This window comes from Cricetulus griseus, chromosome 2 (genome assembly GCF_003668045.3).
Source record: "Cricetulus griseus strain 17A/GY chromosome 2, alternate assembly CriGri-PICRH-1.0, whole genome shotgun sequence".
Lineage (NCBI taxonomy): Eukaryota > Metazoa > Chordata > Mammalia > Rodentia > Cricetidae > Cricetulus > Cricetulus griseus.
The window spans coordinates 243,772,079-243,916,257 of NC_048595.1; the positions used below are offsets into that span (position 1 = coordinate 243,772,079).

General features: G+C 40.8%; 2 protein-coding genes across 3 annotated transcripts; one reads left to right on the forward strand and one right to left on the reverse strand.

Moving 5' to 3' along the window:
• Window positions 1-11,302: 11,302 nt before the first annotated feature.
• Ccn2 (cellular communication network factor 2) lies at window positions 11,303-14,326 on the forward strand. Its single transcript, XM_027402916.2, has 5 exons — window positions 11,303-11,436; window positions 11,524-11,743; window positions 11,995-12,246; window positions 12,380-12,591; window positions 12,967-14,326. Exons 1-5 carry the CDS (start codon window positions 11,371-11,373, stop codon window positions 13,261-13,263), a joined length of 1,047 nt encoding a protein of 348 aa, XP_027258717.1. The 5' UTR covers window positions 11,303-11,370; the 3' UTR covers window positions 13,264-14,326.
• A 42,648-nt stretch (window positions 14,327-56,974) lies between these two features.
• On the reverse strand, window positions 56,975-115,473 carry Enpp1 (ectonucleotide pyrophosphatase/phosphodiesterase 1). Of its 2 annotated transcripts, none has more exons than XM_027402915.2 (25): window positions 115,261-115,473; window positions 90,407-90,479; window positions 89,015-89,131; window positions 87,656-87,781; window positions 85,997-86,057; window positions 83,974-84,071; window positions 81,808-81,887; window positions 81,530-81,649; window positions 80,772-80,881; window positions 78,911-78,976; window positions 78,250-78,322; window positions 75,367-75,475; window positions 74,012-74,143; window positions 71,472-71,503; window positions 70,816-70,943; window positions 69,593-69,662; window positions 68,847-68,934; window positions 67,984-68,150; window positions 67,095-67,146; window positions 65,583-65,734; window positions 64,146-64,275; window positions 62,958-63,038; window positions 62,050-62,182; window positions 61,236-61,398; window positions 56,975-58,262 (listed from the first exon to the last, which is right to left on the reverse strand). In XM_027402915.2, the coding sequence occupies exons 1-25, from the start codon at window positions 115,444-115,446 to the stop codon at window positions 58,092-58,094; spliced, it is 2,718 nt and encodes a 905-aa protein (XP_027258716.1). In that variant the 5' UTR covers window positions 115,447-115,473; the 3' UTR covers window positions 56,975-58,091. The 2 variants fall into 2 exon arrangements, with proteins under 2 accessions (XP_027258716.1, XP_027258714.1); XM_027402913.2 differs by having other exon boundaries at window positions 65,583-65,737.
• Window positions 115,474-144,179: the final 28,706 nt, after the last annotated feature.

Here is a 144,179-nt window from a genome sequence, read left to right on the forward strand (position 1 = left end):
CATATATATGCATACATATGTTGGTAATAGAATTATCATATCCTAAAAGGACTAGAAATGAAAATGATAGATGAAACATATTAATAGAAGATAGAAAAAAGCAGGATTAGATCTGGCTTCTACATTTCAGCCCCTTCTTCATCCTTTCCTACTTGTCCCCATATTGCCTTGGGTCCAAGTCATGGTCTTCTCTCTTCCAGCTATGGCACATCATTCCTGACATTTTCCATTCGTTGGGTCTGTACTACTTGTGCTACTTCTCTGTTTCTTTTCTTTTAACCGTACCCATGAGAAAATCCAGGCCAGCTGTTTGGACTTTGGATGCTTCCCCTTCTTCACTCACGGTGGACTTGGCTCTCTTCTCTCAGTTACCACACAGACAGCGCCCCCCCCCCCACACACAGACAGGTGAGCAGGGACTCTCAGAGCTACATCATGATCAGAGCCTCAGGTTCCACAGTAGCCCCATGATCAGGTTCATGACATGTTCTATTTCTCTGGCCCTTCAGAGTTTTCCATATTTTACGGCCCCCAGAGCATACAACCATGAAAGTCATGAATTTATTCTCAGTACATATTCCTGGCCTCTGTGGCCAGATCAGAATCTTCTTGCAAGCAAGGACAAGGTACCTGTTCATCTACCACCACATTTTAACACAATATTAGAAATGAAATGCACAAAATGTTGTAGATTATCTTTTTTATTCAGTAGTAAAAATAAGAAGAAATTGCTAGATTTTCATTCAGTGCTTTGGAAAAGATTAAGCAATCTGGGAATTTCACACTGAAAGATTCTTATACCTAAAGGTTGAGGACTTTGACAACTATTTACCTTTTTTTAGTTCATCAGCCAGTCAGCAACTTTTCCTAATCATGTGCTAGTGACACTATCTGATTTAGACTTAGTCACTTTAGTAAGTGATGACTTGAGTTACATAGGCACTGTATTCTCTCGTGTTTTGAGAAGCATGAACTTACATGAACACAACAGGCTGATATAAATATGCAGTATTATAAAGCATCACAGTTCCTGACCTTAGTAAGCATGTAATCTCAGCTAAATGGACTATAGAATATTTTACAGTTCAAGCTATTTCCCAAGCTTTATATAAGGAGCTGACCCAATTGGCAGATTTGTTTATGCTCAATGTTATGTGAGAAGTTATTCAAAAATTCTCAGAAGTCAGCTTCTGAGAAATACCTTAAATTGCTAGAAAACTTTTTCAGACGGCAGTAATTTCCCAGGGAGCTCCCCTATGGTCTTCAATACCTTGAAACCAAAATAATAATAATAATAATAATAATAATAATAATAATAATAATAGAAAAAGCTTTGGCCTCATAATCAAATATCATAAGATAGTATCATCTTCTATATAATGTACTGTGTTTTTTTTTTAAGGGAGGCTATGAGGTCCTGTTTCATCCTAATGCTATGCAGGAATTTTTTAAGTGCTACAGGTATTATGTTTTATATCAGAAAATATTTATGTAAATGTGAAATGATATGTATGCCACATTAGCAAATTCTGCATCTGACAAGATTGTTTGTAGTACAATAACTAGACATCATTTTTTTACAGATCAGAGATTACTTGAAAATGTCACACACACACACACACACTGGAGTACCATCCAGCCACTAAGAAGAACTAGATTCTGTCCTTTGGAGGGAAATGGATGGAGACCATCATGTTAAGCTAAATAAGTCAGACTTACACAAATATTGTGATTTTTCTCTCATGTGCTGAATCTAGACTCATGGGGGACTACTCACAAAGTGGAGGGGACCATTAAGAGAGGGAGAGGTGATGAGAGTTTTGATTTTATGGAGCTGGGATTTGAACCTGAGCTTTTATGCAAGCTAGATATTGCTGTGATAAGACATCATGAGTAAGGCAACCTAATGAAGAAAGAGTTTATAAGGGGCTTATAGCTTCAGAGAGTGAGACTATCACTATCAGGGCAAAGGGAAAGCAGTGATGGTGCCAGAGCAGCAACTTGACACAAAAACCAAGAGGCAGAGAGCTGAGAGAGAGATAGTTAGCATGCTGGAGGCTTTTAATGCACCTCCTCCATAAAGATTGCCTCCTAATCTTCTCACACATTCCCACCAACTGGGAACCAAGCATTCAAATGTATTAGCCTATGGGAGCCATTCTCATACAAGCCACCATATTAGATAAATGCTCTACCACTGAGTTAAATCCACAGCCAAGTGGATAAGTGATAAGGTAAAAGTGCACTACACATACACATACACTATCATAATGAAGCCCATAATTATGTATAATGAACATAGATTAGTAAAAAAAAATAACTAAAAGCATACACACACACACACACAATCTATGCATGACCTTCTTCTGTCCTGCTAAGAGCACAAATGAACTTTGAGTGGCATTTCTGCTGACAGTCCAGAGAGCAGGGAACCCAATAATGCAGTACTTGAAGAACACAACTAAGGATAAAAGATTATGAGTTACCCATATCAAAGATTGGCAGAAGGAAATGAGCACACAAAGGGACCAAAGAGGATCGTGAGAAAGATGGTGAAAGTCGGCAAAATACCAGCCCAGTGAAATCAAGTTTTCAAAGGTCTGAAAGGATTGCAGTGGGTGTGGCAATTTACAGTGCCAGGATCAGTCCCATTGTGATGGCTTGAGTGACAACTTAAGCGCAATTATTTGTAAATAATAACTCTAAGGTGTCTCTGAGTACCTTTGTGTGTAGGTACCACGGCAGGGCATGCCTTTAGCAGTAGCTAAAGCAGTAGTTCTCAAACTATGGGTTTCAATATCAAAAAGACTATCAGAAAACACAGATATTTACATTACAGTACATAACAGCGGCAAAATCACATATGAAGTGGCAATGAAAATCATTTTATGATTGAGGTTCACAACGTGAGGAGCTGTATTAAAGGCTCGCAGTATCAGAAAGGTGGAGAACCACCGCTCTAAAGTAATGTCAGGAGAAAAGAGAAGATGGTTTTGTTGGAGGATAAGAGGTCTCTTATATATGAGAGAGTGTGCGCCTGGGTCAAGAAGCAGCAGTAACTAGAGAAAGACAAATTGAAAGACATGAAAAAAAGGAAAGAGCATGATTTTACAGGAAACAAGAGTATGTCAGCTCTAAATTACAAGAGTTCTGTTTGAACTCTGTCCAGCTAACTTTCTCCATCAACAGAAAGTTCTGCAAACTACGGCACTTACTAGATAATATATGCCACTGGGCATGCATACTATAACTGAGCAAGGAACTTTTCAGTTTCATCCTTTAAAGCACATTTATTTATTTATCAAAACAGGGATTCACTGTGCAGCCCTGGCTACCCTGGAAGTTGATACAAAGAACAGCCCCAAAGTCAAAGAGATCGGCCTGTCCCTGCCCCTGCCCCTGCCCCTGCAGTGCTAGGATTAACCATGGCCATCTGAATGCTTTACATTGTACTACTCACATGTGAAAATTGCTAGAGAACTGAACAAAACACAAAGTGTAGGAAGGAGGGAAGTGAGGCTGAGGACGCCTCTATCCATCCCAGAATCAAAGCTGGAGCTGCCCCCACCTCCTGGTCTCATACAGGAGCAATCACTGTCACTGAGGCAGGAGGATGGGTTGAAAACACAATGTTGGGAGGCTGCATGCCAAAGTGGCTGCTAATAAGAGACAGCTGATAAAAAGTATTGAGTCATACAGAAGGAACTAAACCCATGTGATCAAGTGAAAGGGAAGAAGCAAGAGATCAAAGTCTCTATTCAACCCAAGAGCTGAAAGAACAGGTCAGTGAGCAGGGCTAGAGAGAGAAAGCACAGAAGGTAAACACTAAAGTTTTTTGTTGTTTTTTGTTTGTTTGGGTTTTTGAGACAGGGTTTCTCTGTAACAGCCCTGGCTGTCCTGGAACTTGTTTCATGGACCAGGCTGGCCTCGAACTCATATGAACAGCCTGAAAGAGCAAAGAGCAAAGCTATAGAAAGCTATAGTACTTTCCTGTACCACCACTGCCAGTAACACTGAGGAAACCCAAACAGAAGGCACCCCCTTCCCCTAGTACCAGTCCTTGGAAGCCTGCTAGGCAGTGCGCCTGCTAAAGAATTTGGTTCATTGAAGCTCTCTCTCTCTCTCTCTCTCTCTCTCTCTCTCTCTCTCTCTCTCTCTCTCTCTCTGACACACACACACACACACACACACACACACACACACACACACACGGCAGGGCGGGGGAGAGACCTGAGGTTCCTCTCACCTATACCACTTACTGTGGAACAGCAACAATAACCAAAAAATGGCTTCCAGATGCCATTTCTGCTCAGTCTAAGCCCGTTTTCCTTTCTTGGAAAGTTGGCTGTGATGCACTAGAAACATAAGAGTTTGGAGCTCTGGAGTCTTCCGAGTAAAATGAGAACATATGAGAGGCAGATGCGGTACCACCATACTGTGGTTCCCCCTTCTGACAGCTACTTCAGAAGCTGGCCAGGAAAAATCTACTTGACTGGTAAGGGAGAGGCATGCCTGGAAATTGGTCAAAGCCAGAATGGGATAATTTGGCCATGGTAATGCCCCGCCCTATTGAAAAGTAAGACTGGTTCAAAGTCTATCTGAAGCTGCATAGGAAGCTTGCTTGCTTACCTACTTACTGGCTTGGAAACAAACAGGAATCAGCTGCATATGGAAAGAGGGCAAAGCAGGATAAAAAAAAAATGAATAGAAATGTTAGAAGTAATGAAAATGCTGCAAAAGATCCATTTGGACAAAATAAGCATTTATTATATATATGGAAGAAATACCTTCAGGGTAAAATATTTCCAGACATTAGCCAGTATTAGATGAAACTTTATGTGATAGTTCTTAACTTTCTCACACATGATGAGTCAATGAGAAAATTCCCTTGTTATGAGCCTGCCATTCCTAGACAACACTCTCAAACCTTGCCACACGCAGTTACCACAGAGATCACATTCCATGAACAACATGAACTGAGACATGTTCAAAGCCAATCGCTCCATGCCTAAAGGGGAGAGAGCAGAAGCTACAGAGACGACTATGCATTCAAGGTACCTAGTCAAAGGAAAGTGCATTTTCAACAAAGACAAGATCGTAAAATATACTTGGCATCTATGACATCCAGGGACATGATTTTTGAGGGCCATTCATGGAAAACCCATGTTTACTGTGGATGTCACCTTGGGGTAGCTAGCCAGCTACAGACTCTTTCATATTTATTCATAAGGGCAGCTTATCAGTGAATGGTGCAGTTATTCAAGAAGTCTTTTATGATGTCTGTGGTTGGTCTGATTCTCAGCCTAAACAAGACAGCACAGTGCTGGACGTGGACACTTTCAGCGTGGGATAAAGCTGATGTCACAGCAGGGCACACCCTGACGTGAGCCTCTGGGATCCCAGCCATCATCTTGATTCATTTTTCCTGGTTGAGCTTCATCAGTTCATCTGTGGACAAGACGCAACACATCTGTCTATACAGCAAAATCACAAAACCTTAATTGGCAACAATGGAAATCAATAAAGAAAAAATACATCCTTAAGTCCAAATTTCTCTTCTAATATAGGCCAGTAACCACTATCTTTCAACTTCAAATTTATCAGACACACCAAAGTAAAAGGCTCCCTTGCCAACTAGCCTGGGGTGTTTTACATGCCTCTCAAGGTGTGTGTTTCAAGAGTTTAAGAGGATCTGAGATAACTATCTAAAGGACAGACACTGTATATAGAATGAGATGGAAAGCCAGTCTGGAAGCAGAGACAAGGGTATTGTTTTTAGAAAAGCGAAATTCAGCTTCACACATTACTGCACCACCTCTAGCTACACTTGTGTTATGTGAACATCCTTGCGCCTTAATTCCCAACCCTACAGACTGGGAAGAATAATACCTCATAGAGTTAGAACAAAGCTGAAGTAAGATGCTGAATATAGAGCCAGGTGTTGACTGGGCTTCTAATCCCAGCATTTCTGGTGGCTACGGCCAGAGGAGCAATAATAGTTGCAGGCCAGCCTGGGCTACACAGCCAGGCTTTGTCCCAACTGCCAGTATAAGTAAAGGGCTTTGTAAATGTGCAATAACTGTTCCAGGCACAGTTTAAGCTTTAAGGAGTGTTCTAATTAGATTGCTCAAATAAAAGCTGTGTGTGTTTAAAATATCAGACGAAACAAAGCACAAGGCATTACTTCGATTACCTAGAATCTGATACATGAAGCCTTTAAGCAGAATCTTATTTTCCTCTTTAAATATGGTAATAGCTTGGATTTGAAGATAAAATGCCTTCTCTAAAAGCCTTATTTAGTGTGCTTGGGTTTTGACACATGACTCCCCACAGGCATTCGCACACAGGGGAATAAAATAGTTCCAGGACTGGTAAATGTCAGGTCCAAATGAAACTCATACCTTCAGCCTCCTCACTTTTCCTCTAGCTTCTGTCTGATGATTTTCAAGCATTAATCCAGGGGCCCCTAGCAAAACAGAGGTTCAGGCTACAAGCTGAGATGAAAGCACATTTCCAAGGATTGGCTGATGGGGTTCATCTAAATTTATTCCACTCCCCACCAAAACTCTGGGATGTGTTCATGCACAGTTCACAGCAGTCCTCTCTGCCCTTTTATTTACTCCCCTTCCTAGGGGTAGTCTATTTCCATTCTCTTCTCCTAAATCTATTGATTAGTCCTTCCAAACTACACATTTTAATAAGTCAGCATCTACCTTTTAAAATTTACATATCACATTTCATATACCACTCAGTTTGATTGGGAAAGGGTGTTAAATACTCTCCCAAAATCTCAGTTATAAACACGGTCAAGTTCACCACCCGAGAGCTAAGTCCTAGCAAGACGTGCTCTCTAGCGCCACCTCCTGTTAACAAGGGACGAGAGCGAGAACAGGCGTCTGAGTCAGCCAGCACTGAATAAGTCTGGTAAAACTCACAGAGACAAATGGTAAAGTGTGGGAAGCAACTCATTAAAACACAAAAAATCTTCTTCCTCTACCTTCGGCTCCAGGTACAAGCAAGGAAATGAGAAGGCAAACGAAAAATAAACCACACAGAGCGATTGCTTTCTGACCAATACCTTTGAATCTGAAAACACCTTAAGTTAGAGAATTCATTATAAAAGAAGGAAAAGCAGGAAGGCCATGAATGTAATTTCCATAGCAAACATCCATGTTTCCTTCCACTTCTGACTCCCAGGGGGCGGGGGAGACGCTCTCCTTAACCTCCAGCTGAAGCAAATAGAAGGTCATGGAAACTCTGCTAGGGTCCCTGAGGGTTTTAGAATAATATTTATTACTATTTTTCAAAAAAGACTCTGGCATGCTCCCTCTGCTGTTTTTGGTTTTGGCCTGTTTGTTTGTTTGTTTTGTTTTGTTTTCTGGTGGAATTCATTGACATGACTGAACCTAGGATATGCCCGAAACACTGGGAAGCCCATTCCCTACCCACCCTAGAACAAATCACTGAGTGTCCCAATGCCCTTATATGGCTAAGGACAGACTTCCTATAAGCCTGACAGCTCTGTGCATGCATTGCGTATGGGTTTTGGCTTTGAATCACACTGGGACTTTTGATTTCCTCTTTGAGGGCAGGCACTGACTTTGGCTTGCTCTTATAAGAAAATGTCTACAACTGAAAATTGAAAATGTGCAAGATTCCTTCTTTAAGTACACAAACACTCTAAGTCTGGCCACTTTGCTGTAGTCCTGCCAGGTTCTCTCTCTCTCTCTCTCTCTCTCTCTCTCTCTCTCTCTCTCTCTCTCTTCCTTTTCATGGGGGGCAGAAAACATAAGGGAAGGACTATAATACACACACAGCCAAATGTCCCACAAGACTCAACCAAAAAACCTGCGTACAGGATGTCCCATTTTAGCCACACATGCCTTATGTGGCCACCTTAGCAAATTCCTCATCTACTTGTGGGGTAAAAATGCTCTCTTAAAGTCATTCACTAACTAAATCCCTGCTTACAAGTTCAAATAAGCATCTTTATTGTGCATACAGTATCAAGGATTTTTTTTTCCTCTCTCCCATTCCTGTCTGCTGTCAATCAAAAAGTTTGGGATAGGGCAGAGTTGGATGAAGTTGCAAGAAACCACTATTTCCACTTTACCGCCCAGGTGCACACAAACATTTGCTGAGTCATTTATAATAGTGTAAGAATTCAGGTGCCATGGCATGAACTGAGGCCGGGGTGTCAGTCTTTCCTTCTGGATTTCCTGGCACTTAATGATCTGTATCATAATAAAAACATACTTTCCAGTCTATGAATGTTTTGGATGTCCTCTGTGGCCACCACCCCTCCTCCCTCCTCCCTCCTCCCTCTTGCCCCTCTTCTTTGTGTGATTCTCATAGAAAGTCTTTTGTTTCCACCCTTTCGAGTGTTTCGATCTTAAAGGTTCAAATGACATCCAGATGAACAGTACATTTCTTCTGAGATTTTTATATGGGCTATACATTTCAATGTACCAGCTTCACCTAGTTAATATCAAAACTGTTCATTTGGAACTAATTGTGGATTTATACTGAGAATCTGAGGTGTGAATTTTATGGCAAAACTACATTATAATGGTGCTATGTTTTAACAGCAGTGTAGAATGGCAATACACTCTTAAAGAAGAAAAGAACAAAGAGGGAGGTGAAGGAGGGAGGGGAAGGGAGGCAGGGAAGGATGAAGGGAAAAGGGTGATGAAAATTAATACTAAAACATGAAGTAACTGTTTTGTGAGAACTTTAGCATGATTCACCCTCACTGAGGGCTACGAAACTGAAATTGCTTATCTTCATTTTAGAAATGACAGCTTGGAGTATGGCTCCTCCTTGTGACTTTCCTGAGATTTGTGAATGGCAGTCCTAAGAACACAGCCCAAGTCACTCAATTATTAAAAGCCCAGCCACTTACCCCCAAGGCTGAGCCTGCTCCCTGTGTGCAGAAAGCCTTTGGTGGCTCTCAGATGCTCTTGTGGTTTCAAAGACTGCTCCAAATTCTCTCCTGCCCCCCTCCATCACATTGCAAGCTAGAGAACTCACCTCAGAGCCCACATCCCACCATAGATGATGCTAGCCCTTCAAGCCCGTCCCTTCCTCGCCCATCCCACCATTCTGACCATTGGCGGTAGATATAATGATTGGGAGGTTAGCACTTGAAAGACTTCACTGTGGCTTCCCACATATTTGGGGCTTAAAAAAATCATCAATGAGGAAAGCAAAACTCAGGGGCCAAATTGCCTTTAATTCACATGTGGCTATTCACATAACTTGGAATACTCTTTCTTTAAATAGGAACTTTCAGGCCTCTTCTTTTTGAGGAATGTTTGGAAAGAACATTAAATAACAATGATGAAAGTCCTTCCTGCTCTTCAGAGGCCACTCACACTTCAAGCCACTCACACTGTTCACTGTTGACACGCAACTGCACTGGGCAGCATGTGGCTGCCTGAGCGAGGTAATTGTGTGCAGATGATGTGGCCATTGCCAAGGTTGAAGTGGTTATCCGCCCCCCCCCCATCACCCTGTGCTTTTGTCCATGGATGACTTGAAAATTAAAAAAAAAAAAACTGGCCAATTTAAATTAGTTATTTTCAGGTTATAAATCTATAAGGTGTTGTTTCTGAAGTTAGTCCCTGAAGATTTACTGACATTAAACTTATATTCAGAAGCATCAACAAAGCCATTCTTGGGTATCACCAGTGATAAATGATGGAAAAGAGTATGGCCCCATAATCTCACTACAGAAAATGGGAATTATTGAAGCTATTCACACACACACACACACACACACACACACACACACACACACACACACACAATCAATAAGTAACACAGGCCCTAAATGATTCCATTTTATAAAATGGGTCCTTACTGAATGTGAAGAAATGGAGACAAGCTTAGGTTCATTGTTTAAATTTACCATCAACACACAAATACGGAATAAAGGTCTTCTTTCCTTGCCTTGGCCTCAGTCCCTGGGCTGCAAGCTGCTTGAGTAGTATGAAGCCCATTGCTATTCAGCTCTTCATAGATATTTGGGGGATAAACCAAAAATATGCCAGGCACTGACACTTAGCTTATAGCAGGTTAGAACCAGATACAACATCATTAGATTATGGAGTTTAGTTAAGTAAAATCCAAGTCTGTACCTTAGTACAGCAAGTGTTTAAAGGTCTCAACCAATCCCCCAGTCTCCCTCCTTCTGCTTCTCTTTCCTCCCAGTCTGGGTCCCATCCTGATACCTACCTACCCAACACATAGCCACTTGCTCTTTTTCTCGAAACTCAATGCCCAGTCATTCCCCTTCCTTCTCTGAACCTCCAAAATCAAGTCCCTACAACTATACAGAGAGCTGAAAATCTCCCCAGGAACCTGCATCCCTACTCACAGTCCTGGCTGTTCTCTCTCTCTCTCTCTCTCTCTCTCTCTCTCTCTCTCTCTCTCTCTCTCTCTCTCTCTCTCTCTCTCTCTCTGCCTGTCAGCCACCAAAACCGTTACCTTGAGTGACCAAAGAGCAAATGCCTGCATTTCAGATAAAGAATTTAGAGTTTTACACATAGGCATCTTGGAAACCGGCATGGGGAGGGGGGATTCAAATGGCTATAAGCACCCTTCTGCTCTCATTAGAACTCCAAGAGGCTAGAGTCTCTTAAAAAAAAAAAAAAAAAAAACTGAAAAACTAATGAAAAGGAAATATTTTTTTGGATTTTTTTTTAGGGACCCAGGCAATTTACCTCTTCAGCTACCTTTGTTTTGAATTTTTATGTCAGTGGCTAGAACTGGTAAAGCGATTTTTAAAAAAGAAAAGTTGTGAAAAATAATCATTGCCCATGTATTTCTAAATGATATTATCAGGAGGGGAGCGAAGAGGATACGGAGGGGGAAAAAAAATCTATTTGGTGTTGTGCTGGAAACACAGCGCCCTTTTTTTTTTTTTTTTTTTTTTTTTTCTGGTGAGCTGAAGTGTGCCAGCTTTTTCAGACGGAGGAATGCAGAGTGTCAAGGGGTCAGGATCAATCCGGTGTGAGTTGATGAGGCAGGAAGGTGGGGAGGAATGCGAGGAATGTCCCTGTTTGTGTAGGACTCCATTCAGTTCTTTGGCGAGCCGGCCGCCGGGAGAGTATAAAAGCCAGAACTGCCCGCCCAGCCTCACACAACTCTTCCCTCCAAGAAGAGGCAGCCAGAGCCACTCCAGCTCCAGCTCCGACCCCAGGAGACCGACCTCCTCCAGACGGCAGCCGCCCCAGCCGACAGCTCCAGACGCCACCGCCTGGAGCGTCCAGACACCAACCTCCGCCCAGAGTCCGTGTCCAGGCTCCGGCCGCGCCCCTCCTCGCCTCTGCACCCCGCTGCTGTGCGTCCTCCCGTCGCGCCCCGACCATGATCGCCTCCGTCGCGGGTCCCCTCCGCCACGCTTTGGTGCTCCTCCTCGTCCTCTGCAGCCGGGTAAGCTTCTGGAATGACGGAAGGAACGGAGGGAGGGCAGAGCGAGCTGTGATCGCAGACTGACCGCCCTCCTCTCCCTCTCCACAGCCCGCCACCGGCCAGGACTGCAGCGCGCAGTGCCAGTGCACCGAGCCGGCGCAGCGCTGCCCCGCCGGTGTGAGCCTGGTGCTGGACGGATGCGGTTGCTGCCGCGTCTGCGCCAAGCAGCTGGGAGAACTGTGCACGGAGCGTGACCCCTGCGACCCACACAAGGGCCTCTACTGCGACTTCGGCTCCCCGGCCAATCGCAAGATCGGCGTGTGCACAGGTAAGAGCCGCAGCCCCTAGTCTCAGCCCCCTGGCCAGAGAAAGAGATCCCTTTTGGTGTTGGACTGCAACTTCTGTCAAGCTCAGCAGCATTCCCTCTAGAAAAGGGAATTGCTCAACTAACTCCTTTTCTGCATCTGCGCCCTGCAGTTCTGACCCTAGCTTACTACCTTGACATGCACAGTGTCACCGCTGTTCTGATCTCTGCGACCCCCTGTCTGACATCTACATCTTTCTCTTGCTCTCCTGCAGCCAAAGATGGTGCACCCTGTGTCTTTGGTGGGTCGGTGTACCGCAGCGGCGAGTCCTTCCAAAGCAGCTGCAAATACCAATGCACTTGCCTCGACGGAGCTGTGGGCTGCGTGCCGCTGTGCAGCATGGACGTCCGCCTGCCCAGCCCTGACTGCCCCTTCCCGAGAAGGGTTAAGCTGCCAGGGAAATGTTGTGAGGAGTGGGTGTGTGATGAGCCCAAGGATCGCACCGTGGTTGGCCCTGCCCTGGCTGGTGAGTTCTCTCTCTCCAAGTTACTGTTACTCATTCTCCCCCACCTCAGGGCTAAGGAACAAGAACACCAAGCAAAGGGGAAAATGTCCTAGCTGGGTGTTTTACCTTGTGTTTGTGTGTTCTGCTCTCACAGCCTACCGCCTGGAAGACACGTTTGGCCCAGACCCAACTATGATGAGAGCCAACTGCCTGGTCCAGACCACAGAGTGGAGCGCCTGTTCCAAGACCTGTGGCATGGGCATCTCCACCCGGGTTAGCAACGACAATGCCTTCTGCAGACTGGAGAAGCAGAGTCGCCTCTGCATGGTCAGGCCCTGCGAAGTTGACCTGGAAGAGAACATTAAGGTACACATTCTGCCCCTAGTCACTCATTCTCACAGAATGCCAGTGAAGAGAAGCAAAGTTAGGTGTCTCGCCACCCTTGTTATTATAGGCCTGTTATCTCCAAAAATATCTAAGCATGGAGCTGGCTGACTGGAATGAGAGATTGTGTAATAGCAGCCACTAGTTTTCCACTACAAAATTCTCCATGGTGTTAGTTAATTCAAGACACTCCAAAAGAGGCTATGGCTATTTTTGGAAAACAGGCGAATGAAAGTCCCAGTCTCTCCACTCGGAATATAAACACAAGTCGGATGACATAGGGTAGACTACAGAGAGAGGGTGGAGGAAGGCCACTCCCCTTGGAGTAATTGCTGTTTCTCTTCTTGTCTTCCTTAGAAGGGCAAGAAGTGCATCCGTACCCCTAAAATTTCCAAGCCTGTCAAGTTTGAGCTTTCTGGCTGCACCAGTGTGAAGACCTACCGGGCTAAGTTCTGTGGGGTATGCACGGATGGCCGATGCTGCACACCACACAGAACCACCACCCTGCCAGTGGAGTTCAAATGTCCTGACGGCGACATTATGAAAAAGAACATGATGTTCATCAAGACCTGTGCCTGCCATTACAACTGTCCTGGGGACAATGACATCTTTGAGTCCCTGTACTACAGGAAGATGTATGGAGACATGGCATAAAGCCAGGGAGTAAGGGCCATGAACTTGTTAGACTATAACTTGAACTGAGTTCCATCTCATTTTCCTGTAAAAACCATTACAGTAGCACATTAATTTAAATCTGTGTTTCTAACTGCTGGGGGAGAAAACTTCCCACCAAAGTGAGAACGTTACACCATTGTCATACAAATAGTCTCCCAGTCTCAGACACTGGTTTGAGGACAGTTCAGACTTGACAGTTGGACTTCATTAGCGCACAGCGCCAGAATGTATACCCAGGTGTGTCTCTGAGAGCAGTGGAGACACCCAGAGAAAGGCTGGTACTATCTGAGGCCATCTTAGAAGCAGCAATGTGCCTGCTGTTTGGAGTGTGATTGGGGAGGAGAACTATAGCATGCTTGCAAACAGTCCTGCCCTAGTAACAGCTGGACTGTGTATCCTCCTAGATGAGGCTGAGTCCCGCTGTTCTTGAACTGAGAATAGTGGATTCAGCTCTGACATTCTAATTCGAATGACAGTGGTCAGGAGTTGGAATCCTGTCTATTAGACTGGACAGCTTGTGGCAAGTGAATTTGCCTGTAACAAGCCAGATTTTTTTTTATTGATATTGTAAATATTGTGGATATATATATAAATATATATATATATTTGTACAGTTATCTAAGTTAATTTAAAGTTGTTTGTGCCTATTGTTTTTGTTTTAAATGCTTTGGATATTTTAAAGTGATAGCCTCAAATTCTGAACACCATGGGTAGGACATAAAGCTTGTCTGTGATTCAAAGCGAAGGACATGCTGAGTGGAGATTGTAGTCTATCAGAACAGAAGGTATACTGCTGGTGAAGTGATACTTGGAGGTCAGAGTTCTGGTAGGGAATGTGGCAACCTCACTGTCAGTGAACAAACAAACGGCCTTTATTAAGAAGTGGCTGGCTCGGGGTAGCTGGTCAGATTTCCATGTGGAAGTGTTTGCTTCATCTTTGACTATGACTGTTTTTTGGGCAGTTTATTTGTTGAGAGTGTGACCAAAAGTTACATGTTTGCACCTTTCTAGTTGAAAATAAAGTATATATTTTTTATATGAAGGGCTTGACTGTTCATTCTTGAAAACATTTCTTGAATCTTCCTGAGTGTAAGTGGAAGATACAATCATATTTTTCTTAAGGTAATTCACTTAGGCGTTTACAATCACCTTGGGATGTAAGAACAACATGAATAACTAGGATTTTGCATGGGCACCCTTTGCACTGAACCAGTGTCGTAGAATTACAGATATGCACATCGTGTTGCATGTGCAGGCATTTGTAGTTGTCTATGAAGTGCTCACGGAGCATTTAAACTCATTTGTCTGCAGATGACTCCAGCCTCCCCTAACCCCTGTGATATTCTACCAAGTCCCTTCTACACCGGTACCTCTGGACTTCGGAGTTAATTTCTAATCTTCCACATCACGAATTAGTCTGCGCCTTGCATGGGTGAAATATTAGCTTGTGTGTTTGACTACAGCTGTTTCCAAACTTGAAGATCTCACTGTTAAATGGAAAGTATAGAATAACATATATATTAAAATGAAATGAAATAATATGTGCACAATTTTGCTTTCCTATTGCTATGACAATTCATGACAAATGTAAAAGATAGGAGAAGACAATTTTACATCCATTAGCATTAATAGAAATGGTTCTTATTTTAAAACAATTCCTCACTATTGTCCCACGGGTTTGCCTGTATTAGACCTTATAATCAATATATCCTAATTACCAAAGTGGTTTATAGGTGACAAAATAAAATTCTTCGAGAACTCTGATATAGAGATGATATTGGACATACTTGGCTTCTACTGATCAGTGAAGCAAAGAGAACCACAAACACTCTAAAAGCAACTAAAAACTCATTTCCTTTTCCAATATGAGAATAGCTGTGGATTCCAGTGAGGAAAAACAATGCAAACAGACTACCCTGTCCTGGGGTAATTAGCAATCTTGTAGTCACTCTGAGAGACAAAAATACCCATGAAAGTAAAGACATTCTACAAATAGTGCCCACACCACAAACCAAATAGAAAACTTCCCATGAGAAAAGTATTTCTTGTCACAACACTGGGCTTTAGGGTGCACCCTCATAGGTATATGGCAATGCTTGCAGCAGCAGCCATAGCCCTAAATAAACACACCCAAGTTTACATAAGCTGTCCATTGCTGGCTCCCATTTCCTTTCCATCAACTGATGCCCAGGTGCAAAGTCGAAGAGCCTCGACAAGACAGCCTCACTCCTGCAAGGAGTCAGAGAACTCTAGAAAAAAAATAGAAGCTGTAGTGGAAGAGAGGATTTGAGATCTTTCCAAATCTGCACACATAAACAGTTAAGTAAATTGCATAACCAAACTCCCATGAGCAGCATGTAATAAAATTAGGAGACAAGACACCCCTTGACCCCAAGATAAGAATGAAGACAAATCACCAACCACCCAAAGGCCTAAGTTGTGTCAGCAGGCGTGGGAAAAAAGAAGAGGAACAAGGGGACATGTGATGTTTTGAGATCAAGAGAGCTCCCAAGGAACCAGCAAGCATTGGCTAGAACTACAGCCGGTTTGAGAACAGTGCTGACATGGATAGGGGTGTTGGGTCACTCCAATACAACTTACATTCAGGGCTGCTTCCCAAGACAAAACACCCACACTTAAAAATGGAATCAAAACTGAGCCAGTAAAGGCAACCTAAAGAAAGAAGACTGAGATAGAAATAGGAAGCTGGGCCAGGTGGCAGAGGCCTATGACCCCAGCTACTTGGGAGACTGAGTATCTTAAGTATTTGTTTTGCTACTGTAACAAAATATCTGGCAAAAGCAACTTAAGGAAGGAAGGGACTCATTTAGGCTAATAGTTGAAGAACATGGTTTTTTGGGGATATTCCAGCACACTGTGACTCCTCAATTGGCATTTTCGTTAATTATATAAAATTAACCTTGAGTCAGGAGGCTGGGTTAGCAACTAGCTGACAGAAAGTAATCATAGAGCTTCAGAGGGCACTGGGAGAGACAGAGAGACACAGGAAGTAGTAGGTCCGGGTTTGGTTTTTCTGTTTTTCTGAAACAGAAGCACAGGTTCCATGAACACCAGCAAAGAGAGAGAGTTAGCAAGTTGCCACTCAGCCTCTCTGAGCTTGAGGTTTTTCACCCCAGCCTTTGAATCTCATGTCTTATTAGAGCAACAGAGATTTATTTAAAGCTTCTTTTAGTGGAAGTAACAGAGCCAGTGCCTATGGGAGCAGAATTCTTGCCAGGCTGAGGCCTGAGCAGCCAGGCCACTGCTAGAGAAATAGGCTAGTACCTGTGGCATTGCAAATTGATGGCTGAGATAGCAGTAGATTATGGTACAGCCACTGTGCAGAAGTTAAAAACAACTTACAGTCCATCATGGGTGGAGGAATAGAGGTGGTAAGAGCTTGAGGTAGTTATGTCCTCAGTCAATGAGCAGAGAGAGATGAATGCTAGAGTGAGTGTTCTGCTAGCATTCTTGTTTTAAATTCACTCTAAGACCAGACCACATCCCATGCAGTGGGGTGGCCCCACCACTGAGATGAGATGGTTCTTCTCATCTCAATTATCCTAATCTGGAAAACGTCTCTCAAGCATACCTAGAGGTTTGTTATATTTCTCTTTCTGTTGCTGTAATAAAAACACTGACCCAAAATGACTTTGGGAGGAAAGGGTTTATTTCATCTTATAGTTTCTGGTCCACCATAAAGAGAAGCCAAGTCAGGAGTTCAAAGCAGACACCTTAAGCAGAGACTGTGGTGGAACATTGTTTATTTGGCTTTCATCTCTGAGCTTGCTCATCTACCATTCCCATAAAGCACAGATCCACTGCCCAGGGATGGTACCACCCACAGTGTCAAAGCCCTCCTATATCAACTAATCATCTAGAAATTTCCCTACCGATATGCTCACAGTCTAATCCAGTGGAGAAAATTCTTCTGTTGAGATCCCCCCTTCCCTGGTATGCCAAGATGACAATTGAAACTATGGCACTTGCCTTGATGATTCTAGATTCTGTCAAGTTGATAATATTTGCCTCTGTGAGTCTACCCTTTGTCAATTAGACATGGAAACATATCACATGTAAATCACATTCTTCAAGTCCTTATTTCCATAGGCTCTTGGTCCTGTTGGCACTCAACACTAACCATCACACTGAACTGGGAACCCTCCAAAAAGATGATTAATCTGTCAAAGGAACAATATTAAACTTGTCTCAAATTCAGTTGCTTTGATTCAGCAATCACAACAGTGAAAAAGAAAATACCAGAGCCTTAAAGGATGGTGTCTATGTTTCTGAAAAAGGAGGGATAGGGCACGTAAGTAAATAAGTAGTTAAGTAAGATCTGAGTAATCCAGCTACAGAAAAGATCCTGGATCCATGTACAAATTGGGATGTCTTTGAATACAGCAAAAGACTTCTACTGAAAATGAAATGAAAGCAATGTATAAAAAAGTATGTAGTCAAACCATTAAACACATATGAGAACTCAAAGGCATACTGATCCTATGAACTGTTTTTAAGAAATTTATTAGTAAGCCAATCCCAAAAACAATTGTTTGAGATGCTAACATAAAGACTTGTTAATCACAATGAATAAAGCATATCATTTTAAAAATTAATGTTTTTTAAAGATTTTATTTATTTATTTATTATGTATACAACATTCTACTCCCGTGTATATTTGCACACCAGACGAGGGCACCAGATCTCATAATGGATGGTTGTGAGCCACCATGTGGTTGCTGGGAACCAAACTCAGGACCTCTGGAAGAGCAGTTGGCGCTTTTAACCTCTGAGCCATCTCTCCAGCCCCTAAAAATTAATCTTAAGAAGTTGTTGGGAAGATAAGGCCTGAAGGTTCTCTGGTAAGATAAGACCATGTAGATACATAGATTAGTACTTATGGTTTAATAAAAGAGAGCTAGCCAGTAAGAAGCCTAAGCCATTTGCCAATCAGTTTATAATTTAAAAATTACTCTTAATGTATAGACTTTTCACAAAATAGTAGGTTTTATTTTGATATTTTCATGTGTATCATGGACTTAGCTCATATCCACTCACCACTCTTCCTTCTCCTTTCTTTTCTACTTGTCTTTTACTTTTTCATAAACAACCCCTTCTCTTTCGTGTGTGTGTGTGTGTGTGTGTGTGTGTGTGTGTGTGTGTGTGTGTGTGTGTGTGTGTAATTTAAATCCACATCACATTCTGGATATGAAAGAAAGGATGCAATACCTATCTTTATGAATTTGTCTTGTTTTGATGGTCTCCAGTTCCATTTATTTTCCTACAGATGACATGATTCATCCTGTATGTTAGTTCTCTTTTTTATTTTTCTGATTCCTCATCAAAAGTGATTGTCCTGTCCTTGTTAAGCATTTTTGCCAAGGTAAGGATACATCTCATCTTTAGAACTGAGAGGAAACACAGCCTACAGCGACTGCATACAGAACAGCCACAGTGAAAATGCGGTGAGCTACAACTTCTCTCCTGAACTCGACTTGGAAACAGCATGTATCAGTGAGTTCCCTTTAACAGGTACACATGGGTGCTGCGGAGATGGCTCAGCTTACTGATCTTGCAGAAGACCTGAGTTCAGTTTCCAGCACCCACATGGCTGCTCACAAACACTGTGATTCCAGTTCAGGGCATCAGAGGCCTTCTCCTGGCTTCCTCGGGTACCAGGCACACACATGCCGCAACACAGTCATACAAACAAACATCCATGTAAAATTCTTTTAATTTAAAAAGCTCACACACACATGCACACTCACATGCACACACACACACACACACACACACACACACACACACACACACACACACTCCTCTTTCCCTCTACATTGCCCACTGGGAAAGCTTCCACAGAGTAAGAACTTAGCAATGAAGAATCTCTAAGCCTAGGTTTTAGTTTGCAATACAGACACTAAAAACCAAGGATTTTCTGGTAGTAGTCAACTCTAAGTAGAAGTATTAGAACTTTAAAAGGGTGAAGCCTAGAGAAAGATGGAAAGGTAATTAAGGACACCATTTAAAAAGGATCAGTGTGCTTCTCATGGACCCTACTGTGTTCCACAAGAATGAGTGGCTAGAAAAGAATGCAGCATGTCCCTTGAGTTCTCGCTTCTGGTCCCAGCCCACCTCTATTCTTTCCCCTCCCCATTCATTCCTATCAAGATGTCTTCCTCCACACTGCAATGAGAGTGCTGAATCTTGAACGTTCAGTCTCAAAACTGTGCTAGCCCATCCTTTTGAAAACAAAAAGCACTGAGGCTGGAGAGATCATCTTCCAGGTGACTTGCATTTGGCTTAGTACCCACAATGTGGCTCAGAGCCATCTGGAACTCCAGTTCCAGGGATTTAATGTCCTTTTCTGAGCTCCAATAGCACCAGGCATGTACATATTACATATACACACATGTAGACAAAATACTGATATACATAAAGTCAAATAAAATCTAATTAAAAATTTTAAAAGCACTAGCCTTGGGTTTTTTGTCATAACAAAAAATGTCTAAGACAGCTGAACAGCATCGTAATACACAAAATAAAAAATTTCTGTTATATCATTTTTTTTGGAGTATACTGCATGTCTCATATAGTACCTCAAAGGAGACCGGCCCCGAATGGACCAAATTCAGAAATAGGGATAGCTTTGAAAAAAAAAATCCTTTAATCAATTATTTCATGATGTTCTGTTTAAGAAAATATTTGGGTCTTTTTATCATCTCTAGTATAGTTTACAAATTTATGAAGTAAGTAAACATTTCATTATAGGAAACAAAAAATGTATCTCATTTCCTCATTTAAAATAACAAAGAATATAAACAAAAATCTTGGCAATTGCCGTGATTTTGGATTTTGATGAACAGTTCTCAATAAATAAATAAATGGCTCGGCTGTCCATATTAGCATATCTTAATTAGTTTATGTGCTAAAAAGTATGGCCAACACACATATATAGCCTGCATGAAATTCAGGTGTTCACTGCATATCCAATGTTTCTGCTTCTCCTGTTTCTCCATGCACTTTCCTACACAAGTGCATAACTATTCTTTACCTCATGAATCATGCTGATTATATATAGACTGTTACTAAGACTAAGAACAAAGTAAACAAAGTAAAACAATCCTAAAATACTCAGTTCCAAATCTAAATAGAGAGTCCAAGGTAAAAGACATGTGGGTCCATCTTCTGCATTAGATGTTTAAAAAATAGACAGAGGTAAGATGGGGAGAAAGACAGTGATTTGTTGGGGGTTACATCTCAAGAGTGCAAACCTGAGGAGTAGAATTATGACTCAGTGGTTAAGAGATGTCACTGCACTTACAGACAACCCAGGTTCAGTTCCCAGCACCAACATGGCAACTCACAAGCATCTATAGCCATAGTGTCCAGGATCTGATGCCTTCTTCTGGCCTCTTTAGGTACCAGGCACACAGACATAGCATAGGCATACAGGCAGGCAATAATACACTCATACACATAAAATAATACAAATAAATCTTTCAAATTCACCAGTCCAGTAGCAAATAGGATTTAAATAAATAAGTATAAAAGTCACCAAGACTTGCATTAGTCAACAAATAGTATCACAATTTTGCTATCAAAGTTAACATGCATAATTTATGTAAATACGGTACTGTGGAAAACAGTGCCAATAAAAAAAAAAAAAAAAGCTAACCAGATGTCTCATTTAGGGTTTTCAGTACTGTGAAGAGACACCATGACCATAGCAGCGATTATAAAGAAAATATTTAGTTGGGGTGGCTCGCTTATAGTTTCAAAGTTTCAGTCCCTTATCATCATGTCAGGGAGCATGGCAGCCTGCTGTAACACGTGGTCCCAGAGTAGCTAGGAGTCCTACATCTTGCAGGCAACAGGAAGTCAACAGAGACACTGGATGGCATTTGAGCACAAGAAACCTCACAGCCCAACTCCACAGTGACGCACTTCCTCTAACAAGGCCATACCCATCCAACAAGGCCACACCTCCTATAGTGCCACTCCCTATGAGATTGTGGAGGCCAATTACATTCAAACTATCACACTATATATCTAGGATACTATAAACCTTCACTCCTAGTACATATGTAAGAGAAATGAAAAAAGACATGTATGAAATTTCAAAGCAGTTTTATTCATCCATAGGTTAAAACATATATATAAATGTCTCTTAACAAGAGAACAGATGGAATAAGGGACATTTATCCAGTGGGATATTATACAGCAACAGAAGAGGATCTATGTTACTTCAGGAAAAACAAAAACTGAGCACAAAAGTCATACAAACTGAACAACTCTATCTAATGAGACTGAACAGGCAAAATTAATTAACAATGATAGAAACCAGAATTGTATCTACTTTGGAGGCAGAACGTAAAAGAACTTGACCCTAATCGTTAAATTATATATTCTATTAAACAAATACATCCAAGAACTTTTAATAATTTTGCCATAACATTCAAAAGAATTATCTGGACAGATTTTTTTCTTTTTTTGGGGGGAAGGGGTGGGGGGTTTTGAGACAGGGTTTCTCTGTGGCTTTGGAGGCTGTCCTGCAACTAGCTCTTGTAGACCAGACTGATCTCAAATTCACAGGGATCAGCCTGCCTCTGCCTCCTGAGTGCTGGGATTAAAGGTGTGTGCCACCACTGCTTGGCTCTGGAGGAAATTTTTCATCTTTGTATTTTTTAAATTATCCACAAAAACCCAGATATTATTCTTTTTAATATAACATAATTCTTTATTGATATAATTAATATTAATATTATTAATATTAATATAATTCTGTATTAACACAGCATAATTCTTTATTGATTCTTTGGGAATTTCATTTATGCTCCCCAATCCCACTCACCTCCCTTTCCCTCTAAAGCTGTTTTCACCACTTCAGTGTCCCTCTCCCAAAAGGAAATGACCCCTCCAGATTAATTTAAAACAAAACAAAGAAAACCACCTCGCTCCTCTGTCTTTCCTGTCTCTCTAACACCTCTTCATTCATCCCAGAGGTTTGGGAGCTGCAGTGTGTCACGTATTGTCTAATCAGCCTCACCCACAAATGTCCATTGAGTCATTGGTCTGGTTCAAGGCCCCTGATACACCGTCATCACTGGACTATCACTGAGACTCCTCTTGAATATCCTGCTCTTACCGTGAGGTCATGGAGGTCCTGTGGTTGTGGTTTTGCAGGATCAGTCCCTTCATGCACTCCATCAGGTCACAGATGGCGAAGATGTTAGGAAAGGACAACCCAAGGCCCAGCATGTGGGTCTGGGTGGTAGCTGAGCTGGTTAATCTGGGTTACTAGGACCACCCCTGACTCCGGTGAGCCGTGGAGCCAGCTCTCTTAGGCCCATGCCATCAGGGTCAGCTCTCCCACACCTGTGGTAAGAAGTGAGACATCTTTCCCGAAGTGTGGGGGATCAGCTTTCCCATGAGGGCTGAGACCAGCTATCCAAGGCCAACGAAGGGCAGGACGGCTCAGCAAAATCCCTGGATTTCAACACACATGGCTGCTATGACCTTCTGTGGTAACACGGGCCATGGACATCACCACAGACTTCAGTTGCAGCAGGACCATAGACCCAGACATGGCCCTCAGCAGAGCTATTACTCTTCAGTAAGAAAAATAAGCTATTTTTTAAATATTTCATCTGATTTCTTGAAAGACAATGCAATACACATAAAAAGCTTTATAGTAGCATAAATAACTACAGTGTTCTATGTATGGAAACTCAAATGTATCCTTTGATGAGATAAAACCTCTAACCTGGAAGCACCTTTGAGAAAGTCCCAAGATGCAATTCTTTTACAGATAAGCTATATCTGTTTAAATATCTGGTGGACTCACGACAGCATTTATTTAAATCTTACAAAACACGTCAACGTCTTCAGCATTTATTTTTGTATTCACTTATCAGCCCTGTCCCTTAAAACATAAATTCAAAAATGAATGGAAGCTTCCATTCATAATGCACAGTTATACATTTGATTTATATTTAAGGGATGCAAGCAACTTATTTTAATATAGACTACAACAGGTTTCTGGAGTCCCATGTTGAAAATAGTGTCTTACTGCATGCAGTCTACTTTAGAAATAGTTATTAACATATTATGTATTTGTGAACGTATTACATCAGAATCCTGGCAGGAAAATGGATAAACGATATCATATATATACATATATATATACATATATATATATATATATATATATATATATATATGTGTGTGTGCGTGTGTGTGTGTGTGTGTGTGTGTGTGTGCATATCCTAGTTCTTTTCTACTTTGCTTTTATCTAATTAAAAAGGTATCAAAAACTAACAAAAGAAAAGCTAGAAGCACCCTGGAGCAGGAGAAAAATAAGTGTTCTTTTCAGTCATCTGAGCTCACGTGTGTATAAATAAAATTATTTTAAAAAAACATTCTGTATAAAAGTACCTTTATATAAGACAACAGACTTGAATGACTCCCAGAGCATCCAAGTCCGTCCTCTGCAAAGGATGATGATAAAAACACCACAATACTTCCATTTTTCATCCAAGATGTTATAAAGGAAAACAAGGTTCCTGAGGAACTCAGCAAAGATGTGGAAGATTTTCATAAATATCTCTTAAATCAAATAGCTTATTCAAGTGTAGTTGGGTGAGGCAACTCAGCATGAGGAATGGGTTCCCCAAAACCAGTTCAAGTGCTAGGAACAAGTCCTGAGGATCTACCATCATTCTTATACAAGTAATCCACAAAGTGCTCCAATTTAAGTGCCAGTGTGTTAGTTGCTACACAAAGCAATTTGAACTTGGGAAACAGAGATACATCTAAACCACATGCAACCCGAGAATCTAAAAAGCAATTTGCACTGAAAAATTGTGTTAGCCTAAGGACATTGCACTGAAAATTTTTGATCTGTATTTCAGACCTAAAAATCTTCATCCATTTTCAACAATGTTGACTTGTATTCGTTTTGAAACCCAGTGCATCTGGTCTATTCTGTTTGTGACTGAAGTCCTCTAAAACTAAAGCATCTACCATAAAAAATAAGATTAATTTCTATTATTTTCATATTTTAAAAAATATTCTTTTATGTCATTCCAGAGAGAGATTTTTATGTGAACAGGCAAAATTCCCCTTTCATCACAATCTGAATTCCTCCTTAGTTAAAATCTTTCAGTGTGGCTCAGTTTTGCTCCGTGTTTGCTTGTTATACCCTCTGCAGAGAGGGCCATGGAGCACCAAAATGACATTTAATTCATGATCTTAGGAAGCATTCTCAACAACACTGGCAGCTTTTTTTTTATTTTAGTTATTTGTATTTTTAAAGTGCTTAGCTTCATTTGTTTATTATGTGTAGATTATGAGTGTGTGTGTGCAGGTTTGTGAATGGAGTGGTATGTGTTCAGAGGTCAGAGAAAAAATTTTAAAAGTCAGTGTTCTTCTGCCACAGGTTCCTGGGACTGAACTCAGGTCATGTGGTGCTTTTACCCTGTGAGCCATCTGACCAGGCCTTTATTTGCATTTTTAAACTTAACCCATCATTTAGGCTGATGAATCTTAGTTCAGGAATTATTTCATGCCATTCGTAATTTTAAGGCAGGGTTATTGAGCAAGTTTAATATTTATATTAAGGGGCTCTGGGAGGTCTGGGCATTTCCCAGAATACTATTGACATTGATGCCACAATGTCAGGATGTGGTGAGAGAGGGAGTCATGTGGGGGATTGGCCAACACCACAGTTCCCTAAATTGGGGTATTTGGGGGAAAGAATGACCATCTTTCTCGTGTGACCTTAGGAGCACAGTGTGTGGCATTGGGTTTGACCCTGGTGCCTTAGTGACCAACAGAAGCAAGTCAGAAAAGCAACCAGAAATGCGACCCTGAAATAATACCTCATACGCCCATACTGACTCATGTGTGTAGTTCTCAAGGACTTCCAAACTCTTTGTCAAGGTTGTCCATTTTCTATCTATTGTAATATTTTTTTCTCCTGTACCATTCTAGACATGGCTGTTTGGTGACCTCTCATAGATACAAAATGCTTTGCTGGCCAAGTGCATAGAGCAGTGGTTCTCACCCTTCCTAATGCTGTGACCCTTTAACACAGTTCCTCATGTTGTGGTGAACCCCAGCCATAAAATCATTCTCATTGCTACCTTATAACTGAAGTTTTGCTAATGTTACATAATGAAAGCATCTGTCTTAGGTGACCCCTGTGAAAGGGTCATTCCATCCCTAAAGAGGTTGCCATCCATAGGTTGAGAACCATAGACATAGAGGAATCCATGATGAGAAAATACCTTTTCAGTCATTCAAATTGAAAAATAAAGCAACTTTTCTTCTTATGTTATGGAGAGGGCTTATATGGTCAAGACTTTCAGAATCCAGGGGCATAGGAGCCAGGAGCAAAGGGTGACCTTTTAGAGAAGTATCCACAGCCAGGAGCTGCTAGGAGGTACTGTTGGTGAAGCTGTAGGCCAATAGGAGTGGCCCCTGGAAGTGACTGCTATGGCAACACTTGGTTACCATTGTTGGAAAGAAACTCCTGGAAGCGGCAACTGCCAGCAGCTACAGCCAGAAGGCTCCACTGGGAGTTCATCAACTGGAAGCATCATTGGGTGTACCCAGCAAAGAACTAGGTCTGTGGACCAGCTATGTGAAGAGTTTTTTGGGTGGAGGGTGTTTTTCTCTTAGTTGTCATTTTGTTGAAACATGCTTAGGTGACTCACCCTTGATTTTAGAGAAAAACTGTTATTCTTATTACCGTTGACATTGAGCATCATAATTTCCCTGAAAACCAGGGTGTCCTGTGTGCCTATTAATAGCAGCATTAATCTACTTGCTGCCCAGGTGGAAATTCTCCATTATTCTTGATGCTTCTGCTTCTCTCTCACCCACATGCAGATATTTTTAACTCTGCTTTGGAAACTCATCTAGATAAACAGTGGTCCTAGAGCCAGGAATCCCCTGACCTTCCCAAACCACTTTAGTGAGTTTTACCCACAGGAGCTCTACCATGTCTTCACAGTGTGTACTGGAGAAAAATTACCTCTAGGTCTGGGAAGGGAGTGAGGGAGAGCAGTCATGTTAGAATAAACAGAGCATGGTATTCTGTTTTTCTTAACAAAGCTGCTTGCAGAAGACCCTGCTTTAGCGGGGGCTTCACCTGTTTTGGTTCTGTCAAAACATAACCCATTTAAAGTGGACTTCTTGTGGACAGCAGACAGTACTTCTTGTTTTCTAATCTACTTCTGATATGTTTTTAATTGGTGCATTGTGATACTTGAGTTTTAAAGGGCTTGTTGGCACAGCTGAGCTATTATCTGTATTGTTTGTTAATGTTAGTGTTCTCACCCTTGTTCTTTGCTCTCTTTCTTGCCATCTGCATATTTTGTCTGTTGTGGCATCCATTGAGCATTGTCTATGGTTCAGTTTTCTCTCTTTTCATAGGCACCAGTTATACCTTTAAGCGGTTTATAGTGCTTGCTTTAGTATTCAGATGGCACATACATAGCTAATCCAGGTCTGCTTTTAAAGAAGCATTCCCTTCATAGACAGTGTATTTTAGGAACCAGTCCCCTCATTCCTCCTGCTTGTCTGTTGTTTCATTGTCATCACCCATTTCCCTCACATATAAACACATATATACACTCTAATCCATACAGATATTCTCTAAAATAGTTTATCAACTAAAAACATGGTCCCATTCTATGGTATCAACAAAACAGCTGATGAGAAAACATAAAGTAACTCTGGATGAACATGTACTTAACACCCTCACTCCAGGCATGTGACCATAGGCCACTGTCTTCTGTGGTTGGTCACTAGGGCTGAAGAAAGGTACTGGAGAGACAGCAGAAGCAGTCACATTTCACATCTGGGCCCACGTGATCTTTTGGGGTGATCTCTCTGCTTTCCTTCTGGTCACCCAGCTGCTGTGAGTGGCAGCTGCTAAGATTCTGTAAATATTTACTTGGTTTCATTGGATATGCTTAGCGTTAGCCCATGGACTTCCATCATGAAATATACTCACAGTGAGGCCGTTATCTACACTTCTCCTTGGGTGTGGTTTCCCAGGGCTCTAGGTAGTCATTGGTCTCCCCATCATTTCACAGGCTTCAGGGAGCAATGAAAGCAGAAGGGTCCCCCTTACACTTACTCAGAAGGCTTCAGAAGACTGGAATAGGATTGGGTGTTCCCCCATGTTATTCTAAGGTACAAAACCATCTAATGGTAGAAGATAAGGAGCAAACCATTCTATCTGCAGAAGTTTTCCAAGGAAGCAAGTACCAACCCATATTCACACATTCGTGTGCCTTTAAACTCAAAATCTCTTCTCAATCAGCTCTGCATTCCCATAATTCTTGTCATAGGTTTCATGGTTTTTACTGCAATATTTTTATAATTAATTTCCTATTAATATTTCCTATTCCTCTCACTTATCCACGCTATGAAATGCAGTGGTTCCATACCTATTATCAATACTCTCCTTTTCAATGTGGCATTCAAGATGACCTCACAGGATTTGCACTGTGCGATCTCACATGACTCTTGCGCACACATTTTATGATCAAATCAAACTAGACTTATCATATTTCCCACCAAGCTTCCACATTTTACTTTTACTCACTGTGGTTTTCTTCTGGAAGCAGTCTCTCCCTGCTGTTTCCACTAAAATGCGTGTTTAAGCTGGTGTGTGTGAGTGTGTGTGTGTGTGTGTGAGAGAGTGTGTGTGTGTGTGTATGTGAGTGTGTGTGTGAGTGTGTGTGAGAGTGTGTGTGAGTGTGTGTGTGAGAGTGTGTGTGAGTGTGTGTGTGAGTGTGTGTGTGTGTATGAGTGTGTGTGTGTGTGGGTGTGTGTGTGAGTGTGTGTGTGTGAGTGTGTGTGTGAGTGTGTGTGTGTGTGTGTGTGTGAGTGTGTGTGTGTGAGTGTGTGTGAGTGTGTGTGTGAGTGTGTGTGTGAGTGTGTGTGTGAGTGTGTGTGTGTGTGTGTGTGAGTGTGTGTGAGTGTGTGAGTGTGTGTGAGTGTGTGTGTGAGAGTGTGTGTGAGTGTGTGTGTGTGAGTGTGTGTGTGTGATGAGTGTGTGTGTGAGTGTGTGTGTGTGTGAGTGTGTGTGTGTGAGTGTGTGTGTGAGTGTGTGTGTGATGTGAGTGTGTGTGTGAGTGTGTGTGAGAGTGTGTGTGAGTGTGTGTGTGAGTGTGTGAGTGTGTGTGTGAGAGTGTGTGTGAGTGTGTGTGTGAGTGTGTGTGTGAGTGTGTGTGTGAGTGAGTGTGTGTGTGTGTGTGTGTGTGTGTGTGTGTGTGTGTGTGTGTGTGTGTGTGTGTGTGTGAGTGTGTGTGTGTGTGTGCGAGTGTGTGTGTGAGTGAGTGTGTGTGTGTGTGTGCGCGTGCGAGTGTGTGTGTGAGTGTGTGTGTGTCTGTGTGTGCGCGTGCGAGTGTGTGTGTGAGTGTGTGAGTGTGTGTGTGTGTGTAGGCACACACACATTATCCTAATCCATCCTTTGCACACTTCCTAGAAGTGTCTCTCCTGAATCCTCTGCTATGCCTGCAACCCTCTTCCTTTTAAAATGCTCTAACAAACGTCTTTTTCTCTCATTTATCCTATTGTACCACTCAGACCACCCTCATATATACTAATGTGTGTGTAGTTATACTGGCCAATAAACATATACAAATGGTAAAAGTCAATTTAGATGAAATACAGTATAAAATTGAGCTTCTCTATCCCACTAGCAATATTTAAATTATCACAAGGAGCAGATAGTAGTTCAGTACAGGACAGCACAGGAAGAAAACATTTTTACCAAGCAAAATTCCTGAGTTTTCATGAATGGCACAAGCTTGGTTGAATGAATCAGTATCCTGAACTATTTAATCATCCCTGTTGAGGGAATAGAGAAGAACTTGTTCTAAGTGAACCTTGAAGCCCTTGAGTGCAGTCAGCTTTGAAACTTGGGGTGTGTTGGTGCTGGGGGCTATCCCACAGAGCAAGGGTTGGCAATCTTTTCGTGACTAGGCCCTGTGGTGCGTATTTTAGCCATTTAGGGCCATAAAGCCTTACTATTCAACCCTGCTATGGGATATATGTCATGAAATTTCATCTACACAATCATGAGGAAGGTCAAATTTAGTCAATAGACCAGATCTTGCCCACTTCTACACTAGAGAGAAACAGGATATAGTCGTCAGGATGTGGGTCAGGCAATAAAAATGAGAATAAGTGTTCACTATGTGTGCAATGCATACGCATACTTCTCTGAGTATTTATAGTTCTCCCTTTTATGATGATTGACATAGCCTAAGACCTTTGAGATAGTCTTTTTCTTTCTGAAGTTTACTTGGTCTTAAATTGAAGTGGCTTACAGAGTCCAGGTGGCTCTGATAGATGTATACAACCTAAGAGGGAAGGTGATAGCTTTCGCTGCAGCAAGCCTGTGTCCCTTGGCAGCCCCAGTTACAAATATTTGCCTCTAGAACAACATTTCCACATGCTAAGGCGTGTAATCTCCCTCCCCATGCCCAAATAATCTACTTCTTTGTTAGTGTTCACCATGCCAGCCAATAGCACACCACAGTTTTTCCAGCCATTCAAGCCAAATGCTGAGGTGACACCCTGGATATACCTGGGGCTCACACCCAATAGCCACCTGTCAGCAAGTTCTATATCCCAGATATATCCTGAATGTCACTATTTCTCCTTCCCACAATTGTCCTGTTGTCCTGTCCCTTTCCAGTACCTCCCACCCCCAAATTTCCCTTCTCCTCCTTGCTCCTCTCCTATCCCTTACCCACCAACTGAAATGATCTTTCTAAAACATAAATCTTTTCTCAGTTTCATATTATATTTAGAGCAAAATCTAAGTTTCCTAGCATGTGTAATTGTTGAGTAAGAATGGCCTCCCTAGGCTCATTTGTTTGAATGCCTGGTGGACAAGGAGTGAAGCATGAAAGGAATAGCAGGTGTGGCCTTGTGGGAGGAGGTGTGGCACTGGGAGGAGGTGTGTCACTGGCAGTGGGCTTTGGGGTTTCAAAAGCCCCATGCCCGCCCCCCTCTGGATCAGGATGTAGCTCACAGCTACTGTTTCAGCACTATCCTTGCCACCATGCTCCCTGTCATGGTGATAATGGACTGCCCCTCTGACACTGTCATGAAGTCCCCAATTAAATGTTTTCTTTTATAAGAGTGGCCTTGGTCATGTGTCTCTTCACAGCAAAAGAACAGTGACTAAGACAGTATGGATCACAGGAACTCCCATCTAGACTCCATTCCCAGAGCCTCTCAGCTCCCAATAGTCTGCTTTGGACTCAACCTTTGTTGCAAGGGAGTCCTAGGGCCATGAGGCAGGAAATAAATTAGGGAACAAATATACATATCATGATAATGTGGAAATGTCCAGAATGACTATATTGTTCTGCATCAAGCTGCTTTATTGAGAACTTAGAGAACAGAATCACACTTTGTAGGAATAAATACCCTGGTAAATTGGGCCATTGGGAAATGAGCTGATTTATCTAACACTGAATTTCTATGAAGTGCAGATTGTACCTTGTAAAGAATCCCTAACTCTAGCAAAATTGGCAAAAAGGAAAATGTCACATTCGTCATTGAAAATGTAAAATGACTACCTCAGTAAATTCCAGAAGGTGTCATTAGGGACCAATAAAGTAACTTTATTGGTCTCTCAAATACCCACATGACCTCACTCTCTGCATCCTGATGTGGGACCTATGGCACCAGGACACAAATGACACAAGGATTACTCTTTCATCAAAACTCTAATTCTGTTCAAGCATACTTTATAATATAAAGCTTGCAGAACATCATTCTGGGAAGAACCAGCATCATGGTTGTCTTGACTGCCACTTGATAGGAAACTTTTTCAAATTACATCTATTTTAAAAACTATGAGAATGGTCTTCTCACCAAGGTGAGTATTCCTCATGAAAATCAGCATTTCTTAGTTTTCCTATTGCTATGCCTACACATCTGTGACTGGAAAGACATTTGTTTTCATGTGTTTTCCTATTAGCTGGGGTTCCGTTACCATGACTTTGTTCTGTGTCCCTTCTCATTCCAGATACCAGTGTAGTGGGGACACGATATTCTTCAAGGGTGCAGGTAGCAGGAGCAAGAGCCTAGAACACCGTTGTCCATCGTGCTGATATTTGGATGTGGCATCATTGCACTTCCATTGGCAGAAAGGAGTCACATGGCCAAGTAGGTATGAAGCAGGAAGTGTATTTTGCAGAAGCAGGACTCTGAATGCCACATTATAATGTATGGCAATGGATGATGCCCTCATGGGGAAGGGAGCGAAGAACTGGAAGGGTAATTGGGAAGAGTAATGTAATCTACCAGTTAGTAAGACCATCTTCACTACATCCTTCCAGCAGTTGATGATATGTTTATCCAGCAGCCTTAGTCTTGCTTCTGTTGCCCGGATTAAGCAAGACCAACAATGGATCTTAAAGGAGAAACTGTTTATTTTGGTTTACAGTTCCTCAGGGGATACATCATGGTAGGTAGACTTGGTGGCAGGAACATAACTGGGTGTTACATTACAGTGGTAGTTAAGAAGCAGAGAGAGAAGAGGAAGTGGAGTCCAAGGTATGAAACTGTCATGGTCCCACCAGAGCCTGGGTTCAGGTCCTGAGATAGGGAAGGGGTGTCCACATGGAGAAATAAACTGTCCGACCATCAGATGAGTTTGACACAAGTGGGCAGCCCCAATAGTCCCAGCTATCTTTATTTATACATCGAGACAAGCATGTTTTTCTCACTAATAAGCAAGTTTTTTCCATGCTCTAATGTTAACCTTCAGCAAAAAAAAAAAAAAAAAAAAAAAAAAAAAAAAAAAAGTCAAATATGCTTTCTCCCAACTTTTACATCAAAACCTCTTTAAACCAAAAACAACATTTGCTGTTTTGCTAGCTTGGCCAAGTATCGAGCCAGGTACATCCTGTCTTTACAAAACTAAAAGGTGATGACAACAATCTTGTTCAAAACATATTTACAGCAATACTGTGATATTCCCCGATCCTGTCAACTCCCAGGGTCTGGAGTGACAGCTGGCAACCTTAGACAAGAAACCTGAGAAACACCAACTTCCAAAGAATTTTAGGACAAAATATTTGAGAAAAATGAGATTTCCAGGAATGATCACATATGTTCCATGCATGTCTGACAAAATGACACTAAAACTGCCACAAGAATCATCAGGATTAAGAGAGAGAAGAGAGCATGCCAGCTATGATTTCCCAGCAGTATTCTTCATTGTTCCAAAGTCCACTGGTCCTTTCTGAGTAAGACTGTGCTCATGGACTTTGCCTCACCTGGAGACCCATTGGACAAGCACTCATATACTGGTCTGAAAGTTGGCCATACAGCTCCCATAATGAAATTTCAAAGCCTGCCCCGCCACACCCAGTGAAGTATTTCTTTCAGCAAAACTCCACCTCCTAAATGTTTCGGAACTTTTCCAAATGGTATCACCAGCTAAGGATCCAAGTATTCAAACATATTCACCATTTGAACCATAGCAGGTACAGTGTTTTGAAACTTCATGCACATTTTAATTTCTGAATTAAGTCCTTTGTTCTGAATTCAAACCTATCCCTCTGTTCAGATCCATTCTCCCACTGTTTGCAAAGATGGAACATATATGTATCTTTAAAATATCATCAGTCTACTAGGTACCAGACCTATTTGTCATCTACCACAGTCCTTCCAGAAATATTTGCATATTCAGATAAAGGAAAGGATTGATGGGCCAAAATTCTCACTGCCAGCCAAATTAACAGGTTCAATGATAGTCCATTGACTTTCCAGAGCACCTCACTGTCTACCAGGTAGAATTGCCCTACCCACAGGAAGGAACATCTAATAGGAGCTGGATGGAAATGGGTATGGAGAAGGAGTGGTAAGAAGGGTCCTGCTTAGGCCTCCTGGAGAGGCAACCTTTTGAAGAGCAAATTTATTTCTTGATGCTATGGGACCCAACTCCCACAATGCAATCTCAACTCATTCTCTTATCTTCTCCAAGAGCCCCTGTTCCTCCAGCTCTTTCCTCAAGTCTCCCTTCACTGAGTGGCCCCAAAGCTTCCTTCCTCTGACATTGGACTGTCCTCAGCTGACCTTCTAGGGAAGGACCTGAGTTCATCCCAGAAAAATGTATGTCCTTGCTAATGTTCTGCTCCCTTCTTGGTCTGATTTAGTCAAAGCAAATCTTAATTGTGGAGGATTCTTGAGTAACTCAGTATTTGACTCCCCGGAGTCAAACAGTATTCTACCTCATGCTCTCACTCCTTGCATTTGTCCTCCTGATTCATTGTGACCTTAGCAATTAAAGATTTCCCCTACTGGGATGGAGCATTTCAAGCCTTGGACTTTTCTCATCTGTCATCAAGTTCATCTGGTCTGCAGAGCAGTAGGCTAATTTTGAAGCAGAATCCACTATTAGGCATCAGTAAAAATCTTTCCCTTAAGTTGCCTGTTATGATAGAATGGTGTCTCCTCATCTAATCCCAGAAGGAGAATTTTACAACCTATTTTCAGATTTTAATAAATTCTCTTTCACTTTTAATAATGATGCCATAATGAAGGAGCTTTGAGATTTTGAGGCTGACCCCCAGGCCTGTCTTAACCCTGCTCCATCTTGTGAGGATGGGACTTTATCAAGCAGACTGGATCTCAGAGCCAATGAGGACTGCATGCTCACGGCAAGGAACTCTTCTGAAGAGAATTCTCTGCAGAGGACATCTGCTCCAATCCCAGGCAAATCTGGAAGCATGTTGAAGCAATCCTATAAATCCCATCACAGCAGAAGCTGATGGAGAAAGAGGCACAGTGTTGGGTATCCCACATACCAGACCTGGAATTAGGAGAGGAGGTCATCTGACATGATGGAATTATCTAGAAGTCATAGTAGTGTACAGCAGAGTCAGTAGTGTCCTGCATATCTTTGTAGTAGTGACATCTTTGACATTTCACAGAGTGATCCTGACACAGGAAAGAGCCTGACAACAGGGAAAGGTTGCTAGGAGTAACCTTTCAAGCTTCAGGACCAGGAAAGAGCATCCTGTTTGAGATTTTAGTAAATACATTATTGTTTTTCCTGCATCAGAACTTAAACACTCACCATGAGTATTTGAAGTGCATCTAGCATAACTCACAAGTTGTGCTGTTAACCCTGTATAACTGTAGTTCATATAACTTTAATAAGGCATAACTAAATTGTTGAAAAAGTTTTGTGTAGAGCTAGGATAACATTGGTACTTTACTATATTTTTCTATAATAATTTATAAAATTCTAAATGTGAGTCAAATAGTCTTTATGAGATTAAAGTGTCCAAATTTAGGTGTGCTTATAAATGTAAAATATGTGCCAAATTTCCGATATTAATTATTTAAAAATATATAAAAATTATCAGTAAGTTCATGTTGATTAAATGTTGAAATAATAATATTGGGTTGAAATGAACAAAATCTATCTCTAACATATGGTACATATCGTTAACATAATAAAATACATTATTGGTGTTCTACTTTATATTTTAACGTGAACAAAACAAGTTTTGTAATATACATATAAGTTTATATGTAAAATACATGAGTAAATCATTGTTATTAATTTTTACCTATTTCTCTCCTTTTTGAATGACATTCCTAAAAGTTTTAAATCTCATGTAAGACTCATATTTCCATTGTCCAGCAATACTCTGTTTCATATTGCTATGTATAGCTACATATCACTTAGCACTGATTTGTAATGGTTAGATAGTTCGTAAAGTATTTTTTATTTAAATTAAAAACAATCTTATTTTACATACCAATCCCAGTGCCCTCTCTCTCTCTCATGCCCCCACCTACTCCCCATCACACTCCCCATACCCTCCCCAGGGAAGGTGAGGCCTCCCATGGGGGGATCATCAAAGTCTGTCACATCATATCGGGGAGGGCCTAGACTGAAAGAGTATCCCTCTAGGGGATGGGCTCTCAAAGCTTGTGTACTAGTATAAATACTAGTTCCCCTATCAGAGGTCCCATAGACTGCCCCGACCTCCCAGCTGGTGTATAAAGTATTTAATGAACATTTTTCACTTCTCACTACCTCAAGAACACCTTGCTGCCCCTGAAGATATTTATAAATGTCCTCTTAACTTTTGAAAAATGGGAGTCCTTATTTGCTGAGACAACCTGATTACTGAGTAAAGTCTATGTGGTAAATCATCTTAATTGGCTTTTATCCTTAGATCCTGAATGGGGCATGGGTGACAGATTCTGACTAAGGCTAGGATGACAGGAGTGGTTACAGACCCCCTTATCCCGAATGTGCTAGTCCTCAATGAGGTGACAACAATAAGTGATTGAAACTCAATAGTATCTGTGAGTTAATATGTCACATGGGCTTATGATCAAGCAATAAATACTATTTTTAGGATGTGACTGTATAGCTAACAAGGCATGCACTGGCCATCAACTGCTTCTAAGCAACTGAGACAAAATAAATTGAGGAGTCTCGCTGCACTTTAAGTCTTACAAGAGAACCGGGTTTAATAAATTCCCAAAATAGGCTTTCTTATATGAAAACCTTCCCCATGAATGTCAGCTTTTGAAGTGCAACTCAAATATAGCAAATCTGGACTTCTCATACCTTAGGAATAATTGTATTGACTCTGTGCCTACATGGACTGGCAGGAAGGCAGACGCATTTCACAAAATTCCTAAACTATAAAGTATAGGCAAGGGTACCAACATGCATTGCATGGTAAAAGCCGTCCAAAGACAATAGTCACTATTAGTAGCATACCTCTCAGAGAGATGATGTAGCACTATGGGAAAAGTCAACAGATCCACTTCATCAATGACTTACACTTAAATTTTGTATTCACAGTAACCAGTGTGTTAGAATAAAAACAATGCTTCCTAAACTTTAGTTTGCCCATCTGTAAAAGTAAACAACAATTATTGTCTTAGGAATCAATGTATCAAATTCTGTGTTATGTTTAATAGGTTGTTTTCAGCATTTTATTATGTGCTGGGCCCAAAGGAGCTAACACAAACACCAGTTAACGCTCTTTTATTGCTGGTGTTATTTTCCACTTTTTTATGTTTCTCAGATATTTAAACTTGCTATATTAGCAAAAAAAATGGGGAGGAGAACAGGAACAAGAAAATAGAAACGAGGTGTGACAAGTGGGCAGAGAGATGGCTCAGTGGTAAAGAGCACTTGTGTCTCTTGCAGAGGACCTGCGTTCAATTCAAAGCACCCACATGGTGGCTCACAACTATCTGTAACTCCAATTCCATATCTGGTACCCTCTTCTGACTTCAACAACAAGCATCAAGTATGAACTTGTTACACAAACATACATGCAGATAAGACACTAATATACACAATAAATAAACACATTTTAAAAGAAGTAGACATAAAACACAGCAAACTGTCACAAAAGGCAGATAGGATTGCATACCATTTGGGAGGTATGTTTTTCATTTTAGGTAATGTTTTAGTTTTAAAGGTGTCTCACTAAAAATCTGACAAAAGTATCATTTTCTTTCTCTGAGATTATGCTAGCTTCTCATAGTCATCTGAAAATGGCTCTGGAATGTCTGTGCTGTCATGCCCACATTTTAAACGCACACCCACAGAGGAGCCAGCAGAGAAGTTGAATGTAGAACTAAGTAACTAAGAACTAAGTAACAAGTATACTTTGAAAGTATACTTACTTACTTTCAAGTAAGTATACTTTCAAAGGCTTTACATACTCTACAGATAATTTTAAGGATTATAGGAATAATTGACATATTGTTTTGTATTCCACATTAAAAGAAATTAATATTGAGTCTATTTAGTATCTTTATGTCTTAGAGAATTAACTATATTTCTGAAATGTCCATGGGCACTGCATTTAGAGAGCATCATAGATAAGAGGGTGTTTATATTGAAAGGGTTTTCCAGACATAACAACTTTCCTGAACCCTTGCAAGACTTGTTAAAAGAAAGACAAAAATCCACCACTTCCCCACAGAGGGCCACTGGTCTTAGGTAGGATCTGAGATTTTGCATTTCTTGCTAATGTAGCCAATACAATGGGGCTCTGGTGGGAACACTTGGGAGCCATTGTTGTGTTTGATACTGCTGATACTTTCAAAGCCAAGATTGACTAGTTCAGAGCTGCAGAACCTCTGTGGGGAACCACATTTGAATGGGCAAGGATGTGGGCAGATACATAGGAAGAATTTGGATTTTTTTTACACATAATTGCTTACTGTGTGGCAAGATCTGGTGTCCAAAGGTGTGGTGGTACTCCAACCAGTCAAGTTTCTTTTATCAACTTGTAAAATTTGGGGGGAAAGCCATTTTTCCTTCCAGGCTCCATTGTTGCCCACATGGGGAACCATTGTGGAATGGTAAGTCATTATCCACAAAAACTATCCATGAAAGTTTTGAGTTTGTATTAAGAAAGAAGCAAGAAGGATGGGGGAAGCCTCATATTCTCAGAGATATTTGGAAGCTGTAAGCTCTACTGCCATGCAAGAAGCCAAGAGAATATGACTAACTCGAGGCTTCTTTGGCACAGTGGGTAGCTGAGCCCAAAAGGCCCTTGGGACCAGCTATAGTGACATAGCCTTAGGAAACAATCACTGGAAATCTGGACTGAACTAAGTATAACCTTGCTCATCTGAGTGAGCCTGCTTCCAAGCAAGAGAGGAAAACACCAAATGCTGTCTCCTGAACCTAGCCGGACCCGTGTTCAACAGTGACTCCAGGTGGCAGAGACTGGTATAGCTGCCCTGGAGGAATTTTTAGGCTCTCTGTGCTGGGGCTGGGAAAGGGTTTGACTCCCTTTGTAAGGAACAGTTTGGACAAGTTCTTGAATGATTTGCCAGAAAGGGCAAGGCCTCCAAAAGGAGGTGCTGGAATAGCTTAACAAATGCAAATGGACTAAAGTGATTGTACAGAAAACCAAGAAAGTAACTGTATTTGCACAGTAAAAACTTGTAATGTAGGTGACGCCTAAAACAGATTGTTTACATCTGCCACGGGGAAACTCAGGCAGGACTCCATCATGTATGTCTGACTCTCTGAAAGGGCCAGTAACTAGAAAACAGATGTCACCACTCTGTTGCTGAGAAGATAGAGCTAAGGGCCACTTTAGCATTGTAAATCTTCTGGATGGACTTCCTTTCAGAGCTCCAGATGCATTGAACAGGTTCATGTTTCAAGCCTAGATACATCGGATAAAATATAATCAATATTCTATAAAAATTCACTCTTGAGTTCTCAAGAATAATGGGAATTTCTACAGTACTTTCAAATAATGAACACTGAAAACCTATCACTGTGAGTGCCAAGCAACCCGGGGCTACCCTGGAAAGTCTCTCATGTAAACAACAAGGAGTTCAGCAATCCTGTGAGCAGAGAATAGGAAACTATAAGCATAAGAGGTAAAGGTGAAACTTTAGCCACTAGGCCAAGGTCATTTTTCCAACAAAGCCAGAACTCCTACTTCACCACATCTTCGTGGAAAGAATCAGCTAGAGTATCTATAAGCACAAGGAAAAATATGGCTTGGTCTGGATGGGGGTGGGAGTAAGACTATAATCATGGGTCTTCCCACAAAGCAGTTTGAGATTTGAAATAGTACTACCCATGTAGTCTGAGAAACCCAAGCCAAGGGATTAATATAAAAGTCATTGCTGAAATACTAAACTCTCCAGGCCACTTGGCCTAAAGCAATGTGGAAGTCTCTGTGGAGAATGCTGCAGTCTGCAAGCCAGGCTGAGGAGAATATCTGTGGACAAGGCCTAAGATGAGTTCACAATATGAAATTATAAAATATATTAAAACTTCGGAGAGACGACTCAGTGGTTAAAAGCACTTGCTGCTTATGCAGGAGGACCCAGTTAAATTCCCAGTACCCACACGGTGGCTCACAACCATCTGTCCCTCCAGTTCCATGGAATCCAAGGCTCCCTCTTCTGGGCTCTTTGGACACTACATGCACATACATCTAGGCCAGTGGTTTTCAACCTGTGGGTTGCAACCCTTTGGAGGTTAAATGACCCTTTCACGGGGGTCACCTAACACCATCAGAAAACACAGATATTTACAGTGTGATTCATAACAGTATCGAAATTACAGTTATGATGTAGAAGCAAAAATAATTTTACAGTGGGGAGGTCACCACAACATAAGAAACTATATTAAAGCGTCCCAGCATTAGGAAGGTTGAGAACCAATGATCTAGGCAAAACATTCATACATGTAAAATGAACGTGAATAAATCTTTTAGAAACCATACAAAATAATCTGTGATGAGACAATCTGAGAGGGACAGAGAGAGGGATATTCCACCTGGCAAGATTAGCAAAAGGAAAAACAGAAAATCAATTAGAGATGACAATGGGTAAGAAATGACTCTGTCATCTACACAAATGCCAAATGATTGAGCATGGCTCTCCCGAGCAATGTGTTGAGAGTATACTGAAGCCATGATTAGGCTCTGAGGTTCGCAATGGCTCAAGGACAAAACTTGCCAGTTCTGTAGTGTCCCCTTGCTACTGGAAAAATAAATCTGCCTGACTTCACAGGCAAATGAAAGTTATCGAAATCACCCGAAATAACAACAAAAAGACACAGCATTTATGTGAGTCTCTAGATCCATCCCTACACTGTACCTCACATCTGCTACTATTCCTGGTCCACAAGAGGGTTCAAGGAGCTCTTGATAAATGACTGCTAGGTCAGCTTCCCAAAACAAACTTCCTCGCTCTTCCTGGAATCTGCCACCTAAGAGGTAACAGCAGCTAGAGTGAAGTATCAATGACTGCAACCCACCCTGTGGGACCAAGCCAGTGCACACAGGAAGTCAGCTAATGAAAGGGTTAGCCACCTCGAGACCCACTATTTTTACCCTCACATGACATTCCCCCCTCTAGATTCATTGCCTTCCCCACCTTTCATATTCCTCACTTCCAATTAAGTTTCAAGCTTCCTTTCTTCCAGTTTCAAACCAAAATTCCCTCCCAAGAGACTCCTTTCCAAACATGGTTTTATGAGGGAAGCTAACAAACCTGGACTGCAGGATGTCAAGGGCACCTTTGATAGGGCCCGGAGCACACACAGTCCGCTAGTCTCCAGGGAGTGCTGCCAAAGAGACAACCACTTTAAATAGACAGAACTGGGCCTCCCCAGACTTGCCTGCCCTGCTTCAGCATGTCCCACATCCGAAATCTCTATCCATCAATCACAATCCTGTTTGGTCTGAACAAGGGAGGAACTTTGGCAAGCCTCATGAACTCCAGCATTCCTCTTTGCGGTCTTGTCAACCACAGTGGATTAGTTCAGTTTCCCCTCTTAATGGAACTCTAGAAGCTGATTGACAAATTTAAAGGCTCATGGTGTGGCAAGATCAGATTACTTATGGTGGTAGCGCTGGAAGGCTCTGGAGATAATAGTTCCATAGAGAAAATGCCACTGGAGACAGATGGTGAAAAAAACAAAACAAAAAACAACAAAAAAGGAAGACTGCTGAGGGGTGGGGGTGGAGAAAATGTGAAGGAGACAGAGGACATAGCAAGGTCACAGTGTGCAGCAAAATGCATCAAATATAATAAGATGAATGACAATAAAAATAATATTAATAAGTTGGTTGGAATCAGATGGTAGAATATACTAGAACTGAGAATACTGCAGCAATAAACCAAAGCCACAGGCATTTAATGAGCATCTAATAGGTGCCAAGACCTGCCATGCCTACTGAGGTCACCACACTGTCCCAGACTTTAGGCTCAAAGCCCTCAAGGAACACATATCACAGTCTACTCACTCAACCATTGAGAAATACACATTATGAAACAAGAGTATTTAACCTTATGGTGTAAGAAAAGGATTTGGGAAGGCAGAGGTAGGTAAGGGAAGAAGATGTGATTGTGGCAAAGTGATTAAATTCAGTGTCACAGAGGGGGCAGGTTGGCTCACATTGGGCTTTGTGAAGTGAGATAACAGGAGGTTTGTGCAACTGTGGGATGCTGTCTGGCGGGGGAGCATGCTAAGGGAGAATGGAAGAATGCCAGGTTCAGTGGAAGATTGGAAAGTATTTCATAGACTGTTAAAGCAGGGGGAAGTATTGGTCTGCTACAATAAAATATATCTATTGCAAGTGCTTTCCCTTTCAAGCTAGCGAGCTGAAGTCCACGAGTTTGCAACATAGGATAGTTTACCAATTGGCTCAGTTTCCCAGTAGAGATGGACGCTAGCATACCACTCTTTGGTTTGAAACTGTTCATCTGAGGAGAATGCAAGGCAGCTAAGTGGAGGTAAGTAGCAAGAACTCCAGGCTTGGTCCTCCAATAAGAAGATAATCCAAAACAGAGATTGTACTCAATATGCCCAAATGTGGCTGTGCATTAGGGTGTTTGACTCTAGACAGCAAGTCCAGATTCATCTCTAATGTAAGTTTGTTTATGCCCAAATAATATGTGATTCTTCACCAACTTATGGTGCCAATTAAAAGAGCAGTTAGCCTGATATCCAAAACCAAATCGAAATCCAAATCTCTAACCAGATGCATAGAATATTTAGGCAACATGCTTTGGAGTAAGCTCCAAGGGCCTTTAACAGGCATGTCTGTTACTGTATTTCTCATAGTCACATACTGCCGCCTGCTGGGTGAAAAGTTGTATCACAGAAGGACAAAGTATCTGGAGAAGCAACAACAGAATCCTAAATGGGTATGGCTTCCAGGTGTGTCAACTATTAGTGAATGTCTCTGGCTGCTGCCGAATCCAATGAAGGTCCTACCAAATGCATTCACGTTTCTATTGGCAAAGTCCATTGACAGGCCTAGACTTGATTGAGCCTTGAGATAAAAGAATGCCAGTCCTTGCTGTGTGGTGTTGAGATTCCTCAGAGGGTGGTCACATAGGAATCCCTAGTCTTGTTTCCCAGGAAATTCATGTGGCATACCAGCTTGAAATGCCCTAAGACTGACAAAGCCAACCCTACTGAAGGGTGATATTTCACTGATACAATGGCATTGCAAAGGTGCCATTAATATCCTTTGCATATTAACAGATGACAGCTAAAGTCTTGGCAAAATGATTATAGAATTTGCAATCCTACAGAAAATATAGTTGTAAGGGCCAACTAGAATTTGCTGTCATTTATTTTCCTCAAGATGGGAATTTTGCAGTATGGGTGAAAAAACAAGATCCAACCTAAAAGGAGGCACAAAGGTCATCACAGAAGCAATTATTAATGTGGTCACTGATTTTCATATAACAGCAAGGTAAAATTTAATTATAAATAATGTAGTTACAATAAAAATTTTCCAAACGTACAAGTTTTTGTATTATTTTTCTAAGTGATCTTTAAATGAATTTGGTGAGTGTGTGTGAGTATATGTGTGTAGTTGAGTGTGCATGTGTGCATTTGTGAGTGTATGTGTGTGTGTATGTGTGTGTTCCTTAGAATAACTTTATATATCTAGGTGAAGGTTCTACCATGGAGCTACATTGCAACTGACGTATTTATGTCACAAATGGGAAATCATTATTAAGAGAGAGATTCAGTGTTGTTTCTTGTATGTTATGGTGATGGGCACATTAAAATGTCAAACCTGCATTTACCATCAGTGAATACCACCCTCAACACCCAAGAAAACCCTGCAGTTTCTGATGAGAGGTAACATGTCTTTGCTGGACCGAGAACCAGGGAACATTACTGCTTTCAACAGAGCACCATGTGTTATGGTCAGTGCAATCAAGTAAAGCAAAGAAACAAGATCATAGACACTAGAAAATGAAAACAAAAATCTTCTATCACTTGCAAATGGCATGAGCATCTACATGAAAACATCAAAAGGAACATACAAAATAACACTAATACTGGAGCTAATATGAGTTTAGCAAGGTTGTGGAATATAAGACAAATTTACAAAACTTAATTTTAATTCTATAAACCAGCAATGAATACTTTGAAACCAATATCCAACCCATAATGCTTCTTACAGCTACTAAAAGGAAAAGAGAACTAAGCAATATATTAAAGATAAATGTATGAAAAAAATACACAGAACACTGATGAAAGGAAGAGCGAATTAGATGTAATCACAGACGGAATGACCCAGTGAAGATTCCATATCTCCCGAAGCTGACACATGAGTTCACTGCATCAGTGAGATTACATCCTGAGATTTCGTTTAACTCTTTCTGTAGCTCTACTACAGTGGTTCTCAACCTGTGGATTTCAACCCCTTTGGGGCAGGTCAAACAGCCTTTTCACAGAGGTCACCTAAGGCCATCGGAAACATAGATATTTATATTATGATTCGTAACAGTTACAAAATTACAGTTATAAAATAACAATGATGATAATTTTATAGTTATGGGCCACCACAACATGAGGAAGTGTATTAAAGGGTCACAGCATTGGAAAGCTTGAGAACCACTGCTCTAGTGGTTTATATTTTATTTGTTTGTAGATTCATAGGGGATTGTGTACACAGACAATCATATCTATAAACTTAGTTCATTTCTCCTTTCCTTATCTGTATGACTTTTATTTCCTTTTTCTCCCTTATTGCACTGCCTGGGACATACAGCGCCACGTTTAAAGTGGCAAAGCATGCATAAGGACACGGACATCTTGCCTTGTTTCAGTTATCACCAGGATAGGAAACCCTGATGCTTGTCAGTACAGAAGCCAATGAGCAGACAAGATCTGTACTTCACTCAGGGAGTTGGCAACGTGGTGGAGAAGAGCGACTTCTTCCAGACATCTCCTAGTAGTATGTTTTATAAGAAAGCAGAACAAAGCTCGCCCCTCTGGTAGGCAGCCCACCTTGTCTTTGAGATTCATCTTGCTGGTGTGTTTCTCCTTATTTCCTCTTGTACTTTGCCCTCCTTATCATCCCTCCCTATGCAGGTGACCTCACGCTGGCCTCTGAGTCTTGATTCCTCCCGATCCTGATCCATCCAGGTTAACTTTAGGTTAAAGATGAACTCCAAACAATCCGTTAGCACGTGTACTTGCTGGGATACTTACAATGCACACATGCCGATTCCTTTGTTCAGTAGGACGTACAAATGCAGTCTCGTGGTTCAAAGAATCAAGTGCCATATTCCTGCCAACCGTATGAATTACAAGTGGGCTCTTATAATGTAGAACATAAAATGTTCCTATCTGTCCCTTCTCGCTGTCAAGTCTCAGCAAGATGTGTGTTTAATAAAGAAAGCATCTTGGAATTTGTACAGATCAACAAAAGAACCAAATCACCTTAAGTAAATATAAAAACATAAACTGAGAGGATTCACACTACTTGATTTTAAGACTCAACACAAAAGGACAGAATCCATGGCAGGACAGATATACAAACCAATGGAACAGAATACATACCCAAAATGAGCCCACAGAAATGCACCCAATTAATTTTTGACAAAGGATTACAAGCAAGTCAGTGGATGGAGAAAGCCTTTTTAATATACTCTGGTAGAATTATGAACTTTGATCTAAACCTTACACGTGGCTCAAAAATTGCCCCAAAACTGTAAAAGCTTTAGAAGAAATTATAGATAAAAATCTTCAGATCTAGGACTTGGTGAAAAATTACTCTTCTTCCTTAAACATATAAGCAGTAAGGACTACTTAGAGACACCAAGATAGACCAGCTGAACCTCCTGGAAGAAACAATGACCAGCCAAGCCGCCAAGAAACAGAGATCATCAGAGCTTCCTGGAAGAGATCCGGGGAACCCAAGCTGCCCCAAAGAGACCATCTCCAGCCAGGTTTCCAGCTGCCATGAGCTGTCACCATGCTGGGATAGGCTTTGGTGATGCAGCTGTCTTTGAGTCATTTCTGCCCCTGTAAGTGAAACTCCTTGATTCATCAAGTTGGACCTCGGAGATACCCGTGATTAGTCTTTTGTCAGTTCCCTGAAGTTAAGTAGACACTGATCATGTCTCCCCAGGAAAAGTGTCACGCAATACTGATGCTTTCCAGAATTTAGGAATGGTGAAGAAAGGAAGAAAGTTTAAATAGGGGTAGCCCAAGAAAACTTGTGGGAGATGGGATAATTCTCCATACTGGTTGTAGTAGCATTTATCAGATCGACACATATGATAAAATTACATAGAAACACACACACACACACACACACACACACACACACACACACACACACGCACACACACACACACGCACGCAATCACTCCTTTTAAGTGAATTCCAAGGGCAAAATCAAATTCACTAATTAAAAACCTATAAGACCAATTTAATCATTTTTGCCTAATTCTTATACTCTAGAATCAAGGTGGCTTCTGTCACACTTATTATTTCACAACATTTGATTTCTTGACTTGCATGTCTATATCTCCCTATGAGAAAATAAGCTCAAGTTCATAGCAATGTCATCTTTGAAACCACAACACATAGCAGGGCTTAAATAAAAGCTGGAAAATAATTTTAATAAGCAAAAGATGCAGGAGTCCGTTATTTTTACAGCAACTATTTTGGCAAATGAAAATTTTTTATGTTTTAGTGATAGGAAGCCAGTACTTAAAGCACTCTTTAATCCCAGCACTCGAAGGCAGAGGCAGTCAGATCTCTGCGAGTTCAAGACCAGCCTGGTCTACAAGAGCTAGTTCCAGGACACGCTCCAAAACTACACAGAGAACCCCTTGAAAAATGAAAGAAAGAGAGAAAAAGCAAGCATTCTTTTTTTTTTTATTGAATTAGAAACAAGATTGTTTTTACATGTCTCGATCCTAGTTCCTTTTCTCTCCCCTCCTTCCCTACCACGCCCCCCCCAAACTAAAACCCTACCTATCATATACCTTTTCTGCTCCCCATGGAGAGTGAGGCCTTCCATGGTGGGGGGGGTCATCAAAGTTTGTCAAATCCTTTTTTTTTTTAAAAAAAAAAGATTTATTTATTATGTATGCCCACAAGGCAGAAGAGGGCACCAAATCTCATTACAGATGGTTGTGAGACACCATGAAGTTGCTGGGAATTGAACTCAGTACTTTGGGAAGAGAAGTCAGTGCTCTTAACCTCTGAGCCATCTCTCCAGCCCTGTCAAATCCTTTCTTAAACAATCCTATTTTTCTCCCATCAGAACAATTCCAAAAGAGGTCAGCAGGGGGCGAACAATTCCTTAGTGCAGCTCTGATGGTCTAACATGGGGGAGGTTTTCACTGATCTTGTAAATTTTTGTTTCATATTAGTAAGTCTTGCATGTTTGCCATCAGCACCCCCAGGATTCACCATCTGTCATGTCAATCCATCCCATCATGCTTTTATAAGTGGTAGCTTAAAAAAAAAAGAAAACCTAAAAGACTTTTTTTTTAACTAATTTGAAACAAAGTACACTTCAGAAGCATTAAGCATATTCTCATTATTTGGCAAAAGATATCAAAAGCTTTCACCCTATAGAGTATTAATTCACTGCTCATCTCCTTTTCCCTAACTCCAGATAACCACCATGCTATCTACAAATATGTGTCTACAAATATGACTTATTTAGGTAGCTCTCACTTGAGTGGGGCAATACAGCATTTCCTTATTTTGTTTGGCCTTGAATCTTCCAGGTCCGTCCAAGTTGCAGCATGTAGTGGAATACCATCCCACTCTGTTCATGCCTCAGTGAACACCTACATTGTTTCCTCCCCTTGGCTGTGGCGAATCCTGCCACTGTCTGCACAGGAATATGGACTAGTACACGTATGGAAATGGCTTGTGTCCCAATTACAAACTCAGCATTGTCTCTTTGAGGAATAAACATCTACACTTAAGCAAGCAGAACCAGATCTACTTGTATCTATGACAAGTGCTTTGACAAAGACCTCCACTAGCCTAGAACTTACTCAGCATCTACCTGCAACAGAACCTGGATGTGATGGGCAGGATCCTACCGGCCAAAGATGCTTGCTGAGTTTTAAAGGCACGAACATTCCCAGGATCTTTGCCTAAGGGGACTGCAACTAGTTTCATTCACACAATTCAAGGGATAAAGAGCAGAAAAAGTTCGAAGGGGCAGATAGTCTTAACAAGGAAAAGCTCAGCACAAGAATGACTTACCCTCCCTCCCTGCTCCACCAGAGAAACCACAGCAAAAGCTTCCGAAATGAAGGAACAATTCCAAAGGCTTTTCTCACCAATCTTGCTATATAAGAAGAAAAGATTCAGAGAACATGAGGGGACGGTAGGTACATTACATGGGGAGGGCTGGAGGGAGGAACAAGAAAGGCCATGCTTGCAGCCCTGTGCCTATCCTTCCAGGGCAATAAACCGACAGTGGTTCTCAACTTGTGGGTCACAACCCCGTTTGGAGGTCAAAGGACCCTTTCACAAGGGTGCCATATCAGATATCCTGCATATCAGATATCCTGCATATCAGATATTTACATTACAACTCCTAACCGTAGGAAAATTTCAGATATGAAGTAGCAAGGAAATAATTTTTTAGTTGGGGGTCACCACAACATGAGGAACTGTGTTAAAGGATCACGTGTTTTTCTAAAACTGTACAATGCTTTCCTCAAAACAAAGAACTGAAATCCATGTTATAATTTATGAACTATTCTTTGATTATGTAGAACAAATCATCAGGTTCCTTCAGATACACTACAGCAGTTTGTGCAACATTCCTAAGATGTGACTGTCCAAGGCACCACCTTTGCTGGGATGGCCGAAACTTTGCATCTATGCTCATGTGTTAAGCATAGAAATATATTGCTTAGAGAAGAGGAAATGGAGAGGAGAGGAAATGGAGGAGCAGAAATATTGAGTTGGGGGAAGAATAGAGGAGAGAGAGCAGGATGAGAGATACCATATCAGAGGGAGCCACTATAGTTCCAAGAAGAGATCTGGAACCAGGGAGATCTCCAGAGACCTACAAGGATGACATGATCTGACAATCCAGGCAATGGTGGAGAGGATAACCTAAAAGCTCTTCCCCTAAAATGAGATTGATGACTTCTCTTTATGCCATCCTAGAGCCCTCATCCAGTGGCTGAAGGAAGCAGAGACAGACACCCACAGATATACACTGAGCTGAAATCGGGAATTTAGTTGAAGAGAGGGAGAAATGAAGAGCGAAGGGGTCTGTACCAGGTTGGAGAAACCACAGGAACAGTTGGCCTGAACAAGGGAGAGCACATCGACCCCAGATGCTGTCGGGGAGGCCAGTACAAGACTGATCCAGAGCCCTGAACATGGATGTCAATAAGGAGGCCTCTGCACTCCAGGGAGCTTCTGGAAGTGGATTAGTATTTTTCCCTGGTGCAAGAAGGGACTTTTAGAGCCCATCCCACGTGAAGGGTTACACTCTGGCCCTGGACACATGGGGAAGGGCCCAGGACCAGCACAGGAAGATTTGGTGGACTTTGCAGAGCCCCTGTTGAGGGCCCTACCCTGCCTGGGGAGTGGTGGGTGGATGGGGTGGGGGTAGGCTGAGGGATGGGGGTGAGGGGAGGGAGAGGGAGAAGGGACTTACATGTGAAACAAGCTCGTTCCCCAACTAGAACTAATAAATAAATTAAAAAAGAAATATATTGCTCCATGTGTGGCTTCATAAATGAATGAAAATATTTTTCTGTTTGTTAAATTTTGCATCTGTTTCCTACAAATGTCATAATTCACAGCGTGACTCACTTTTCAGTCAAGAGATAACCTTTCTTGATTCATAATGAGTATCACTAGTTCTAATAGGTCTTACTAATAAAAGCCCAGAGTCAGATATCTGGGTAAAAGCTGAAAGATTAGAGAGATTAAGTGAAGGGACCAGCTCCCTGTTTTGGCAGCCATGACAGTCTAACACGTGCTTGCTGACCTTGCCTTGGTCACTAGGAGGTCAGATGCCTGCCTTGTGGCAAGGAGCCAATCAGAAGTTAGCTGGTGGTGCTATGCTTTATGGCTCTGTGTGTGCTTTACGGACAAGCACACAGCAATGATGTGCAAAGCATAGCAACCCCCTGGGAGGGCCTATGGGCCATAACAACCAGTTGGCCAATCAGCAGAGGGCAAGTCCTCCAAGCCTGGAGGCACACCAATCCTGAACCTGTGCGCACCCCTAGACACTCCCCTTATGCTGTCCTATAAGATCTCTGTCCCATGGTTTCTCAGGGTCTTTCCCCAGCCGTCAGCCATGGTGGATGGATAAAAGGCCCGAGCTAATGGGGTTAGCTCGTTAAACAACTACAATAAAAGACTCATTGCTTTTGCATAGAAATGGGCCTCTTGGTGATTTGGGGGTTCAGAATTTGGGCACCAACAGAAGGAGCAAGCCACAACCACACCTTACCTTGCTAACTTCCCAGTGGAAAAGAGTTTCGTTTCCTCCTGCCTATATTCCTCTCTCAGCCCAGCCATCTCACTTCCTGTCTCTACCTAGCCATCTCACTTCCTGTCTCTACCTAGCCATCTCACTTCCTGTCTCTACCTAGCCATCTCACTTTGGGTCAGTCTGTAGGGTAGCAGCAAGCTCCACCCCCTGATATTCAGACATGCTTTATCTGTACAAACAAGATATCACCACAATAGTGCTCTCCTTTTAGCAGTGTGTTGCAGGATTCCTGGCTGGGACCCATTGCCACTTCAGAGCCCCCAAATAACATACAGAGACTCTATTAGTTACAATGCTGTCAGCCAATATCTAGTACTTCTTATTGGCTAGCTCCGTCTTAAGTATTAACCCATAACTACTAATATATATATATATATATATATATATATATATATATTTTTTTTTTTTTTTTTTCTACAAGATCTTATCTTACAGAGAACGCCAGACTCATGCATCCTCTCCTCCCCGGATCATGGACATTTCCCAGAATCCTCCTTATCTCCCAGTCCCACCTATCTTGCTTCCCTATTGGCCAAAAGTGTTTATTCATCAGCCAATAAGAGAAAGATATGTATAGAAGACTTCTTCCACCAGTAGTGATTTCCCACTCTTGGTGCATTGTTGACACATTCACTGTGTCTGTTTCAAGGGATCTGAGGAGATGGCTCAGTGGGTAAAGGCACCTGCTAAGAAAACATGAAGGCCTGAGTTCAAATCTCTACTGTCTATGTAAAAAGCCAGGTGTAACCTGACCTAGCCAGGTATGTTCTTTTAACCCCAACTGGGGCACAGAGACGGGTGGTTTATTAAGGATTACTGGCTATCAGTCTAGCTCCAAGTCCAGTGAGTGTTTTTTTTTTTTTTTTTTCTTAAATCCTCTGGCCTTGATGTACAAATCGCACCCTACCATGTGTACACACATACACACACATAAAATAAAATTGGAAATAAATTTACTTAAAAGGCATTATTCTGGTTTGGATGGAGATCTTGATGAGTGAACTTGAGCACAATGACTATGATTTTAAGTAGCCATCATGACATTGTGTGTAAATGTACAAACTGGCCATAACCCAAACTGAAGTCCCTCACCAGGGTTAGGATTAGAGTGTTCCAATTACAGACTTTCTGAGAAAGCATGGAAGCCATTTATCACAAAAGTTTGAAGCAAAAGCAGCAGGTGGGATAGGAATTAGATGACGCCCAGAAGCTGATGGGAAGTGGCTTGTGCCAGCTGCTGGCTGGTTGCTGCCAGCTCTTACCTCTTTCCGGAAGATCTGATGTACACTTGGTGGGTGTGATACCCTGGTACTCCAACACACATCCACCTTTGCCGAGCGAATGCTTCTGCTGGCACTGCGTAGCTGAAGAACACTGTAAGGTCCTTAGTGCATTTCGTGCTTGAGACTGCGGGGTACAGCAAATGCTTTCTTTCCTCTTCTGTTCGCAAGGCAGACCTTCCACGGGGTGGACTCACAGGAACAATTGCAAAAGGTCCTTGAGAGGCGATTTAACTTTTATTAATTCATAAAATGTCTGTCTTGTGCACTGGTATTTATAAATAAACTTCTTTTAAAAAATAATTTATTAGCCGGGGAGTGGTGGTGCACACCTGTAATCCCAGCACTTGGGAGGAAGAGGCAGGTGGATCCAGCCTGGTCTACAAAGCTACACAGAGAAACCCTTTCTCAAAAAAACAAAATAATAATAATAATAATGACAATAATAATAATGATGATGATAATTTATTAATGATGGCATGATGGAGCCTTCTTGTAATCCTAGCACTTGGGAGGTGGAAGGAAAAATCATGAGTTCCAGGATATCCTCAGATACATAGGAAGTGAGAGCAGCCGGGGCTACAAGAGACCCCTCTCAAAAACAAACAAACAGAATTAAATAAATATGAAAATTTGAATATCCCATTGAAAATACCATGTATATTCTATGTGATTGTCTCCTAGCTCCCCTGTAAGGCCTTTGCTCTCAACTGGATATTTTGGTAGGGCTGGCCCACTGCTTTTTGCTCACTGACATATCTTTTAACACAGATGGGATCTGTACTGGAAATGAATGTGAAGTTTATTTCTGCTCTTAACAACTTGTGACTTTGGCACCATGACAATCAATATCTGAAACATGATCCGTCAGTGTGAAAATGTGTTTGTAACCACTGTGGAAACCTATCCTGCTTATTGCATTATCCCCTCTGTGAATCTTACCAGTTTCAGTTCCGGGAAATAAGCTCAAAGGCTATAATCTCAACAAGCTTAGCAGGAGCCCAGTTTGGGCGATATAGACAGTGCAGTCTCTTGGGCATCTCTGTTGCCTTCTGAAGTCTGTGGTGATGGTGTTCTCTTCAGGAAAAGATCGTGCCAGGTCCCCAGAGGCCCTATGGAAGCTAGTGATCCTTTTACACTTATAACCACATCCCCACCCCCATGCTTTGAATGTGTTGTGTTCCCCATTGGCTCGTGTTTGAACATGTGGTCCCAAGGCTGTGGAGGTGACAAGGGGCAGGCTTTGAGGTTTTGAAGGCTGCTCCCACTTCCTGTTTTCTCTCTGCCTCTTTACTGCAGGTGATAGGCAGGTCTGCTGCCCCAGCTGCCGAGCTTTCTTTGCCACAGTGGACTGTATTCCCTTATAACTGTAACCAAGGATAAAGGTGTAAGTGGCTTTGAGGAGGTTTTTCATTGGTACAATGTGTAAAGCAACTGAGCAGTCTTGAAACCACTCTGTTTCCTCTGAAGTTGTAGACACTGCCATTAGCAGGCATGTATTTGGTTTTGTATCTGAGGTCTGGGTGCAACTTCTTGGTACCCAGTGCCATCTACCCACACTATGCAGAGGCTATGGGACACCACTAAATTGCATTATACATCCGCAGCCATGCTACAGCCACATAACAAGTACCAGTAGAGCCTCTTGGAACATATATTGTCAGCTATGTCACGTCTTGAGAATCTGACAGACGTTGAACTAAGGCAGTGGTTCTCATCCTTCCTAGCGCCTCGACCCTTTAATACAGGTCCTCATGTTGTGGTGACCCCCAACCATAAAATTGTTTTGTTACTACTTCATAACAGTAATTCTGATACTGGTATGAATCATAATGTAAATATTTGATATGCGACCCCAAAGAGGTCACAACCCATAGGTTGAGAACCGTCAAGAGACAAGAATTCTGTCTGTCCTTCCCTCTACCCCAGCTTACCCAGATACAGGATAAGCACAGCTCCAGAATCCACTGCCAGTCCTGCTCTGATTAAATATTATCAGATTTCTATGTTAAAGTGGGCTGTTGATAGCACAGTGGCCATTTCTTAGAAAGAAGAGCAGGAAGATCCGCAATTGACAGCCTCTTTTCTGTTTGTAACTTAATATGTCCAAGTAGCTCTTCAAGACAGGACTACTATGATATGAATCCAAAATTAGAGGGGTCATCCTAAATGCCTAAAAACTGAAAATTTGAGCAGTGCATCCATTAGACTAAGAAATTTGTCTTGTTTAAAATACTTTAAAGTTTTCCATTACAAACTTGCAATTTCGAGGCCTTTTTTTCCCCACGAGCAGCATAGTTACATGTATAGCTATAAACAGTTTTATTTATTATTTTACCTCTTTTTTTGTCTTTCCCAGACAAGATTTCTCTGTATATCCCTGGCTGTCCTGGAACTCTCTTTTTAGACCAGGCTGGCCTCTAACTCACAGAGATTCACTTGCCTCTGCCTCCCAAATGCTGGGATTAAGGGCAAGCCCCACCACTATCCAGCTTGGCTTTTTGTTTGTTTGTTTTGTTTTGATTTCAGATAACACTTTTTATATAGTTCATGCTGGCCTTGAACTCCTGATCCTCCTGCCATAGCCTCTCAGTGCTTTTCTTCTTGTACAATACTGTTCTGCATTTTTACTATGTGAAGGCTGAAACTGAATTCTACTTCAGAATTCTGACTCTTTATTTTGTGTGCACGAGTGTTTCACTTGCATGCACCACATGCAAAGGCCAGAAGAGGTTGCTGGATCCCTAACAACTGGAGTCAGAGCTGCGAGCTGTGAGCCTCCATGTGATATGACGTGGAGTCTGGGAAGTGAACCCGGGTCTTCTGAAGAGTGTCATTGCCCTTCACTGCTAAGCCATCTCTCCAGATGTTGAATTCTGAATGTTTCACAGTTAATAGAGTTAGAAGTTTAAGTCAAAGTATTAGTTATTCTTATTATAACCTTGAAATTCTCCCTGAACTGATAATTTATGCTTAAGCACAAAGTTAAAATTGAAATAGCAGTAAAGTGGAAGTCAGTCATGTTTTAAACTAATGTGACAAGAAATCTCTTCACAAAACAGGAAGAAGCCAAGAAAACCAAACAAAGCAACAAAAGAAAAGCTAAGCCTTGCTTTATGTCCATCCCTGTGGCATCCAGACTGATTCTTCCATTTGTACCAAATTAAGATGTTTTTCATGTGTTTAGTTTCCATACTAATAGATACAATTTAGATCTATAGATACAACTTCTAAACATTTTTTTTCCTATAGTAGAAAGGATAAATGCAAAAATTTTACACTGAAGATTGTCTATAGCTGTTCCAAGTTGGTGCCCTTTCTTCTGGTTTCAGATGATTAGAGATACCAGATTGAAAGTCACATGCACTTTGCCCCGAAAGAGGACACAGGTCATAGGCGGACAGTGTTTACTCTATGAACCTGAAGTGAACTTTACTTCTCTTTTCGCCTTCCAACAATGCAGCTGTGGTTTAATGGCAACAACACTTGGACTCGGTATCATTTTCTATGGGGAACTCCACCCCTCCACCACCCCTCCCTGCACACATAGCCACGCAGGAAAGTTGCCAAGACTTAGTATATTAAAGTTTTATTAGTAAATCCACATTTCTTAGCATTGACACGCCTATATCCTGTAGAAGAAACTTTTTTGTCTTTTACAATATTTAGACTGCCCCAAACCACTCTCCAAATGTCCCTGCTTTGTAGCCATGATGCAATTTGATTCGGTGCTTATGAATGCATTACCATCACCCAGTCCTGTAACAAGCTTCCACACGAAGGGCAGCCACTTAGATTGTTTCAAAGTTCAAGTGCCATTCCTCTGGTAGATAAGCGTGTACCCACAGGACAGAAGTTACTGTGGCTAATAACAGAAGAAAAAAAAAAGAAAGTCAAGGGGACAAAGCTCTGGAAGAGACCAGTAAACATATGCTCTCCCTCATTATCTCCTTGAACGTGTGCCTCCCCTGTAAGGGCCCGTCAAACAGTCCCTGAACTCTTCAGACTCACTCTACAGACAGAGTCTTTGCTTTCTTCCCATTATGGTCCTGTCTGCTTCTCTGGTTTTAGAAAGGCTCTAAGATTTTTAAATTACTAAGAATGTGATAGCTTAATCGACATGTAATGGGAAGGGTACACTTGAGAGGGCTTAATGAAATGATGATTTAGAGGACGCTGGGACTGGCTAGGGAGAAAGCCATGGAAGTCCAAACTTCTCTTCTCTTTCTCCCCGCCCCTTCCTTCCCCTCTTTCCCTTACCCTGCTCTGCCCTCTCCTCCTTCCCCTCCAACCTTCTATTCTCTTCCCATTTCTTCTGCCCCCTCCCCTCTCCTCACTAACACCTCCCTCCTCCTCCCCCTATACTTTTTGTTTGTTTTGTTTTGCTTTTTCAAGATAAGGTTTATCTGTGTGGCCCTGACTATCGTGGCACTCACTCTTTAGACCATGCTGGCCTCAAACTCAAATATCTGCCTGCCTCTGCCTCCCAAGGGTTAGGTTTAAAAGACGTGCTCCACCACCTTCCTGGCTTTAAAGTAGGGGGCATTTTGCATAGTAGCCTTTACCAGAAAACAGTAGGATAGAGCCATGGTCATATATCAGCAGCCCCCAAGAGCTATGGACTTTTGATTAATTCTGTCAACTGCCAAGGAGTACCCAGGATCTCTTTCTTGGTTTCAGTAGCAGTTCCTACTCCTAGGGTCCACTTACACTTCTACTGCCTTCTCTGTTTCCTCAAGACCATAGGAACTGTAACCTATTCCTCTTTGCAACTTTACTGTCTAGCTCAGAGAATGGCACCTATCTATTAAATGAAGTTCTGCTAGGATGCTTCAGGCCAAGGGGTCATGTCACTATAAGTGTCTTAAAGAACATATACAGAATCAAGGAGACACTTCTACAAAAGCGAAGCACATATCCTGCTAATTGCAGAAAAAGCCCTTATATTACATATAAAACAAGCACAGGAGGACTGAATAATAGATAGGGAGACTCAGTACTCAAAAATAATGTCAGATGGTGTTCCAACTTTTCCTTTTAGTTCAGTTTATCTCAGACTTGATGATGAAGGAGCAACATGGAAACACCACAGTGGGGTGGGGCATGGCCTGCTCTCCCCATCCAAAGGGCCATAATGGGGAAAAGTAGGACACAAACAAAATCTATAATCTATTCTAATGAAACACTCAAAAAGAACTATCTCCCCCCAACACACACACACACACACACACACACACACACACACACACACGAGATTTGGGGAACCTAGACTTCTACCTTCAGCAAACTGTAAGGCAATGCCCAGCTCCATGGCTAGGGCAGCAGCAGGGAAGGCTGTGTAGGAACCGAGAACCTCATCCCCATCCAATGGTAATGAAGTTTGCTCCAGGATGCCTGCATCACTGGAGACCATATGGGAGCAATAAGTAGTACTGCTCACATCCCAGCAAAGGAGTCATCAGCAGTGAACTAACAGAGAGCTGAGTTCCCACCCTGCTTACCTCTTCTCATCCCAGTACCAATGGAGGTAGGGTAGGATGCTTCAGCTCCCAGCCACAGCCTGCAATAAGGAGGCTGAGCCCCACTACTCCTGCTAGGATGATATCAGCGAAGATTTACACAGGATGCAGAGTCTTAGAATCAGAACGCCTTAAAAACCACTCATTAGAAGCTGAAAAGTATGTCGAGAAAAAGAAAATCTACTATCTATAGATGCAAACACTGACATCTGAGATGTTGGAATTATCCAATGAAGACTGTACAACAGCCATCATAAAAATGTTTCAGCAAGCAACTGCAAACACACATGCAACAAATGAAAAAGTTGATACTCAATGGAACCGACAAAAATTCTCAGCAAACAGAAGAATACAACAATAGCTTATGTTTAAAACCAATGGGAAGGCTCAACAGCAGAATGGATAAGATAAACAGCAAAATAAAAACAAACAAAACACTAGACCCAATGACAGAAAAATGCTAAACCTGTACATGCAAAGAACAGATTAAAAAATGCACATACAAGAGTTGAAGAGGCTATGAGCTAAAATGAAATGACGCTAAGCTGCTCAGTAAATTTCAGTTACAAGTTTTATTATTTAAACATCTTTGTGGATGACACAAAGAATGGTCATCTTATGGAAAATGTATGAAAATCTTTGGTAGACTAATATTGTACCAAAAGAGGACCCAGGAAACCTACAATTGAACATAGCCTTGGAAAGTCACAGGTTGGAACAAGGGAACCATCGATGCAGAGGGGAAATCACCCTCACTGTTGTATCTGTCATGGCCACAGTGAAGATGCTAAGGGATGGGTAACATAACCTCTTCAGATCCACACAACCTCAAACCTAACAGTTAAGCCAGGAAAAGTCCTTCTCCCACTGGTGGAGTCCCTTGTGCAGAAGAAAACACTCTTCTCAATGGAAAATGTCACTTTGCAAATGCCAATGAGTTCAAGGCCAATTTTAAATGACCCAAGAGAACCACTTTCAGGGCTGTTTTCAATATTTGTTTATTTCTAGTGAAGATAATGGGAATGTGTGTGTGTGTGTGTGTGTGTGTGTGTGTGTGTGTGTGTGTGTGTGTACAAATGTAGAGTCCAATTTTTATAATAGCTAGACATATTCAACTCACAACTTTTCCATCAAACTCCAATTTGTCAAAGTCACTAAATCTGAAGAGAACCAAACACAATTTGTTTTAAAATCACAAGACTAATGAATTGGCTTTTGGAGGAGACAGAAAAGACAGAAATGGAACCTCAAATAATTTTAGTTAAAACTGAAACTCCAAGTTAAAATTAATCCAGAACTACTTTCTATTTTTAATGTGACATGGATTACCCCAGTCCTTTACTTAGTTTTATTACAAATAATAAGATTCCAACATCATGTTCACTGCCCCTTCTCCCTGAAGAGAGTCCCAAGAGCACTTGCAGGTGTGAAGTCTTTATTCCCAGTGTGTTAATAACACATTTAATCCTTACGCAGGAAATCTGCATAACACAGGACAGGAACAGCCTCTGATGTGCTGAGTGTCACATGGCCCAGAATAGGCATCACAAAGGATTCCCAGTTTTAACTCCACTTGACAGTTTCCAAACAATGTGAAAGTGTAGAGGACGGTATAAAATATAAGATTCTCTCAAAAAAGATGTAGGGTTCATTTTTTAATAAAAAAAAGATCAGTCTTCTTGGCTAAAGATTGGCAAATGTGTTTTCAACCTCAACAGGTCTGAAACTGATTCTTGTCGTTCATGGTAGAAGCTGAGTCCAGTGATGAGTTCGACATCTGTGACCCGAGCTCTGTGCAATGTCAGTAACTCTTCGATCCATGTAGACTCCTGTTTCCCATACTGGAAGGCAGGAAAATGAAGAAGTGTCACCAGAGAACACACAGCCTACTTTCCCCACAAGATCCCCCTCTTCCCACTTCAGTCACCAAGGAACTCTGGGGCTGTGAAATGGTAAGTCATAGGATCCATGTTATGCATAATGGACACTTTTGAGTAGCATATTTTCCAGTATCTACAACATACATGTCTGTTAAATTAGATGTATCAAACTTGAAAGAAAGAGAGGAAACTGGGAACAGAAGGTTAAACATTGCACAGGTGTAAAAATAATCATTCCTGGGAGCTTCCAGACTACTGGAAAGCTGGGCACTTGGGAGGCAGAGGCAGGTGGATTTCCAAGTTGGAGGCCAGCCTAGTCTACAGAGAGAGTTCCAGGACATCCAGGGCAGTTACACAGAGAAACCCTGTCTCGAAACACCAAAACTAAACAATACAACAACAAAACAGAAAATGGGAACTATATAGCATGATAGAGAAGAAATGGGGGGAAATGGATACAAGTTCTGATTGTATTGTCCTGTTAGAAAATTACTTGACAAGTCAATTTGCACTCCTTTACCATATTCTTCTAGGGTGGTTTATTTATTTATTGAGTTTCATGTATTTTTAAATTTTATATGTACAGGTGTTTTGCCTGCACGAATATCTATGCACCACAACAGACAGGATGATCAGATCTGGAACTAAAGTTACAGATCATTTGTGCTATAATCCAACCGAAGGCCACTGGAAAAGCAGCCAGTATTCTTAACTATTGAGTCATCTTTCCTGGCTCTCTGTTGGGCTGGCTTTAAAGATCAAATATAAATTGTGACCAACTGTGTTACACAAACTCTAGTTCCCATAGGAATATATTATCTTAATGGCTGCATGAAAATGGGGTTGGAAAATACATAAAATGCAATTTCATTTCTACAGAGAGTAAAGACCTAGATATTACGGGATCAGAAAAGAACCAAAAGTGGGTTTTCTGCAAAATGAAAGTAGAGATCATGGTTAAATCAGATAATATGGATAGAAATCATATATCCATATGCTATAAGCATTTATGAAAATGGCTATGGGAGAATGTCAAAGACATATATCAAAAAAAGCCTATAGGGCCAGTGAGATGGCTCAGCAGTGAGGGCCCTTGCTGCCAAAGTTTAATCCCAAGGGCAAATGTCAGGGAAGGAAAGAACCAACTCCTGAAAGTTGTTCTCTGAGATCTATATGGCATTTGAACACACACATGTGCATGCACACATTATAAATAAATGCAATTGGGTTTTTTGCTTTGTTTTTGTTTTTGTTTTTGTTTTTCATGACAGGGTTTTGTTTTCTCTGTAGCTTTGGAGCCTGTCCTGGAACTCGCTCTGGAAACCAGGCTGCCTCAGACTCACAGAGATCCACCTGTCTCTGCCTACGGAGTGCTGGGAATAAATGTGTGAGCCATCACTGCTCGGCTAAATGTAATTTTTTAAAAGCCCCAGGCATTCTTGGGATTTACTAGTTGAAAATAATAAACAAACTTTCCCCATACAAAGCAGGTCAGCAACCTCCCATTTCCCATTAATCTTCAACTTCCTACTGCCTAATACTCAGTTCCCTCTCTGCCACAACCCTTACTCTGGCTTTGAGGGGAGCAGCTATATCCGTGAAGTAAGTAGGTAGTTTCCATTTGCTTCAATATTCATGGGAATGGATTAAAAAGTACGCAGAAAGAATCTGGTTTCTTCTGGCTAATGCAACTAACTTTACTCACTCCTTCAGAGGTGAAATGGAAGGATCAATAACTACATGGGACATGCTTTAAAGGAAAACCCTCTTTCTGGCTCAAATCCAATATTTAGCATCTTGTAAATATGTCACCATTAAAGAACTGGAATCCATATTTTCATCACCAAAGGAGGGCATTTCCTTTTGGAATGGTAGAGTAGAAGAGTGATTCAATGTTTGACTCATGTCACTCAACATTATTTTGGTGAATGGATAAATTGGCGGTTGGTGCAGAATGGACAACTGATATATTTAATGGGAATTTAATCTCTCAAGAAAAAGGAGTGACGGAGAACAATAAACAATTGTTCCCCCCAGAAAATATCATTGAAATGACAAATATGATAGGAAAGATTTTCACAATAACATTACATGTAGAAACTTATTTAAATACAGTCTAACTAGAACTTTAAGATATTTATAATTGTAGAATTATAAGTCTAGTTTTGGAACCCAAGAAAATTCCTATCACAAATCAACCTAGACTTTAGCAAATAGGCCATGGGAGAAGTATCTGACCTGATTTTTAAGGTTTTTAAGGACAAGGTGATCTCCTATCATTTTCAAAGATCAATTTAAGAACCATTAAGATGGACTTGTCACCAAGCTTGACAACTTGAGTTTGATCCCCAGATCCCAAATGGTAGAAGAGGATAGACTCCCCACACACAACCATAGGCCTCCACATGCATTATCCACCAAGGCAGGTGTGCCAACAGACAACACACACACACACACACACACACACACACACACACACACACACACACACACACACACCATACATGCTATCTAAATAAATAATATAGTAAAAACCAAGGACCACTGATAAAGAACACAGCCATACACAAGATATGGTTTTTGATGGTATATTATAAATGTTAGTGATAAAAGCAACTCACACGTGTAACTGATAACCAGATTAGCACTCCGAGCAGCCCAGTCTCAGACGAACTCCAAGAACTGGCTTGAACCCCGAAAGAGGAGAAAGAGGACAAGTGCCTCTCCTCCTTGCTCTTTATCCTACCCCTCTACATACCATTTGGGCATGGTCAGCGGTACAGGTATCCAGAGTCTCTCCCTACAGACCACATTTAACACCATTATGCAATTCTAAAGCCCATGTACACTCAGGAGTTCTGTTTCTTCAAGAGCAATGTAAGGTACTCGCACTTCACATGTCAATGTGTGGAGGAGGCAAGGAAGACTACTTACAGTACAGCTCTCCATGTGATTAGGCCGATGAGGCAAGATGAAGGCTGAAGCATCCAAGTCTGTGCACTCTAAGGGACTCTGAGATGACAGTTTGCAATGGGTGAGCACAATGAAGAAGTGAGTTGGAACCAGAATTTCCTGATTACGGATGACTTTGCTGTTTCTGTAAAGTACACAATATACACTTCCATTAAGAAATATCTATTTTTCTTTTAATAGGCACTTCAGTAGGACCTGCTCTTAATAAAAAATACCTAAAATTCAAATTCAATTAAATAAGCATATTATAAGTGAAATAATTGTGATGACTCAATATTCCAATCATGATGCTAGTAATTATAATATTCAAATAATTTTTTCTATTGAAATTTGTTTTTTCATTTCTACCTAAAGAATATTCAGGCAATATATATATATATATATATATATATATATATATATATATCCATATATATATCGTTGAACACATAACCAATATGCTAACTCTAGACCAATATTGTTCTCAGCTTCCGCTTCTAACTGACCATCTCTTAAATGAGCATCCTGACACTGAGCCACACAAAGATCTCAAAACAGGGTTAGTATTTATACTATGCTCATGAATTGCTCTACTAAATTGGATGGGGTAGGTATCACTCCTCTCACTGAAAAAAAATTTTTGATTGAAAACCGAGTGATACATCAAAATATATCATGGCTCCTGGGTGATAAAAGTCTCCTATAAATGAACGAATTGTGCTGTACAGAAAATGGTCTGCTGACTAAATGGAAATCCCCCTCTATAACTACTTTTAAAGCTGATATATGTCCTTACCGTTTCAGGGTCTCTAAGGGATCATAGCGTCCATCATAATCAAAGTCAAATACAGGGCCACTGATGACGTTGACACCACTCCATTCTTTGGCATACCTTTGTAGCACGGTGTCATGGATGTACTGCCATATAACTGAAAGAGAAAAGAAGATGCTGGGGTTCCAAAAGAATGACAGGCCACCCTGCTATGTGGAAGAGACTAACGACGTGAAGCAAAATTAGTCCTCTGATAACTAATGACAAGTTCAGGGTTGGCTTCGGTCTTAGTGTCAAATCCACATTTCACTATTGACTTTTAGATTTTGGAGGGGACTGGATCAACTCTGTTTCCGTATTTGGAAATATGTTCCTTAAACTGTGGTAATGATCATGTGTCACCATTAAGCACCAAAGCACCACAAATAATGATTCACTAACTACTGATATCTGAATTTGCCCTCTGAAAATATACATGTGTCATACACAAAAATCTAAAGAAAGATGTACCTATACATGGCATATTTTGATATTCTATATCATAAGTTTAAATAAAAATATTTATCAACTCTTACACGCATCAGATACTGAAGTGGTTAAGGATGCTATGAAATCTATTCATCTTAAAAATAAAAAATAATTACACAAACTTACTTAAATAAGAAACCATACTGAAAGTTAATGTATTAGTTTATTATATTCACTATGTAACTTTAGAGGGCATTCCTTACACTTTTTTGCCAAAATAGTGTTTATAATGTTTAAATACAAAGCAAACAGATATTAGATTATATAGGGTTTTTTGTGTTCAAGTGCTTTCAGAGTTAAGCTTTGAAGAGTGTACTTGACAAACACACATTTAATCAAAACTATAAATCCTATTACATATCAACTAAATCTACATATGCTGAACAATCAGTAAAGGTCTTTACCTTGAAAACTCTGATACATTGGCACTATATTAGAAGTAAGCAATGCTTCAGAATATATTTGATTTTCAATTGTATTTAGTCCTGTAAAGGAAAAAAAGACAAAAAGAGGACTTGTTCATACAGCACAGATAATATTTTGCAATTTCTTGGGTGGAGAGGGAGCATTTTTAAAAATTAGCTGAGTGCTGCCTGAAGCCTGGAAAACCTACCCAGACTCTAGGGGAGGAGAAACACAACACATTTGGCCACTTTGTTTAGAAAAATCCAAATTTAAAGTCTTCTTTATGCTGACCATGCATCAAAGAGAAGCAAATTAATGCGAGAAAGTTTTGAGCCACACACTTTCGAACTTTAATCTTGTTTTTATTTCACCTGAGAGAATACTGTGTTTACAACCTTCTTAAACTTATCTTAACAGTCAATGGGGAGGCAGCTCTGAAGTTCTAGCTTCAGCACAATACCTACCACCCCCAGAAAACAACCCAGAAGTCTGCCCAAGCATGCCACACGAGGCTGCTTTAAGCCAGGACGTGCTTTCTGACAGTACAACAGCCAAGATTTGTCTGCAGACGTGTACTGGCAGCTGAACTGGAAGCTGTGGGCTTGGGAATCTGGGACCTTTCCACATTTGTCTTTTACGGCTGGCCTTAAAGTCTGCCACTTTAGGAATGGAGCCATTCCTTCAAAGGTGCCAGTCTAGAAGTTCTGCAGCAACAGATGAGCAAGCTATGAAGGCGCCACCTTTACCTACTTCCCTCACCAGTCACCTTCATCCTAAAATGTACCCCCCTCCTAAGACCCAGATGCAGCCTTTTACTCCCTGAGTCTTCTACGTGAAATATTTGCACCAGGTCAATTATTCCTCCAACACACAATGAATCATATATTCAAGACTTAAACCAAGGTAATGTTTTCCCAATTATGTTCCTAATGTACAATTTTCACTATTATATAAAAAGGTTCTACCACACAGTGCCACAGAATACATGGAAGATATTTCTCACTAATTTATTTTATTACTTTTGTTATTATTAATTGGGTGCTGACATTCTGACCTGGGGTTCCCACATGATAGGTGAGTTCTTTAGCAGTCAGTCACACCCTCAGACCCATGAGAGATGTAAAAGTTAGCAAAGAGAGAAGCTAAGTGAAGGGAAAGTCATGGGACAGAGGTGGGGAGGTACTTACTTGGTGGAGCGAGGAACCCATAACTTAGCTTAGAATTACTTTTATAAAAGGAACATTTATGGGCGGGACTAACAGGGATCCGAAGGTCCTGGTATAGGCAGCTGGAAAAGTCTTCTGTGGAGACATAGTCCTGAAGAACAAATAGTGAAGGGTCAGCGGAAACCAGACATGTAGCAGAAAAGGAAGCTAACGAACTAAAGGCAAACTGCATTGCCCAGGCCTGGATGGGGTCACAACCTTCTCTGGTTTCCCATTTGTCTATGGATGTTCTCTAACTAACACACAAACACACTCTACAATGGTAAGACTATTGATCCCCATAGGTGCAAATATCTTCTGCTGAGATGGTGTTATGTTTTATTTACACAGTTTTAAACACCGTATGATATAAAATGTTGATTTCTAGAAATTCTACACCATCTTCTATATCCAAAAACACCACTAAAAGTTGCTGAGAGAGGGAGGAGAAGCCACTGAGAACCAAGGTGAAGCCATCGGGGGTTATGATGAATGTGACCTCCCATAGCTTTGCTTAGATTAAAAAACAAATCAGTTCAAATAGAATCAATGGCCATCACAAATTAAGGCAATAAGTAACAATAAATGCTGGAGTTTACCAAATACGGTGAATGCTACATACTGCAAAGGGAAGAAAGGGAATGAGGGTAACCCTCACAACTTTTTAAAAATGCTCGCGAAATTTTGCATAAATACGAATGTCTAGAAAAATAAACATTTTAATAGAAATGCTATTCACATATATACATAACCCTATCTTTTTATTTAGGAGTCTCAGAGACTATTAACACTAAGTTCATGTAGTAAGTCTCACAGCTTCCATCAATGGAGCTCTCTTAGATCCCTGAAGGGTGTCTTTATGTCTTGCCAATCACCCACAGTTCCTTTTCCAATCTCCTCCCATCTAAGCCCCATGGCGCTGGAGTGAGTGAGGATGACAGTAGTTCTGGGATATTTGCACATGCTGTTTTCAAGGCCCCACTGCTCTGTTGTTGGCAGGAGCAGAGAGAGAAGGAATGCCTCCTGGTCTGGTCTGGGATCCTCAGGCAGATGGGAGGTGATGACAGGATTGAGCTCTTAGGGTCACATTAGATTTGGTCAGTTGAATACAATCCATGTGCTCCATAGCCACACAATTAGAAAAGAGTAATTGTGACTGATTGCTAATCAGATTTCCTTCTATTATAAATCAGAGTCATGCCATATTAAAAATAGGGGGTAAAAGAGGATAAAGAAAAATCAGCTACTGAACAGTTTATTCTGACTCGCAGAGCAACACAGATAAATCGTGGTTGACCTAAAACTTGCCTCTAACTTCCTGGACCCTCACTCTGTTCAGTACTCTCTTCACTCAGGAAGAGGTAACAGTAACACAAGCAAACTGCTTCCAACAGAGTGTAAGAGGTGACAGATACTTGCATTACTGAGGAAGGTGTAAGATGTCCAGAGGGGCATGAAGATGACCTGGCTGTATCCACTCATAAAGTGTTGTTGGTAAAGAAGACAAATGCTGTGTTTCTTCTGCAGAAACCGGGGTCTTCCGTAAGGTGCAGTAATATTTCTGATACCCTCTACTTGAGTTAAAAAGGGAAAACAAACCACACTTCATGTTATTTGATACTATACAATGGAACACTTATCCACCCCTCTCCTCCTTTGAGGCAAGTGGAGAAATGAGCTTTTAACCATAAAAACGTCACAGACACTGCAAAGTACAGAACCACATACAAATGTGAATTCCAAAACTTTGCTTCCTTACTGGAATATCAAGGTCTATCGAAGTATCACAAGAGGACACTACCTTGAATTACTAGAAATTCTAGTTAACCAGGACTTATCTTTTTGAGATAGTCTCAGGTAGCCCAGCTTGGTCTCAAATTTATTGTGCAGCCAAGGTTGACCTTGAACTTCTGATCCTCCTGCTTGTACTCCTGAGTACTGGCATTACAGGTGTATAACACTACGCCTAATTTTACATGGTTCTGGAAAACTGGACCCAGGACTTCATGCATGCTGGCAAGCAATCTACCAACTTAACTGTAAAACCAGTCCCCTGAAATGCTTTAATGTTATTTTGATTATCTACTCTTCACTAAGTAATTTGAAGTGAAGAAAACATAGGTGGATATTTAGAAGGGAGAGCCTAAGAACAAGGGACTGAAACGATGAGACTGTAGACAATGGCTTGATGGCCTTTTCTAGGTGTCAGATGCTTTGCAGAACTACTTTCATTCTCTCTATCCTACATGTCCTACACCTGTTCCACAGAGGAGGCGACAACAACTTGCAGGGAATAAATCCATTCCCTGAGCCCACAAGCTCAACTACACCCAGGTCTGACATCATCAGTCTTGCCACATATTGTGACACCTCGGGGACAGAAAAGATTGTGCTAACCCAACAGTTACAAGAGCGGTTTCACACAGCCCAGTTCAAGGCAGGATTAATGTAGAATTGACCATTTTGTTCCAGCAAGGAAAAAATGTCAGTCAGATCATTTAAAGATCAGAGAACGCAGCAAAGTGGCTTTGAGCATCCAGGTCACAATTATGAAATATTGCCTCTGTCACCTACCATATTATAACCCTCATTTAAAAATATGAGGCAGTAACTGTAGATAGAAAAATTAACCTATATTAAAGAGACATGTATTTTAAATGGAACTCTAAACTTTCTTATAAACCTACAAAAATTGTTAAAATTTCAAAACACTTTCAAACATTCAGAAAGAGAAGCACGGCAGGGTGTACACATTCCCATTGTAAAATGGCATTTCTTGCATTATGACTTACAGGCTAGGCTGGCAACGAAAACACTATGTCTCATCAAAAAGCTCCCTGTTTCCTTATTTTATTGGTCCTTTATAAAGACCTCACCCCCAGAACAACATTATTGCCTCCACATTTCAGATCCAAGTGGAACATGACTTACCAACTTCCATGGTCAGATTAAACTCTTTCTCAAAGTCCACCACTGGTACAATCTAAAAGAGGTTCATAAAAATGCGTTTTAAGAATTAAGAGAGATACACACTTTAATTCTGTCCTATATCATTTCTGTAGCACTAACTAATCCAAGAAAGAACAAAAATAACATTTACAAGGTATTGCAAAAATCAGAGGTTTTCATTCTTCCAAAAGGAGGGTGAAAGGGGACCCACAACAGTTGCAATAGGACACAATTATCTGTGGCTATGGAAAACTATAAATCTGTTTTACAGTTCTGATCTACTCCAGGTCTGAGTAAAACCAAAGAGGAAGTTAAAATAAACTCCATCTGCTAACTTTATGAATGTTGCCCATTTGGTTCACAAATTACTGGATACTTTTACATTCTTACAACAACCAAGATGTTAACGCTGTGCCTAGGGCAGTCACAATTAATGAAAATGGGACATCCTATTATATCCATTTGAACAAAAAATTCCCCCCAAATATGCAGTATGTTGGGCTATATTTTAGAGAAGCAACATTCAATAAGATGGGTTTACTCTGCTAAAGGGTTCCTCTAGCATTTACCTGAAGGGATGGAAACATCCAGAGAGTAAAAAAAGAAAAACAACAACAACAACAACAACAACAACAAAAACCAAACAGCTAAAAATGCAAAAGCTAGATAGGGAGATATCTAATAAACAGTCTGCATGTGTTTTTAGATTTAAAAACAAATACACAGATGCTTAATAACTGTGCTATATCCAACTTTCTACATCTTAATTTCATCTTAGCTGTTTCTGTAGCATTTTTAAAACACACACACACACACACACACACACACACACACACACACCAGTGCTGGTAAGCATTGCAGCTAGACCTACCCAGGAGTCACATGTGCAGCCGAGGTTACTGGATATTGATTTGATTGGACACTGATCCGGGGAGCTCTCTTCTTCAGGAAGACTTGGGGTGTAAATAGGTTTCTTTAGAAGGTGGTTAAGACTGCCATGACTTCCATTATTAGGAGCTGGGATCAAACCCAACAAATCTGCATTGTTCCAAGAATGGCCAAGAATTAATTAGGAGTTTCAAGATGAAACAAATTGATTTATACCATGAGTTTCATTTTGTTGTCTTAAATCCAATGTATTTGATTCTCTTACTACTTAACTATAGTGAAGACAGAACACATTCGCCTTTGGGCTATAGCAATCTGTGACTCTTTTAACCTAATAAAGTTTTTTTTTTTAAGTGTGTGTGTGTGTGTGTGTGTGTGTGTGTGAGTGCAGGCTAGAGAGAGTGTTGAATCCACTACAGCTATCTGATGTGGTTCTGGGAACTGAACCGGAGTCAGAAGTCACAGATCAAGCAAGTCATACTCATTGTGGACCTTCCTTCACATCCATTGACAATGGTGTCTGTTCAACTAGCATGGATAGCAGAGACACCACACATTCTGGAAACCTTTCACTGCCCCCAAACTCTTCAATGGTGCCCATCACTGCAGAGTCAAAACTCCTAACATTAAGCCTCAGGCTCTGAGTGTTTTATCATTTACTGTGGAAAAGGAACAGGTGAGTCATCAGGCATCGAGCTCTGCATAGCCTTCCAGTGGCTCTCAGTCACGACAAAGACCACGGCAGAAATGCAAGTATCTTCTCTCACTGCACTAGCGTGCCCACAGAGGTGCCGAGTGTGTGCCCTACTCCACCTGTCTTAGAAGAAATGTGCTGCTCACACTCACCACACATTAAGTTATAGACTTCAATATTTTCAAAGGAGTCAACCTCAGCGCCATGTTTGAAGGCAGGTCCATAGCCAATAAAGAGAGCCTGAATTCACCAGAAACATTAAACTTGTCAGTTTAATTCAGTTATTCATGTAGCTGATCAAAATTTTATACTGTCTGCATTGCACACATGTATGTATATACATACATACATATGTGTATCTAATTGAAATATCATGCCCAGGGGGCAGTCTTGGGTATTGTTTTAATTTTCTTTGTACATATAACTCTTAAAGAGACCTAGGACATTTCTTTTACTATAATCTTTGGCTTGATGAATGAACAGAATGAAAGATGAAATAGATTTTTTTTTAAATCTATGAAATGAGACAAACACCTCGCCCTGCCCACATCACAGAGTGCTATAGAGATGATCATTATTACAACTAGATTCAGAAAAATGTTAAAGTGCCAGCAAACACCAGGAGTTACCTCCTTCCAGATCATAATCATGATAACCTCTCATCAATCAAATCACTGAATTTTACCATGATCCAAAATGTTCATATAGCACAGATACATTCAAACTGACCATTGGACACATAGGAATGAGGTCAGTAAATCCCATGCCCGTGGAAACAGGAATACAAACTCAATTACTGTCTCGTCATACATCCACTCTGGGTTTTACAATGTAAGACTTCATTTATCTGGCTTTCCTCATATCAATCCTATTGGTGGATTATAAAAGGTTTACTCACTTGCATATTTGAAAAGAGGTTGTCAGAGCCATGAAATCCACTTCCGCAATACTTCCTTTCTGATGGATTCCTACATTTTGACATAATATTATATTATGAATTATAATAAATTAGTAATATGATTCTAGTTATTAAACAAAACTTCAACCACACCACTACTGTCATTCATAAAGAACAAGTGGCTATTGTTAAATCAATATAAACTAAATAAAACCACCTGGGTTTGAAACTCTTGGGTATTATCCCTTATGCTATATTTCTAAGAGCTGATTTGATCATGAAACAAAAGACAGAGGTGACCAAACTTTAGCATAAGATAAAAGGGGCTTGAAATGCTAACTGTGCAGCTGCTACCACAAAGAATGTCATTAATCTCCATTCTTCCAGGTTTCAATTTCCACTGTAGGTCATTTGTAAAATCTCAATAATGATGAAGCTTACAATAAAGCTCAGATGTAGTATCTTGTTATTGGAGGTACTGGGGATTGAACCAATGGCCAACACTTTACCACTGAGCTATATCCCCACTTCATATGGAGTATTTAAATATACCAAACCTGTGGAGGCTAGCCATTGGCTCACCATGCATCTCCTGGACTAAATGCCCAGCTCTCTAATACAGTGGAGAGGGTGTGACTGTTGACAAGAACTGTGTTTCACTGCTTAGGTATTGTTTATCAGTGGCATTTGTCACCATTAAAGAATGGTTTTATGGGTGACTACCAAAAGATTTAATGGTCAAGTTTTGAGAAATGAACATTATTAATCATCCAAACTAGTGAGTAGCCCAACAAGTTGAGGTTTCTTGGTGGGCTGGTATAAGAAAATGAAAACGAGCAGCTATGTGTCATAAAGTTGTTAGAAATGATTCTTGTGTAGAAGAGACACCGTGGTAAGGGACAACACACCAATGAAACAATCAACACGGAAGTGAACAGCCAGACTCTCAGGCAGAACTAATCACCTCTCCACAGAAGATCTTTAGCAACATCTGGAAACATTTTCAACTGTCCTAAGTGGAGAAAGAATGCTAGACACAAGTCCAGAGTCCTGCCAAATTTCCTGTAATAAACTGAGCAGCACACAGAACTACCGAATTCAAAATGTTCAGAGTTTAAAATTAGACTAAAACATTCTACAGGTGCTGTTAGAAAGGGGCCAGTCTTCACCTTGAACAGATACTAGATCAGGCTGAGTATGCCCAGGATGTTTGCAGAACTTACAATGCAAGCTGCCACTGAGGGTCCAGATAGAATGTCAGAGGCTCGATCCTGTCACTTTTAGCAAAGTGCAAGCGCTTGGGTAAGAATTGTTTCAGGTAAGGCCGAAAGTGCTGGTTTGGCTCCCGGCACTGATGTGGCAAAAGACAAAAACCAAAACAGAACTGTTATTCCCACTTCAACTGGGGCATACATAGCTCTTGAAAAATCTCTTACGTGCGGATAGGCTTTACTCAAAAACATTTTATCTGCCTGTCGGGAAGACATGGGTACTGGTAGGAAATTAAGGGTTCTTGCTAGCTACAGAATTTGAATGGTAGTTGAGACTTTTATTGGGCATTATAATTACTACTGAAGAAAAGTCCTAGGACTCTTGAAGTCTCACTAGGTTACAGTGGAGTTACAACTGATGCACTTATTTCACATACCCTGTTAAACATAACTATAAAACATCTTTAATACTTACAGTATATCAAATATGAAATATAGTATATATAAAACTCAGCACTTGGACATAAAACATATTTTTAAAACAGGTATTTGTTATAAACCAAATCAAAACCAAGACTGTGGATGTGCAGTTCAGTGGGACACCCTGACCAATCATGTATATTACCAAAAATAGTAGTAACTAAATAATAAAAAATTAAGATACTCACAGAAAGATTTTTTTCAAGACCTTCATAATTAACTAAAAGGACAAACAAAAGAATTAATAGTCAATGATATACTACAATTAAAAGCACAAATGATAAAAGATGTACAATGTTACTCAAACTCATCAGTACAATACCAAAGCATATTTTTCTTTCCTTTCTTGAGAAAAACAGGATCTCATGAATCCCAGGCTGGCCTCAAACTCACTAGGTAGTGGGGGATGTCTCTGAACTTCTAATCCTCCAGCCTGCAACTCTGGGACTACAGGCATGTGCCACCACACCCAATTCATGTGGTAGCAGGGATCAAACTCAGGGTTTGGTGTGGCTAAGCAAGCTCTCTCTACCAGTGGAGTTACATCACCAGCTCCCAAAGCTGATTCTCAATAGCTCATTCATCGCATCACTGAATGGCCACTGGAAAGAACAGACAGTCCATTAGGTGCCTCTCTATAATGATGGCCACGAAGTGGTGTCACACGGGTACAAATCCTTGGGTACCTGTCTGTAATGATGTCCATGAAATGATGTCACACTGGTCCATTATCTATCTACCCATCCATCTGTGCATTTCTCTGCTTGTCCATTCATCTACTGCTTGTCTATCTGTCCATACACTCATCTATCCAAACATCTATCTGTATATCCATCCATCTAGATCTGTCATCACTTTACTATGTAATAATAAAAATATATGTTTCACATACAATATAAAAAATACTTAGGAAGGCATATTCCAAGCATAACAAGTGGTCTCTAGAGAGAAGATATGAGTTGTGATGTAGAGGAGGAAATGACTTTTTTTCTCTGCATATTTCATAATTCAATGGCAATTCTAGAATTTTCAAATAAAACAGACACAATGGAGAGGGCAAGTAGATTGGTGTAAAAGCTGAATGTAAAGGTAAATTCATTAGCATTGCCTAATAAACTTTGTGCTACATATTAGTAACAGTCTAGTTTTCTAAATTTTTCCTTGACTTCTCTATTTAGTTCTATATAAACTTGAGAAAACTACCCAGACAAAAGAATCCACATTGTATGTAGATAGATGAATTGATACATAGAATTTGCTTTAATTTGGGAAATTTGGAGCCCTAACCAGAATGAAGTTGTGGCTAAAGCTCAGCCACATGCTGAACACCACTCTGGAATGTCAGTCTATATGTTAATCTCAGCCACTCCATGCCAAATGTCATCCAGAGAGGTCAGTCTATATATTTTCTAAAAGGTTACTAACCAGGCAAATCACCCCTCGGTATCTATGAGCAATGTCTCTAGGGTCTTCCCAGAGATGCTAGCATCCTCAGATGCCCAAATCCCCTACAAAATGATGCAGTCTTAGTATGTAACTTACATTATCTTTCTGCATATTTTGAATCATCTCTGCATTACTTATAATGCAGTGCTTTGCCTTACAATGCAAGTGAACTAAGGATAGCTATTATACTGAATTATTAAGAGAATAAACAAAAATATCTGTACATGATTAAAAGAGACACTTTATTTTCTTTTTTAACCCATAGTAGGTTGGGTCAAGAAACTTCCATGGAACCTCTGGATAAGGTTGTATTTCTTTTCCCAATTAAAAAAACAAAACAAAAAATTCCTTGTTTTTTGAATACAGAGACTTTGGTTTGTATATATTTGCACAAACATTTTCTTGTAATGTTTTCTTCATTAATTTTTCTTGGAAATTTTTCTTCATTAATATTCAACCATCTCTACTGAAATTTATTTCATCACAGAGCCCAAACCTAAACCAATTTTGATAATTAAAGCACATTTATATTTCCACTGCAAAACTAATTATATCAAAAAGATGGACAAAACCAAAGATGGAAACCAAAGGGGCAGCAGATATAAAAGATAGTTATGAAATAAGCTTGATCTACAGAATAATAATATTTTTGTGTGTGCAGTTTTGTAGACCAGATTAGCCTTGAACTCATAGAGATATGCCCGCCTCTGCTTTTTTAGTGCTGGGATTAAAGCCATGCACCACAACTACCTGGCAATAATAAATACCTTTAAACATGCCTTGGCAGTTTGTGTTCCAATGTATTCAGGAGAGAAGATGAAATTGCTTGCCTTACTCTATGTAAAAGATAAATGTTATCATTTTAGGAAACTGTTTAAGGAAATTGTTAGTAAAGGAATTGATTGTCTACAGAATGCATAATTTCTGGTGTGTTCTTCATAACATAATATTACTCTAAAATGATGTGAGTTATTTTAATGGAATGCCATTCATTATCTAACCCTTAAAAATATGGTTGAATTTTTTCACATAAGCAGTGCATAAAACTTAATAAAATAAACCATAAATCGTAATATGAAATTATATTAAGATCATCAAATAATGTTTAACCCAAGAATATAAAATTGGTAAGTGGTGAAGCTATCTTCTCTCCGATAAAACTCACTGAAGTACAGAATATCTGGTGGAGAGTTAATCATGCTTTCCTATGGCTCACATACACAGATACAGAGGAATGCATTTTCTCTAGCGCTATGTGAAGTTAGCAAATAGCGTCACTCACATGAATAGTATTTCTCTGGAACGTCAGTGGGTCTCAGTCGAGCAGCAGGTCCATAGACAACTTTAATATTGTTCACATCCCCCAAATACTTATTCAGGTACACATACTTCTTACAGCTGCCTTGTTCCATGCCTGGGGAAATAAGCCACAGTACATGTTGAAAATTGACTAAAGAAAGCAACACATAAAGCATAATTTCTTTCACCTGCAGAATTTGCTTTTTTTTACTTTGTTGTTGTTGGGTTTTTTTATTGTTGTTTTGTTTGGTTGGTTGTTTTCTGTTTGAGACATGGTCTCTCTATGTAGTCTGGAACTCACTACACAGACCAAGCTGGCCTTGATCTCACAGAGCTGCCTGCCTTGGCCACCGGATACTTCCAGAATTTAATTAATTATGTACACACATAGAATTTAGTACTCATAATAATTGAACATCTGATAAGACACAAATGCCAGCTAGATGCACAACTTTGTATTTTTCACTGTATCTCTCTTTTAAAATATTTATTATTTTTACTTATGTGTATGTGCATGTGCCTAGATGTGTATATATACCACAAATGTGTAGACGAAGCCAGAGGATATAGATCCCTTGAACTAGAGTTACCTGTGGATGCGAGCCTCCTGATATGGGTGCTGGAAAGTGAACCCAGGTCCTCTGCAAGAGCAGTTAACACTCTTAATCCCTGCATCGTCTCTCCAGACTTTCAATATATTTTCCTATTCCTTCATCCCCAAATTTGGCATTTAATTGAGTGTTCCCTCTTACTGACGAATTAAGATATCACCATGTGTGTAAATTAGGAGATGTCCTACCATACATGAAGAAGACAGTTTATCCAAATCATCTCATACTAAACTGGAATATATGTCTGAAGCATGAGATCCCTGAGCATACAATATGTTAGTATTGTTTCCTAAGACTGTTATCTACAACTATTTTTGAAGCAATATGAAGTGATATTAGCAAAACAAAACAGTAAAAAAAACTAGTTTCTACTTTCTTGCATGGATGGTCCAGTTCCAAGGCTGTATACACAATAATGTATCCCAATTAAAGCTAAATAATAGTTACCCAAAAATAATACTGGAGGTTATTAACACTTTAAATCCTGTTGTAGAATTTTCTTAAACCAGAAATTAGATAGATATGGCTGGTGTGCTCACAAGATTTTTTAATTTTATACGTTATATTTTGTATTTAATGCATTTCCCTAAAAACTATCCAAAAGAAACCACATTAAAAAAAAAGACTTACCCATAACATTCAGTAAAATAATGAAACAAAAATCAATCAAGCCAACTTTTTCAAAACACTGTATAATCCATAGAGTAACTGAATGAATTCAGATTACCATGATCTGAGACGAGGATGAGGTTCAGGCACTTATCCAAGTTCAGGTCCTTCAGGCCATCCATCAGCATGCCAACCATTCGGTCAACCTTCTGCAAGGCCTTGATAACCTAGGAATGGAAAGCAGCCTTGTGTGATGCATACACACGCAGGCCATTTCTACATATTCATAGTCTACTCAGAGGAAGGAGGGAGGGAGGGAAGGATGGAGGAAGGGAGGAGAGAGGCAGGGAGGAGAGATGGAGGGAAGGAGAAAAGAGGGAGGAGAGAGGGAAGGAGGGAGGAAGGAGGGAGAGAAGGGCTACCAAGGCATTGATAAAGTATGATAAATACTCATTAGACTAATATGGGTCAAGATCACAAAACATCTGCCCACAATTAAGAATAACATGATCCAGATTCTATATTTGCTCAACCACATATCCTGTGGTTCCTCCATTAGTTGGTCCCTCCCTGAGATCCAGATATCAAACCCAGCCTAGATTCAATTAAACCAGAATAATGCTTGCTCAAGACTAGTTTCTGGGCAGAAACCGATTCAGTCTTAATCTGCATTTCACTTTTCACAATCAATTTCTTCTTTATTTTTTAATCATTTAAATGGTCACTGTATGAGGGCAATGTTTCCTGATTTTCAAACAGATTAAAGTTAATCCTTAAGTGCTTCATCTAGCACTGTCCTTTTAAAACAGAGACTTAGACCCTCAGGAATGGAACCCCTCATTTTCTTACAAAATGCCTATATTTTGTACATTGATATTCCAAGGCTTAGGAAGAGCTAGTAATTGGTTAGGCTGCTTTTTGGCATTTTCTTTTCCTCTCACCTTATAAAGGAAGTCTTGCCTGCATTTTCTGTACTCTACCTTCACTTACAGCTTGTACATTTCAGTTTAATATGAGACAAGCTCCTTCAGTGTGCTTCTCCCCTCACAGGAAGACAGTCAAGCAACAGGGGTTTTAAACTTTAAATATTAAGGTGGTTTTGAGGTTCCAGTAATACAAAGAGAGTTGAATAGAGTTTATAGGTTGATGAATATGATTTGAAAAGTAGTGGGCTCCATCCTGAACAAGAACACATCAGAGAAAACAGGAAAATGAGCAAATCAGAAAGGGTTGCACCAATCTTAACCATATGATCTAATAAACATTTATTTTTATAGCCAAACTGATCTTGTCATGGACTCTAGGTATCAGTGAAATAATAGAAATTAATAATTAAAATAATGAAAATCACACTGGCTGCCTGGTCAATTGTCCAAACCATGGCAATAACCATGGAAAGAAACAGTGAGTTTCTCTAGATCTACTGTGATAAGACTAAGTTCTGGTCACACTGCTTCATAACCCCTGTCTCTAGCAAGGAGCATATCTGCCTTTTACTGACTACAGGGTCAAAGCAAGGGACGGTGAGGCTGCTTACTGCTGCGGAGCTGTGGGACACACATTCTGGTGGAAAGACTACAAAGGACAGAAACAGTCCTGGCTGAGAAGCAGTAGTTCCCCTCTCTTTTGCCTGACATGAAAGCAATACAAAATAGTATCTTCTCTTTCAAAGGGTTTGACTCCATGCCAGACACAGGGCCAGAAAAATAAGGAAAGATGGTCTATTCAGTGGTTTAAATTCAAGGGCGGTGGGGGGGGGGGAGGCACTGCCTATCCCTAATACTAAATTCAACAATATTGCATTTAGACTAAGGAGCACAGATAGGGCTACCCAATGGACATGCCAGACGAGTGATAAGAATCCTAAACACTCAAAAACTATCCAGCCCAGGTCACTTGAGCAGGGAACTAGCACGAATTTGGGGTGCAGGGCTTGTAGTCTAGACTCATAGGAGACAACAGATACCTAGACAACACCCCCTCTTCCTCTTCTTATGCCCAACAGGATTCCCAAGTCCTGAGTTTCTATGCCCATCTTGGGCTATAGCAAAGAATTCATGTATCAGAAGGAAACAGAACATGCAAACACAGAGAAGCTCAAGTCACCTTGGGGGCTAATGTTTGCTGCACTCCAGGATATGCAAATGTCACATCTCGCTATGCAAATGACATGCAATGTGAGCTGTGAAGGCTCTTAAGTGTTGCTTTAAACTACAAACTACAGTGAATGTGGCCAGATCCTGGCTAAGTTCCTAAACCTCGGCTGGCCACACAAGACATTATGATCTTTTCTCCCTAGGCTACTGGTTCCCATCTCCAGTGTCACACTAACATAAACAATGCTGTTGGCCTGGTTCTGTACTTTTGGTAGCATCCTCCATCCTTTCAAGTCCTAGCTTTGTTAGAAGCACAGCTCTCAGGCAGGATAGGGTCATCTGAGAAGGAGAAGAGGCTATTTCTGACACGAGGCTCACTACCTGACACTTCCATACAAATTTGGAGACTTGGATACTGAAAGACTTCTCCAAAAGCACTCAAGTTTGAGGGCAAAGAGAGAGGATATGGAGTAGAGAAAAGATTTGGAATTGAAAAGTCAGGTGGAGTGATGGTGCATGACTTTGATTCCAGCTCTCAGGAGGAGAGGCAGGCAGATATCTAAGATTAAGGCCAGCCTGGTCTACAGATCGAGTTCCAGGACAGCCAGGGCTACACAGAGAAACCCTATCTTGAAAAAAAAAAAAAAAACAGAATTGAAAATTCACAATTTAGTTCAACAGTTCAATTTAGCACTGTAAAAATGTAATCAATACCAGCTCTTAGCTCTTGTTTTGTTTAAGTTGTTCTCTTTGGTTAAGTAGAATTTTATGTAATACTCCCTCTTTCCATAAACTACAGCATTTTACTTTCCAGAAATCATAGTACCTTACACAATATTCTAGAAGCCCACTCCAAGGACACTAAGCTTAATGAGGCAAACATACACAGATAAGAATGAACTTACCTCACTGCTGACAGGTCCGTGTGAGTGCCCTGAGGAATCAGGTTCTTCTAAATACAGAGTGTAAAAGTGTGGTCTAAATCAAACAGTATCAAAATGTAATATTTTACGAACACATTGAAAAACAGAATGGAAAGAATAATTCAACAGTTGATCCTGATTAAAAATCCTACAGCACCAGGGTAACATTACTAAAGTTCTGAGGAATTATTTACAAGCTTGGGATTCTTCAAAATGAAGCCAGCATTTCTCAGTTTCTTTGGATATAAGACATCAGAGCAAGGGCTGGAGAGTTGGCTCAGAGGATAAGAGCACTGGTTGTTCTTACAGAGGACCAGAGTTCAATTCCCAGCACCCACATGACAGCTCAGAACTGTCTATAACTCCAGTTCCAAAGGATCTGACACTCTCCCATAGACATCTAGGCAGAATACCAATGCACATAAAATAAACTATTTTGGCTGGGCAGTGGTGGAACAAGCCTTTAACCCCAGCACTTGGGAGGCAGAGGCAGGCAGATTTCTATGAGTTTGAGGCCAGTCTGGTCTGCAGAACTAGTTCTAAGATAGCCAGGGCTATACAAAGAAACCTTGTCTTGAAAAAAAAAGACATCAGTTTTGTTATTGTCAGTTTGTTAGAAGCATACAATATCTATAAAACATACCTTTCAGAGATAGGAAGCTGCAGCCACTTAAGAACAGCTAAAATTCTTTCTTCAAATGGTACTGACCTACAATTAAAGATAAGCAAATTGAAACAAATCTGCAATAACTCTATATCAAACGTAAATACTTTTCTCATTGGAAATAATATTAAGTGTAACCAAAGGAAGCCAAGACACCTACTGCATTTGAAATTATTTGAGATTTATTTGCCATCCTGTGATTCCAGTGCTCAAGAAACTAATGCAGAAATAATGTAGTCTGAGGTCAGGCTGGACAATAGAGAAAGACCCTGCCCCACAGACCCTACACCCCCCCCCCAAGTGTTATTTTCAAACTTAAATTTGCTTTTCTAATGAAGACCAGAATTTAACTTTATACAAAAAAAAGTTGTGACTGGGTTTAAGGAGTTGTTTCTTGTCTTCTTTTGAGGTATTATACATTCAGTTGAAAACAGTCACTGTCACATGAGGAGCTAGCTAATGCCTCAGAGGACTCACTCGCTGGTGACTGGGAAGCAGACACAGGGAGAGCAGGTAACAGTCCTCCAGGAAACTTTCCTTTAATGAAATTAGTTCTGCTTCCTCTGAACACTGAGTTTTGTTAGCATAGTCCACAGTTCTCCCCAACACCCACATACAATCAACTATGATCTTCATTACATCTTGGAAATCTAGTTTATCCCTCACTAATCTGTGGACTCACCCAGGCTAGTGTGAAGGTCAGCTCATCAGAGCTCATTGACAATCTCAATCTAAGAGAGGAAAACCATGGCAAGCAGCAAGAGGGACAGACAGCACTCTCTGCTTCTGTGAAGCACACAGACCACACAGCATGAGATGACCAAAGAAATACCATCCTTTCCCAGCCTAGGATTTGTCAACATTTTTGACTCTCTCAGGTATATTGTATTGTTGTTTCATCATAAATTTCAAAAGTATAAAAGGAACTATTTTGGTAGTTTTGCTAAAATCAACCAAAAGAAGTCTTCCTTAAAATGTATGTATGATTTTGAAAATCAGAGAGGCTATGTTAATAGCCCTTATATTAGACAGCAAATATATTGAAGTAATTTAGAAATGGAAATACAAAGATGTAACAATCTTCTTTTCAACAGTGTTCCAAATTCCACCCTTCAGTAGCTCCTACCTATGCATGATTTACTGCGTCTGTGCTTCCTTGTCTTGTTCTGTTGCTTCCTAGAGATAAAACATGTAGTGCCTCTATGCTCGGAGCTCTGTTTCTCCCTTGACCCTCCCTCCCTCCTTCCCCGCCTCCCTGTCCCTCCTTCTCTCTATCTCCCTCTCTCTCTTCCTCCCCCTCAGTCTCCCCCTCCCTCCCCCCCTTCTCTCTCTCTGTCTCCCTCCTTCCTTCTCTGTGTGTGTGTTTTTTCTTTATTTTTTTTTAATTTACTTTATTTGAAACAGAGACTGAGCATGAAACTCAGGATGGCCTTGAATTCACATAGGCTGGCCTTGATCCCACTCTGTAGCCTAGGCTGGCCTGGAACTCAACCATCCTGCCTCAGTGCCTAGCCACTTGAATTACAACAAAGTCTTATACCAACCTGCCCATTATTACCTCATTTTCTTAAATCCCTGCCCAAGGATTTGAACACATTTTATCTGTGTTTCTACAAAATGCTGGTCTTGTTTTACTTTGTATTTATCATCCATCTAAACTCCGGTTTTTTTGTTTGTTTGTTTTTTTTGTTGTTGTTGTTTTAAAAAGTCTTTATCCTAAAGACCTTTACTTCACAGTATCATTCAAATGTTGGAACTCAGGACAAAATAAAAAGAAGAGTACAAGAGAAATATAAGTTGTTTTATACACAAAACCTAGGAAAGGTTCCTCTACACCTACCCATTATACACTTTGTAGATATCTGGAAAAATTCCATCAATTTCCACATCTGATCCTGGCCAGAAGTATGTGCCAGATTTGACCTGCTGACGATTAGCTGTGACCCAAATCTGGGGAAGAAAATGGAAGGAAGTTAGATAATGAAAGCATTAATTTCTGAAGAGACAGAGAGCATTATCAATGCATTCTTCTCTGATGATGCAATGTTTTCAAGGTAAATAAGCTCCAGCAGTAAGATTACAATAACCATGTATGCGAAGTATAGCAGCAAACCATGGGAGTTAAAATATCTAGCACCTTAGCATCACTCCATATTATTTAACAAAAGTCAAATGTTTGAGAAGCTGAAAATATTAACTACACTAGTTTGATCATTACATAGTGTGTACACGCATCAAATTATCACACTGTGCACCATAAGCATATAAAGGTAAGTGCTAATTAATAAAAAACTATCATGCCAAACAACGAGTACTAGAAGAGAGAGGACTCAAGCTAGAAAAGAGAAAAAGAGGGAGGGAGGGAGGGAAGAAGGAGGACAGCATAACCCAAATCTATCTCTAAAGTTAACTGATCTTAAACTATGCAATCATACGTACACATGGAGTATCAACATTGGCCTGGACTACAGAAGGGTGGCCAGGGGTGCAGGGAGATCAAATAGGTTGCTAAAATTCCCAGGGCATTGGTTTATTTTTTTTCTGATTCAAATAAGTAAGATTAACAAACCATCTCAGTAGCCATAACAAGCAGCTTACCGGCTGTCCTTTGTACCACAAAGGGTTGAATTTCTCTTTACTTTTCAGTGAGAAAGAAGCATTCATTTTGGGGTCATACATCTTGTTGTCTATTATGCCATGGGATTCTGGATAAAGTCCCTAAGGAAGATTGATTGCAGATTATAGCTCACATTGCAAAACAAATTATTTCATTCTGATCTCGCTGATCTGAAATTGAATTATTCTCTTGAACAATGCAACAATGCTTCAATTATATCCCCCTGATACGAACACAAAAAGACGAAATGCCCACTCACCGTGACGATGGTGTAATGATTGGGAAATGTTTTTGTAGGGTATACAGGCCTCATGTTTTTAGTGTATGCTCCACAGTTTTCTAGACAGAAAAAAAAGCAGATGTTGCTATTAGGCATATCATAGGAAGTAATTATCCCAGGATGCAGAGCAAGCAGCCATCAAACTTCAAAACAAATGAAAAGTAACACCATTACTACAATGATAAAAATGTATGATTATTTATTTCTCTCTCTTTCCCTCACTTCCACGTACCCAGGATGGCATCAAGTTTGGTGTACAGCAAAGGAGAACTTGAGCTTCCTGGTTGCTGCACCCACCTCCTCCGTGCTAGGATTATAGTTATCCACCGTGGTGCCTGGTTTATGCAGTTCCAGGGATTTAACCCAGAGTTTCACGAGTGCTGGCCAAGCACTCTACCATCTGAGCCACATCTCCAGACCTTTTCTTTGTCACAAAACAGTAAACAAGTGATTGAGCCAACTAAGCAGTTTGCCTACATTTATCAATTCTAGAAGGACAATTTGTAATAACATGATGCTTATAAGATCTTCATACTTAGTGACCAAATAGCTAAATTATAATAAGTGTAAGGAAAAGAGGCGACACTCTCAGCTAGTCTGCAAATGAAGATTAAAAAGGTGCAGCAGTTGAGATGACATTGTCCCAGACTATAAAGCACGAACCAGCCATCCAGAAATGAGCTTGTTAGCTACTTCAAAACCAGAAGGCATATGAGTCAAGGAGAGCCTAGGAGTCAGACACTGCTGGTGGATGTCCTCCTGGGTTAGCTCTGTGTCTCACTTTCTGCACTGTCTACTGTTGGGGGAGGAACATACAATTGAGGCTTCCAGTATTTCAAATACAGTATCTGAAAATGTTCCCCAGATCTGTGTGTGCCTGCATATGTATGACCATCCTAAGGGCTCTAAGTCACCAACCTCAACCCCCCACCCACCCACCACACCCAGTTACCCAGTGCTGCAGTTTAAGCTAACTAAGCCTTGATTCTGTTTAAATGTCACACATAGGTGCTGACAGCTCCTTGACTTTGAATTCAGGAGCTATGCAGGGGCCTTGGAGACAAGTTTCCTCAGGAAGGGTCAAAGGGCTGGCCAAAACCTACCAAGTCCACAGCCTGATTTATGTCAAGTATCGTATTTGAAAAAGGTTATCTTCCAGGTAGCCATTAAAAACTTAAAATTTTAAATTAACACGGAATGATGATATGCACATGCATTTGCTGAGAGTAGTTTAATTTTATATTTAAAACAACATAATGTATTTGTCTGGGAGATATTTTAGAATCCCAGAAGAGTACTGCAGATAAGTGCAGGTATCTACTTATATTTCAGGCCCATAGAACACTAGAGCAACTGTTAAGCACTAACAACTAACAAAGTCTTAACACATGTCACATTCATTTATGCCCTTCCCTCTTCCAATGATGACGCCATAGCTGACTAATAACCAGATTTAAAGCTTTAGTTCCAACATTAAGAAAAGACTATCTTGTTTCATCAGTAATTTGGAGACTAGTTTTTTTCAATAACTCTTTAAGATAAAGAAATTGAAGGTGGGCATGACTCTGCATGCCTGTAACCTGGGGACTTGGGAGGTGAAGGTCAGAAGATCAGGAAGTCAAGGCTATCTTTGGTTACACAGCTCTTCTAAGGCTAGCCTAGATTACACAAGACCTTGTCTCAAAAATAGAAAAGATGGAATTGGACATATATTCAATTTGACCCAAATATATTCAATTTGCCCCAAACAATAGCAGAGGCTAGCTGACCACTTTTGTACCCTACATGAGTAGTATATTAGTTTTCAGATTTTCAGCTTTTGAGATTCTATTTTAACATGAATATTCAGGCCATCACTAAATAATTTTTTTCCAAAGAACACAAAATTCTCAAAAAGAATAAATATGAGTAGCCATGGTCAAAGGTTAAGACACTAGGAAAACTGGTTAAGTTGGAAGTATTTTCAGGGAAATTTTCAAAGATCTACAATATCACGACCAGTGCTGTCATGGGTTTACTGCCGTGTAATGGAGAAGTTTGGTAAACTAGTGAGAGGCTTACACAGTACTTTTCCAAGACAAGGCTGCCTCCCTCACCCATCTCCAAAGTCGTGACCCTCCAGGACTCAATTCTGAAGTTACTCACTCAGCTTGCTAATAACAGGAAGAAATCCACCCCAGGTGTGTAAATATTCAGCTCTGAATCCATCCAAAGAAAATAAGAGAGTAGGAGGTGAGTCAAACCTGGTAATGAGAAAAAGAAAAATGTGTAAGGAGGCAAAGCAAAGACACAGCCAATAAAGATGGCCTCTCCCTGGCTCTACCAGAGGGAAGGCTTCTCAGTCAGTCAGCATGCAGTTTAGGTAGGCCAAAAAGTCAGCAAGAAGACCCAAGAGAATGTCTTACATACATTTATATTTGTATTTATATTTATATACATATTTTATCAAAGAGTAATTCGCATGCATGTATCATCAATAATACTTAAAGAATCCATACCATTTCAAGCTACCACACAAAAACTTCAATCATGGTTCCTGCCATTCTAAAAGATCGGTCAAATGCCACTGTCACATTATAGGATTTTCATACTTCCTACAAAAATAAATTTAAAAAAATAGCCTTGCCTAAACTACATTTTTCCAAACTTCTGTCTTACCTTCAGTAGATGGTGCTTCATTAGTCATAAAGCATACGTATTGGTTTGGCTTTTGTTGCTTTCCTTTTATAGGCTGACAGCCTCACCCAGGTCCTCACTAATGCTTGACAAGTGCTTTCCCACTAAGCCAAATCCGTGGCCTTATTTAATTTTTTAAGTTCAATATATTTCAAACAGATAACTACATGGTACAGAAGCTTGAGAAATATTGCATCGAGCATCGACATGATATATAGCTAGGGATGTTCACAGAGAAAGACACAGAAGATGTGTGACACAGAAAGCTGAAAAGAACACCACATACTTGGTGAACTTGGCAAAAGAGAATGGCTGTGGATTCCAAAAAGCAGTCATGGCTCAGAAATCATGTTGTTTCGGGTTTGCTTATAATGGTAGGAAAGTTGCATTACTAGCTAACTATGTACACACTTCCCCCAGACCATTTCTCAGTACTTTAAAATCCGAGGGCAAGTGCTTTCTTTATCTCAGCTTCTCAAACCTCCCATTATAACCTCACAGCCAGACCTATAAGTGACCACACCAAAAGAAGAGCTTTGCTCTACAACCTTCAGTAACTACTGTGGAGAACATAGCTCTCCAGGAGATCATAGTTAACCATGTATAGTCTCAGCGAATACACACAATTATGTCAATAAACAAGAAACATAATAGCAGGTTAGTGGACCACCAGGTAAATATTCTGACATAAAAATACCCAGAATATTATGCTCTAAACTATAGTAGGAATTGTTTTTGCCACTAAAGGGCTTATATTACATTTCGAACAATGATCAATGCTTAGAAAGAAAAATTCAGCAAGTCTAAATTTTTAGTACATCTCTACATTAAGAAAACAAAAATCAAACAGCTTAGAGAGGAACTCCCCATTAAAAAAAAAAACTTGTGATGAGAAACTATTTAGATTAGGTTTAGTTTTTGTTCTAATTACTACTGCTTCAAACCAAAAAGTTGTATGATAAAATGAAGTACACATATGAAGAAAACAGGCAAAAATACAGATTTAATGTGTTTTAAAGTCTGGAGGACATTATTTTATACTGGTAAAGAATTTATTTCTTCACATAAATAGTTCAATAAAGGACCCAGATCAATTATAAAACTCATGTAGCTTTCTCTCATAGATGTGTTATTTATTCCAAAATGTATGCAATTGCAAAAAAAATTAAAAGAACCATAATTTGCTACAAGTTCAACATGAAAACTCCCAAAAGAGAGCTACGATATTTGCTTCCAAAGAAGGTTACAAATACCACACCACCAGTAGTCATGGATAACAAATTCTGTTATTCATGGTATGTCTCTTTCTCCTAGTTTCCAGAGTCGGGTTCACACCACGGTCCTCTGCAGAACCAGCAGTGAACACAACGTCTGGTGAAAACTGATGTTTAATTAGCCAATGACTTATTACTATTTTTAATCTTAATTTAGTAAGAAAAAAAGGCCCTTCTAAAGAAGGAAAAACTATGTATGTCTTAGAAGATGGTCTTACTCTGCTGGACACTGTGGCGTATCGATGTTTTCACATGCTTCTTCTACCCAACTTTGCTTCTCTGGAATATTTTCAGAAAAATAAAATAAAGTGAGCACACTTAATAATGGCAGGAATGCAATGCTTATCAGATACAGCACATAGATTCCCCAAAGCCAAACAAACAGACATCATGAGGCATGGACAGTAGAGAAATATGAATACAGAGAGTTACTCTGTTTCACAATAACACTTTACACCAGAGAGAAACCAAAATACATAACTGCAAGATTTAAATATACTACTAATCATCCCTCTGTCTCTGGATATTCTGCACCCAGGGATTCAACCAACTGCAGATTGAAAGTTTTTTTGAATTGCATCCATATTGAACATTACAGTTTATTTCCTAAACAGTGGCATATATACCAACTGTTTACAGAACACTTGCATTTATAGGTACTGTAAGTAACTAGAGAGCATTTTAAGGTATGTGTGATGATATACACAGGTTCTGTGCTAATGCTATGCCATTTCATATAAGGAACTTAGTGCCAATGGACTGGAGTATCCTCACAGGTTCTTCAAGTTGTCTCCATTGGATACAGGGACAACTAAGCCATCGTGTGAGAACTGAGACATCCTTTTCCTTTTCTAAGTCTTAATATTTTCAGGCAGAATTTCTAACCTACAGACACTCTACAAAATTGGGACTTTGGTGGCTTAGTTCACTCTCATCTAGAGTTAGGTTCTGTTAGAGATTTCAAGAAACCTTGTAATTCTTGAACAAAACATTGTTGCAGGATATATGTACACTGTGTGAAACTGGATTGCTGTGATTGGTGTAATAAAAAGCTGAATGGCCAATAGCTAAGCAGGAGGTGTAGGTGGGACTTCTAGAGCCAGAGAGGACTCTTGGAAGAAGAAAGGCAGAGCTGCCAGCCAGATACAGAGGAAGCAGCATGAGCAGCATGGAGAGATGAGGTAATGAGCAATGCAACAGAATATAGATTAAAGGAAATGGCTTGATTTAAGTTATAAGAACTAATGGGACAAGCCTAAACTATGGACAAGTTTTTATAGTTAATAATAAGCATCTATGTCATTATTTGGGAGCTGGTGGTACAGAGAAAGACTTGTTACAAAACATTATAGTACTGTCAGCACCCTTAAAGTAATTTTGAATGTCTACAGCCATTCCACCCTGAATGCACGTGACCACATCAAATCAATTTTGCACCAGCTCTGGCAATGCATGGCACCCTCTGTTACAAGGAAACCTGGGACATAAAAGTCAGCCTGATCTGGAAGTGGATCCTTACACAAGTACACTATTACGTATTAAGGCACTATCTAAATGGCATGGGGAGGGTGGTGTTTGGAAAAAAAGAATAGAAGAATGGCGCAGGTAAAATAAGGTCAAACATGCATGGACGGTAACTGTCATTAAGCTGGGTGACAAATTACACATTCTCAATTCATGTATACATTTGCACCATTTTGTAGTAAAAGTTTTTACAAGTCTTTTTCAGCAGTTATAGCCTGCCCATCGATATAACTGATACTATAATGAAAAGAACTGCAGTGCTAGTATAAAAAACAATGCCTATGCAAAAGCCCCCGAAAGCCCTGGAAGATGCCAGGGTTCTGGAGATCCCAGTGGGTGTAGGGAAGTCTGACCTTGGCACACAGAGACGTAGTTGATGCAGCAGTCATTGTGAATCTGGCAGTCATCTGAACAAGAGCACAGAAATCTGGACAACCTCTTCTCACCGCACCTGAATTTGTTGCAAGTCCATAGGTATGCTAGAAAGCAACATTAAAAAAAAAGTAAGTTTGCAGTTCAAATTCAACACATCGGTGGAATCATCACCTTCTCGGACATGAGGACGAGGGTCAATTTTATAACTGAGTCCCGAGATTCTGCAGCCACCAAGCCATTCTGAGCTAACAGCTGGTAAACATGCAGGAACACATCATTATAGTCACTAGAAACCTGGGATTTCATTGTCTTTCAACTGGGGCACATCATCATGATTGTAGAAACATAAGAAAACCTTGGCGGGCCCCGAAGTGAGAGTCAGGGTTCTCAAAGCTTAATCTAAAAGGATGCATGGCAATAAGCAACTATAATCTGACCAGTACTCCCCCAGAAGCATAGGCAGGAGAATGCCAAGTTGGAGGCCAACCAGGGATATACAGCAAGATTCTGGTGTCAATATATATAAATTTGATCCCTTCCTAATCTCACTTTCTCCTGTCTTGGTGGCTTTATTTTAAAATGTTCAGTAATTCAGTGAATAGCCAAGAATTCTTTCTGTAATAGGTCCCTAGTGAAAATATTCTCATATTTTTTAAGTATCCGTTTAGGACTTAGTTTAAATGTAAATTAAGGCACAGAGATTTTAGCATCCATGAAAAACAGACACAATTTTGTTTGGCATAAAATGTTTAACAAATATGAATTAAGTGAATATTTTTCCCAAGGTGTTGAAATGCAAAGGCTAAAGTAGAAAACATGTAGATTTTAAATTAGAAAAGAAAAAAAGCTGGGCGTTGGTGGCGCACGCCTTTAATCCCAGCACTCCGGAGGCAGAGGCAGGCAGATCTCTGTGAGTTCGAGGCCAGCCTGGTCCCCAGAGCGAGTGCCAGGATAGGCTCCAAAGCTCCACAGAGAAACCCTGTCTCGAAAAACAAAAAGCAAAAAACAAAACAAAACAAACAAAAAAAGAAAGAAAGAAAAGAAAAAAAAAGATGCTGGACATGGTGAAGCTGGTGGAGCAAGCCTTTGAGCTCTGTACTCCACAGGAAAAGTTAGGTGGATCTCTGTGAGTTCAAGTCCAGTCTGATTTACATAGCAAGTTCCAGGCCAGCAAGGACTACATAGTGAGACTTTGACTCAAAAAAATAGATGATAGATAGACAGACAGAGTAAATTTATGTCTAGAAAAAATATTTGAGTTAGCCAAATCACAGACCTGTTAAATGCACAGCGTCCCTGTGGCCTTTCCCTGATGCCTGTGACCCTACCACACTTACTTGGTTCCACACAGGTCTCCTGGAAATCCAGACAGCAGTTCCCAAGGTTGACACAGGAGCTGTCACAGCGACAGTTGCTGAATGTCCTCTCATAGCAGCGACCTTTGCAGCTTTTTACTGAAAATTATGAACAAGTTAGAGGCTGCCAATCACAAAATTCCAAAGCATGCACCAACTAAGGTACCCCGAGCCAAGACGCCATCATGGAGAGTAGCTCACTCCTGCAGTTTGGAAACCAGGCAATTTCACAAGGAGAAACAATGATTTCTAGAGTGAGGGAAAACCAACGTTCCTAGCACAGTCTGAGGAAAGGAGGCCCCATCACAGGAATCACTGTTACTTCAGATGCATCTGGCAACTGGTAAAACAGTACACACTCCCTTGAGCTCAGATTAAAATCGCTATTTTTTCAATTTCTTTGATATGAGGTGAAATGACTTCATTTCATGTATGATTACATGGGTGAACATGAAAGTCTAAGTTTTCACTTGTATCTAAGGTGTCCTAGCTAGGCCAGTAAAATTGACATAAATCAACCAATCACCAAACATTTTAGAAAAGTAATAGTATAATAACAGGGTAGTTGAACAGGACACAAATGTATTCAATTTTGAAAACTGAGTCACCAAAGAAACCCTAAGGAGTAAAGGAAGAGACACTACAGAATCAAAAGAATGACCACTGAAATTGCCTGTGGTTTACTTCCTTTACCTATATGGTGATTTTTCAGTGCTGCGTAGATCCTGATCTTGACACCAGGAAAACTCAACTTGGGATGATTTCATTTCTATTTTGAAACCAGTAATGGCAGAAAAATGCAAAACCCTCTGAGATTCTAGTCACCCAGAGATGCGAACTTGTCTCCTGGTAACCTCCAGAGTTGCTTTAGCAACCAACTCCTTGGGGCTTGGCCACATCATCCCAGTCATTCATCAGGATGTTAGAGAGAGAGAGGACAATAGGCACCATACAGGAGCCTCTGGTCATGTCTTCTTGGTTTTGTTTTTTTGTTTATGTATTTTGTTGTTGTTGCTATTGGGGGGAATTGGTTATTTTGGTCACAGGGCTTATTCTACATTTTAATATAAAATTTTATAGCCAAAAATACTTTTCATGGCTGAAATAAGATAGGACTTGAGGAAAAATTTTTAAACCAGCATCAAATTTATCAAATTCTCAATCTCTGTGAAGTACACACAGGACATGGAGATTACAGTTGTCTCAGTCACACTGTAATGATGAATACACACACACACACACATGCATGCACATATACACACAGATATAAGTGTACACACACATACACATGCATGCACATATACACACAGATGTAAGTGTACACACACACACACACACACACACAAATATACCATACTCTATAGTATTAATTACCTTCTTTAGAACAGCTTGGTTTCAACCCAAATATACAACCAAGAATCGTTGTTAGCACACATACTGACAAAACCTGTAAGGAAAGAAAAAGACTATTAGATCCTCCCCAAATCCTTCCATTTCCCCAAAAACTTCATTCTTTTTTAATGATTATGACTTTGCTAGTGAATGTGTTCCCAGATGTGACAGCTGGCCACAGGGGCCAGTTTACCCTTTTGAACATTCCAATCCATACACTCGTGGTTTATGTACTACTCTGAGAGTGTGACAAATGTTGGTGATAAACTTACTTAGATGTCAGCAAATTTCTAAATCATCCAAAGTTAATGTAACGAGGAAAACACTTGGCTACACAAAGGAATTAGCCAGAAAAATGGTAACCCTTAAAGAGGAAAATCTATTAAGAGACTCAACTCCCTCCTGCAGTCTAGAAACGTTCTAGGTCTCTCTTAGCCGTTCACTTGCAAGCCGAAAGTGAACACAGCACCCTCAGATGTATTGTGTAGGTCACGTAGGGATGGTCACGGAAGTGAAGGGGACCATATTCTGGACCTGAACGTTTCTGTGAGCTGGCTGTATGAGCTGAGGTGGTAGCTTAAGAGCTCTAAGTACCTGTTTGTTCATCTATGAAACTAGACAGCTGGGCTACACCAGTCTCTCAGAGTCCTTCCAGTGTTAATATTTTCCTACCTTCTCCCTCCCCGTGATTCTTACTTTTAAGATTTAAAAGTAAGTAGACAGAGCTTGCAACATCCAAGGCCAATGAAAACTTTGAGAGGCAGAAGACAAAGAAGAAAAATAATCCACAAGACAATCCTTTTGGTTTATTTATTTATTTATTTATTTATTTATTTATTTATTTATTTATTTTTGCAGGCTGGCATTTCCTTCAAAGCACCCTGGAATATCAGTTCACAGAGCATTTCAGCAAAACGTTCACTGAGAATGTGTCATTGTGCTCTCTCATCCCGGACTTGCAACATCTTTGCATGTATCTATGTGGCATATTCCATCTGTCAACTCCAAGAGTAGTCATGGACTTTCAGATTTCCTGGCACAGTACTCTAGCACGACACTCAAGGAACCTTTGGCAGCAGCCTACACCACATCCCAGTGCCTGTACTATCCACCTCACTGTATCTCATCACAAGAAACAGGAGTATAAACCAATTAGATACTTTGAGACACATCACAGAACTTTATGATATACTGTTATGGCTGTTTTATTTTATTATTGTTTTGATGATATTTTATCAGTTTTGATATAAGTATGTGGCTACTTTTTAAAATAGACTTTAATAGTTGAATAGAGAAAAACATACACACACACTCACACACACACACACACACACACACACACACACACACACACACACACAGAGAGAGACAGAGAGACCAGGACCATCCTAAGTTTCAGATTTCCACTGAGGATCTTGTATATATTTTATACAAAGGGGAACTATTATCATGTCCATAAAAATGGGGAATTATCAGATGAAGAAATGAATGGAAAGTAAATATAGACAAGATGAGGTATCAGAAATGGGAACTAACAGAATTCTCTGGAACCCCTAATGGGCATATAAACATGATTCTACAGAAAGGCAATTAGCATATATCTATTCAAAACATCAAAATTTCTTCTACTGTGAACTATCCATATAAATAGAGAAGCTTGTAAAACTATTCTATATTCATACACTGTCATTTCAAACATTAAAACAATAGAAATTGGAGTTTTTTTATAGGATCTATCTAGAACAGTTTGAACAGTACTTATGTATTTATTTCCCTCTCACATATCACATAACTTACAAAATACAGATCTTTTCTGTGCGGAAGAGTCATTTTCCTTTTGAAGTTCAGGTTGATATCCTATTGTTACATTTGCATTTCATGAGTTTATTGTCACTTCCCCTAGGAACTTCCCATTCTCAGTGCCACAGCCACTCTCCTCATATATGTCCATAAAGCAGCCTTCACTCCATTCCTCTGGCTTTCTGTCTTCATCCACTAAGCTGACAATATCAATATTCCCATAGTACACCACATCTTCCAAAACTCCGTTTATAATTTCTTAGAATTTCAATTTCAGCATCATCACGTTTCTGTTGATTCTGCACTTCACTCTTTTATCCTTCAACTGCCTCTTCAGTCATCCACTGTTATAAAATCTCATGTAGGCACGAACTGATAGCAGTACAAACACACACTGCTGTCTATACATAACTGACTAAGAGATGCCTGTCCAGCAATCATTGACACACTCTGAAATCTGTGATAGGGCTGCCTACTGCTGATACACACCTGTCACTCACACAGTAATCTATGCACTGCTGAGCTAGCAACAAAGTCTGTATCTCATGCAATTGCTCAGGGTTAATATACCTAAAATTCGGACCATGTTGTTGAGAAGCCAGTGTTATTTAATTAAACAGTGGCAAGGGAAATTATACATATCAGAGAACCAGGAAAAGCAGCACCACCTATACACAGTGACATTCGGGGAACCATTATCTAAGCACAGTTACTTCAACACTGTTTGAACTCAACAAAATGCAGAAACTGCTTTTTTAAAGCCACGTTTTTGTTTTCTCTACTTGGGAAGCATCCTGGGGAGTTAGCCTCAGAAACAGACATGGCAGAAGACTGACCAAAATAAACAAAGGCAAAACACCCACACATACACAAGAGCCTGGGCTATAGAATGTGGAAGTGAAGCCGTTAAAGTCTTGCTTAAGCAAGGAGCATCATTGGGAGTGAGGAAGTCACAGCAGGGCTCTGATGTCCTGGAAGGGATACGGGAATGCTATCCATGCTATGGGAAAGGGTGGCTGTAAATGCAGAGATGATGAAGACTAAGTGATCAGGGACAAAGAGGGAGAGACCCAAGACTCTGGCCACCCAGCCTGACCTATCTAGATTACAATGGACCTAAATGGCATGAGAGTCTGGGAAGGGGGTGGGAAACCTGGATGAACACTTGGCACAGCCTAGGAATGAGAAGGGGAGAATCAACAAAGCAGAAAGCAAACTTGGGAGTCAAAGTGTGGGTGGAATAGCTAAATAGGATCAAATAGACATGGGTATTTGTGTGGGAGAGATGGAAGGAAAAGAACAGGATGGAAAGAGTTGATAGCCAGCCAGCATTTCAACTGTGCCCTTTAACCATGTAAAGAGTGACCATGGTACATGCAGCATCTGTCCTCTTGTTAATTAGCACAAGGCACATGCTTCTGTTTTTATAATTTCTTCTTCACTGTCAGAAAAATAAGTTGCTTGTATTTATATTTTATAACATAATGTGTAGCACAGAATTGAAGCATAACAAAATAAACGTTCTTCGTATATCCTTTTAGTCACAAAAAAAAGAAAGGAAGGACGGGAGGGAGGGGGAGAAAGGGAGGAAAGGAGGGAGGGAGGGAGGAAAGGAGGAAGGAAGGAAGGAAGGAAGGAAGGAAGGAAGGAAGGAAGGAAGGAAGGCAGGAAGGAAGGAAGGAAGGAAGGAGTTGGCACTATCTGTTACTCTATTACAACATACTCAGTTGAGATCATTTTAGTGGGAAATTTCCCCTGGGACATTTTCAGAACTGTAAATTCTGACTCAGTCTGGTTTTCTTCTCAAAGTAGTTTAATTCGATATCAAAGTTCACTAAGCATTTATTTTGAATATCTTTTATCATGTGTGTGAAACGTATCACCTGCATGTATGCATGTATACCACATACACACCTGGTGCCCACAGAGGCCAGAAGAGAACACCAGACCCCTGGAACTGGAGTTCCAGATTGCTGTGAAGGCACCATGTGGGTGTTGGGAACCGAACCCAAGTCCCCTGTAAGAGAAACAACTGAGCCACCTCTCCAGCCATTCGCCAAACTTTATTTACCTCTGAAACAATTCAGACACTTTTATATTTTGATATTTTCTTGAAAAATATAGAAAAATAAACTTATCCTAGAAAACTGAGATACATGAAGCAAAAGCAATGCTGTTGAAATGTTTTGCCTATACATTAAGGGCATTTATTTTTTAGTTTCCTGCTTGTTTAGTTTGGGTCCTTAACTAAATCATTGGGTTTTCTTGTACCTTAAGTGAGACAAAAGACATGGACTTTTTCCAAACTTCATTTTTCTCACGGGTTCCTTCAAACACACTGTCATTAAGTTTATATTACATTTATCTATTATTTAGTGGTGTGTGTGTGCATGTGGGCACACATCAGACCTTGTCAGATCAGTTCTCAACTTCCACATTTGGGTCTCAAGGAGCAACCTCAGGTCATTAAGCTAGGCAGCAAGTGCCTGTACCCACTGATCCATCTTGCCAGCACCACATTAGTATATTTTAATTTGTATTACTCTTGCTTTATCACCAAAATGTGAATGCCCAAATGTATGCACTCCCTGCACTGAGGGCCACAGATGCCATGAAAGTAACTCTGAACTATGAAGAAATAAAATGTGGAGCAGTGCACATTAAAATAAACTAATACCATAGAACTCGACAAAAGCGACAGTAGAAAAATGCAAAAACTCCTGACATGTTGGCAGCACTACAGAAATTCAAAAAAGGAGAGATAACAAAAGGCTACACAAAGATATTTAGAAGAAACAAATGTCATTTCCTTCTCTGTCAATAAACAAATGTTCAACTGTCTGCAGTGTGTGATGAAATTAGGTTTGGTGAAGAGGCACAAAAACAAACAAACAGAAGACATTGTACTGAAGTCCCTAATCTCAGAGCATATGGTCTGGTGAGAACATCTCAGAGTTGCAGTCAATGAGAAAGACATGGACAAGCAAGAAACAACCTGACAGTTAATCAGTATAATCACAATGCATACTACAGTCTTCCCTGCAGCCTCACACAGGTATAGAATGGAATATGGAACCTGAGAAAATAACCACAATAATATCTTGTCATTTCTCCAGCAAGCCCTACAATTTCTAGCCTTTTATATTAAGTCACTTAATCCTCACAAGAGCATTCTCAAAGCAATTATGATTACACAGGCTTAAGGAAACTGAACTATGGAGAGATGAATAAGTTGCCAAGGATCATGGACTTAATAGCAAAAGTGGCAAGACCAAAGCCCACCCAGGAATTGGGCACAGGGGTTATGGAAGAGACCTGGAAGGTGGAGAGATCTTGAAGCCTTTAACTGTGGAAGTAATACAGACAGACTGTTCTAGAAACTTCCAGAAAAGGCTTCTGACAGCATCGTGGAAGGTTGTGGAATGAGTTCACATGGTAGAGGAGGTATTGGCTTGGCTACTTCCTTTGGAAGCAAGCTGCTCTTTATTCCTCTGGATCAGAGTCTCCCCTCTTAGGTTACAGCAGTCCAGACCACAGACATGAGTTAGTTTATTTGCCTGTCTCGGACTGACTGTGAGCTCCAGGCAACAATAGACGTATTTATTTACTTCTGTGCTTTCCACTTCTAACAAGGCGCCTTGCACATATTAGTCCTTCAACAAATAAACCTTGAGTCAAAAGCCGGCAAGCAGTGATTGAATTAAAACATAATTTTGGAAAGAAGCAGAAATCCCCCACATTTTCCTCATTTGACTCTTGACCCAGCTGGTCCATTTGTGAAAGGTCTTTATGCCTCATTCATATAAAGGATACCAACAATAAATACATACAAAAATCAGGAAACAGTCGACTGTTGTATTTGGAATTCCAATGTGATAGGTGACAAAATACTGATATTTTATGAGATGGATTGAGGGACTTCATTGGCAATCAGACCTCTAACCTTTGGCCAAGCTGTGTGCTTTCTGGAGAAAGAAGTTTAAAAAACAAAGAAAAAGAAAAACCCCAACTCTGTGAGAACTTAAACCCTAGCAGCATGTTAGTTTTCTGAGGAATTCCTCCACTGTGGTTGGCAACTAGAATGAAGTAAATTCAACTTCCCAGCATACAAAGGCAGACTGAAAGTTAACATTTTACTGAAGAATTTCTAAATACTCTTAAGTCCAAAGCATATATTATAATCTCCTCCTGAAGTCCCCAAGTCTATCCAGACAGGTGTTGATGGGCATCTCTCTTCAGTTGTATTTTACTTATCTGTAGATTTCACACACACACACCTCCCCCCCACACACTACAGTGGAATTGTATGCACAGGTACTCATGCTACTGGCAATGAGGGAAGAGGCTGCAAGCCTCAACAGGCACATCCCACAGGTGCACCTCACACTCGGTAGGCATCCCATCAAACCCTAACACAGAAAAACACACACCTGCCTGGCAAAAAGAGCCGAAGCTACAGACAGATTGTTCAAGACCAATTTGCTTAATCAGCATGTCCCAAACATGTCCTAGAGACAGACCAGGGAACAAAACCAAGTCATTGTCCTCATTGTGACGTACATTACAGTGACTTGTAGGAAACGAACAGCCATGAGGACTGAGAATGCTTCCCAGTCTCCCTAAGGTTTCTGGCTTCTGTTTGATTTCATTTTTTATCTATAGAAGGACCAAGCAGATGCCTGGGGCTAGAGGTAAATCAGTGATCCCACTGGGAACATCCAAGTTGCTGAGAAAACCAGGCCACTCAGATTCTTCCGAGAAAACAATCTGCCATACCATCATGACCATTGAACAAAGTGGGCTGTTTCATACCCTGTAGCTCCTGTATTACAATAAAAAATAAATAAATAAGTAAATAAATAAATGCCACATGCCTTTTCAAAAGGACAAATGAAATGAGAAAGGAGATGGAAACTTTTTGTGACTGAGACACAAAACAAACCCTTAAATTATTGAGCACCTTAAATTACTGTGTCACTGGTGACTGAGTCTTGAATCTTTTCCTAAGGGAAAGAAAGATAATAATATCTTCATGAGTGAAGACAGTGGAGACAAAGCCCAGAAGCTAATGGAAATCTAACAACAGGAAATCCAGTGCACAGCACTTACTGACTAAACACACCCCAGAATTGGCTGGACTAGTCTCACAGACGGAGGGTTCTATGGGATCCCTCTATAAACTAAAATGAAGACTCAAAACCATCACCTACTTCATTGTGTCTCTGCTTTTTGATGAACTACCATGGTAAATAGGCACTTGAAGAAAGGACTCAAAGCCCTCTCAGAAACCAGAGGAGTTGCAAATTAGAATTTTAAACAGGTTCAAGAAGGATGGGTTAAAAATGAAATATCAAATTTAAGGGCTGGCACTAAAAAATAAAGAAACCATACAGTTTAAATTATCAAGAAACTGATGAAATGAACACAGCTCAGTGAACACAGCTCAGAAGTCTGAGCTGTCACAAAGGTCACTGCAAACTTCAAAACTGAATTAAAACATGAAGTACACTTAGGATGTGATGACCCTGAGCAAGGCTCGCCCTCTACCATCCCTCCCCGGGTAAAACACGGAGCTATCTATGAATCTACTTCTCCCTGACAACTTCATCTCTTACATCTTGTAACTGAGAAGACTATTTGAGCATGGGCCACTGGAGTAATCTATGAGGCCTCGAGCGCCAGCTCTGGCATGAAAGAGAAAGGTCAGTAACTCACCTTCCTCATGTCCTTCAAATGAGAGCTCTATCAGGGCAATCTGCAGATGAACCGATTTATCTAGAGGAGCGCTCTCCGCTTGTGTTCACTCATTTGTGTTTAATTGGTACCCAGCTTCGTCAAAGGAAAGAATAAATGGTATCTACAGTTTCTGCCTCAGTGAGCAAAGAGCTCCTCCAGTACCTTACCATGTGTTCTCACGGACCATTTCTCTCTGAAGTTAAAGGCCGAAGAAGAAAATGTCCATCTGATAGCAGGAAATAATGGCTCTGCTCAGCTTTGATGTGGCCTTCCCGCCATGACTTGTACGCCTTCACTGGAGCTTGAGGCACAAGCATCACAGCAGTATGTCGGTGGGACAAAACCCCACAGAGGCAAAGTAGTACCAGTCTTCAAAAGGCTAAGGGTACGCCATGGCTGCTGCCTCCCACAGGAGAACTTTAGGTTATACCCACAAGGGATGGGTGCCCAGGAGTGACCATGGAATCATTAACTATCACCAGTGTGTTTGTTCTTGCTCTGATTGGTTAACTTCCTTTTTGTCTTGTGTTTCTGAAGAAGGGTAATCTATTAAAGAGAGAAATGTGGGACTGACAAAATAGCTCAGCAGCTAAAGGCACCGGGTTTGATAAACTAAGGACCTACATAGCAGATGGAGAGAACCGACTCTCACAAGTTGTGCTCCGATTCCACGTGCAAACCATAGCATGTTAGTGTCCCCTACACACAAATAAATAAATCAATGTAACATTTTTAACACAGTGATGTTTTCAAAAAGTGCCCAGGAGAAGGGATGCCCTATGAAAAACAAAACGGTAGATGGAGAAAATATTTAAAGACATAAAATGAGAGACTAAGGAGATGGATGAGTGATTGGAGTGCTTGCTCAGGACCATAAAGAAATCATGTGACCTACTCTTGTCTGAGAGTAGACAATAAGACACCCCTTCATTCCTACCCTGGAGGAGGGCAATCTCATTCCTACTATGAAGGGAGCATTAGCTACAGAAAGAGGCCAGGAGCATTGCAGCACACAAGCCTTGCTGCGTGTCCACGTTCAGTGTACTAGCAATAGATGTTTCCACATGGGCAGCTCATGACTGCCTGTAACTTCAGCTCCAGGACATCCAACACCTTTTTCTGACCTCCACAGGAACCTGCATATACATGCTAACAAGCACACACATTAAAAATAAAAATGAAAATTACATATTTTTAAAGATATAAAATGAAATTACTAGAATGAAAGAAGGCCAAAGACTTTTAAAATTTGGGACAGTATACGACTCTATAGGCATGACAACAAAGCCCGGAAATAGAAAGTATTCACTTTCACTTAAAGTAAAAAACTTGGACCAGTGAGATGGCTTCAGTTTGACCCCTCAGAACCACATGGTAGAAGGAGAAATGACTCCCAGAAATTGTCCCCCATCCCATATATATATACACAAATAAAGAGATGTAACTTTTTGAAAGTCAAAAACTATAAATCAGTGAGATTAACAAGTGCCAAAAAGATTGGTAACATAATTTTCAGAAAAGATGAGCAACAAGCATTTTCATACTATCTTCACAAATGCTTAAATTCTTTCGAGGCTCATTTAACTGAATCAAAATTTAAAATGAGACACCCTTTTACCCCTGTGAATCCAATCCTATTAATTTTCTCATAGAAGCACTAACATAAACACACAAAGATATGCACATAGAGACATTTATTGGAGCATTGTAATAACAGCAAAACCCTGCCAATGGGATATGTGTGTTATTAAATGTGTGTATATCCATTCAAATTTCAGCCTTTGTTCATTATCCCTGCCTTACAAGACCTTGGAAACTAGAATTTCTCTTCCCCAGAGCAGGTCACTAATCTTTCTGTCAGGTAGTTAGCCATAAAGAAATCATTTGACCTACCCTTGCCTGATAGTAGACAATAAAACACTCATTCATTCCTACCCTGGAGAAGGTCAATCTCATTCCTACTATGAAGGGAGCATTAGCTACAGAAAGAGGTCAGGAGTACCGCAGCACACAAGCTTTGTTGGGTGTCTACGTTCCGTGTATTAGCAGTAGCTGTTCCCCTTTTTGTTAGCGTTCAAACACAGCTGTCCACGCTTCAATCACACGAGAAGTCTCCATAGAAATCCTCAAAAAAGCTGGGGTGGTGGGTGAATGCCTTTAATCCTAGCACTCAACCTGGGAGGCCGAAACAGGCAACTCTCTGTGAGTTCAAGGCCAGCCTCATCTACAAAGGGAGTTCCAGGACAACCAAGGATAAACAGAGAAGCCCTATCTCAAAAAAAACAAAAAAACAAAAAAACAACAACAAAAAAGAAAGCTTCCAGCCCCTACCCTATATAAATGCTTCCACAGAATAAAGCAGTTTCTCTCCTACCAGGCAGTGGAGAATCCCAAACTACCTGTGCACAGAGGCCACACTTGGAGACTCTAACACTACAGGAAGGAAGAGGACAAGCCCAGTCAACTCCTGGGTCCCCTAGGTCTGGACACTGCGACATGGGTTTTATCTAACTGCTGCATGAGAGATCAGAAATGCATCTGCTCAGCCAATCCTTTCCTGGACTCTCTACTCACCAAACACCAGCCAACCTTTTCCTGGCTTCCCCACCCACCAAACACTGTTGGGGGAGGGCCCAGCTCATGGTGAGTGGTGCTATCGCTGGGCTGGTGGTCCTGGGTTCTATAGGCTAAGCAAGTCATGGGAAGTAAGCAGCACCCCTCCATGGCCTCTGCGTCAACTCTTGCTTCCAGGACCCTGCCCAATTTGAGTTCCTGCCTTGGCTCCCTTCAATTGACTGAGATTCAAGCCAAATAATTGAGTTGCTTTTGATCGTGGTGTTTCATCACAGCAATGTCACTCTAACTAAGACACATACACACGGGGGGGGGGGGAGAGAGAGCGAGAAAACAGAAGGCCCCCAAATAATTTATAAAGATGTCCCATCAAGATGAAATATAGCCAGGTATGGTAGCAAATGTAATCCCAGCACTTGGGAGGCAGAAGGTAACATTCAACTTCCTTCCAACAGAATAATTTGAAAAGAGACGACAACAACAACAACAACAAAGGGTGTCTTAACAGAAAACTAAAAAGGACATCAGTCAGGCAAACAAGGTTAGTATCATCAAGGATAAGCCACATCAATAATGCATTCCTGTACATAATGTATAGAACACTTTACCCTTTCAGTCTGCTCCTCCCCTCCCCCAAACTACACCATCCAAGTCTAATCATGAGGAAAATATTAGACAAATCCTAAATGGGAGACATTCCACAGAATATGACAATCCTCTCCAAATGGTCAAAGTCATCAAAAGCAAGGAAAGTCTGAGACATTTAGCTAAGAAGAGCGGGGGCTAAGGGTGTGGGATCTCTTCATACTAGCTTTGCAACTTTCCTGGAAACCTAAAATGGTTATGAAACAGAATATTTATTGGGAAATGGAGAAATAGGGAAAACTTATACTCTACTACAAAATTCCCTTTTTGCTTCAAACTTTTAGTCTATTTTCATTTTTCAAAATGTATTTATACTCTGCTATAGTTATAGGGAGCTAAGAAAGAAATGACTCTACATGAAGCTTTGATTCATCCTTTTGCATGTAATAGGATTTTATAATCATTTTCTTTATTATTAAAATGTTTAAATATCTGTATATTTTAGTTTTATGAGAATCTTTAAGTTGGAATATGGTATTGTTAAGTGATTAATGTTTATGTAATGTCTGATCAGTAAACAGACATTATTTTCACATCTGTTTCCTAACTCTACTGGACACACTGGCCAGCACTGAACACTCACTCCAGTTGACCTCTCAGGGAGCATCACTGCTCACATTCATCCTCTGGACTGTCCTGTGCCATCTATAGAGCATCATAGCTCACCTTCATTATCTGCACGGTCCTATGCCATCCATGGAGCATCACAGCTCATCTTCATCCTCTGCACTGTTCTATGTGCTTACTTTCTTTTCCAGGGTTCTGACCCCAGGAGCAAACCCTAAAGAAATCCAAGCATACTGGTCTAAATCTCTAAGTCCATCTCCAGTCCTGTTTCCCAAGAACATCAAGGCTACAACACTGCTTCCTCCAGAACTGGGGACCCAGAGATATGACCTTGCCTGGCCCCATTATCCAGGCTTCTGGACTCAAGCCAGAAAAAGCCAATAGAAAATAATGGCAAGAGACTAGAGGAAGGTGAGAAGAGAAATCATATGGGGTTGCAGGGTATGGTAGTGGTGAAAAGAGGCACATGAGACACTGTCTACTGACTACCAACAGATTCATGAAGAAGAGTCATCATTGCCTAGAATGTGTGTGCCCACCCCACCAGGTTCCCACTGACAGTTCCAGACCCATGGACACACAGACCCTCTGGTTAAACGCAGTACTCACAACACAAGACAAAAAGCCATGAATGTAGAAAAGGGATTTGTAGGGAGGAATGTGGAGTGATTGTTGGAGGTGGAGAGCAGAAAAAATAATCAGAATGATTTATATACATGGATGTAGCTGGCAAAAGACAAATTTACTTAATAATTTACAAAAAGACTTAATAGAAACAAATAAAGAAATTCAAATAAATTTCAGTTATATTTTTCTTTTTACTGGAAACAGTATTAAAGGGAGACCAAGCAACCTTTAACCTTGAGAAAGGCCTAGGAGTTGCTCCACCACAACTACACTGGCAACTTAAAGGCAGAATTTAGAAGCAGGTAATGGATATGCGGTTTTATAATTAGGAAGGGACGGCAGTTTTCCAGTCATAACAACTTTTAACATGTTCATTATGACTTAAGCCAACTTAATTATACACATTCATGTCTGTAAAGAATCTCAAAATTGTATTTATAAGAACATTTATGCTTAACCTTTTCAATTTGCTTTGTTCTTTTAGTAAATGCATCTTTAACAAGTGCTATGTGCTTTTATGACAATGATGATGACTTGAAAAGCTATAAAGGGTTTAAAAAAGGAACTTCAAGGCTGTAGGTCAGTGGCCGGGTGTTTGCAGAGCATGTACAAGGCCCTGGGTTTGATTCCCCACATTACACAAATAAACAAAGCCACTGTCACATCACAATCTATACTTGCTGTCCAATAGAAAATTTTAAGAGGACAGAAATGTTCTGTATATCTGCAAATCTCGATGTTGTAAGAGCATAAGTTAGTGCTGCATGTTGGAAATGTGGCTCAAGTAATGATTTTCTACTGTACTTAATACTAATTCATTAGAATGTTAAATAGTGCTCATGCCCTATGGGAGAAAAGAAAGTTGCAAAGTGGTCAAAAAATGAAAACAGGGCAATGTGTTCTTTCTACACCCACTCTTCAATTTGTCCCTACTATTAACACTAAAATGATCTTTATAAAATGTAAATTGGACCTTTTCTTGTTACTAAGAACAAAAAAGAAAACAAAACCAAACAACCATCAGAAAAATACTTCTGTAATTTCCAGTCACTCTGAGAAATCCAAACCCTTAGGATGGACTGCAAGGCCTTGCCAGGAACTGGCTCTCTCTCTCTCTCTCTCTCTCTCTCTCTCTCTCTCTCTCTCTCTCTGTTCTCTCTGTCTCTCTCTCTTCACACACACACACACACACACACACACACACACACACACACGGGAGGGGGAGGGAGGTGACAGGCAAGAGTTCTGCACAGCAGGCAGGCCAGCTCATGCTCTTTACACTCCCAGAGCCTCTGTCCATGCGGCTGCTTCCCCTGGGAGCCTTTTCTGCAGGCCTGCTGCTTCCAAAGGGCAGCTTCCTAATACCAGGACCTCAATTCTCCTACTCTGCACTCCCCACCCTGTGTACAGCTCCTGAGCAGCATTTCCCACAAATGCTGCTTGATCTCCCTTTTGTGATTCTTGGACAGCCACCTAGGCCCCTGGGTGTAGACTAGAAGAACGAAGTATCTTTCCAGTGCTTGTGCAGGGCTAGAATCGAGACTGTTGCGCAGTACTGCTCACCCAAGAAGCTCTAAATTCTCAGTGAATACATCACAAACCACCACAGGAACAATAAACACAAAATCAGCATCTGCGGTTTATCAGGCATAAAGGTGGCAACTGTTGACCCTCTTTATAGAAGTGAAGAAACAAAGACACAGGAAAGTTGGGGTCTTGCCCAGAACACACAGCAGTTATTGGACGAGGTAAGATCAACACCCCAGCAGTCTGGTTCCAAAGTCTGTCGTTCTCTCACCACTAAGTTAGAGGCAACCATATGGCTTAATAACAAGCAGTGGCTTAGGAGCATAGCAGATAGGTCAAAGAACAGCAAAGGAATGTTTTATGTGAGAGGTTACACTGAGGTAGATCCCAGGGGGCCTGGTGTTGCACGAGGATAGAAGACGGAAAGAACACTGCTGGGAGAGAGCACAGAACCAGCCTGTGGAAAGTGCCAGCAAGCCTGTAAAAATCCAGACATGGTGCTGCATACTTGTAATCCCAGGGCTGAAGGAATGGGGACACGCAGAGATTCTTGGGTTCCAGTGAGAGACCCTGTCTCAAAAAGCAAGGGGTGAGCCAGCAAGATGGCTCAGCGGGTAGAATTGCCTGCTGCTCAGACTGATGACCTAGGTTCCACCCTGAGACCCACGTGGTAAAAGGAGAGAACAAATTTTAGGAAGGTGTCCTCTGACCTCCACGTGTGTGCAGTGGCACACACACAGGAATGCAAACACACGGAAGGAAAATAAAGAAAAACAAGTAAGTTTAGTGAAAACCATTTTTTTCAACAGTGGCTGGCTCCTGAAGAATGACATCCAAGAATGACCTCTGACCTCAACACGCATGTGCACACACATGTTCACTGCATACACATAAAGATACAATGTATACATATGCATACATAAAGATAGAAAAAAATCTCTTAGCTGAGGGTAATGGAAGGTTGTGTGAGCAGAGCTGGAATATTTGGGACAGACATTTTGACTTTGATTCCAATTGACAAAGATTCCAAGAAGACAAATACTACACACCAAGGCTGGGGTGGTAGGTCAGACTCTGTCAGCCAAGAAGTTTGCTCAAATTTCCTCAGGGCGTTGTGCCATTTTTCAGATGGGATGTGACAACTGGTAATGCCAACAAAGGAGTATATGCACTTAACAAACACATGGCACTTACTGTGTGCAAGGGTCTGTTGAGTGTTGTCAGATATAAGCTCAAAAATAGCAACACAAGAATGTCCCTAGCCATCAGGAATGTTGCTACAAATGGATAAGTGTTCAGCACAAGCCCTTGGATGATAAAATTTGCTGTTACTCAGGAATGAGAAATAATACTAATGATGAGGTTTCAGAAGCACAAAAATTCTAAGCAAAGAAGCCCACTTAATCCAAGTCCTTAAACTGAAAGCCTCCTGGTCAAAGGCCACACAAGTAACTCTTAGTTTATACCTTGCTGGTCCCCATTACTTTTGCTTGAACCACTCCAGAAAAATCAATAATGCCTTTTCTTTTGGTTTCCAAAGGAGGACAAATGTATTCATACTTGTGTCTGCTGGAGCTCTTCACATCACCTTCCTTTAAACTGACTGGAAGAGGGATTTAAATAAATAATACACAAATGGTTTTTTTAGTCATTTCCCTGGGTAACCCCAAAGAAGCTTAGAAAGAGTCTATCAACAATGCTCCATACCCTCCTGCCTGAACATATTTCATTTATATTTCCTATAATCCCAGAATTCCAAATCTCTGTGAGGCTTGGTGGCACTTTATCAGAAGACAATGCTTGTGGACAATGTGATACTGTGGAACAAACTCCGTGCCAAGAACATTTAATCTGATTCAACATCACCTAAAGAGCACTGTGAAGATGTGCCTTTGCTTGGCTCTGCGTCAAGATATCTGTCTTGCTATGCAGCGATGGAAGTTTACCTGGAGAGCTCTACTGACGGTGTTCTGTAAGAGAAATAAGTATGGTATTTGGATAGATAGGTAGTGGACTCAGAAAAACATGTTATCTCACTGATGACGGCTGTGCTTGGAGAAATAAACAATTAAGGGACAAGCCAGTGCAAGGTAAGGAAGGCAATTAAAGTAAGAGCAACAAATAGGGGCACAGAGACTTAGTTCTCTGAGATGGAAACTGTGCCTTGCAGGGATGAGTCCATTGTCAGTGTTCCACTGATGTTCAGGGAATCACACAGGCCAACAGCAGCTAGCAACAGCAGCAGCGCAACCCCAGGCCACCACAGTCACAGCTACAGAGGAACACTTAGCTTTTCATCTTGTTCTACCTAATTGTATCATCATATCAATAGCACAGTTTATTAGAATTCCCAGGCACAGAAGTTCCTGTTGTTGGGCCTCATGGCCCTATGCTATGCTGGGACACTCTAAATTTTAACTTGCAGATGATGGCCCAGAAGGTCTGGGGTAGGGCCTATGGCACTACATTTCTAACAAATTCCAAAGAACGACACTGTGGTGATTTGAAAGAAAATAGCCCCCAAAGGGAACAACATTCTTAGGAGGTGTGGCCTTCTTAAAGTAGGTGTGGTCTTGTTGGAGGAAGTGTGTCACAGTGGGAGTGGCCTTTGAGATCTCTTTTCTCAAGCTTCACCAGTGTGACAGTCAGTAGATTTCCTGTTTCTGGAGATGTAGCTGTCTCAGCTCCAGCACCACCTATGCCTGCCCACTTTCATGCTTCCTGCCATGATGATAACTGACTGAACCTCTGAAACTGTAAGTGGGCCCCCCAATCAAATGTTTTCTTTGTAAGAGTTGCTGTGGTCATGGTGTCTCTTCACAGCCACAAAAACCCAGACTAAGACAGACACTTCCATCTTACAAGAACACATGATCACACTATTAACAGGAGAAATGAACACTTACTCGGGGAACACACTGTGCTACCTGGTATATGGATGTTCTGATCCTCTAACAACCCTCTGAGGTAGTTTTATCTCCTAAACAGTGGGAGCTGACATTCAGGAAACATACTTTTCTTACTCAATTAGCTAATAACAACACTAGTTTAAACTTAACTCTGTCTGACTCTAAACTGTTCACCAAAACCCACAGAGGTAAGATACACAGAACTGTTAGTTTTGTGGTCTTAGATAATTTCTTAACTGCAACCTTTTCTGAGGTGTGACTTTGCCATCTCCAACAAAGGGTGAGAGCAGACTGGACCAAATGATGTAGTGCATGCAAGGAGATCTATAAAGGCCGGAGAGGAAACTCAGGAAGCAAAGTGCTTGCCATACAAGACCTGAATTTTATGTCCAAACCCATATAAAAAAAAAAACAAAACAGGGGTAGCTGTACATTCTCATAATCTCCAAAAAGAAGAAGCCATTCAGTTTTAATTTAACTGCAGGCTCTCATATCCCCCAGAAAACTACTGTACTTCCATCTATGGCTGAGATGTTATATTCAAACTTTCAGTTCTATCATACAGAAAAATTAAAGATGACTAAAAGTATGAAATTTAATAAAATCTGTGTAGCCAGACCTGATGGTGCATGCCTTTAATCCTAGCACGGCAGAAGCAGGAGGTGGTCTATAAAGAGAGTTCCAGGACTGCCAAAGCTGATACACAGAGAGACCCTGTCTCGAAAAAAACAAAGTAAATAAAATAAAGTATGTGTGTGATAAAAGACATGTTTACTGCTTCATCTAGGACATTCTTTTTTATCTGAGCTATTTTGGGGGTATTTGTTTTTGTTGCTGCTGCTGCTGCTTTTGTTGTTGTTTACATGAAGGGTCCATCCACCACTACTTGTCTAATTAATCCCATTGTCCTGACTTCCACCATGGCATCAATGGGTTTATCCACTCTACTGCACTAAGGTACTGTCACTCAGAACCAACATGGCAAAGGACCACAAATGTCTTCCTGATATACTAAGATAATATTGACTTGAGCTGTTGTGGACACACACCTTTAATCCTAGCACTCAGGATTCAGAGATTCTATGAGTCTGAGAACAACTTGGTCCACATACAGAGATCCAAACCAGCCAGGGGGCATAGGGAAACCCTGTCTCAGATGATGATGATGATGATGATGATGATGATGATGATTCTGACTTGGAAGTCCCCCTGAACGGTTCTTAGGGAACCCTGCAAGGATTTCCTGGACCCATTTTGAGAACTACTGCCTAAATAGTCTGGCTGAAAGTTGGCTCCAACTGTGTTGTCTTTGGATTATAAACGCACTTATCCAAAATCATACGAAGATGGTTTATATTAATGTGAGATTCTACTTGGGAAAATTCTGGTAATGCATGTAATATCACAAAAAAAACTACGGAGTTAGTTTTTGTCCTCTCCATAAGAGGCCACAGGCCTCTGATGGCCCATTATGACTTTACCTCTGTGTGCTAATGCCAACAAATTTTCCAAGAGCAAGAAAGCAGCTTGAGAAACAAAGAATTTTTTCTCAAGAATGCCTTGCTGAGGAACAAGCTAGAATATTCTTTAAGGTTCCAAATCACATCTGGAGATGATGCTTGCCAGCTAAATTATTGCAAAATCCTACAGTGCAGTGAGATTAAGCAGTGGTATGTCCAAAAAAGCCAACACACTCGGTTTTGTGCATTAAAATCTCACGGCCCAGCAGATCTGGTTCTACCCCTGCCTGAGGGAGTGGCCCCAGTAGTCAGGACAACCAGGTCAGCTATTACCCAGACCCATATCCTGGGCCTTGGACTGCCCCCTCTCCCCAAGAGCTACCCCATCTATAACCTGCTGTAGTACAAGAAGTGACTGGCTCTGTAGAATGATAACTGCGGGTTCTCCATGACTCAGAGCAAAAACAGGATGTCCAAGAGGAGTTTCAATGAGGGCCCAGTGAGGATGGCATACCAGAAACTAGAGGCCTTGAATCAGACCAGTGCCCCATTGCAATGAACATTTTGTGGGTGGGGTTGATTAGATAAATGGGGTATACTGCATCCTGACACACGGCAGATTCTGTTGCCCCTAAGATGAAGAGGTGATGGAAAAATAGAGGAGTGCATAGAGTTTTGTTGTTGTTGTTGTTTTGTTTTTAATTGATTTGGGGGAAGACATAATTCAGGAGTGAGGAGTGGATATGGAGGGACTGGAAGGTGAGCAGGATTGGGGTATGTGATGAGACATTTCCAAAGAATCAATAAAGAATTATGGTTTTTAAAAAAGAAAGAAACTCTTTGACTGATTTAATAAAAAGCTAAACAGAAAAAAAAAAGAAAGACACTCAAAGGGCAATTTACTGACATAAATGATAACTAAAAGTATACTGGCTTCCGCCAGGAAAGCACAGTCAGCAAATTATCAAAAGAAACATATCTCATTGTATAAGTAATCTGTACATCACCACACTATCGATCTCTTAGTTTGCTATCATCCATTATGTAGATAACAAAGGAGAAAAGGGAAAAGACCGTGGCAGCCCAGTAGTGAGGAATCTAGATGCACCATTTGGTCTCTATGGAGAAGGTAAACAAATGAGATAGGATTAGGCCTGAGGTCTTCCTATAACCACTGCTGTGGACTTTGCCCATGAATGTACATTTTTAGAAGTGGAGCAAATGAACAACATGCATCTGAATTGATAAATACCCTAGGCATTTATCAACGACACACTCCAGACGACGAGGATGGCTCTGTCAGTAAGCGCTTTAGTGCCAGCACCAGGGCCCGAGTCCAGGCCCAAGATCCCACATAAAAAAATTAATTTAAGGAAGGAAGAGATGGGGAGAGGGGAGGAGGAGGGGAGAGGGAGGAGAAGAAGAGGGGAGGGGAGGGGGAGGAGGAGAGGAGAAAAGGGGAGGGAGGGGAGGGGGAAGAGGAGGGGAGAGGGGAGGGGAGAACAAGTTAACAAGATGATCGCTATCACACACACACACACACACACACACTCACTCACACACACACACTCACACACACATTCACACACACACACTCACACACACACACACACTCACACACACACACACACACTCAAACACACACACACACACACACACATGCAGACTCCTTGGATACATTCCACAACTTCCAGATCTTCCAACCAGAACTCCAGACCAGACCTCAGCATTCTATGCCTTGAAGGCAACACCCAGATAGTCTCTAGGCACACAAGCATTCCAGAATCCTGAATGAATCCCTTGGTGCCTGTTTCCTTGACTACAAGACAAATTACCGTATTTTTCTAACACAGGATTGATCTGTCAAAGGCCAATAACAAAACATATATGATAAAATGCTTCTGAAAACTGCAGTACACTGCATGAACGTTTATAACCACCAAGACTCTGCCCCCCACATTTCCAGCAATTCTTCTAAAAAACTAGAGGAGAAAACAATAACCATTACAGACATTATCCAACTGTTTTACTGAAGCCTTGGTTAACTGAAATACTCAGGTCAAGTGCCCCAGTTAATATTTAACACAACATTTCTCCACTGTTTTGAAAAACCTTCTTAGAGTCTTTCTCTCCTTAGTAAATGCATACTTTATATTTGACACTAAGGGATTTTTCATGTTAAATTATCATTTTAATTATATATCCTTCCAGTACAGACTTATATATAAGTAATCTATGTTCTATCTTGACCTCAAAAGCCCAAAGTTTCTTGTTTACATTTTTGGAGGGTAGGAGAAATTATTTCATGGTCAATGGAAGCAAGTTTAGTTTATCCAAATATAGGTCTGTAGTTATAAGTTATCCTCCAAATGCTTATTCATTTGTAAGTTGTTTGGAACTTGAAATGTCACTCACTATAGCAAAAATAATTAGTTATGAATCATAACTAAGTTCTCTGCCTTGTCCCCCAAAGCCTATAATAAAGATGAAATACATCTGTTAATCTCCTTCTAACACACGCACACACACACAAATATTTTTTCAACGGTATTTGCTCAGAAACAATACTCCCTATAAAACTATTTTAATTTTAAATATTGGTAGCTGGAAAAGAAAAAGTAGTTAGGGAAAAATAAGGAGTAAGCAAACAAAAATTTCTGTACTTATTTGAGAATGGTTAGTGTCCTCCAGTTCTTAAATATCTATAGTGTTTTAATACACCCAACACAGCCATGACAGTTACTGTTCAGAGTCATGATTAAGACATTATGGGGACAGGAGGTGATCAAGTAAAATAGAAGAGAAATAAGATGGATGCTGAAAAGGTGGTTATGTTCCCAAGAAAGAGACCACATGGAATACAAACAGCTTGGCTACAAAAAATATGACAGGAGCAGTAGAACATACCTCAAGACAAAAGAGAAGAATTAGAAAACAAGACGGAAGAAAACATCTGCAAGAGTTCCCACAGCCAAATTCAGGGTGAGAGGGCAAAGTAAAAGAAGTCTTGGCAAAAATGGGGAGGGTTTTTTTTTTTTTTTTTTTTTTTTGGCTTTTTTAGATATACTGGCCTGGCCACACCTGAGTTGTGTGTGCCAAAGGAAAAGCTCAGAGTTACATTTCTGACTCTGAACCCAAATTAAGACAGGCTTAGCCTGGGCTCTGCTTAGGCATGCAGGCTCTCATTCATCCTGTTCATTCATGACCTCTTCTATCACTGTCATCCAAATAAAATACTATCCCAGGTTTTAATCTTACCCCTGCAGTTAGAGCCAAGTGCCAAGCATATTTGAATTCCTCACATTCTGAGTTCATAGCTGCGTGCTCTGTCTTCACATCTTCCTTTTCTCAACACAAAGGATGATTCTAACTAGAACTAGGGTATGTGTATTCAACCAACCAAACGCTGATGAATGTGAGGCACTGGTAGAGAGTCACCCAAAGCACAGCAAGCTAGCAGGATTCCTCTGTCCTTCGGGTATATCAGAGCATAAACAAATACCTTTAGAGGCAAATTTTAGACTGGTCTAGCTTTGAAAACAGCTTTGTCATTTTGAAATAAAATGCTAAAACTATGGCCAGGCAGATATTCAATCTGAGAATCAATGGGAAACACCAATCAATGGGAAACACCAAACACGCTTCAGTCTGTAGTCTAATGGGAAGAGGAAGGAAGCTAAAACAATGAACCTGCACACCCGTGTCTCCATAGGTCAAGGTCAATTTCAGTTTCTTAGGAAGAACTCCTTCATGGAAAGGTCAAAGCAGTCCTCAGTTACCACTATTGACAGCAAAGCCTGGGGCATACATAGAGCACATCTCTAGCTTCACAATTACAGGAGAAGGTTACAAACTCATAAAAGGAATGCATTAGCAGGCCTAACAGAAATATGCATTGCAATATACTTGAAAGCTGCAAGTCCTTTGAAAACTATAATGGGGAACAAGGATATTTCCGATAAACACCTGAGCCCAACTTTAGAAGTAGATATTTCAGTTCAAACTTGATCTGGAACCAAGGAAAGGCATTCCACACCTAATACTGCTATACCTTGGACTGTAAATATCCACCCAGAGCTGCATGAGGTAAAAAGTCTTGATCCTTAGGGCAGTGCAACTAGGAGGTGGTAGATTTGGGAAACTACCTCATGGGAGATTCTTGGGTCGTAGATAGTTCGCACTCAAAGAGGACTGTGGGATTCTGGGCTCCATCTATGTTTGCTTTATCCATCCCTGTTCCCCATCACAGCCACCCATTGCTCTCATCAGAGGCCCAAAGCGATGCAACTTCCCTAAAACTATCTAACTCAGCCTTTTCTCTATGCAACTTAACTGCCAACATAAGTTTATCACAGTCAGGGAAAGCTAACACACATGTCATAAAGGACAATGAGAGTAGTGCTTGCTTTTCTCTCTTACTCTTAGTTCCGCTGGGGACCTAGGCAGAATCATTACCAATGCCCAGGGCCAAGGTTCTGGGCAAGCATCTTCATTTACTCATATGCAACTACACTCTTTTCATTAATAAGAGAAAATCGGAGGAAAGTGCAAATTGGCATCACCACCGTTTGCATCCCCCCTCTTCAAGGTAACCCTATAATTGTCCCATTGGATTAAAATCCTGTGGCTAGGGAGTGGGGGGGTCTCCTGATCCCAACCCCGGGATGCAATTAGTCCAACCTGATTCTTCAGCTTTGTACAAAGTATACTGATACTTAATCTGAAAAACGAAACAAGATAAATCCAATAATTATAGTTTTGTCTAGAAAACACATCCCAGAGCTCTTTGATGACAGTTGTCAAATTCCTTTAAGGGCCTCAGATGGACAGTTATTAAAGTAGGGGAGGGAAAGAGAAAAAAAGGTTTAGTTTCCAGATCAGCTCTAAACTAAGAACTTCAGTGGTAAATCAAACATGTTGGTGTATGTTTACATTTTATGCCTCATGGTAACCCACCAAAATATCTGCAAGTGGGGCTGGAAGGGGGGTGGAGCCCACTTGTCACTCTTGCAGAGGACCCAAGATCAGTTCCCGGAACCCACATGCTGGTTCACAAGCATCTATAAACTAGAGTTCCAAGGGATATAACACCCTCTTTTGGCCTCTGTGGATATCAGGCACACACAGTATACAAACATATATATAGGCCAAACACTCATCCACATAAATTAAAAATATATAAATGTTTTTTAAATGATCTGGGATAAAGATTCTTTCTAATTCAATATAAGTGTTACATAAAATTCCATGTATTTGCCAGGCTTTGTTGGCACATGCCTTTAATCCCAGCACTCAGGACACAGAGGCAGGCAGATCTCTGTGAGTCCGAGGCCATTCTGGTCTACAGAGCGAGTTCCAGGACAACCTCCAAAGCAATATAGAGAAACCCTGTCTTGAAAACAACAACAAAAAATTCCATATATTCAACTATACCAAATATTCATAACTGGTGTGCTTTAGGAAATTCTAGGGTACATCCACGACAGTTTCTCGGAGGCAGCATATCACCAGAGCCATTGACAATGATAGAATGCTATCCAACCACCTGATGACAGGTGTCAAAGACTGAAAGCTGTGTTCTAAACTCTTGCTAAAATCTACAGTGAGTCTATACACAAACTGGTAAAAACCAAATTCAGCAACTTGGGACCCTTTAAAGGCTTATAGTAACTACATAAACATATTTTACATTAGAATTTCATAAATATTCAGTGTTTGTTTAGTGAATATTTCAAAGTATGCTAAGTACCTAAGGGCACTGATACGCAGTATTTTAAGTAGTCATGTAATGTCTAAGGTCTTCCAAAAAAAAAAAAAGACTCACTAGACACAAACTAAATAAATACCCATCAATATTGCATGAGTGACATATGATACAAAATTATACCCTAAGATGCAGCAGCCTGTGGTTTGGGCGACTTCTACTTTGAACCTGAGACTTATTTTTAAGAACTAAGGATATGACACCATCTCTTAAGTCTAGAAATTCTTGTCCTTAAAGTCCTCAGGTGTCTGCATAGAACCTTAAGTACAATGGTACAATGGAAATGATTTTAAAAAAAAAACAAAAACAAAAACATCAGGAAGGAGGTTTTTCAACAAAAGACTGCTCAAGTTATAATGTGTGACAATGTCTTAGAATGCACTATCTACAGAAAGCTGTGGTTTACACATACTATAAAATTACTACATCTTCCTTTGGTTCTGAATTTACTTCCCCTCGTCCACTGCTCCATTTGAGAGCCAGAGAAACTATGCCATGTGCAAGAGAGTGGGCGCTCCCATTTTACCACAACAAAACTGATCCTGGGAGGAACAGTGCAAGTCCCCCAGGAACTTAAGACCAGGAGACTTATCCTCTGATACGAAGAAGATACCGAGTGAAAACCAGCGTCCTGTTTCCAAAAGTTGGCTGTCGATCCAAAAAGTTGCAACTGTCCTAACAAAATAGCAGAGAAATACAGCAGGCAGCCGTGCCAGCAACACAAACAGTGCAGCCTGTGGTTAAAAGAGTGAGCAATTAATCCCAGAAGGCTTCCCAGTCACATAATGTGAATATTGAACAGCATTCTAAGCAGCTGCAAGAATATACCCGGACAAAGCCAAACCAAGGCGTTTTCTAAAGTTCCCGGTACTTTAAAATGCTGTGACAAATCCTTTCAACAGGAATGAATTCATCTAAAGCTGTGAACACCTGCACCCTGAACACCAGGCCACCCAAACGGTTACAAACATCCCTGCACTTTCCAAAGACTAGTTTTTTGTTTTTGATTTTTGTTTTTCCCCTTTAGACATCCCTGTACTCTCTTCAGGGAGAAGACGGTATTTCAAGGTGACTATTTTAGCAGCTTGCTCCCGCAGGTCACCGCGGACTCGCACAAGAGGCGCCCACGCTCTCTCTCTCTGGCACCTGGGTGCTGCCCGCGCTCTCTGCTCTCTCTGCTCTCCCTTGCTCCTTCCCTGGGTGTCGGGTCCTGGCTAGCGCACCTACCAGCGACAGCACTTTGTAGGTGTTGGGGTCCTTGGCTGTGCGGCCGCGCTCCGCCTTCTCCAGCGGCTCCTCCCTTAGGTCCATGGGTGCCAGCAGCGAAGCTGCGGCTGGTGATTCCGGCTCGCGGCCGTTCCCGGCCGGGCCATGCGGGGACCGGTGCCCTGCCTGGTCGCCGTCGCGCTCCATCGCTCCGCTCTGCCCCCTCGGGCCGTGCTTTAATAGGCTCTCGGCCCCGCCCCGCACCGCACCGCACCGCCCCCGCCGGACCCTTGGCTCCCGGCCCTCGGCCAGCGCTCCGGCCCTGGATTATTTGGCTTCCTGTCTGATCTCGGGGCCTGGGCGCGTGGGTTATTTTGGGTCCCTGACGTGGGCGTGTCTTTGACTTCCACCCCAAGCTCTCTCCCCGCCCGCGACCGTGGCACCCTACGAACCCTTGCAGGAATCGCCCCGCGTGGTTCCGCCGCCAGGGCTGGACTGCAATGGCTGTGTGGTCTGAAGAGGGCATGAGATCATGGAGCCCCAAAATAGAGCCCTGAGGGGATGCAGCGGCCCCGAGGTCTCCAAGGCGAGAGACTGGAGGCTTCCACCAGACCTGTGCCTTTCTCCGGTGAAATACAAATGAGCGCGTGGAGAGTAGACTTTCTTTTTCTCCCCGGAGCGCAAACGAGAATTCCATGCCTCGAGCTACCAAACGTGGGACAGAGTATTTACACACCACTGATGGGTTTGCATAAACACGCATATGGGACATATGGCTTCTGGGGTTTCTGTCTCAATATAGTTATTAGTTATTGTAGACTTCCGGAGGCTTCCAGGTGTCTGTGTCATGTTCCCTCGAGGTCAGCACTTTCAGTTGGTGAGCAATATCAAGAACTGTCAATATGTAGCTCCATCTGATATGCTTTCTTTTTGAAGTCGAATATGAGCAGTAAACTATAATTCTTGATGGGTTTTGTTCCTCCTTTGATTCAACTTTTACAAGTCCCCTCCCACCAGCAAAACCACACCTCCTCGCAGGCCCCCAAGGCAGAAGCAATGTGACCAATCACAGTGACTAAGGAAAATCCTACTTTCATAAATCACCTTTTATTTCCTTTGTTTACATACATATATACATGTACATATGAAAATGAATGTTTAGCGGGTGTTAATTGGGTCTGTCCCCTTTTAAAACTGTCAATACTGGACTGTGGGGGTGAATTGGCAGGAAAAGGGCTCGCAAATCAAGCGTGGGGGTCTGAAGGAAAATGCTAAAACCAAGTAAAAACCCTGAGCCTGAGTTTGTAATCCCAAAGCTGGGAAGCAAAGACAGATGGATCTTGGAGTATGGGTGGCCAGACAGTGTAGCCTATTCGCTAAGTTCCAGGCTAATGAGTAACTGTCTCAAAAAAAAAAAAAAAAAGTGAGCTGCCCTCCAGAAGAATGACAGACAAGGTAGGTAGAGGCGGGTGCCAATTCGAACACACACACACACACACACACACACACACACACACACACACGATAAATAAATAAAAAAATGTGGAGACTTTTTCAGCTTACACTGACTTCATTGATTCAGGCATTCAATAATGAATCTTTCAATATTTTAGTTGTCATATATATCAAAAATTGGTAAACTATAACTCTCTCTCAAAGGGGGTCAGTCAAGCCAGGGAGTAGAGTAGGTTCAACACATAGAGAGAAGGATCAATATATACTGTCATCCTTATGTAATAGAGCCACAAGTAGACTATATTGAGAGATGAGTAGAACAGATGACCGGCAATAGAAGAAACTGCCACCACTGAGAGCAATTTTTCATTAATTTATTTTATTAATGTCACCACTGAGTCAGCTTACAAACCACCCAGGTTTTTCACTATTTCATACTCAAACATATTTTTTTTTAACCCCAAACTTGGTTCCAATTTTTTCTTCAACTGTTTCCAGAAACCAGACTGAAGGGTAGGGTTTTGCTCTACTGAAACTGGCCAAATACACGTCATAATTTTTTTCTTTTTTTTGGTTTTTCAAGACAGGGTTTCTCTGTGTAGCTTTGGAGTCTATCCTGGCACTCGCTCTGGAGACCAGGCTGGCCTTAAACTCACAGAGATCCGCCTGCCTCTGCCTCCCAAGTGCTGGGATTAAAGGCGTGCACCACCAACACCTGGCTTACATGTCATAATTTCTAAAAAGCACTTAACAGAGTGGTCTTGAGTCTGAAAAAGGAATATAATAAGTGTATTGTTTGCAACTCAAAGCAACCAGTGACTTTTATGCTGTCCTCGTTGGAAAAGTCAATGCAATTTGCAAGGTGACAATGTCTCAAGGATCTGGAGACAACCAGGAACAATAAATGAATTAGGCAGCCCCATACAGACATGACAGAAAATGAACATGTTGGCCTGTTGGTAACAGTTGTAACAATTACTCAAGGATAATATGCCTAAGGTAGATATTCATAGGGAATTGAAATGTTTTTATGAATTCTCTAGGATGTAAAATATTGTACACACCAAAAAGAAAAAAAAGTTTTTAAACACTTTAAGGGCCAAACACAATGTAACACATCTGCAGGGTGGACCTGGGAGACAGGCCACCAGGATGTGGCTTCCGGCTGTGACAATGCCTCGCCTGAACCAGTTGGGTTTTTATGGGTAGTTACAGAAACCCAATTAAAGTTCTAAAATCAGAAGAAAACAATCATGTCCATCATGCTACTCATGTTGTTTAGTCACAGACATGGCACCGCCTTTGATGAAGTCTTGCCTCAGTCTTGTTTATTCTGAATGGTCAGGACCACAGCATCTCATTCCAAAGAACAGTAAGATCACAGGACATGAGACAGCTGCACAGCTTCTCTGGGTACACTAAAGGTGAAAAATCAGTGTCTGGTCTCTAGTCCGAAATCACCTGCTTCCAGGACTCACTTGGCACGATAGCGAAGATGATACATAAGAACTGAAAAGATTTCTGTGTTACTATAGAATAGCAGTATTTGTATTTGTCCATCTTGGCACCTGAAATGGTGGGTATTGCTAAGGCCAAAATGCCAAACAAAACTAATCCATCTGCAAGGGAACTATGTCATTTCAAGGCTGAGAAATATTCCCTAGCTTTTCAAATTTGAAATGCGCTGATGAGTTTAACAGCAGCTGCTGTGCTCTCCAGCTCTCTGCACTTGGCCAGTGAAACAATGAAAACATCAAGGCGGATCTAAAAGGAGAAAGCCACAGAGGATTTTCATCTGTATGGAGTCCAGAAAAAAAGTAATATTTTGTTTATTTTTAAGATTTTGTGTGACATCTGATCTTTCTTTTTTCCTCCCTTCCTTCCTCCTTTTCTTCCTTCCCTCCTTTATTCTTCCTTTTCTTCCTCCCCCCTCCTCCCTCCCTCCCACCCTCCCTTCCCTCCCTTCCTTCCTTCCTTTCTTTTATTTTTTAATTACAGCCCCTGCAGCAAAGGCTGGGTAACTTTTAACATATTCCCAGTCTCTAACACTTTCTTCACTTACAATCTGATATGAAAACACACTGCTGTCTCTGAGTGCCAAAGAATTGTTTTGCATTTGCTCCAAATTTATCTGAAAATTCCAATCTACTCTTTTCATATTTAAATTACACAGTCACTGAGCTTAGGAGAGTACAGAACTATTTAATAAATTATGTGTATTTTATACATAATCTTGAGGAAGAGAGCTGCTTTGGGGCATGTGTCCCACAAGGGGACAGGAGGGCAATTCTCATTAGGGTTGTATGTAATCTTTGCTATCACCAACACCCCTACTTCAAGCAAAACCTGGCACTGCTACATAATTGAAATCTATTGACTTTGTAAAATTAATTAATGATATGTCAGTAACATTATTAACAAGTAACTTATTAGTAACAATTGTAACTAATGTGCATATCATAACATTTACCCATATGGTTGAGTAACTATTAACACAATCCACTTTAGAAACCTGTTCATCATCTGAGTAAGTTTATTCCTATGAATTTGTAGTCCAAAACCTACTTCTGAGCTGGAGAGATGGCTCAGTGTTTAAGAGCACATGCTAATCTTGCAGAGAACTGGAGTTCAGTTTCCAATTTATGTCTGCCTATTACTCCAGCTCCAGGGAGATCAAATGTTTCTGGCTTTCAAGATATTGGCACTCATATACACACACATGTACATACTTAAAAATGATAAAGATAAATCTAAAGATACAATCCCATTTCTATTCCCAGTGATTGACTCAGCACAAATGAAAATACAGATTCCCAAGGACACACTATGAGTGTCCATAGCAGGGATGTTCATAATAGCTAATAGATACTTCCACTTTAGCCCCAAATTTTTAAAAAAGGCATTTTCCATCTATGGATTTGTGTATTCTAAGAAATCCATATAAATAGTAACACACTGTTGTGGAATGTCTGTTAACACTGTGAAGATGTGTCTTTGCCAAGGTGCCTTCTGATTGGTTTAATGAAGAGCTGAATGGCCAATAGCTAGGCAGAAAGAGGTTAGGCAGGACTTCTGTGGACAGAGAGGACTCTGGGAAGAAGAAAGTCGGAGTCACCAGCTAGATGAAGAGGAAGCAGGATGAGCAGTACAGAGTAAAGATAGCTGAGCCATGTAAAAGAAGATAAATTAAAGGATTTGGGTTACTTTAAGTTATAAGAACTAGTTAGGAACAACCCTAAGCTAAGGTCCTGCTTTTGTAATTAACAATAAGTCTCCATATTGTTATTTTTGAGCTGGCAGTCAAAAGAAATATACATCTACACAATACAGTAACATCTTTTTGTGTCCGGTTTCATTCACTTGGCAGAATGTTTAGCAGTCCATCCATGCTTCACATATATCCGTGGTTCTTCATTAGGAAGTATATCTTTTATCTTTTTACCAACCACTGAATATTTGTACCATCCCCAGTTTAGCTATTATGAACATCCCTGCTATGGACACTCTTAGTGTGTCCTTGGGAATCTGTATTTTCATTTGTGCTGAGTCAATAACTGGGAATAGAAATGGGATTGTTGTGCCACGGTCAAATGTGTTTCTGACTTTTTGTAAACTTCAGTGTGTCAGTTACTTGTCCTTTTCTGTGACAAATTATTTGACAAAAGCTATCTAAGAATAAGTTTGTTTTGATCAGAGTCTGAGTGGCTGGGACTAGGTTACTTGTCACATTGTATCCTCAATCAGGAAACAAAGGGATGAATAGTGATACTTGCCTTCTTCTGTTTATCCAGTCCAGGACCTCAACCAATAGAATTATACTTCCCACATTCAGGATGTATCTTCCTCCCTTAGTTAAAACTCCCCGACAAAACCCTAACACACACGCAAGTCTGTCTAGATGATGCTAAATCCCATCAAGTTGACAGTCAAGATAACCCAGCACACTAGGAAACCATTTACCAATGTTGTTTTATGGATGCATGATGCATCCATAAATAAAGTACCACAAATGAAGTACAAGGACACATTTGTCAATTTCTAATTTCAAGAAGTCTACACATTTTAATGGGATTATACTTAACCTATAAATCACACTGAGGAGAATTGTCCTTCTACTGCTGGGCCAGCTAATCTGTGAGTGTGCTGTGCCTCCGCTTACTTAAATGGTCTTCAGTTTTCCACACAGGTTGCATTATTGTCTAACTGTCTATATTCAGGTCTTGAATCTTTTTGTCTATTTTTCCTAAGTATTTCATATTCCTATATTATAAATGGAATTATTTTTCGGTTGCACATTTAGTGAGCTAGAAGGGCCTAAGTGTTCACTGCAATGTACAAGGGAGTTTTGTGGATTTACTTTGTAACCTGTGACTTACCATTTCTAATTGTATTATTTGGTTTGCTCTAACAGATGTCTTAGAACTTCCTAAATATAAATATTTGTAGCTATATATTTACCTCTAACATTGACTTTAAACTATGCCCATATAATTATATTACATATGTCATATTATATTATATATGTGCAGTATGCATAATATAAACTAGAAGGGAAAAATAATTGTTATTGAGAGTACTATCCATTTTGATATTGGATTTGAGGGAGAGAATTTACTTATCTCTTCATAATCGTATAGTTGGACATCTACTACAGAGATTTACGTATTGATAAACAGATACTTTCTATATTGCAATTTTTAAATATCAAAAACTGAGACAAGACTTTAAAAAAATCATGGAGGCCCACATGAAGTACCTATGACACTGGCAGATCCAAATTCACAATTTGCAAACTCTGTCCTGGGGATATACCAGGTGGGTTTGCAGAGAAATGCTGTCCCCTGACTCTTCCTTTTAACTCTAAGCTACACTAGTAGCCTAACTCTTCCTATACCAGTCTCTGCTCTACAAAGGCAGAATCACATTGTTGCAATCACTTGCTGTCTCTTCAGGGTGACTCAGATAGAAATTAAACAGCCAAATGTGTAGAAATGAGTTAAGGTTGGAGATGACTGGGAGGGATTAATTCTCCACTGTATAATTGGTGTGTTGTTCTGCAACAAAGAGGGTTTCATGCTAGATGACAAAGATAACAAGTGACAACTATAATCTCTTTGGCTCCTTATTCAGTGTCGGAATTCTCTGAGAATAATGCCATCTCCACAGGCAGCTTTACCTGGGACAAGAAATTGCTAGCATTCTTGTACCATTCTCTCTACTTTGGTGGGCACTGTGCCGGCTCTCTGGAAATCCTTTGAAGTTGAGTCTGTGTACAATAGAGTTATTTCTTTTAAAGCCTTGTCCTCCTGAATCACCAGAGATCGACTGGGATTAAGAGTCACATTATTACTTCAGATCCTTTGTCATCTTTGGAGTAAGCCGCTCAGAGGGATAAACATGCGTGTACTTCCTGTTTGCTTTCCTGCCGCCATGATACCTCGACACTGCATCAGGACTTTTCCTGCAAGGAATGGACCGGCTCTCACACAAGGCTGGATGGTGCTTTCCTGGATTCCTTCCTTCACGTATTTCGCTGTGTCTCGCCTCACATCCTTGCTGTCTACACAGTCAGGACCTGGTCTGATGTGGTCCATGAGTAATGTCCACTGTGTCTTCTGGGATGCTTCTGGTAATTTCTGACTTGTTTTCTCAGCTCCGCCAATGATCAGAAACATTTTACAGCCCACTACACTCCCCTGGGTTTATGGGAGGGCTGCAGGCAGGTCTGAGGAAAGCCACATCCTCCATCCCACCCGACTCTGACATCATACTTGACTCTCTGGGCAAGAGCCACTGACTAGAACTTCAGAGATCCACAGTGTTCTTCCACAAGCACTCGAGTGCGCTCCAAACCCTCCAGAGCACGTGGGAACTTCTAGAGTCTTCTCTTCCTACAGAGCAGTCAGTGGAAGCTACAGAGCACAGCTTTGGGAAACCCCGAGACCACTCTGCATCACTTGGTGTGGATGACAGGAACACAGGCTCCTCCTGCAGGGCCCATTCAGAATAAGAGATGAAAGTGCATCCGCCCCTGGCTTTCTGTTCAACTTTCTTAATAACCCCAAATCTACAGTTCATCTTACTAAACGGAAAGAAAGGCTCAACAAAAGTGTGTAACTGAGTACTTCACTCAATTCTTCATTTGTCTCCTTTTCACAATACAGACAGAGTGATGACTCCCGCTGCCCCTAGTTCCAGGAGAGCAGGAACTCACTCTGCACAGTTCCTTATACACGAAACAACGTTGCTAAAACAAAATGTGAAAGGTGAGGGCACTCTCACACTTCACTACAAAATAAGAGAGTATTTTGTTGTTGTTGTTATCTATCAGAGAGTGGGATAGCTGGATCATATTAAAGTTTCTTCATTATATAATCTATTTATATTTACCTACTCATTTAAGACAGGATCTCACCACATAAACCTGGCTGACCTTGAACTCACAGAGATCCTCTGCCGCTGCTTCCCATGTTCTGAGATCAAAGGCCGTGTACCACCACACTTAGTTTTCTTTTTCCTTTTTTTTTTTCCCCAACTATTTTCCATAATAGCTGCACTGATTTACATCACCAACCAAGTAAATGGGTTCCCTTTTCTCCTCTGGCTACAGTCTTTTATAAAAGCTATTCTAGCTGGCATGCAGGGATATTGTTATCAGTTTCAGTCTGTGTTTCCTCCGTGATTAGCAGCTTCTAACATGTTTAAAGACTTTTGTTCCTTTGAATGTCTTATTCTGAGGAGTATTTGGGGGTCTGCTGTGGTTGCCCTCGAGTTTTTAGTTCCTGTAGCACTCTGGATGTCAGTCAGTAGACGTACAGCTGCATTCATTTGCCTCATTTCCCAGCTTGTCTCGTCACTCGGTTGGTCACATCTTTAGAATGTGCAGGGTTCTACTTTCATTAATTCCATCTCTCTATTTTTGCCTTCATTTCCTGTGCTTTTGAAGTTTCAGCCAAGAAAATCTTTGCCCATTCCAACATTCTGAAGCATTTCCCCTGTTTTCTTTTCTTGGTTTTAGGCCTTACATTATTGTATCTGACCCATTTTGAGTGTATGTTTTGCAGGTAGTGAAAGGTAAGAATCTAATTTTATTCTCTACTTGTGGGTGCTCAGTTTCCCCAGCACCATCTACTGGCAAGCCTGCCCCCCCTTTTTTTTTGTCTTACATCTAATCATGAGGTGTTCTTGCATTTATTAATCTGTATGCATTCAGGTGTTCTTACATCCTGATATGAATAATCTATTAAACACACTATTGAGTTTGATTTGCAAGTATTTTGCTGAGAATTCTTACACCTATATTCATCAAGAATCTTGGCACTGGCATTTAGCTAGCTAACTTTCTTTCTCTTTTGTGTGTTCACATCTGGTTTTGGTGTTGATGTAATGGTGGCCCTGTAGAATACATTTGATAGAATTGCTTCATCTTCTTTATTTTTAGTTACTTAAAGCTAAAGCTTAAGCCCAAACCAGAGTGCAAAAAGTCCAGATGTAACCAGATTTGTATGCAGAACAGCCTGCACCTAGAAGTTCACACTAATAAGAGAAAATTGGTTGAAAGATTGTCTAAGTGGAGTTAGAGGGTTAGACCTTCCTCCTGATTCCACAATACCTTCATCAGCAGAAAACTGATGATTTTCTTTGTGGAGAATATATCACATATTAAAACAGCCTCTGGTCTCCTAGACAACAAAACAGAGGCAATAAATTATTATATTACTATGTTTAATTCATTACTTTATAATGACCAAAATAATATAAAGCATGATTCAAGTGTTCATAATAAATGTCAGTATACCAACCTTGGAATACAGTTTATTCCCTACCTGCTATATACCAAGGACTATACAGGAGACAATGGGGATTTAAAGAAGCTACACAGAAGTTTCTAGTCCAGCATACTGGTGAAGTTTATTACAGTGTGTTAAGAGGCGCAACGTGGGAAGCTTTGGTGGGAAGCCACAGGAAAGCTACCAACCCCAAAGTGAGGGCCAAAGATCTCATGGCCATTATTGTTTATACAACCTACAGTATCCATTAGGAAACTATTCCCCAACTGGCCACTCTCAGGAGACCCCCCATGCACCCCGGCCCATGGCTCTGCCTCCTTTGAAGACTGACATGTGTAATGAATGTCTCACAGATCTGGATGGACAACTGACTCAGCTGTGAATAAGTTGTTGCTGTTTTGTCTTGGGCGATGAGGTTTGCTGTCACCTGATAATGTTGCACAAGTATCTCAGTGGTCAAGATGGAACAAGGCAAAAGGAAACCATACTGGGCTGCAATGCTTCAGCAAAGGAATCTCACACACATAGGACAGAGAGCCCAGATGGGGACTTGGTGTGAAGTGGAACACAACAAAGCTTGATTTTCAAAGTTTAAGCTCAGGTCCCACAGGACTCAGTTCTAACTTGCTGTTCATCTTTGGATTTTCCTGATACTTTATTTCTAAAACCACACCCATGGTCTATTCATCCATGACCTAATTTTAGTGTGTTTCTTTCCTTTCATACCAAAACCTTGACTATAATAGGGGTCATGGAAGAGTTCCTGAAGGCAGTGATGTCTGGGCACATTTGAAAAGCCAGTGAGAGTTAGTCAAAGAAAGGAGGGAAGGGACTCTTGCATGAAGCCTCATAGGAGTGAGGAAGCATGGCTCCCTCAGACACTTCACAGCGAACACTGAGTACACTGAAGCACATTGCTGCTCGACGGACTGAGTAGAATGTACAGCTGGTATCTAGAACCCAAATGGACAGGGAGACTGAATGAGGCCATTCACTCCTTTCCTTCTACAATTCAAAAACTAAAGTAAGAGTTCTGAAAAGTTTGATATGCTAGTGAAAAGACAAGATGGGTTGTGATAGTCTGACTCCATGAGAAAGATTGACATGAGCGTTGCTGCAGGTCAACATTACATTTTGAAAATTATTTCCATGCGGGGGGGAAAAAAGTTTTCAAGTTTTCATTATTAAAGAGCCATAAGTACATTTATTTTAAAATAAATATAAGATAAATGGAATGATAATAATTCTTGAGTTGCAAATTTTCTATGGAAATCGAAAATCAGGTGATTCTGACTACTAGGTATCAAAAGATTGAATATCAAGATTGTTAGTATTCTACACTGGCCTGTCATTGGGGTTCTGACAGGATACACTCTCAGCTGCAGCCACTAAGAGCACCACCTATGTACAGTCACTATGTTCCATTTTAAAAGGGCCGTGCCCACCCCCATCCTTCTCTCTTTCTTTCTCTCCTCTTTCTCTCTCTCTTGATTTCCTCTCTCCTATTGCTCCTGTCCCTGGAGGCTGGTCTCTCCCCTTCCCTTTCCCCTTTAATTTCCCTAATTAAAAAAAAAAAACAAAAACCTCCACTTGACCTCTGTTGCATGGCATCTTTCTCTCTCATGCCGATTTTCTTAAATCACAACAAAGATTGTCCTGGTTTATGGTCAACTTGACACAAGCTGGAGTCATTTCCAAAGAGGGAACCTCATTTAAGAAAATACACTCAACAGATTGGCCTGTGGCAAGCTTCTGCAGGCATTTTCTTGATTAATAACTAGTATGGGAGGGCCCAGCTCACTGCAGGTAGTGTCAGCTCTGGACAGGTGGTCCTGTACTGTAAGGGGAAGCCATGAGGAGCAAGCCAGTAAGCAGCCTTTCTTCTCTTCGTGGGCTCTAATTCGGTTCCTACCTCCAGGTTCCTTGCCTTCAGTACTTTCTTTGACTTCTCTCAATGATGGCGTGTGATGTAGAAGTGTAAGCTGAAATAAATCCCTTCCTCCCCAAGTTTCTTATTTAGTTTTACTAATACAGTTACAATTTTATTATAAACTTTCTTTCTTTGTGTGCAGTGAATGTATGTGTTTGTGTAGGCGTGTATGTCTGCTATGGGTCTGAACCTGTGTGTGCATGTGTAGAGACCAGGGTTGAACCCTGGGTGTTCTCTTCAATTCATCATATTTTCACCTTAGTTTTTGAGACAGCGACTCTCACTGTACCTGAAGCTAAAATGTTATGATATTTCATCACAGAAATAGAAACCCCAAGAAATTAAAATCAATTTAATTAGAACAGAAAACATCTACAAATCTCCCATTTTAGATGATTTGGATGATTACATTTTTTCAAAGATGTCTTAAAATTACAAAAAATTATTAAAATACCAAATTGAAATAAAAATTTCACAAATAATTAACATTATTTACTCTTAGTTCTCTTGTTCCTTCCCTCTCCATCTCCCCCCCCCCCCGTCTCTCCCCCTCTCTCATTCTCAGAAAGGGTCTCACTATGTAGTCCTGGCTGTCCTGAAACTCTTTCTATAGAGCAAGCTGGCCACAAACTCACAAAGAGCCACCTGCCTCTGACTCTTGAGTCCTAAAAGCAAAGGTGTGCTTACCAAGATTAATAAAAGTGAGCTTGGAAGGTGGCCAAGTTGCTAGAATACTTGCCGCATAAGTTCAGGGACCTGAGTTCAGATCCTCAAGTTCCCACATAAGCATGACAATGTCTGTAAGCCCAGCTCTGGGACAGTTGAGACAAGAGGTGTCTGGAACTTATTCATCAAGTGATACAGAAGAAGCCATTAGGCTCAGTGAGAAGCCCTGTCTCAAAAATTAAGGTGAAAATAAGATTAATTGAGGAAAACACTCAATGCTCAACTCTTGTCTCACACACATGTTCAGACCCACCAGCACACAGACACACCTGCATAAGCACATACATTTACTGCACACAAAGAACGTTTATATTAAAAATTTAACTGTATTAGTCAAACTAAATAAAATCAGACAAAAATGTATTCTAACATATAAAATTGAGAATATTTATGAAAAAATTCACTTCATCTTTATTCTCTATAAATACATATTGTTATGGTTTGAATGTTCCTCTGACTCTTATATTTTGAATAGATTTTCCCAAGTTGATTGCTAGTTTAAAAGGTTGTGTAAATATCTGAAAATGTGTCCTGGTTGGGGGAAGTAGGGCAGAATTCAGACTTTGAGGGGATAGCCCAATCCTGCTTCTATCTTGCTGGTTGTCTGTCCCGTGAGGTGTCTCCACCATATCATCTGGCGACCACAGTCTCTGCCTGCGGTCCTTCTCTGCTGTAATGGAATGAAATCTCCCAGAATCTGTGAGCTAACATGCAAGTTTCTCTCTCTTGCTTCAGGTGTTTTCCCACAGCCACACAAATGAAACTGAAACAGATTCATACAACAGGCACCAGCTGTCTGTCTACATCCATATTTCACACAATACAGGGAAAATTAATCTGTAAGAGACAATATGGCATCAATGTTCATGAGGGATATTGGTCTGTAGTTCTCTTTCTTAGTTCTGTCTTTTTGTGGCTTGGGTACCAAGGTTATTGAAGCCTTGTAAAAGGAGTTTGGCAATGACCCTTCTGCTTCTATAGTGTGGAATACTTTGAGGAGAATTGGTATTAGCTGTTCGTTGAATTTCTGATAGAATTCAGCACTGAAGCCATCTGGCCCTGGGCTTTTTTTGGTTGGAAGACTTTTGATGACTGCTTCAATTTCATTGGTGGTTATAGGTTTATTTAAATTGCTTATCTGTTCTTGATTTAATATTGGTAAGTGATATCTATCCAGAAAATTGTCTATTTCCTTTAGATTTTTTAGTTTTGAGGAGTACAGGTTTTCAAAATATGACCTGATGATTTTCTGGATTTCCTCAGTGTCTGTTGTTATGTCTCCCTTTTCATTTCTGATTTTGTTAGTTTGCATGTTCATTCTCTGACGTTTATCTATGCGGCCTCCGATAGTGGATCAGTATTTATCCTTAGTATACAAATGGACTTTGGGAACCCTTTTCACATAAAGGGATACTCTCTCAGCCTAGACACACAGGGGAGGGTCTAGGCCCTGCTCCAAATGATATGACAGACTTTGAAGATCCCCCATAGGAGGCCTCACCCTTCCTGGGGAGCAGAAAGGAGTTGGGATCCGGAGAGGGCAGCAGAGGAGGGGAGGGAGAGGAAACTGGGATTGACATGTAAAATAAGCTTGCTTCTAATTTTAAAAAAGGAGCAATATGGCAATATCAACACTAAAATGAATATGTAATTCCAGTTTCTGAAATTACAACCATATCTTCAACAAGCGTGAATTCCCATTATATTGAGCAGTTCTAGGATAGAAAATAACAATCGTCTTAGCTATTGTTTTCTGAATAAAACTTCAGTCTCATTCATTCATTTTTTTTCTGCCTTTTTGTTCATTCAGTTTTTAATTCAGCTAGTCACTGAGTGTTTATTAAGTCTGTATGATAAACTGAAAACTGTTCCGGGTTTGAGATACAACTAAGGGATTATCAGCCCCTTCAATGTGACTAGAGCATAGTAAAAAGAGATTAAATGATATACTTTGAACTTTGAAGTTCACAGACTTTAGCACTATGGTGAAAAAGCATGATGGTTCAGAAGGACATAACAGGAATGTTTGAATCAATCTTCAGTCTACAGGGTAGACTGTGGTTAGAGGAGTGATGTTTGAATCCAGATTTGAGTGACATCTAGGGCTCCAACAGAGGAAGCAGAAACAAGACCACAGACACAAATTATTTAGAAATGTGGCTTTTGTTGGTTATGCAAGAGTTGCCCATAGGGAAAGTGAGACAGACTAGCTGTGAGTCATGAACTGGAGACTACTCACAGTTCTTAGCCCCCACTCTTAGTAGCTTCCCTTTCATGTGTAAGAACAACTCAGGACGATCCTGGGGAAGGGAGGACCCAACCAACTTCAAAGGCCAACCAATGATAAGATGTCTTTGAAAAGCAATTCAGGTTACACACACGTTGAAAATGGGAACAAAACCATGAAATTACATAAGACACTCAAGAATACTCATCATTTTCAAGCACGGGTGCTGCTTGACTTATTAGATGGTTAACATCCCAGTACAACCATTCACTCTAAATTAACAACCATTCACTATGAATTAACAACATTGTGAGTCAGAAATGCAACCTACACACCTATCAAACAGCTCACTCCAGCCCATTGTGATCAGGCTCTGCACCAATATGTTAGGTTGCAGTTAGGCAAAACCACCTAACACAAGCCTGGCCTATAATAAAGTTTTAATCATCTCTAGCAAAGGTTGGATATTGTTGCTAATGTGAAAACAGGTGCATATTGCTGAGACATCTACAGAAAGAACATTGCTTGCACACCATCTTGAAGTGGAAAAAAAAATCATTGAAAATCAGAAGCTGCCTACAGTTAAATCTGCATGTATATTTCAAGTGTACATTTATATGTAAATTCAATCTACTTAATGGAAAATGGGTTTGTATGTGAATCTATGTGAAATGTGTATTTTAAAACCAAGGACAATCACTATGATAAAAGCTAGACATACACAGAGACATTTGAATCTTAGAGCTTGTAAACTGTAAAATGCTTCAAATTATATTTTAATAACTTTAATCAACTTTACTATTAAAAGTATTTGGAAATGAAAAAAAAAACACCTCAAACAAAAATTAACCAGACCCAAAGTCTGTATAGTTAGAATAGGCTTCTGAAATTGTGGAGTTTCGCAATGGATTTGCCCACTTGGTTGGCAGCTTTATTTCCCTGGTATTTAATTTCAGGACTTCTTTGTAAACTCTGCTGTTGGGTTTCTTTCTTTCTTTGTTTGTAACCCTGTTTTTCATGAAACTCGCTATTTAGACTAGGCTGGCTTCAAACTCTCAGAGATACATCCACCTGGGCCTCCCAAGAGCTGGAATTAAAGATGTCCACCCCCACACCCAGTGTAAATTCTGGATGTTGACCCCTTTTCTGAGGAGTAGCTGGTAGATTTTCTCCATTCTGTGGGGTGTCTATTTACTCTGCTGATGTTTTCCTTTGCTGTACTTTCTATTTTCATGTAGTCTATCCGTTGACACTTGGGTTACTTCCTGAGCTTTAGTGCATTGCTCAACACTCTTGTCTACCCCAGTTTCTTGAAGGGTATTCCCTATGTTTTCTTCTAGAATAAATTGTCTATGTGCTTTTTAAAACATAGACTGCTGGGAGTGTAGGTGATGATATCAGGCCACTGCCTCTCTGTCTACAAAGCAACAATTGCCTCCCACTACAGGACAAGGCCAATTCAGGCAAGCAGCTCTTCAGCAAATATAATGCTTTTTGGAAATTAATGAAGTAAGTAAGTAATAATGGATAGAGACAGAAGGACTCATGATTCGCTCAAGCATGCTTGCCAATGGTAAGCCGTGACTGGGGATGACTGGAAAACATTCAGTCTGGGATGTTTTCCATGATTAATGGGAGCCCCGTCTGGCCAGCAGCTGGGCGATATGGAGTTGCTGTTTTGGAGTAAAGTCATCAAGCAAGGATGACTGAAATAGACACTGATACAAACAGCCATGAATGTTTCCAAGAGACTTGTGGGACAATAATAAGCAAATGATGATAACTAATAAAATGATACCAGTTGCCGCTTACTCGGGCACCTATAATATACTAGGACTAAGCTGTGGGATGGAACTCTGCTTGGGAATACTTAGGGTTTGCATCAGTGACAGCTACAGCAGCTATAAGCCCTATGCACAAAGCATAGGCCATCATCTTATACAGAGACTAAAATGTCCTCAGCGGGGTCACAGTAATCCGTTGTGCCAATGGACCTTGGATGTTATGTTGTTTCTGATCTTGGAAGCACAGTGCTTGCAAAAGCCCCCCTCGACACTCTGTATTTCCTGTCTGTGTGATATCATTGGTTGCATCTACATTTACAAGTAGACATGTTACTCACTTTATTTTTTATTTCCAAGGAAAATAGCCCTGTACATATAATGAATGAATTTATGTTTTTATAAGCAATGCACGAGGGTTTCTGTGACATCCCCCAAATTTTAAATATAGTAAAATAGCAATGGTGGTCCTTGCCATGTCGTAGTAATTATTCTAAAGGGTCTATATCCATTAAATTACTTTGTTCCCCACCCCCACCAAGAAATATAAGGAATAGGTACAATGTTAACTTGTTTTCATCTTTGCTTTATAAATGAGGAAACAGAAGCAAATAAAAGTAACAAAATTGTCTCTGGTGCCAGAGATGGCTAAGAAAGTCTTAAAGTCATGTGCTGCCCAACTGTGCCAGCCTAAGGACCTGAGCTGGATTCCCTGAACCTACACAAAGGTGGAAGAACAGAACCAACCCCACAGAGTTGTCCTGACCTCCATGGAACACACAAACACATGTGATAAGCATAATCAAATTTTAGACAGCAAATTTGTATGAGGCGATGCAATGAATTGGTCTAACTGACTTCAAACTCCAGGTTGAGTGCTTTGAAATCTATTATCCTGTTCAGGTATTTTCATTGCCAAACCGGTGGGTGAAAAGGGTGCGCCATATAGTGTTCATTTGTTTCCACTGTATAAAGACTGACTGGGCCATTGCTTTTTTCTTTCATTTTTCTAGTGGGTTGCTGATCTTTTTGATATGACTCTTTAGACTTGACATAGGAAATTTACTCACATGTTTTCGTTTTGGTCTTTTCACTAAACAATATACTATTACTATTATTATTTTTTATTGCATGCTCATACTCTTCATCCTTGAGTTTTATGGCTTCTGGTTTTCATGTCATACTTTATAAAACTAAGTCCCTCTGAATTATTTATTTTAATTCTCCAGTGTTATTCTAGTTACTTTAAAAAGTTTCTACATTTTACTCCTTGGCTAATGTGTCCCTTTTGACATGGTAGATGCATGTGATCTTTTTCGGTGCCCTAGGTTTGAAGATTGCTGTCCTCTAAACTAACCTCTCTCAACTCCCTTTAAAGCTCCCAAAGAAGCCAGCACTAGGTACCTATCCAATTAAAGCAGCAGTTGGGAATATTTTGTACTGGGATTTAATCTAGTTTACATGGATCCATGTATTTCAGTCAAGGACACCAAAAGCCCACCACCCAGATATCCTTTGGATTCTATTATGTTTCCTGGGAGGTTAAATTGTTTTGGGTGTGCTATATTGGTAGATAGGCAGCTTCAGAGGTTGTCATTTGACCCCAAAACTGGGTGATGGTTCTGCCCTGTGTAAGTTGAGCTCAGATAAACACTGTGGAACAACCACATCTGTTCTTTCCAATTAAACCTTTAGGTACTTGGAAACATGTACTCTGTTAATTCATTGGCCCCTTGAGCCATACTTGAGCCAAGACCTCACTTATTGCTTGGCACCATGAGCTCTAGTCATTGACAATGCCTTGACTGAGACATGATGAGACTTGATGAGAGATGGATCCTGGGATAGCAGGATAAAGAGAGATTTAGATCTGACTGTTCTTGGAATGCCTGAGTGTTTCTATTTCCCCAGTTTCAGAAGACTGTGCAAAACCATTTGCATATCTTCCTGCTGTGCTGGTACACCAGTGTATCTTCAGAGGTACTCAATCTGAGCCATGGTTTAGTTGCTAATGTGCTTGCCTTGAAAGTATCAGTACCTGAGTTTGCCCAGAGTCCATTTATTTTAACAAATGGGCATGGCTATGCCTATTTATAAACCCACTATTGGGGAGATGGAGACAAGCAGATCCCTGGGGCTTTCTGGGCAGCCAGCCTAACCAACTTCATGAGTTCCAAGCCAGTGAGAGACTCTGACTCAAAAAACAAACGATTACACATAGAGATAGAGATAAAGACCCTGAATCTATTGCTGAATACACCATGAACTTAGGTCACAGGATAGAAGCAAGCTGGTGCTGACCAAAAAGCTTCTTTCCTACTTGTGCTAGGAGTTGCTATGCAGACTATTAAGGAAAACGGTCATCGGCAGTCTTACCCAGTTGTGAACTCTTTGAGCTACAAGAGTGACCAACATGGCAAGATATGCCCTTGGTGGAACAGTGTCATGAATGTTATGGAAGGTAACCAGTTACTTTCTGATTTGGATTAAGGCACCCACAGGACGCAACCCATGCCTAGTACTATAAACCCAACTGAGAACTCATAGCTGGGAAGTCATAGACCCTAAGAGAAAATCTGCTGCAATTACTTTGTTAAATGTACATAGTATCAAAAAGTCTTATCTCTATACCCACAGACTTGGGTGGCGTTCATCAGAGAAACTTCTCTTTTTAGTTCATGGTGATAAAGTTAGAAATTCACAATAGGTCACATTGCAGAGAACAAGTAACTGTGGAGTTCCAACTTTAAATGGGACCTATCTATCACACTTCCTCCCCACTCAGGAAACATTGTGAAAGAGAGCAGAAAGATCTTTACAGCCAGAAATTTGAGAAGATTCCTTCAAAACAGCATTACATAGACACAATGGGGCCATTGCATATATGTAGCTGTGGTTGCTAGCACAAGATCCTAGTCAAAATCCTAGTATGGATGGAGGGGGCACTTTGGAAATTGAAGGTTGCCAAGGTAGGTAGGGTTTCCTCAGAGAAATGGCCCCTGGTAGGTTGCTCTAGTAGATGACTTTGTATCCATGCATATATGAACAGCCTGACTGGATTCAGGGTGTTATGAAAAGATGACATGGAGGGAGACGTGGTAGGGTGGTCTGGAAAGAATTAAGTGGGAGTATGGGCTTGATAAGATCAGAATACAATGTATACCTGTATGAAATTCTCAAAGAAACATTTAAAAAGAAAGATCAAGCCTAACCTTGAGCCAGTGAATTATGGTTTTGAAAATTAACTTGGATCTGGAAACTATACCAGATTGTAACATGCCCTGGGGTGTCTACACTCATCCTTGGTTTATTTTGTAGTTTAGACTTGGATTATTTTTTGTTTCCCCAGCTCCAGGACACCACATAACTGATCATCTTCAGAGGTCTTGGTGGCATGAGCTCTTTGGCTGACACTGCTATGGGCTTCTCATTGGGACAACTGCACTCACTTCGTTGCAATCTTTAACAAATTTTGTACGCTTGTCTGTACAGTGTGTGTGTGTGTGTGTGTGTGTGTGTGTGGGCACATATGTGGAAGTCAGAGGACAGCCTGTGACAGTCAGTTCTTTCCTTTCATCCTTTCCTGGGACTGGACTCAGATCAAGTTAATAAGTGCCCTGCCCCGAGTCATCTCACTGGCCCTGGTTATAAGTGTTTTATTGGGAGATTTTGTTTGAGGAATGGGAGAATAAGGGGGGGGAGGTAGGTTCAGGAAGGGAGGGGAGTGTTGTAGGGCTGTGCCCAGTGTCCCTGAGTTCCAACTGGCATGCACCAAACAGCTGTGGTGGCTTCCTTGATCATTTTGGGAGTAAAGGAAGTTACCGTGATGTGGTGACAGCTGCAGGATTAAGTATTGCATGCTCTACAACTGTTGCTAGTCCATAACCAAGACATTTGACTTCATTCTTCGCTTGGTTTCCACATTTTAAAACTGAGAATCCTTAAGATTCTGGGGATGTAGCTAAGTAGTAATGCATTTCCCTAGCACGCACAAGGAACTACAGTTACAGTAGATTCTATAAGATCCCCAACACTTCAAGGAAAAAAAAATCTGAGTATATAAAAGTACTTTATAAATTGTGTGTGTGATGGGGGGTGTACAGGTAGAGGTCGAAGGTCAACTCAGGTGTCCTTTCTTGGGAACCACCACCTCATTTCTTGAGAAAGGTCTCTCACTGAGACATGGGGCTCTCCACAATCAGCTTTCTCATAGGAGCCCAGTCCCTCGTGCTTTCTCAGCAAGAACTGTACTAACAGATAGTCCCTTTCCAGCGCTTTGTAAGCTTAAGGATCCATTTGAGTAGCTCTGGAGTTCCTCTTGTAATTACTACTAAGTAGTTCAAATCAAAGGCAAAGTGTTCCTGAAGACAGCCAGCACTGGTTACTCCAGAGTGGCATTGATTTCCTCCAAAATTCCTGGGATTTTTTTTTTTGTCATGTTTCAAACTAAATAAATGCTGGACAATGGATTAGGTAAGCATTGTATCATTTAAATCAGTATTTATTTCCATTTTCATACTAGGAAAAGTTTTAAAAAAAAATAGATGTCGTCATAGCAGAGTGTGACCTTCAACTTCTGATCCTTCAGTCTCCACCCTCCAAGCAGGAGGATTATTACCCTGTGTTGCCACACCTGGTTTACACAAAGGAGGCAAACTGGTTTTTCTAAACTGCTCAGTACTGCAATTCTAGCCTGAGGTGACATTTGTGTAAATTTAACATTTCTGAGGATCCAAAGTAAATTTATAATTATACAGAATACTGGGCAAGAAAAATGATCCTTTATTTCAATGTGAAGTTTTAAAAAAAAAAAGTATACTTTCTTCTGAGATCTGTGCTGCAATAAAGAGCTACCCATCCCCCCCCCCACACACACTATAATTATCATCACTCCTAAAGAAAGCACATAGGCTTATTTACTGCTTGCCTGTCTGGTTGTGTCCCTTACCAGTCCCATTCTGTTATTCCAAGGTGGCCTGTAGCATTGTTTTGTTTTGTCTTGCCTTCATGTTTGGTGTACTGTTGTTTATTTTGGTTTGTTTTGTTGTTGTCCTTTGTGTTTGAGACAGGTTTGCTAGGAGCTCAGCCTAGCCTCAGAGTCACAATCCTCCTGCCTTAGCCTTTAGCATGGCTAAGACATACAGACACATACTAACTTGTCTACAACATGTACAACTTTCAGATAATAAGCAACTTTCAAATCTCCTTTCCTAAGAAAAATTCTCATAGTCCTTGCTGCTCTTTACCCACCTTCTGCTTCTTCCCAAAAGCTATCTTATCATGTAGCATGCATGTTAGGTGCAATAATAGAAGGATTTATTATTACTATTGTTACAGTGGATAGCTAAAGATTTTGATAATTTTGAACAATTCTTTGGTGTGGAGTAGAAAGAAGTCCTTGAAAGTTACCATCTCGCTATAGAAATGGCACTTTGAAGTGATTCTCCTGTTTATATCAGGGGCTATTGTGAAGTTGGAGAGATAGCTCCCTGGGTCAGAGCACTTGCTGGAAGAACATGGGGACATGAGTTCAAATCCCCAGCACTCATGTGCTACCTGACAACCTAGCTCCATGTTCAGAGAGAGACCCCTGTAAAAGAGTGCAGAGCAGGCTGACCTCCTCCTCTGGCCTCCACTACATGTGTGTACACTCAATAAGGGCATACATATGCACACATGGACAGAGGCTATATAAATAGTTTAAAACAATGTTTACAATAGAAAATAAGCATAAGTGCATTCTCTGTTTGCATAGCATCCTCTTCATCTAAATTTTCCACATTGTTAGAAACTATGTACCTGTTTTAGACTTGGGAGTCATCTGCTTTACTCAACAAACATCAGGCAATGGGAATGGAGGAAAAGAAAAAAATGTGCAACAAATTGAATTATCCAGTTGGTTGTTCTCCTTAATCCAATCATTGGTGTGACTGCCAAATCCGTTTTCTTGGCTTGCATTCCACACAGCCATAATAGAACCCAAATGCCAATAAAGGTTAATAAAGGTGAGTCCAATGCAGAGCAGCAAACTGGCAAGCTGTCCTCATCCACTCCCACAGCCAGGATCCTAGGGGCAGCTAGGGCCCACGCTGAGATCATGTGTATTTAAACCAACAATCTCATGTAGAGTACTGAATATCAGACTCACGGGAAAGAATATCTGCAGGACCATATGTAACACATATGTAAGAAACCAAATAAAAGGGTTTATTATTTCCTGTTGACTTGTACTTCAGTAGAGTACAGATTTTGGAACATTGAAACACTATTTTACATTTTCTGCTCCTTTTAGTTCCTTGTGAGAATTGCTCAGTTTGCATCCCAGAGTCCAGGTCTGTATTGACAATGTGTGCCTTGCACTTCCTCCACCCTGCTTCTCATTGGGTCCAGTACCCATGGGTCACACAGGATGTTAGGGCTATGTACCTGTAGAGCAAATTGAGAAAACTCCAGGTACTAGAAGGCTGACCAACCCAGATATGGCATTCTCCCAAGAGAAGGCGGGAAAGGAGGGGAGGGAGAGAAACCTGGCCCACATTGCTCAGCACCTTTGCCATTTGCTAAGTAACTAAAGAAACACACGAAAGCCAGATTTCATTACTGTACTCAGAAACCTCTGTGCAGGAATAATCACTCCGCAGTCTCCACATCCTGGAAACAAGCCCCGTGAATAAGAATGTATGAATGTCTCAGAGAACCATAGGAAAGCTGATATCATATCTGCTGGGAAACCTAGGAATGACTGGTCCATGCATCCTAAATTCCAAATATTCTACAGTCTGACCATGCATTGCAGGGAACCAGGATGGAGACCTTCACTGTCTGTCAGAACTGTCCATTAGAATTAGCAAAAGGGATGATTAGCTAATCATATATAGCTAAGATTGCTTTCCTATAGCATTCTAAATCTTTCTATAGCTAAAATTTACTGAACATTGAAATACCTTCATGGCTAGAGGTATCTTTATGGTCTTTGCATTCTGCAATCAGTAATTGTATTTCGACTGCAGAGGCCTCCAACTTCATAAAGGACAGATCTAACCTCCCTAGCCAAGGCTGGCCTCATCTCATCTATGTACACCCTGCCCTAAACTCTGATCTAAAAGTCAAAGTTGTCAGACTCCAGTATCCAGTCACTAACCTATAGATGTGGAAATGCATAACTGTATTACAAATGCCACTGGTCAGCTTTGACACTTTACCTATGAAATGCAAAAATCCTTCAGTGGGATACAAGATTTTTTTTTCTAGTACTTCTATACAAATAGAGGAAGATTTATGACAACTTGAGATCTAGTAAGTACCAGAAAAAAGAAGAGAGCCTTGGGCTTTTAGCTGTTGCAAAGGAGGCCACCATGGACTCTGTAGTCAGTCCGTATATTTGTTTTCCAATTTGGTGTTGAACCTGAGTTGACAGCATGCCCCTTTCAAGATAACGATAGTAATGTAGAAAACTGAAAGCCAGAACTAATAAACAAGACAGTGCAGGCTTCCTATGATCCAGTGAAGCAAAGGGTACAAGATCGAGCACCCTTTGTTGAAAGGAATTGCAGGGACGCCCACAGAAGGTGGGCGGGAAAACTGGTCCCAGAAGGCACATCAAGAGCAGCTTTTAGAACACACAGATCTCTATGACACAGCATGGCAAGTTCCTCAAGTGGTCAGGTGCCCTGGTTTCTGCCGTATCCTGTGCTCTTTCTGCCTCTTTCCCTCTGAAGACTGTGTCACCTTCATTCTAACAGCCTGTAGTCCTGTACCCTAAGCACTGTGCTCCCAGGATGTCTGCCTCAGGGAGCTTTTTAATTGTTTTCAGAAAATTAGCATTGGTAACCTGGCAGTGCAGTGAGCTCTCCTAGTGTGTAACCTATCCACAATTTTATTTTATTTTATTTTATTTTTATTTTTATTTTTTTGGGTTTTTGAGACAGGGTTTCTCTGTGTAGCTTTGGAGCCTATCCTGGCAGTCGCTCTGGAGACCAGGCTGGCCTTGAACTCACAGAGATCTGCCTGCCTCTGCCTCTCGAATGCTGGGATTAAAGGCGTGTGCCACCAATGCCTGGCTCCTACCCACAATTTTAAGTGAATTTGTTTCCAGTTTAGAACTAGCAGGTTGGCCATGGGTTTAATCTCACCTAGCCCACCAGGTATTTTGTCTGTCAATCCTCCTACATTGTAGCCAACATGGTCTTTATGCGTATATCCAGCCATAAACCAGACAGAGAGATAATAGAAGCCTAACACTGACTGACATTGGGAATGCTGCAGTGGCCCAAACAGAACCAAGTCGCAGCCCCCTGGTGAGGGAAGAGGAGATGTGGGCAATCAGGAAGCCAAAACATAGCGCATAGCGAGTGCTAAGTTATCTGAATTAAAGTGGAAGGCAGAGATGGATGCTGCTGGAGATGGTTGCATTTTTAGTCATGGTAGTCAGAGAAGACTGAGAAGGTGATGTTAAAGACCTGAAGGAGGAGAGGGAGGACACCCGGGGAATACGTGCAGAAAGGCACCTCTATGGCTGAAGCCAGCCTGGGACAGCCGGATAGTTAATAAGGAATGTGGGTAGGAATGACAGCAGGCAGATAAGATGAGAGAGATAAAGACGATGGCCTAGGAGGACATTCTAAGTGACAACAGTAATAACCTGACCAGATCCTGCCTCCCCTGAATCTCAAAAACTCCAAATATTTTTCCAGCACTCTCCCCTAAGAGGCCACTAGGACTTCCCGTCTTCCCATTCATTAATCCGAGAACAGCCAGAGGACTCACTGTACACACCCAGATGATCTCTCTGTCTGGACTCTCTTCCCATTTAAGGCAACTTACATCTTGGTTCCCTCTCTAGCAGTGATGGTTTTTACAAGTGTTTTATTATTTGCTCTCAGTTGCTATGGCGATATAAGCTTATGAAGAAGTGTTTGCTGTTGATTTTTCAGCCAGTTAATTCAAGGGCAGAAGAAGGGCATGGGAGAATTCACAACTAGAGATAAGCATTTTTCTAACATGTCATTATCAGCATGAAATAACAGGCCTGGGGAAAATGAGAGATGCAAGCTAGGAATGCAGGGTACAATTGCACTAAATCTTTGACTCAGGTGTCCCTGGTGTTTGTAGCCATTATGTTTGTCACTTCACTGAATAAATATGTGCTTCCCAGACAATAGCAGTATTTAGTAGTTAAACTTGCTGCTTTGCTCAATGTGGCAGCATGCCTGTTGTCTCAATTTGGAGGGCTGAGGCAGGAGGATCACTTGAGCCCAGCAGTATAGGGCCAGCAGGAGGAAACATTACCAGACCAATCGTGTCTCATTGAATAAATAAAATAAAAAGGCCCATTATCTCTTAAACTACTTTGATCTGTTTTATGCCATATTTCACTGTATCCAGATAATATCGCAGTACCCAAGTGTATCCAACCTTTTGATACTACAACACAATGTTCTTACCTATAAAGACACTACACACTCAAAACAAAACCTCACTGTGTTTTAAGTACAGTTATGACTTTGTATTGTACCATGTTATTTTCAGCTGTACATTGCATTTGCCTGTAGGAAGGAGCCTTGGAATACTTTGGGTCACACATTGAATCTAGGAGATGGACAGTAATGATTTATAGGCTCTGGATTATAAACCTATGTTGCTGTCTTTATAATCACAGTTCGTAAAATTTGTCCACACTAAGGGCAAGTACAGAGAACATTTTCTTCTCTTCCAGATACTGTGTGAAGTATGCATTAACTCTTCATATGTGTTGACTTATTTAAACACCCTCTGAGGTATTATTATGACACTTTCCAGATGAAAAAATTGATGTCTGGATGTTTAAGAAACATCCTCGGGGCTCCTATGCTGTACTCCTATGCAGTACTGTGTCTCTGCATACAATTTAAGGCACATTTTCACCTGTTTTGCAGAGGGAGGCTTGGAGAACACTAGGCAAACACAGTCAAGCACTAAGATGCACCAAGCAGATGGATGTCGTTAGAACTGTTAGATCCTGGTGGATTTCTCTGCTGGGTAAGCGATATGTTCTCAGAGAGCTGGCGATAACTGCAAAGCTGTAGGGAATCTTGGCTTGTTTATAGGCTGCCACGTGACTTGAAGGCCTTGTAAAATTAGACACAGACATATTATTCCAGTTTTTCCGTTGCTGAGTCCAGTATCAACCAAGAAGCTCAGAATTTTGTGCCTTGGGGAAAAATCATGGAAATAAGCTAAATGGACTGGGATGCTCCCAGTTGCACAGTAGGAATGTTCAGTAAGACTCCTCCGAGACTCAGTCTTCTCCCTTCCTCAGAATGAGAATGGTCCTTGGCCACTCCTCCCTCAACTACAGAAGACATAGGAGAAGTGGTGAGACTCTGGAAGCTTCCAGCGTGGGAGACACTGTTCAGCTCAAAGACACATACATACTTTGCCAGCCTTGTGGCCTGGTTACTTAGGAGCACACAGAGGTGTCAGACCTGGCTGTCCAGATGGACCACCCTGTCCACAGCTTCTCCATTTACAGACTCAACCAACCGTGGTTAAAAATTACTCAGATAAAGTGCTGAGTAATTGCAGCCATTTGTCCTTGCATTATTACCTAAACTATAATTTGCACTGCATTCAGCAGGAATTACAGGTAACCTAGAGATGGTATTGCATCTGGAGGACGCAGAGTTTGTTTGCAAATGTGACACCCTTTTCTATAAGGGACTTGAGCATCTCAGAATCCAAACTTCTGGAGATTTTGCCATAAGATCATCTACTCCCTTTCTCCAAAACTGTCCTTGCTCTTTTGTTTAATGAATGTACTTAAATCCTTTACAGATACAGAAAACTGAATTTTTCTTCTTCTTCTTCTTCTTCTTCTTCTTCTTCTTCTTCTTCTTCTTCTTCTTCTTCTTCTTCTTCTTCTTTTTTTATTGCTTTGGATGTTGTCGTGGAATTCGCTCTACAGACCAGGCTGGCCTCAAACTCAGAGATCCACCTGCCTCTGCCTCTCGAGTGCTGGGATTAAAGGCGTGCACCACCAACACCCGGTGGATTTTTCATATACAACTTTGTAGCAGTCTAGAAAGTTCTGTATTACTTATTTGTAATTTCTGTAAATTGAATAAGTTTTTTTATTTGTATACATTGTTATTTCAAAAACTCCTTCTATATTGAGGATAGTTTATATATGATATATATTTGAAAATGTGTGTAATACACACATTCTAAAGTATTTTATTCTTTTAAATCTTTTTGATATTTCATGTTTCTTTTAGTGTCCTTTCTTTTAAAAATTGTTTTTAAGCCAGGCATGGTGGCTCACACCATTAATCCCAGCACTCAGGAGGCAGTGGCTTCAAAAATATATATTACAGATATAATATCTGTACCTACAAAAAGTGTACCAGCCTGGGCACTTCACTTGTAGTTCTCATAATAGCACTACTGAAGCAACGTCTCACTGTGTATCCCAGGACTTGGTAAACAAAAATTATAATCCCCCTGCCTCAGCTCTCTGAATGCTAAGATTGCAGGTATGTTACAGTTGCCTACTTACAATATAATATTTTTATGTGAAATGGTTTTTTAAAGCATTTAATACTGTACTTTTTTCAAACAAGTTTCCACAAGTCAATGTAGTTTGAGTACTCCAAATGACTCTCACTTTAATACATTCAACTGCCATTCAGACCAGTAAAGCTCAGCAATAGTGTAGACTCTTCCAGTCTGTAGAACATTCCAGATTCCCCAGTGAGCCTGGGCAGCTCAAGGGACTACTTGAAAGTGAAAACAGCTGTCTAATTGTCTAACACAATTGTCTAAGAGTAGAGTTACTCAAGTCAGGAACACCTGCAGCAACAAACTGGTGTCATTAACAGTATCTGGAGTCTGAGACACAGAAGAAACTTGGTCACTTCTGGGAAGCAAGTCATGTTATGTTGACAGATAACAGAGAAAGTGGGGAGAAAAGTGTGTCCAACTGTGTGATTTTCACCCTTATTTTGAGAAGAATGGACTTCAGGCCAAGACAGCTTAGACAAGCTTTATTTGTAGCCAGGCATGAGTTAGGCATGTAGTGTTGCAAGAGATCAAAATGGAGAGCATCCGGGGACTGTACTCCTTAGATGTCTGATCCATTGCTCATTATCCTAAAGTTTTTTAAAGATTTATTTCTTTTTATTTCATGAGCATTTTGCTTGTATGCATGTATGTATGTGTACCAACTGTACAATATTGACCATTGAGGCCAGAAGAGGACATCACATCCCCCAAACTATAGTTGTAGACTGTTGTGAGCTAACACATGGGTGCTAGGAAACACCCAGTGCTCTAAGCTACTGAGCCATCTCTCCAGCCACAGTTGCTTATTGTTTTTGAACTGGACTGGGATGGATTAGGCAAGGAGTAGAAGATGACAGCAGAACTGCTAAAGCTATAGTAGCAACATCCTAAATTGCAAATCAAGAGAGCTCAGCTTTAAATCATATGTTAAGACAATCAGAGAGTATAACTGAAAACCATGGAAGTAGTGAAGTATGTGTTATTCAAAAGTCACTTTGAAAGGTTCAGGCTTTGACGATGATTGGCTCTACCTCGTTAAGAGACAGACCCTGCCCCCTGACAATAGCAAACATGCTACGTCATCACCACATCACTGGCCATGCTTGAGGACTCTGGGCATGCGTGGAACCTCAGTGCGCATGAGCAGTCTTCCCTTTAAAAGCTCCAACTTTCCTGTTTCACTCTCTCTCTGCTTCCTCTCTACTCTCTCTCTGTTTCTTCTTGGCTCTCTCTCACCTACACGCTCTCTTTGCCTCTCTATGGTGACCGGCCATGGCGGTCAGCCATTACCCCTGTTCCTCTTCTCTCTTAGTCTCCCTACTCTGTCGGGCCTTATAATAAACTAGTTAACATGTCTAATCTTGCAGCTTTTTCTTTTCCTCTTTTTAAATAAAAACATAACACACTTAGGTAGCCTTCTAAATATTTATGTTCACACCCGTAGATTAGTGCTGCTCTTAACCTTGGTCTGAGAAGCTGCTTTTTGCAACGGA

Coding starts and splice junctions, on each gene's coding strand:
- Ccn2 (XM_027402916.2), top strand. CDS start 11,371: ATGATCGCCTCCGTCGCGGGTCCCCTCCGCCACGCTTTGGTGCTCCTC. Junction 11,744..11,994: donor CAAGATCGGCGTGTGCACAG/GTAAGAGCCGCA, acceptor GCTCTCCTGCAG/CCAAAGATGGTGCACCCTGT. Junction 12,247..12,379: donor GGTTGGCCCTGCCCTGGCTG/GTGAGTTCTCTC, acceptor CTGCTCTCACAG/CCTACCGCCTGGAAGACACG.
- Enpp1 (XM_027402913.2), bottom strand. CDS start 115,446: ATGGAGCGCGACGGCGACCAGGCAGGGCACCGGTCCCCGCATGGCCCG. Junction 87,782..89,014: donor GGAGACCTGTGTGGAACCAA/GTAAGTGTGGTA, acceptor GTTGCTTTCTAG/CATACCTATGGACTTGCAAC. Junction 63,039..64,145: donor TGGGTTCCTCGCTCCACCAA/GTAAGTACCTCC, acceptor TTTCCTTTACAG/GACTAAATACAATTGAAAAT.